Here is a 115,137-nt window from a genome sequence, read left to right as displayed (position 1 = left end):
AAGAGATGCATGTGAAATAAAGATGTTCCTCGACTTACAATGGAGTCACTTATGTAATAAACTCACTGTAAGTTGAAAATATTGTAAGTGGAAAATGCATCCAATACCCCTAAGCTACTGAACATCATAGCTTAGCCTAGCCTACCTTAAATGTGCTTAGGAAAGTTAACGTTAGCGGGGCTGACTTAGGAGCTGCAGCTCGCTGCCACTGCCCATCGCAGGAGAGTATTGCACCGCATATCACTAGCCCATCACCATTCAAGCTTTGAAGGATGGTTTCCACTAAATGCATATGGCATTCACACCATCATAAAATTGAAAAATAAGTCAAACCATCCTAAGTGGGGAACCATCTGTACATATATCCTATATTAAATAGGGCAGGCTAATGTAGCAATGCCAAAAACATGTTTTGACTAATGTACTTCCTGCCACTAGCACTTTTTTAGCTAGTCCATGTCATTTAGTTTTTTCCTACTTGAGGCTAGAACAGGATCATATAGAGCAACCCTCCCTGAATAAAATTCCCCGGCCCGGTGCGATTGTTCACACCTGTAATCCCAGCACTTTTGGAGGCTGAGGCAGGTGGATCACCTAAGGTCAGGAGTTCGAGACCAGCCTGGCCAACATGGCGAAACCCCATCCTACTAAAAATACAAAAATGAGCCAGGCGTGGAAGTGAGTGCCTGTAATCACAGCTACTCAGGAGACTGCACCACTGCACTCCAGCCTGGGTGACATAGTGAGAATCCATCTTAAAAAAACACAAAAAAACAAAAAAAACCTGTTATTTTCTTTTTTTATTTCCTAACACTTAGAAGTCATCAACATATCAAGAACTAATTTTCACATTATTTGCATATAATGATTAAAAAAAAATGATGTGGCAGAGACTGCTATTCATTCTCCTAATATCCATTCTCTTTCCACCAAGAGAACACCAAATTTCAGCAGAACATGGCAGTCTGAAATAGATAATTTCCCAGCCTCCCTTGCAACTAGATGTGACATGACCAGGTTCTAGCCAATAGGATGTAAGTAGAAGTTTCCTACGGCAGCTTCCAAAAATCATCTTTAGATCACTAGCACTTGCCTTTTGCTCCCTTTTTCTTTGTCTTTCCTCCAGTAGAATACAGATGTGAGAGTTCGAGATGTGGCCACCCAACCTGGCCTAGGAAAATGAGGGCCAATATCTTGGGTATGGCAGAATGGTGAACTTTCCTAGATTCCCAAAAGCATCAAGAAAAAGAAGACTCCCAGCAGTCCTGGAATTTTTATCTCTGGGATTTCATGGGAAGAAAGAAATAAACTTTTACCTTTTGCCATTAGTATTTTGGGTTTTTCCAAAGTACCACCTTTCTTATAAAGGAAGAAGGCAGACTCATAAATGGCAGGTTTTTTTTTTTGTTGTTGTTGTTGTTGTTGAGACAGAGTCTCGCTCTGTCACCCAGGCTGGAGTGCAGTGGCCGGATCTCAGCTCACTGCAAGCTCTGCCTCCCGGGTTTACGCCATTCTCCTGCCTCAGCCTCCCAGGTAGCTGGGACTACAGGCGCCCGCCACCTCGCCCGGCTAGATTTTTTTGTATTTTTTTAGTAGAGATGGGGTTTCACTGTGTTTGCCAGGATGGTTTCGATCTCCTGACCTCGTGATCCGCCTGTCTCGGCCTCCCAAAGTGCTGGGATTACAGGCTTGAGCCACCGCGCCCGGCCAAATGGCAGGTTTTCAAAGACATATACTGTGGAGCCACAACTCTCTGAAGAGAACAGTAGAATATTATCTCTTTATAAGTAACTACTCTCTCTGAGGACAAATGCAGCTGCTCCATATTAGGAGTCAGAGAACGCAAGTTCAAGTTATACAACTCTGACATTAAACAGCAAACCAGTTAACTTCTCTATGTGGCTTTATTCATTAAATTGGGATAGCACTACCTACGTAATAAAACTCCCTTGAGATTTAAAATATAACATACACAAAAGTATCCTACAGTATAAGTCACTATACACATAGTAGTTGATAAGAATAATTATAACTCTGGATAAAAGCTCTATCGCATTTACACTGTAACCCCAGTAACAAGTGCTCTAAATATTTGTTAGATAAATGTTTTTAAGTCTTTGCGAAATGAGTGAATTATTCTGCTTTGGACTCAAATATTAAGTCCAAAGGTCATTAATATTATTTAAAGCATTACTTGAGTCTCTAAGAGATTCTTTTTTTTTTTTTTTTTTTGAGATGGTCTCACTCTGTTGCCCAGGCTGGATTGGAGTTCAGTGGCACAATCTCGGCTCACTGCAACTTCCACCTCCCTGGCTCAAGCAATTCTCATGCCTGGGATTACAGGTGTGTACCACCATGCCTGGCTAATTTTTTGTATTTTTTGTAGAGACAGAGTTTCACCATGTTTGCCAGGCTGGCATCAAACTCCTGACCTCAAGCAACCTACCCGTCTCAGCCTCCCAAAGTGCTGGGATTACAAGCATGAGCCACCACGCCCGGCCTCTAAGAGATATAATTTTTAATTTTGATGTCAGTCAAAAGATACAGGGTGTGAGGAGAGAAACCATAGCTAATCCATTTATCTGGTTCAAAAGTGGACTCTTATTTGCTACAGAAAATAGTTTAAAATAGAAGAAAAGTTGTGGTACAGAAATAAAATTTTTATGACACTTTCCCCCTGAAATTACAAAGTTACACATAAAAATATTTTAAAATAGTTAAACCACTAACCCTAATACATCAAATGAAAGATTTCCTCACACTGGACTGTGGCTAAAGTATTTTATTAAATTAAGTATGTAATTTGCAAATGGTTTCATAAGAAATTTTAAAAGCAAATTTATAAAACATTTTCAATTTAAAAAGTACAGAGTTAACAGCAAAATTACATTTTCTTTACAGTACAAATAAAAACATTTTTCTGATATACCATCTGAAAATTTTATAATATATTCTCCAACTGATAGCTGCAATATTGTATTTTAATGAGAAGCCTCACAGTTAATCCAATCATTTATTAATAATAAGTTCATCATTGGACCATAAAAGTCAATTGCTCAACTTTAAGGAAAATAATGAACTTTGTCATCACATAATATGAAGTTATAAACGGCTCTTCAGGCTATAGATGTGTTCTAGCCTTGTTTCTCTATTAAATTCTGTAAAGAAGCATTAAGTAATACTGTAAACTTGAATCACATTTTAAAAATAAGCACCATGTACATACATTTTACCCAAACTACTTTACCTTTTAAATGACACTTTTTGGCCACATAAACATTAAATCTGTTTTCTTTACGTGGAAATAAAAATTAGCAATATTTAACTACTTCACAGAAAAATTACCAAACTTCACCTCATTGCACAATGCAAAAGCACTTAGAAAAAGCACTTGGAAAAAACAGCACAAGTGGTTTTTGTCTTTCTTATACATTTAGTCATTTTCTTAAATTGAGAGCAGTTAAAACATTGTCAGAGCAATTTCCTGAGTTTCAAAAGTTTCCAATTTCCAGCTCAGAAACAACCAATCTCACTATTATACATGTCCACTTTCTAAGCATACAAAACACTTGAATTCAAAAAGAAAAGACCTAAATAAAGGATGGAAACCATCCAGAAGAGCAGTATAGCTTTTCTTCTCAAAATATACTACTCAAGATGCTTTAAAGTCAAAATTTCTACTATATAATATGTCCTATATTTAAAGGCCATAAAATTGCAAACAGTATGGAAATACTAACCAACTGAAGAAACTGCAACTTATAAATAATGTAGAGAAATATGAAGAGCCAATAAATGTAAAAAAAAAAAAAAAAAAACCACTTCCATTTCTCTCATTGGAATAACGAGACAGACAGACTGAAAATACTGTTAAGTGTCTAATGTCGCCCTGGTCCAACTGGACACCGTCTGAGGTTTCCACATTAGTTCTCTTTTTCCATCTGGGAGATAATGGTAAGAGACTACTGAATGAATATAATTATTACTGAAACCTTCCAAACTATAGAAGTGCTGTACTTTTAAAATATTAAGTTTACAAAGAATCATTCTAATGAGTCATGTATTGGCACAAATATGCAGATTGAGTGAGTATCCCCTATTTAAAATGCTTAGGACCAGAAGTGTTTTGGATTGCTGGGGTTTGGGGGGAGATTTTAGAACATGTGCATTATATTTACTTGTTGAGCATCGCTAACCTACAAATGTAAAATCCAAAATGCTCCATGAGTATTTCCTTTGAGCATCATATCTGTGCTTGAAAAGTTTCAGATTTTGAAGCATTTCAGATTTTGAATTTTCTCATTAGGGATACTCAACCTACACCAATACATGAAAACTTTTATAATCTCCAAACTATCTTTGACATACAGGATTTAGAAATGGGTAATAGAGAAATCTTTTATAATCCCCAAACTATATTTACCTCGGGCATACAGGATTTAGAAATGGGCAAAAAAAGAAAGGAGGGATTATAAACTTTTCTTTCAAAATTATGTGTTTCTTAAACTATGCTAGATAGTGGCGTGGGAGGCAATTTGTAATTAAGCAGCTTCATAAAAATACGTGATGCTCAAACTTTGCCTGTATACTTATCAACAATGATTAAGATATATGATTTATCAAAATAAGGCATAATAGTAACATTGATAAAGTAAACAAGTAAACAATATAGCTTTTTTCATTTGAGTTCTGCCCACAAATACCACACCTCTACTTCTTTTGACTGCTCCTTCATTAATCATAATTATAATATTGAAATAAGTCTAGCTGAAGTGCCCAAAAGTGATGATTTTTAAAACCAGGTAAGGAAATATAAAAACACAGAGTTAGTATGCAGCTGCACACATTCCAGTAACTCCACATTTTAACATTGTTTTTCATACTTTTAAATCATACTAATTTACAAAAAGGAATATCTTATTTCATTAACAATTATAGTTTTATAGTAAGTTGTTTAAAGGAATTGCTTTATTGTTAATGTATAGAACTGTTCTAGAGACTACAAAAGTGTGCTAAACTGTTGGCACTCTTTAAACAAATTATTACAAACGTAAGTGTGAACAATACTTCAATACCAGTCACTAACCATTTCTAAATAATAAACATGTATTTTTATTTTTATGGAACTAAAATTCAATGATAAGCCTCTTTATTTTAAAAGCATGCAATCATGATATATAAAAAAATGTTCTGGGGTTTTATTTTCATTGAAATGTTTGCTCTTTCGGAAAACCATTCTGTACTTCAGGATTCTTTTGGTACCAGCTCAATCCTATAATTCCTGATCTAAATTTCTTTTTTTAAGCTTAACAAAAAGCAACAAAACTGTTCGTTAAAATTATATATGTTGAAAATATTCTCCATCTCCAAAGACAAATTTAAGCCATTATCTCATATTGGAAAATTACACTTTACCATATTATAACCTTCTTTACACAAGTTTAACTTGCATACTAACAGAATTTATTAGCTAACCAAACGACAGAAGTTAATGAAAGCTTCCTTTGAGAAAGTTGGCTCTTTTTCAAAACAAAAGTGATTCCTCTTATGATTATAACCAAAATATTTTTTTTTCTTTCTTTTTTTTTTTTTTTTTTTTGGAGATGGAGTCTTGCTCTGTCACCCAGGCTGAGTGCAGTGGTGTGATCTTGATCTCGGGTCACTGCAACCTCCACCTCCCAGGTTCAAGCAATTTTCCTGCCTCAGCCTCCCGATAGCTGGGATTACAGGCACATGCCACCATACCCAGCTAATTTTTGTATTTTTAATACAGACTAGGTTTCACCATGTTGGCCAGGCTGGTCTCGAACTCCTGACCTCAGGTGATCCACCTACCTCAGCCTCCCAAAGTGCTGGGATTACAGATGTGGGCCACCGCACCAGGCCAATTATAACCAAAATATTTTCTACATTTGTTTAATAGAATTTTAAGCTACTGCAGTTTTAAAATTACATGCCTCAAAAATAAAATATAAGTATTTAGTACTGTCTGAAATACCACTTATACAGACAGTTCTAGAAGCATTTTGATAAGGCAGCAACATCTGGAAGATATTTAATCATTTCTTTTTCTCTGAAAACTTTTCTGTCTATAGAAAGTATGAAATTACAATATAATCTCAGACCCAACTTTCTTCCTATAAAATGCACACAGAAAAACAGAACAAAAGGTAAAAGATGAAGGTCATATACAAAGCAGAAAAAAGGGCAAAAGCATGTCTTCCTTCCTGTAGGATATGGCAAAATAAAAGCATTTTATGTGTTTAGTTTTGAAAATAAAAAATATTCAAGTGTTTTTGTTAGATCTCCTTTTTTTCTTTACTACCCACTACTATGTCTTTTTCTTCTTTTAATACCACCCTTTGAGGGGCATGAATCATGTCTCAAAGCACTTTAAATACCTCTCACAGAAGACTTTTAGGACATTACTAAATGTCACACAACAGTTAATACGAAGGTAACCTTTTCTGAGAAACAATCAGAGCATTTTAAACTTTAAAACTGTAGCTGATAATTTTCTTAGATATTTTGTAATCAATAAAATTTCTCTGTAATATTTTTAACAGGTAACATTTGCATTTGATTCAGTAAAAAAGCAAATTAAACTCGCTTGGATTTTGCAAAAACATAATTTTTTTGTTTCATAACTGAATATTATTTATAATAAAACACACCTTTAGGGTAGACTTGACTGAATTACTGCAAATAAAAGTAATTTTAACCTACAAACCTTCATACTTCTAATTCAAGGACGTCTATTTTACTTTAGCATGACTTTCAAGCACCCTGGTTTAATTTCAGAGAACCTGCAGAAATGAGAAAAGAGTTATTTTAAAGATGAAAATTTCAAATTAGCTAAGGAATATACCTTGTAATCAATTCCAAGTACCTATGCTTAATATAATATTTACTGCCAAAGTATTAACCCTTATTAAGTCAATATCCAAGACCAACATCTAGGTTTATGTTCCTTTTATCTACGGTCAAAAGAAATACAATCTTAAAGCTGGGGGTTGCTCCTGACTTAGTAGTTAGTATAACTTAAGATTTGTTAAAACTCTTGAGGCCTGAATTTTACCTTCATGAAAAAGAGTATGCTGTAGGAAGAATAAAGTTTTGGTGCATCATGAAAGCACCAAGAAGAAATCTCTGATATATCAGGTAATTCTGATTAATCTGGCCATGCAATGCTTTCAGCTCTATCCGTAAAGAATTTAAAGGAAGACTAGTCTCTAAAATAGATAATTAATCTCAACATGATAATGTTCCAGTCTAACTACTCCTTTTATAAAAATAACTCTGATGTGTCACCTGTTTTATGCTCATAACTTATGCTACCATTTTCAATAATGTAGCCAAATAACATCTTATTACATGGCATAAAATAAATATGCTACACTGAAATTGGTGGGTAGGAGTTAATGATACACATCTGCAGGAAATCTATCCATCAACGGATTTTTCATCTTTGACTTTCTTGTCATTTTCTGTTATTAAATTATCACTTAATGAAAAAGAACATTTCATGTTTGTCAACACAGGTCATTAATGGCATTTAACTTATGAAAACAAATACATTCATATTAAATGGAATATTTCTGCTAAAGTTTAAACGTACCTAAATTATAACTATATTTCAATAGAAGCCACCCAATTCCATCCAAAATCCACAAATACTTATTTCCTTTCTAAAGAAGAATAGCAAATCTTAAAATATGATACATATTACCTAATTATTTTGCATATTATCAAATAAACATATTTTCTTTTAGAACTTTAAATTTATGAAAGTTTTATCAGATGATTATCGGCAACAAACACATTTTTCCTTATTTCTGGTTTGCCAGACAACATAAATCCAGCAGGGAAAGTTATATCATAATTTAAGCATGAATCTGTGGCTGAAATCAGATGATTAAATTTCGTTAACTATTTTAACAGATTGTTCTGAGTATGCTATTAGTGTTTATTTACCTAGCTATATGAGGGCTACTGCTATTATCAAAAACAGAAATCTATACTCGCAGAAATCTCTGATACAGCTCTATATGGGCAGTTGCCATTATCAATAACAGAAATCTACACTCACCTGAAGCTATGGCTTATGAGGTACTTAATGACAGCTGGTTTGATGCGAGCAACTCCTCCCTGGCTGTGGTTTCCTCTCCCCGTAATCACAGACAAATAAGGCTTCCCACCATTCTGCTTAAATTCTGTTACAACAGAAATTAGGGGAGTTAAAATTCATTTATCTTACATTCTCAGTAGAAAACGTAAACCTTAGCTGCTCAAGTACATGAAATTGTTTCCAAGAGGATTTTGGGGTTTGCCATCTCAAAACAGTAAGATAGATTTGCTATCTCAAAAAGCCCCCAAATTAATGTGTTTTAAAACACATAGCCTCATTGTAATCTATCCATCAAAAGATTTAAGTGGGACTTCTTCCTTTATGGGGAAAGAGATTTCTGTCCCTGAAATAATGATAATGGCAATAATAACATTAATGATACCTAATAATTACTACACAAAAGGAGTCAAATACTGCTTTAAGTGGCTTATATTTATTAACTAAGAATCTTTACAACAACCCTGTTAATTAAATATTCTAAAGCCATCAAGCTTTGTTCGGAATCATAGCTCTGCCACTAAATGACTGTGTGAACATGGACAAGTTACTTAAGTTTCTTTTGTACCTATTTTCTCATCAGGAAAAAGGGATAATGATGGCAACTAGTTTATAGATTATCTTCCAGTAATAGCTATTAGCAAATCCACTAATCACAGCTAGATTGCAGTCTTACTGTTAAAGATAATCAATTGTTAACAAACTTTTTCTAATAGATAGTTCTTAAAACATCAAAGGAGTCACAGCCTCCTAAAATACTGCAGTTCCACTTTGGAAATGACCTTGTGAAAATCAAGGATATAAATCCTGAAAACTAATAAAAGCTGTAGCAGAATAACAACAACAACAAAAAAACTATCAATGAGATGAATTAATAAATTGAAAATACACACACACAATATAAACATTCCATAGTCTGCTTATTAAATTGTCCTAATACGCCAATAGAATACAAACAAATGGTTTTTCAAGTATCAAATCTCCAAGATGGTATCAGCCTGGAATTTTAAAAGAATATGTTGCTCTTGCATTTCTAATTCCTTGTCTGTTTATGATCCCCATCTCTAATCCATATCTATTACTTCAAGCAATATGTTGTTCAAAATTCAACTGAGTGCTAGTTTCACAAAGGTATTCACAGTGCACAAAATTCTAGGTATATTGTATAAAACCTTTTTACGAGCTTTTTACAAAGTTTTTGCACTATATACCTATAGTTTTGGACACTGTTCTTTACGAATGTTATATTACATATAAAAGTTTACTTTGGCCAGGCACAGTGGCTCACGCCAGTAATCTCAGCACTTTGGGAGACTAAGGAAGGTGGACCACTTGAGCTCAGGAGTTCAAGACCAGCCTGGGCAACATGACAAAACCCCATCTCTACTAAAAATATAAAAATTAACAGGGCATGGTGGCATGCACCTGTAGTCTCAGCTACTTGGGAAGCTGAGTTAGAAGGATGGGTTGCACCTGGGAGGGGGAGGTTGCAGTGAACCAAGGTCACAACCAACTGTACTCCAGCCCGGGCAACAGAGCCAGACTCCCATCTCAAAAAGAAAAACTTGGCCGGGCGCGGTGGCTCAAGCCTGTAATCCCAGCACTTTGGGAGGCCGAGACGGGCGGATCACGAGGTCAGGAGATCGAGACCATCCTGGCTAACACGGTGAAACCCCGTCTCTATTAAGAAATACAAAAAACTAGCCGGGCGAGGTGGCGGGCGCCTGTAGTCCCAGCTACTCGGGAGGCTGAGGCCGGAGAATGGCGTAAACCCGGGAGGCGGAGCTTGCAGTGAGCTGAGATCCGGCCACTGCACTCCAGCCTGGGTGACAGAGCGAGACTCCGTCTCAAAAAAAAAAAAAAAAAGAAAAACTTTACTTACAGAAAAAGCCCAACTAAATCTCTAACCATAACTCATGCTCTTCACTACGGCTCCCCTTATCACTTAGCTCAATCATTTCTACCATTATCACCTGCTAATAGTTCATTTATTGCTATGAAAATATTCTCTAGTTGACTCACATGCCTCAAGTAAGAGTTCAAAAGATGTTTGTTGCATGAATTAATGTATATGCTTAGTTTCCCAAATACAGGCTGTTCTTGCTGTTTAACACCTTTGAAAAAACTGTTTAACTCATCTTTCAGCACACTCCAGATTTATTTCAACTGCAAATATTTCAGTACGTACCTCATAAAAGATAAGGACTCCTTTAAAAAGCATAACTATAATGGCACCATCATATCTTATAAAATTAATAAAAGTCCCTTAATATCATTAATTTCCAAAAATTTCCCCCAATTATCTCAAAAATATGTTTTTACAGTGATTTGTTGGCATCAAGATTTGAAATAAGTCTATACATTCTATTTGATATATTTCTTAAGTAACAAAGTTTCCCCTCCCCTGGTGTTTTTCTTTACAGTTTATTGAAAAAAATTGGATCATTTATCCTAGACTTCCTTTTTTTTGTTTTGTTTTTTTCTGAGACGGAGTCTCACTCTGTTGCCCAGGATGAAGTGCAGTGGGACGATCTCGGTTCACTGAAGCCTGTAACTCCTGGGTTCAAACGATTCTTCTGCCTCAGTTTCCCAAGTGGCTGAGATTACAGGCCTGAGACATCAGGCCCAGCTAATATTTTTGGATTATTAATGGAGACGGGGTTTCACCATGTTGGCCAGGCTGGTCTCAAACTCCTGACCTCAAGTGATCTGACTGCCTCAGCCTTCCAAAGTGCTGGAATTACAGGCAAGAGCCATCACACCCAGCCTGTCCTAGATTTTCACAATCTGGATTTTGCTGAGTGTATCCCCATGGTGTTGTTTAACACGTTCCTCTGTCCCCTGTAAATCCTTGTAAAACAGTAGTCAGTTCTAAAGGTTTGATCTGCTCCTCATTTGATTTGGGGGCAAAAATGATTCATAGGTAGCAGTGCATATTTCAATCAGAAGGGACATAAGGTCCAGATGTCTCTCTTTTTAAAAAAATTCATCTCCGATTTTAACATTTCTTAATCTTACGACAAAAAGTAATGCAGGTCAGAGCCACAAATCTTCCACTGGATTCATTTCTATTCAACAATACTGCCACCTGGTGGTGACTGACGTAACTACAGGTTACCACGGGTGGAAGCATGCACTAGAGATGGGGCTTGGCCTCCAGAAAGGATCTGCATCTTGGATCTGACCAAGTGTTACCTTGAGGCAAATTATTAATTCTTTTTTAATTCTTACAATTTTTTAAATTGAGATAAAATTAACATAAAACTAACCATTTTAAAAGATGCAATTAAGTGGTTTTTAGCATATTCATCATGTTGTGCAACCACCACCACTAATTCCAGAACATTCCATGATTTCACAAAGAACTTCTGTGCCTCGTAGCAGTCACTGCCCATATTCTCACCATTCCAGTCCCAGCAACCACTAATCTAATTTTTGTCTCTCTAGATTTACATACTCAGAACATTTGGTAAAAATGAAATCATACAACATACGGCTTTTTATCTGCCTTCATCTTTCACAAAGAATAATGTTTACAAGGTCCATCCATGCTGTAGCATTTATCAGTACTTCATTTCTCCACATGGCTAAATTAAATTTCATTGTATGGATTTACCACATTTTGTTTCTCTATTCAACAGTTAATGAACTTTTAGGTTACTATCACTTTTTGGCTGTTGCAGACATTCATATTCAAGTTTCTGTAAAGACATATTGTGTTTTTAATTCTCTTGGGTACATACTTAGGGGCAGAATTACTGGGTCATATGGTTAATTATATGTTTAACCTTTCAAACAACTAGTGAAATTTTCCACAGTGGCTACACTAGCAATATATGAGGGCTCCAATTTATCCACATACTTAACAATACTGACTACTTTCCATTTCATTTTTTAATTTTTCAATTTTTTTTTTTTTTTTTTTTTTTTAGAGAGTCTCGCTCTGTCATCCAGGCTGGAGTGAAACAACCTAATTGTCCATCAATGGATAAATTGATTTAAAAAATGTGATACAGACACAATGGAATATTATTCAACAATAAAAAGGGGACCAGGCACAGTGGCTCAGGCCAGGCGTGGTGGCTCACATCCGTAATCTCAGCACTTTGGAAGGCCAAGGCGGGAGGATCACTTGAGCCCAGGAGTTCGAGACCAGTTTAGGCAACACATTGAGACCTCCTATTTCTTTTAAATAAAAATTAATAAAAATTTAATTTAAAAAATTTTTAAAAGGGGAAAATCCTGCCATTTGCAACAATACAGATGTGGCTGGAGGGCATTATACTAAGTGAAATAAGCCAGACACAGAAAGACAAATCTGTATGATCTCACTTACATGTGGAACCTAAAAAAGCCAAACACATAGAAACAAAATAGAATGGTAGTTGCCAGGGGCCAGAATAGACAGGAGGAAATGAAATGCTGGTCAAAGGGTACAAGCTTTCAGTTCTAAAAAGAATACATTCTGCTGAGTTAATGTGTGGCATGGTAATTATATTTAATAGCACTATATCATATACTTGAAATTTGCTATGAGAGTAAGTCATAAGTGTTCTCATCCCACACAAACAAAATGGTAACAATAATAGGTGATGTATGTGCTAAAGCACTTCATTGTGGTAATCACTTCACAATGTGTACATTTATCAAATCATCACATTGCATACTTTCAATATAAACAATCTTATTTGTCAAAAAAAAAAAATGAGAGTAATACCTACCATTATTTAGTCATTTATTCAAAAACTTTTTGAGTGTTGAAGAAAAAACATGATCATCACTGGCTCAATTCTTGGCCAAAAAGACAGACATTTAATAACCACTTATACAATAAGCTTTTTATAAACATTGTGAGAGGCAGGAGTACTGTCAGAAGTTATGAACAGGGAGTCTAACTAGTACGGGGGTCAAGACTGACAGTGTAGTTAAATACACAGAAAAGGAGGAAAAAACACAGGATGAGACTGGAGAGGTAAGCAAGAGACATTACGCAGGGATTTTAGAATTTATTCTAAATACAACTTGTATTTTCTTATTTTATTTATTCATTTATTTATTTGTTTAGAGAAAGAGTCTCACTCTGTTGCCCAGGCTGGAGGGCAGGGGTCCGATCTCGGCTCACTGCAACCTCTGCCTACAGAGTAATTCTCCCTGCCTCAGCCTCCCAAGTGGCTGGGATTACAGGTGCATGCTACCATGCCTGGATAATTTTTGTATTTTTAGTAGAGATGGAGTTTCACCATGTTGGCCAGGCTGGTCTCAAACTCCAGACCTCAGGTGATCCACCTGCCTCGGCCTCCCAAGTGTTGGGATTACAGGCGTGAGCCACCGAGCCCGGCCACTACTTGTATTTTCTTATCACAATGCTAATTACTTATGTAACTATTTGGTCACTGTTATCTACCCTACTAGATGGTATACCCCACTAGACAATAAACTCCAATAAAGACAAGGACTGTGTGTCTTTTTCACTACCTTATCCTTGATGCCTAGAATACAGAAGATAACCAAATATTCATTGAGCAAAACACGATTAATTCAACCTCTATAGAGAGAATATTCTCTCACGACACTTCTATATATTTGAAGAGTTTTCTTCTCTCTGGACTAAATAATAATGCATTTAAACGGTTCTTAAAGTTCCTCTTTTCTAATCTTTATTGTTTTCTAGATTTTCTCCAAGATTTCTAAAATTCAATTTAAAAACTACTGGGGTCAGGCTGAGCGTGGTGGCTCACACTTGTAATCCCAGCACTTTGGGAGGCCAAGGCGGGTGGATCACCAGGTCAGGAGATTGACACCATCCTGGCTAACATGGTGAAACCCCGACTCTACTAAAAATACAAAAAAATTAGCCGGGCGTGGTGGTGGGCACCTGTAGTCCCAGTTACTCGGAAGGCTGAGGCAGGAGAATGGTGTGAAACCAGGAGGCGGAGCTTGCAGTGAGCCAAGATCACACTATCGCACTCAAGCCTAGGCGACAGAGCGAGACTCTGTCTCCAAAAAAAAAAAAAAAAAAAAAATACTAGGGTCAGGCCAGGTGCAGTAGCTTACTTTGCAAAGCCAAGGAAGGTGGATCACTTGAGGCCAGGAGTTCAACAACCAGCCTGGCCAACATGGCAAAACCCCGTCTCCAGTAAAAATACAAAAATTAACTGGATATGGTGGCACCTGCCTGTAATCCCAGCTACTTGGGAGGCTGAGGCACAAGAATGGCTTGAACCCGGGAGACAGAGGTTGCAGTGAGCCAAGATGGCACCACTGCACTCCAGCCTGGGCAACAAAGTGAGATTATGTCTCAAAAAAAGAAACCAAAAAAAAAAAAACTACTGAGGCAGGAGTATCCTATTACCTTATTTACATCTTCTGTATTTTATCAAACATCTACTGAAAAAGTGAAATCCAAGAAATATCTATTAAGTTTAATAAATGTCTATTGGACAAAGATATGTAATATTCCTGAAAGGTCTCATTTATAAGTCACAGAGAGGATTCACAGATTACACCATGCCCTCCCTCTAATAAATACAACACAGGAATACAAATGAAGAAAATATTAATCATCATACCAGTGAGAATCCTTGAAGAATAACACAAACATTTACAAATGTTGCACAGATATTCTCAGCCTGCATATTCAGACTCTCCTGAATTTGCAAGTTATACCAATACAAGCAAAGACATATATTCTATTGAAAACTTGTGATTTCCACAGTCCTACCTTCAGTCTTCTTCTCTAAAACTCTCATCAAATGTTCTAGAGCTTCATCCACATGCAGTCCATGGAGGTCTAAAACATTCTGTGGCAGCAGCGAGGCGTTGACTTTCTCAAAGATCTCTATGGCAGCAAGGTGATTGGCTTCTTTCATCTTCTGCTCATGAAGAGTACCCTAAATCATAAACACATCACCAAGGGACACTTTTGATATTTGCTACTTGGGTGATGAGGAAGTTAACAGTGCCCCAAATAAAAGACAGGGGGAAAAAAAGGGAATAATAAATCTAAAATCTTAAATAATGCAATGAGTTTAATATATAAGAATGCACCAAAATTTAGGTAAATTTCAGTGAATTAATAATGTAGTCCTGGCCGGGCGCGGTGGCTCAAGCCTGTAATCTCAGCACTTTGGGAGGCCGAGGCGGGTGGATCACGAGGTCAGGAGATCGAGACCATCCTGGCTAACATGGTGAAACCCCGTGTCTACTAAAAATACAAAAAAACTAGCCGGGCGTGGTGGCGGGCACCTGTAGTCCCAGCTACTCGGAGGCTGAGGCGGGAGAATGGCGTGAACTCGGGAGGCGGAACTTGCAGTGAGCCGAGATCGCGCCACTGAACTCCAGCCTGAGAGACACAGCAAGACTCCGTCTCAAAAATAAAAACAAAAATAAAAATAAAAAATAATGTAATCCTTAAACTACTGAGTCATTCTTTCTAACATTTTCTGAACCAAAAGTCGTAAAAGTGGGAAACTTAACACGATCCCCCATATGAGACAGTTAATTTTAGGTATCAATTTGACTGGACTGAGGGATACCTAGATGGCCGGTGAAGCACTGTTTCTGGGTGTGTCTGTGAGGATGTTTCCAGAGAAGACTGACTTGAGTGTCAGTGGATAGAAAGAAGACCTCCCCTCCCTGCGGGCAGGCACCAACCATGTGGGCAGCTGGGGGCTGGCTAGGACAAACAGGCAGATGTTCTCCTCCTGCCTTTGGAATTCAGACTCTACATTCTTCAGCTTTTAGACTGTGGGACCTGCACCAGCCACATTCTTCAGCTTTTAGACTGTGGGAGCTGCACCAGCTACCTCTCGGCGGCTCTTGAGCCTTTGGCCCTGGACTGGGGGCTGCAGTCAGTATCCCTGGTTCTGAGGCTTTGAACTTCGACTGTGCTACACTCCTGGCTTTAAGCCAGGCTATCGAATTCTTTGATTCTCTAGCTTACAGTTGGCCTATTATGAGACTACTCCATCTGTGACTGTGAAAGCCAATTCCCCCTAATAAATTCTCTTTCATATATCCCACTGGTCTGTCTCTCTAGAGAACTCTAATACACTATCTCAAGAAGGAACCACTGGTTTATTATTTGTGTATCCTTTGATAATGCTAGGTCTCATCTTGGCGTTCACTTTCAACATCTTGTAGTTACCCCAGAAGCTATCCCCCAAGGACTACTGTTAGGGTTCGCAGGCCTATAGCAGTCTGATACTCTTCTCTGCTCAATCACAAAGAAGTAACCCATATGGAAACGCAAACATAAAAAGTTAAGCAGATTCCTGGCTGGAAGTGGTACCTTGCACTTGTAATCCCAGCACTTTGAGAGGCTGAGATGGGAGGATTGCTTGAGCTCAGGAGTTCGCAACCAGGCTGGACAACATGGTAAGACCCCATACAAAAATTAGCTGGGCATGGTGGCGTGTGCCTGTAGTCCCAGCTATTTGGGAGGCTGACATGGAAGGACCACCTGAGCCCAGGAGGGCAAGGCTACAGTGAGCCGAGATTGCATCACTATACTCCAAGCCTGGGCAACAAAGCAAGACCTTACAAAAAAGAAAGAAAGAAAAGAAAGAAAAGAAAGGAAAGGAGAGGGGAGGGGAGGGGAGGAAAAGAAAAGAAAAGCAGGTTCCTTATAAATACCATGTTACATGAGCCCAAGTAGAAATTTTACTTCCCCGGCCAGGCACAGTGGCTCAAGCCTGTAATCCCAGCACTTTGGGAGGCCAAGATGGGCGGATCACAAGGTCAGGAGATCGAGACCATCCTGGCTAACACGGTGAAATCCCGTCTCTACTAAAAAATACAAAAAACTAGCAGGGCGAGGTGGCGGGCACCTGTAGTCCCAGCTACTCGGGAGGCTGAGGTAGGAGAATGGCGTAAACCCGGGAGGCGGAGGCTGCAGTGAGCTGAGATCCAGCCACTGCACTCCAGCCTGGGCGACAGAGCGAGACTCCGTCTCACAAAAAAAAAAGAAAAGAAATTTTACTTCCCTAAAAAATTTAATGTTATTTTTCTACTATGAAAGTGATGTATTACTAAAAATTCAAACATCATAGAAGGCACAAAATCCCTTTAATCTCATTGAGATGGCCAATATTAATATTCTGCTGCCAGAAATAGTGACTGTCAGAACAAACCGTAATTCACATAAGCAGTAAATGCAAAACAACCACAGAAACTGAGCATTTCACATGCTCAAAACAGCAGATGAAATTCTCAGAACCATACATTTCTTAGGATACCTTATTTATGTCACTTATACAACTACTACGTTCCTCAGAATAACTTAATCTAGTCACAATATGGGTGTTATCTGCTTCAAGATTATTTAGTTATTATAACTAACAAACAAAAAATATATAAACATTTTTCCACTTTACCTGCTGGGCATAAAAGGTGGCGACATTTTTCTTCCCTATCCGATATGCTTCTTTGGCCTTGCTGTAGCACTCCATCCTCTTCTGCTGGTGAAGGAAAGCCTCTGCTCTGTAGTCATCATAGTCTGGGTACTCAAAGTCCTGGAAAGACAGTTCGCTTGGTGTTTCCTCAGTCTCTTTTAATTTCTTTGGCTATAAGATATTAAACAATAAGTAACACACACAGAAAGTTAAAAAAAAAAAAACTCACGCTTTACACCTTCACAAAACGCATGTAAAAACTGGGCTCTCGTATATTTTCATCTCTCTCCTCAGGAAACAGATTCTCCCTGGTGTCTACCTTATAAGTCAGGCATTTTATAGACTATCATTAACTTTTTTATGCCATTAAGGTTACCCTTTCTTTAACCACTCTTAGGAGATGTTGAAGAGTTCTCTAAAATTATCAAAATACAATTAGGGATATTAAACTCTGAGTTGGAAGAGGCAAGTCCGGTCTCAAAATGGAGGTAAAGCCACCATCCGGTCGCCCCCAGCCCAACTCCAGCCGTCGCCACCAGCGCCAGGGAGGGGAGGATCATGACTCAAAGGAACCAAAGCAATAGAAAAAATTGTTCACTGGTGGTCTGAGTTTTGAAACTAAAGATGATAATTTAAGAGAATAAGTGCAAAAATAATTCCCAGAATAACTTAAAGTTTACATTTTGGCCAACGTTTACATAACTCACAAAAACTCTCTTTCTGCTTACATTTCCAATCATCTCCCACTTTGAGCAAGCACACCTTCTTACCACCCCCTATTACCATAATGACTCACAGTGCCTTGCATATTATCAGGAGGGAGAAGTAACTTCACTGCCAATTTGGCCCATAAGGTCTCATAATCATCTTGTGTACACTCTCTGCATTTTATAATATACTGCATCTATCTATCCATGACAGCGGCATATTTTCCAGTTGGGCAAAGGCATCGGTGGTAGCACTAACAGATCAAATGAAAATCAAAATTACCTAAGTCCTAAATACCAACTGACTGACAATGAAACATTCAAAGAAAAAAGGGAGCATATAATTTACCCCTGAGGGGTTTTATTAATAAGAACTGCAGGATGATAAGTTTCTGTAAAATAAAATAAAATTTAAAAATAAGGCTGGGCGTGGTGGCTCACACCTGTAATCCCAGCACTTTGGGAGGCCGAGGTGGATCACTTGAGCCCAGAAGTTCGAGATCAGCTTAGGCAACCAAAATCCCACCTCTACAAAAAATACAAAAATTAGCAGGTGTGGTGGTTCGTGCCTGTAGTCCCAGCTACTCAGGAGGGGGAGATGGGAGGATCACTTGAGATGTGATCCTGCCACTGCACTCCAGCCTGAGTGACACAGCAAGACACTTGTCTCAAAGAAAAAAAAAAGAAAAAAATTCTGTTAAAAAAAAAAAAGCCTAATGCTAGGCCAGGCGTGGGGGCTCACGCATGTAATCCCACCACTTTGGGAAGCCGAGGCAGGTGGATCATGAGGTCAGGAGTTCACGACCAGCCTGGCCAAGATGGTAAAACCCCATCTCTACTAAAAATACAAAAAATTAGCTTGGCGCGGTGGCAGGCACCTGTAATCCCAGCTACTCAGGAGGCTGAGGCAGGAGAATCGCTTGAACTCAGAGGGCAGAGGTTGCAGTGAGCTGAGATCACACCACTGCACTCTAGCCTGGGCAACAGAGTGAGACTCTGACTCAAAAAAAAAAAAGCCTAATGCTGATACAAAATTAATACAAAAAACACAACTGCATGTCTATGTACTTGTAATAAACAATCCAAAAATAAAATTAATGAATAATTCCAGGCCAGGTGCGGTGGCTCAAGCCTGTAATCCTAGCACTTTGGGAGGCTGAGGTGGGCGGATTGCTTGAGCCCAGGAGTTGAACCCAGTCTGGGCAACATAGCGAGACCCTCATCTCTTTTTAATTTAAAAGTAATATCAAAAAATAAAGTAAATTTTTAAAAAGGGCGTAATTCCAGACCAGAAAGAAAACAAACAAAAGAAATAATTCCATTTACATTTATAATAGCATGAAAAAGAATAAAATACTGTATTTAGAAATAAATTTAACAAAAGATGTGCAAAATTTATACTCTGAAAACTATAACACATTGTTGAAGGAAATTAAAGAAGACCTAAATAAACTGAAAGATACTCCATTTCATGAGTTGAAAGATTTAATATTGTTAATTGGCAATAATCCTCAAATTGGTCTACATATTCAACACAAACCCCATCAAAATTCTAGCTGGCTTCTGTGCAGAAATTCACAAACTAATCCTAAAATTCACATGGAAATCCAAGGGCACCAGAATAGCCAAAATCTCTTAAAAAAAAAAAAAAAAAAAGAACATAGTTGGAAGACTCACACTTCCCAATTTCAAAACTTACTAGAAAGCCACAGTAATCAAGAAGCCACAGTAATCAAGATAAGTGGTACTGGCAATAGGATAGACATACAGATCAATGGAATAGAATTAGGAGTACAACAATAAATCCTTACAATTATGGTGAATTCATTTTCAACAAGAGTGCTAAGAAAATTCAATGGGAAAAGAACAGTCTTTGCAACAAATGGTACAAAACAACTGGATATCCACATGCGAAAGAATCAACTTGAACTTCTGTCTCACTACATATACAAAAATTAACTCAAAATGGATTAAAGATCTAAATGAAAGGCCTGAAACTATGACTCCTAGAGAAAATACAGGAGGAAAGTTCATAAGATTGGATTTGGCAATGAAGCACAGGCAACATAGCAAAAGTAGACAAACTAGATTACATCAAATTTAAAAGACTTCAGTGTCACAACAGAAACAACAGAGTGAAAAAGCAACCTATGGACAGGACAGAATATCTGCAAATCACATGTCTGATTGGGGACTTGTATCTAGAATATATAAAGAACACTTACAACTCAACAATAAAGACAAATAACCCAATTTAAAAATAGGCAAAGGATATGAACAGACATTCCTCCAAAGGTATACAAATGACCAATAGCACATAAAAAGATGCTCAACATCAACAGTCATCAAGGAAATGCAAATCAAAACCACAATAAGATACCACTTCTGTATTAACCATGGCATTTTTGCAGCCTTGGAGACACTAGAGAGGCTGCTCCCTCTGCCCCCTCATCTCCATCCACTCTCACCACCTCCTCAGGTTTAGCTAATTCCTAGAGATAACAAACACCTGTCTGGGAGCATGCCTTTCATTTGCAAACCAACCAATCCGGAATCTATGCCTCCAACTTCCTCCTTTAATGGGGTTCTCCCACTCCGGGCACTATCCACCTGCCCCAAGTACCAGACAACCAGGAGAAGTCCCTATGCCCCAGAGCCTACTGAAATTATTTAAACTAGCCAATCCTAAACCTGCTTACCCTACCTTACCGATTCCTTCCCATAGAAACCAAAATACAGGCTTTTGCCCACATTTCCCCCTACTCCTTCTGCCTCCTGACCAATCCTGTTGGCTCCCCATGTGGCCTTGGGTAGCAATCCATACCTCCTTTTTCCAGAACTCTGTGAGTATGATAAACTTCCTTTCTGACACTTCCATGTCTCCATGGCTTACCACATCTGATTAAACCAAATCCTGGGTATTCTTAAAACAAATCCTGGGTATTCCCACTCACTACAATGGTTATAATAAAAAAGACAGGTGTTAAATAATAATACGTGTCAGTGAGGATGTGGAGAAATTGTAACCCTCATACAACTCTAGTGGAAATATAAAATGGAGGAGCCACTTAGGGAAAAAATTTGGCACTTTCCCAAAAGGCTAAATATTTCTGCCCACATGTTTATATTCAAGACCCATCATATTACTGCTATTCAATTAAACCTCATACTCTACTGTGTCAGAGTATACAGAAGTTGCAGAAATTCAAGTGCCTGTTTTTCATGCACACGAAAAAAAGCATCAGCTATAAATTCATTATTTTGAGTGCACAAATATTATAAGCCAAATATGCCACTGGTGGTTAAATTTCCAGTCTAGTCAAAATGGTGAGAAATAATCATTAAATTATTATACTCAATGAACCAATTACATTTTTATATGCAATTATCTACCCTTATAGAAAAAAAATTAGTAACTCCATACCTTTTTCTCTTTAGACTTCTGGCCAGTATGAGATGTGACATTCTCATTTTGGTGAACAAACTCTTGGGCTACAACTGTTTTTACAGGGTCCCCTTCAAGAACACAGTTAAGAAATTGCACTGTGTGTTCTAATGAATAGCTGTAGAAACATAATGTCAATAAATGAAAATAAGTTATGTGAAGACATTAACACAAGCAATCTTCAAACGTCTTACAAGAATATGAAAAACTGGCTTACTTTTAAGTTTTCAACCTTGAAATTAAATGCTCATGGTATATCTCAAAAAAAAATCAAGAATAATCAGAAGGAAACTATCAAGCAGTAGGTTCTCAAAAGCTAATTTTCAAAAAACGAATGCCAAAAGATAGTACGTTGGTAATTCAGCCGGGTGTGGTAGCTCACGCCTGTAATCCCAGCACTTTGGGAGGCCAAGGCGGGTGGATCACTTGAGGTCAGGAGTTCTAGACTAGCCTGGCCAACATGGCGAAACACCATCTCTACAAAAAATACAAAAATTAGCCGGGTGTGGTGACATGCACCTGTAATCTTGGGAGGCTGACAGGCACAAGAATCGCTTGAAGCCAGAAGGCAGAGGTTGCAGTGAGCTGAGATCGTGCTACTGCACTCCAGCCTGGGCAACAGAAAGAGACTTCATCTCAAAAAAAAAAAAAAAAAATAGATAATTCAATTTCTAATCCTTTGTTCCAGGCAGATTAACCACAACAAATCTTTCTTTCATTTTATCACCTATTTTTTTTTTTTTTCCGAGACAGAGTCTCGCTCTGTCACCCAGGCTGGAGTGCAGTGGTGTGATCTCAGCTCACTGCAAGCTCTGCCTCCCGGGTTCACGTCATTCTCCTGCCTCAGCGTTCCGAGTAGCTGGGACCACAGGCGCCCACCACCACACCCGGCTAATTTTTTGTATTTTTAGTACAGATGGGGTTTCACCATGTTAGGCAGGATGATCTCGATCTCCTGACCTCGTGATCCGCCCACCTTGGCCTCCCAAAGTGCTGGGATTACAGGCGTGAGGCACCATGCACGGCCTTATCACCTATTCTTAAATCCTTTGTTGGATTCACACTTGGTTTCCTTCAAACATCAAACACAGACAATAGACCTTTAAGCTGACATTTGTATTGTGTCAAATTCTAAGTTTACTTTTACCACGGGATTTTAGTCAAATTCTAAGCAGGGATACAGAAAAGAAAAAGTAAAGCACTACCCTACCTCTCATCCCTGCATTACTCAGTCATATCTTGAGGGTGATACTATATTATCTGTAGAATAAAATTCTACAAATCGACAAATGTCTGATACACTCACGTTCCAATATCTAAAGAAAATAATTCAAAAAAATTATATGCTTCTCAGTATTTCACAACATTTTAGTGTGCTGCTCAGTATTTCACACTATTTATGTCTCTCACCTCTTCCATTGGCCAGATACTGAGGAACTGACCACAATCGAGTATTTTTTGAAGTTTGGTTAACTAGGCCAGGCTCACGCCTGTAATTGCAGCACTGTGGGAGGCCAAGGCAGGTGGATCACCTGAGGTCAGGAGTTCGAGATGAGCCTGGCCAACATGGTGAAACCCTGTCTCTACTAAAAATACAAAAAAAAATTACATGGTGTCGGGCACCTGTAATCCCAACTACTTGGGAGGCTGAGGCAGGAGAAATGCCTGAACCCAGGAGGCAGAGGTTGCAGGGAGCCGAGATGGTGCCACTGCACTCCAGCCTGAACAACAAGAGCAAAACTCTGTCAGAAAAAAAGAAAGAAAGAGAGAGAGAGAGGGAGAGAGGGAGGGAACGGGGAAGGGAGGGAGGGAGGGAGGGAGGTAGGAAGGAAGGAAGGAAGGAAGGAAGGAAGGAAGGAAGGAAGGAAGGAAGGAAGGAAGGAAGGAAGGAAGGAAGGAAGGAAGGAAGGAATTTGGTAAACTAATTATCCAAAATAATGTGATGTTTTGCTATTCTTCAATTTATTAAAGACAACCCTTGAAGGGAAACCATGTGCAACTACCAGTTCCACTTCCCCTCTCATCTTGTTGCCTCAGACATGCTCAACACAAAGGATATCAGTATCTAGGGGCTGGATGCTATCAACAATTATCCACATCCTTTCTAGGCCTTAAAATCACCCACCTGCTGGAAGTCAGTCTCCAGCCCTGACGCTGTTTGACGCAAACAGCCCTAGAAGATTACACCTCAAGCACATACTGTAGTAACTGAGCCTACGTACCCTTCTTACCAGGATGAAGTTGCACCTACTGCTAGCTGAGAGAATCAGCCAGTCTTTGGCAGACATAAATAGAGGCAATCAGCCACCTAACATGAGGGGCCTGGCTGACCAATCACTGGCTATCCCCAGAAAGGACACACCCAGCCCCCTCCTTTGCCTGGGGAAGCACAACTCTGAGCTATTTCACCTCAGGCCTCTTGCCCTAGGTACTCATAGAACAGGAATGGCCATATGCTAGCATCACCCTCCGGCATCTGGGAGATTTTAACACAAAACTTTCAGAAAACAGCAAGTTAGGTAGCAAAAATAAATAAGAAAATTAGGGATTGGAATACTACCTTTAAAGATTTGATTTAGGTGACATATTTAGAACTCTGCACACTCAGCAGAGAATAAATATTCTTAAGTACAGACTGCACTGGGCACAGTGGTTCACACCTGTAATCCCAGAACTTTGGGAGGCCAAGCGGGGAGAATCCCTTGAGCTCAGGAGTTCAAGACCAGCCTGGGCAACATGGTGAAACTCCATCTCTACAAAAAATATATAAAAACTAGCCAGGTGTGGTGGCACGTGCCTGTAGTCCCAGCTACTTGGGAGGCAGAGGTGGGAGGATCACTTGAACTCAGGAGGTCAAGGATGTAATGAGCCAAGATCGTGCTACTATACTCCAGGCTCGGCAACAGCAAGACCCTGTCTCACACAAACGCACACACACAAAAAAGTATACGTTGACTACTCCTCATCCGAAACACTTGGGATCAGAAGTGGCTGAGATTTCAAATTTTTCCAAATTTTGGAATATCTGTATATACATAATGAGGTATCTTGGGAATGGGGTCCAAGTCTAAACATAAAATTCACTCATGTTTTTATATGCCTTAATAATTGGCCGGGTGAGGTGGCTCACACCTGTAATCCCAGCACTCTGGAAGGCGAAGGTGGGTGGATCACCTGAGGTCAAGAATTCGAGACCAGCCTGGCCAACACGGTGAAACCCTGTCTCTACTAAAAATACAAAACTCAGCCGGGCATAGTGGCACACGCCTGTAATCCCTGCTACTCAGCAGGCTGAGGCAGGAGAATCACTTGAACCCGGGAGGTGGAGGCTGCAGTGAGCTGTGATGGCACCACTGCACTCCAGCCTGGGAGACAAAGTGAGACTGTCTCAAAAAAAAAAAAAGAAAGAAATTCCAGGGTAAATAGAAATTCAAACTAAAATCTGAGATTTAGAAAATAATGAAAATTAAAATATATATCAAAATCAGAACAACATATAGAGAAAAATTCATACCTTAAATGTATGTTATTAAAGACTGAAGGGAAATAAACTAACCAGAGTTGAAAATATACTAACAAATTTTAAGAGAAAGATATCAGTAAAAATAAATGATGAGAGAGCATAAAATAGACTTTGACCAATAAACCAAGATTCTCTCTCTGAGAAGGTACAAGCCCAGAACCTTCAAGGTACTAAGTTCTTTAAACTTTCCATAGCAGAGAGAAAAATGGCGGTCTGCCAGTTTATTTTATTAAGGCTGACACCAAATAAAACACTGAAACCAAAATCTGACGAAAATAGCCCAGGAACAGAAAAAAAAAAAAATCACAGACCAACACCGTTTCATTACTATTGCAAAAATCCCAATGAATTAGTAAATCAATTCCTACCTGCATTAAAGAAAAAAAAAATCTGAAGGTAAAGTAGGTTTTATTCCAGAAATCCATTATTGTGATTGATACGAAATGTATTAATAAACTAAAGATCAAAATCTTTATTAGATTCTCAAAAGATTCTCAAAAAGTATCTATTTAAAACAAGCTCTTGTGAAGAATTTACGAAAAATACAGGATCAAAAGTATACATTTTTCAAGCCACAGCATTCCTGATATACCAAACATAACACTACAATAATTAAAACAACGTGGTGGCAACTCAGGATCTAACAATGTATTTGGGAATGTAGTAAGTATTTGTATGTATTTGGGAATGTAGTAAGTATTACCGGTTATGTTTTATATAAGTGGGGGGGCAAAGATGACCCATTCATTTGGTTAGTCATTTGGAAAAACAAGTTAAATCTCTAGCTCATTTATAAATCTCTACCTCATACCACACACATAAAAAGGTAGACATTTAAAATAATAAAGAAAAATTTTTATAATACTGGGACATAACAGACTCCCTAAATAAAACATAAAACTCAGAAACAATAAAGGCAAAGATTTTCTGTCCTGCAACCAATCTCCCATAGATACTGAAGGACAACTGTATTTTGAGACACAGAGAAAGAGACCAGGTTTATATAACTTACATTACAGTATATTGTTATAACTGTTCTATTTTATTGTTAGCTATAGTTGTTAAATTTTTACTGTGCCTAATTTGTAAATCAATTCTTATTTACAGGAAAAAAACATAGTATATATAGGGTATATGTAGGGTTCAGTTATATTCATGGTTTCATGCATCCACTGTGGGTCTTGGAATAGTACCCACAGATTAGGAGAGACTACTGTAGACCTGTATTATTTTTGTTATCAGAAAAATAAACATGGCATATGCTTTCAGTGATATCAGAGTAGAAACTACAGACAATCCTTCTAGCACTCACTTGTGGTCCTTGAAAATGTCCACCAGAAAATTTTGGTTAATGGCTGGAAAGATCTTAAAGAGCTGCTTTTCCTTTAGTTTAGTGGCACAATCTTTTTCAAACATAAGGGTCTCCCTTTTCTAAAACAAAAACACAAAAATCATCTTCAAGATGAAATGCATAATACTAGAAACGCTCATCAAAGGCACGGTTAACTTGTTGCTAAACTGCTGATGAAAAGCAATCACAGACTTTCTTTACTGATTAAAGGCTGAAATTAGTAATATGAGTACTCTTGCACTATTTATTTATATCCCATTTTTTGCCAAGTATTTGAAGTTGCTCAAAAATACACACACACACACACACACACACACACATCCCACATATACATGTATGTGTGGGCATGTGTATGTAAATATATATATGCATACTGTCACACATGCATATCCAACACATTGAATCATTAAAAGGATGAAGATATAGAGGTATATATATACACACACATACATAAACAGGATATAAATAAATGAAGTCAGAGAAAATAAAGATAAAATACAAGATAAGGCTAGTAGTATTAGATATCAATGCATGCCACAAAATCCTGTACAATTGCAAAAGGCAGGCCACAAATTTAGTTCTGAGACTCTTAATGGCCAAAGCAAAGGGGAAAACAAAGATTCTCAGTGTCCATAAAATAAAAACAAACCAGTTGCTCAGGAGAAATACAGATTTTTCTGGTACTGAGACCTGAGAGAAACTTCTCCCATGGGTCCTCATAAAAGTGACACTGTGTGATGCTGTGAACATCGTCCTCAAAACATATTTTCCTCAATGGGCAGAAACTACAGTGTACAAACAAGCTGTAAATTCAGATTAACAGAAAATCTTGGAATTCACAATTATTTTTTAAGTTTTTCACAAATATATTTACTCCAAAATAACTGTATAAGAATTATATTATTACTCACATTTCATATTTGGATCTGCTCTAAACTATCAGACCAAAAGAACTTTCCTAAAAATATGCTATTTTAATTCTAACCTAAGATGATAATAAATATTCTTAAAGTGGCAATTTGTCAACACTGTGATGTAACAAAATAATTTTGTTTGCTACAAAAATGCTGATGTCTGAAAAATAACTTCCTATACAATTTCAAAGGCAATAAAATGACTGAAAATTCCTAAATTTAAAAATTACAATAGCTGAGGTAGGAGGATTCTTTGAACCCAGGAGTTCAAGACCAACCTGACAACATTGCAAGACTCTATCTCTACATAAAATTGTTTTTTAAAAACTGGCCAGGTGTGATGGCAAGTCCCTATAGTCCCTGCTGAGGTGGGAGGATGGCTTGAGCCCAGGAGGTCAAGGCTACAGTGAGCTCGGATCAAGTCACTGCACTCCAGGCTGGACAACAGAGTGATACCCTGTATCAAAAATAAATAAATAAATAAATAAACAAATTAAAATAATCTGGGAAAAAGGTAGAATTGTTATTTGTTTTAAAGCTTAACCATACTTAGGCCGTTTATAACACCAAACAGCAATAAAAGAGGAACCACAAGAGGTGACAATATGACAAGCAAAAAGGAGTGATAACGCTGAACATATAACAAGAGTGATGGAAACAAGCTACCTGAAGAATTTAAAATATTTCTGGCTGGGTGCAGTGGCTCATGCCTATAATCCTAACACTTTGGAAGGCCAAGGTGGGCAGATCGCTTGAGCCCAGGAGTTTGAGACCAGCCTGGGCAACATGGCAAAACCCCATCTATATTAAAAATACAAAAATAAGCCAGGCGTGGTGACGTGTGCTTCTGGTCCCAGCTACTTGAGGGGCTGAGGTGACAGGATTGCTTGAGCCCAGGAGATTGCGCCACTGCACACTCCAGCATGGGCAATAGAGTGAAACCCAGTCCCCCAAAAAAAAATTCAAAATACTTCACATTTTACTTAAGATACGCATGTAATCTAAACTTACTAAAAAATTCAATAATCAGATTTTCTACCAATCTACCAGGTCATAGTTTCTAAACTATAAATTCTGAGGTTTCATCAATGAACTAAAACCTTGTAACCTTAATCATCTTAAAATTAATTATTCTATTCATATATTATGTGTAAAGTTTCTATTTTTTGCTTTAAAAAATATATACAAAGTATATTTCTCCTTTGGGGACAAAGAGTGAGGACAGCATCAGAAAATTATCTGGCTGGGTGCAGTGTCGTTTACACTTAATAATCCCAGCACTTTGAAAGGCCAAGGTAGAAGGGCTGCTTGAAGCCAGGAGTTCGAGACCAGCCTGGGCAACATTGCAAGACCTCATCTCTATTTGAGAAAAAAAGAAAGAAAGAAAAAAATTATCTTTCTGAGGCTCTATGTAAAGGTGGGTATCCTTGGGACAAAGCCAACCAGCTTCTATTATATTATCCAATCTATAGAAAAACAAGCAAAGGCCAGGTGTGGTAGCTCATACCTATAATCCCAGCACTTTGGAAGGCCGAGGCAGGTGAATTGCTTGAGCTCAGGAGTTTGAGACCAGCCTGGCCAACATGGTGTAACCCCGCCTCTTCTAAAAATACAAAAATTAGCCAGGCATGGTGGCGGACACCTGTAATCCCTTCTACTTGGGAGGCTGAGGCAGGAGAATCACTTGAACTTGGGAGGTGGAGATTGCAGTGAGCCGAGATTGTGCCACTGCACTCCAACCTGAGCAACACAGCGAGACTCTGTCTCAAAACAAACAAACAACAACAACAAAAAAAACTAGCAGAGCATCATGGCTCATACCTGTAGTCCCAGCTACTTGGTAGGCTAAGGTGGGAGGATGGCTTGAGCCCAAAAGGCAAAGTTGCAGTGAGCTGAGATGGTGCCACTGCACTCCAGCCTGTAACAGAGCCAGACTCTGTCTCAAAAAAAAAAAAAAAAAAAAAAAACCAAGCAAAACTCACTGATAGCAAAAAAAAAAAAAGAGTAAGTTGTTAAGTCAAAAGATGCTCATTTGTTCACTATTACATCAAGATATTAAAGAGAGGTTAGAACTGTAAAGACAAGTTTCAATAGGGGAAAATGGCATTTCAACAGAAAGTATCATATCATTTAAGCCTAAGTGTTAGGCTTTCCTTATTCTTATTTTTTATTTTTTTAAGAAAATCCATTGCTGGCTGGGCGCCGTGGCTCACGCCTATAATCGCAACACTTTGGGAGGCCAAATCACTTAAGGTCAGGAGTTCAAGACCAGCCTGGCCAACATGGTATAACCCTGTCTCTACTAAAAATACAAAAATTAGCTGGGTGTGGTGGCACATGCCTGTAATCCCAGCTACTTGGGAAGCTCAGGTAGGAGAATTGCTCGAACCCAGGAGGTGGAGGTTGCAGTGTGCCAAGAACGCACCACTGCACTCCAGCCTAGGTGACAGAATGAGCTCAAAAAAAAAAAAAGAGAGAATTCATTGCCTCAAAATAATACATATATTAATTGAAGAGGCTATTTGACAGGACACTAAAATTTTAAGATCTACTGAAGAGGTTATTTCTTGGATTGCATTAGGATACAAAGATGGAAATGGCAGCATATTTCTAATTTAATTAACCAAGATAAATTTAAAAAATAAATACGAAGGTATAGGAATCCCTATGCTTTAACTGGATGTATTACAGCCAAATATAAAGGTGCTCCTTTGTGCAGTCAAACAAATAAGAAAGTGTTAAAATGTTTTGTTTTTTTTTGAGACGGAGTCTCGCTTTGTCGCCCAGGCTGGAGTGCAGTGGCACGATCTCGGCTCACTGCAAGCTCTGCCTCCCGGGTTCATGCTATTCTCCTGCCTCAGCCTCCCAAGTAGCTGGGACTACAGGCGCCCACCATCACGCTCGGCTAATTTTTTGTATTTCTTTTAGTAGAGATGGGGTTTCACTGGGTTAGCCAGGATGGTCTCGATCTCCTGACCTCATGATCCGCCCGTCTCGGCCTCCCAAAGTGCTGGGATTACAGGCTTGAGCCACCGCGCCAGGCCCTAAAATGTTTTAAGAACACCATCTAAGAATTATTTGTTTCCCTTGAGAATTAGACTAAATAACCTCTAGGATGTTTTCCCTTTTGACCTGGAATTCTTTAATACTAATTTTCAGAATTCCAGAAAAGAGTAGAAGAAATCCAAATGAAATCAACTGCACGTATGGCTTCATATATTTAGATATTTTGAAATAAAGACCAAAACTAAAATTCAAAGTAAAGTGAAGGTTCTGTTTGAAAAGGAAGAGTAATTTTTTTATTCAAACTCATAAGTTTCTAAAATTTTTCTCTAAAAAATTTTGTTTCACCCAGGCGTGGTGGCTCGCACCGGTAATCCCAGCACTCTGGGAGGCCAAGGCAGGTGGATCACGAGGTCAGGAGATTGAGACCAGCCAGGCTAACACAGTGAAACCCCGTCTCTACTAAAAAATACACAAAATTAGCCAGGCATGGTGGTGGGCACCTATAGTTCCAGCTACTCAGGAGGCTGAGGCAGTAGAATGGTGTGAACCCGGGAGGCGGAGCTTGCAGTGAGCTGAGGTCACGCCACTGCACTCCAGCCTGGGCAACAGAGCAAGACTCCATCTCAAAAAAAAAAAAATTTGTTTCAAAGATAGACATCTTTAATAGTAAGACAGACATTTCTTATTACTAATATAAATAATTATCTTTAAATAAGATTTCTTTCATGTTTTTATAGAAATAAAAAAATAGAGGTAAATATTAAAAGCTGAAAAAGATGCAGCTGACTGGGCATGGTGACTCATGTCAGTAATCCCAGCACGTTGGGAAGCTGAGGCAGGAGGGTCACTTGAGCCCAGGAGTGCAAGATCAGCTTGGGCAACATGGCAAGACCCCCTCTCTACAAAAAATAAAATTAGCCAGGCAACATGGCACGTGCCTGTGGTCCCACCTACTTGGGAGGCTAAAACAGGGGGCTCACTTAAACCCAGGAGGTTGAGGCTGCAGTGAGCCTTACTGTACCACTGCACTCCAGCCTGGGCAACACAGCAAGACTCCATTTCAAACAAATAAAATTAAAAAAAGAAAAAAAGACACAGCCAGTTAGACACAGTGACTCATGCCTTTAATTCCAGCATTTTGGGAGGGCAAGGCAGGTGAATCACTGAGCCCAGAACTCAAGACCAACCAGGGCAACATGGCAAAACTGTCTCTATAATAAATTCAAAAATTGGCGGGCATGGTGGCTCATGTATGTAATCCCAGCACTTTGGGAGGTTGAGGCAGGTAGATCACTTGAGGTCAGGAGTTCGAGACCAGCCTGGCCAACATGGTAAAACCCCGTCTCTACTAATATTACTAAAAATTAACCAGGCACACACCTGTAGTCCCTGCTATTTGGGAGGCTGAGGCAGGAGAATCGCTTGAACCTGAAAGATGGAGGTTGCAGTGAGCCAAGATTGCACCACCGTACTCCAACCTGTGCAACAGAGTGAAACTCCATCTCAAAAACAAACAAACAAAAAAATAACCCAGGCATGGCAGTCCCTGTTACTCAGGAGGCTGAGGTGGGAGGATTGCCTGAGCCCTGGAGGTCAAGGCTTCCATGTGCTGTGATCACACCACTGCACTCTAGTGTGGGCAACAGAGCCAAGACCACGTCTCCAAAAAAAAAAAAAAAAAAAAAAAGAAAGATGCAGCTCAATCACCTATAAAATTAAATCTAAAACAACACAAACATAACATGGATGGCTTATAGCTGAGTATCAACTAATTTCCCTGAAGCAAAAACCTCCAGCTTCAAATTATACTTAAAATATTTTTCAATTTTAACATTAAATTCAATCAGGTTAAATATGGATTCCAGACTAGAAAATACTTTGAAAATCACAAAGTAAACATACACAATAAACCAGAATCAGAGACAGTAGCTTAATATTTATATTAATTCATACCAAATTATGTTTTTCCTGTAAAGCAATTTCTTCTGACATTATTTCTCTGAGTGATACTTTTTTAGTTTGAGTATTCCAATGATCCAATAAAGGTAGCATTTCGGACGCTGCTAAGGTCTTCAGTAATTTTTTGCCTGTTCTCTGAGATGATTTTTGTTCAGGATTATCAAGCCCAGTATGTCCAACCAAGGAAGGATCTACAAAGTAGTATAAATACTGTCATACTCTCAACAATAAATGTATAAATTAAACATTATTCACTCTGTTACATTTACCTCAGAGACCAAGGGAACAACAGTTTTTTAATTTTCAGTTTGTAAATATAACACAACTCTGAAATTGTAAAATACATCTTCACATCATTGCAAGTAAGAAATGGTGTTAATGTAGCAATATTTTAAAAGAGTAATGATCTGTGTATAATTTTTTTTTTTTTTTTTTGAGACAAGAGTCTTGCTCTGTCACCCAGGCTGGAGTGCACTGGCGCGATCTCGGCTCACTGCAACCTCCGCCTCCTGGGTTCAAGCAATTCTCCTGCTTCAGCCTCCCAAGTAGCTGGGATTACAGGCGCCCGCCACCACGCCCAATTTTTGTATTTTTAGTAGAGACGGGGTCTCACCATGTTGGCCAGGATGGCCTTGAACTCGTGACCTCAGGTGATCCGCCTGCCTTGGCCTCCCAAAGTGCTGGGATTACAGGTGTGAGCCACCGCACCCGGCCAGTCTGTGTATAATTTTAAACTGACTCAATGCTTCCTACTCTTTTTCATATCATATCAACCCAAAATATGCTGACATGTATACAGGACACTGATAAATAGAGGAAGTTATAGCCAGCTGGAAGTGAGCAACCATAACAGCTATAGTCAGCTCTGCCCACCCATTCTAAGGACCAAGAAGATTGATTATTTTGGCAAACCTGTAACTCACTGAAGGCACACAATAAAGACTGGGCAAATGATATTCAAAATAAGGAACTGAACATTCTATAAAGCTCACAATAACAGAATTTAATGTGTAACATTTCAACTTCTCAGAGGAATATCAACACATTCTGATATATTCCTCTGCTGTCCTGGGGAGTGAAGAAACAACAGACACTGGCATTTGCACACCATCGTTTGGGCACCTCTATCCCTACATCAGCTGTAGCTCTTGAGGCTATGACATGAGCACAGGTCTGGACCAAAGTGGATCCTAAGAATCTTCAAGGTGGAACTCCTTGCCTTGGTCCCAGTGTGGAGTGGACAACAGAGGCATATGGAGGAACTCATGCACAAAAGGAGGATGCTTAATAACAGGTCTGCCACCCTGCAACAGTCACTGAAGACAACACTATCTAAGAGAAGTCATCTGGAATCAAATATTTTCAAGTTGGCAGGATGTACCAAAAAAGCAGGCTGCGTTTTGTGATCTAACAATACTGACATCAATAAAAACTTTGAATAACCTAGTAATATTTCAATGATGTTCTTGATCAAACACATGAACACTTTATTGCTCTCAAACCAAAAGTTTTCTTTCATGGAGAGCAAAACCTCAACAGGAAATACTTTGAGAGCATACCCTAGGTGTTCCACAGCACTCATGAAAGTTCAATATATATTATAGGGGCTTTTTTCCCTTTTAAGTTCTATTTCATATAAATAAAGTATTAAATATTTTTAAAGAACTGGCTGGGCGTGGTGGCTCATGCCTGTAACCCCAGCACTTTGGGAGGCCAAGGCGGGTGGATCACCTGCGGTCAGGAGTTCGAGACCAGCCTGACCAATATGGTGAAACCCTGTCTCTACTAAAAATACAAGTTAGCCAGGCATGGTGGCGTGCACCTGTAGTCCCAGCTACTCGGGAGGTTGAGGCAGGAGAATTGCTTGAACCCAGGAGGCAGAGGTTGCAGTAAGGCAAGATGGCACCATTGCACTCTAGCCTGGGCGACAGAGCAAGACTCCGTCCCTAAATAAATAAATAAAACTTTTATTTGCAAATCAAAATTTGTGAGTACTGTATTTTGTGGAAGTAATTTAGAATGAGTTAAAATTCAAACACACACACCAAGTTTCAACATTAAGACATTAGAAATAAAAATATGTGCTTTACCCTGCATAAACTTGCCACAAGACACCTCTTCTTGTCTTTGTCGCTCCTAAACACAAAAGCCAGGCAAGAGATTGGCAAACAAGGAGTGCATTAGTAAACAAGGATACAAGGTTATATTATTTTTCTCTAGAAATCATTTCTCCTTGTATAACTGTAAACGATCCTTACTAAATCTAAGTAAAACAATAAAGTTAGATAATAAAAATTATGAAGCATGACTACAGCTACATATTTTTCCACTTACAGAATGGTAAAAACACTGCCCTTTTTTTCAAAAAAATTCTTGTTATAGAGAATGGTCTGAAAAAAAAATTTTTAATAAATTAAAAACTGTCTTTGAAATTTAACCAATCAGCATTGAAGTCTTTAATTCCGGGAGTGAAAAACTCACCGTTTGTAATTTTTTTTCTTGGAAAAAAAACAGGCCAGGCACAGTGGCTCATGCCTATAATCCCAACACTTTGGGAGGCCAAGGCAGGAGGATCACTTAAAGCCAGGAATTCAAAACCAACCTGGGCAACATAGTGAGACCTCGCCTCTATTAAAAAAAAAAAAAAAATTACCTAGGTGTGGTGGCAGGCACCTGTTTAGTCCCACCTACTCTGGAGACTAAGGCAGGAGGATTGTGTGCCCAGTAGTTCAAGGCTGCAGTGAGCTATGACTGTGCCACTGCACTCAACCAGGGCAACAGAGTTAGACACTGTCTCTAAAATAGAAAAAAGAAAAAAAAAAAAAAGAACAATCACAATGAGCTCCATCGCTAATTATGTAACTTGGGGCTGTCTGGAAATACTTAAACTAGTGAAAAGAAAGAAAGAAAGAAAAAAGACAGTAATCTGTTAAGTGGTACAAGTTCATTCTCTCTCAAAGTCAAAATTCAACAGAACTCATCCATCTCAAAGTCAAAACTCAACAGAACTCCTTCATATTATGTGGTAGATTTTATTGAAATTCAAAGGTTCAAAATGGACAAAAAAGGAGCTCTTTATAAAAAGAAGCCTACCAACCATTACAGATTCTTTCCATTTCTCATGAATCACTTTCGCCAGATTCAGATCTATATGAACCACACAATCTTCAACTGTTAGAGACCCTTGTGGGGGAAGGGGGAGGGAAGAAAATGTAATCATTAGTCATTATATATTTGCAGAAAACATACTAAACCACCTCATGCATTATAAAACTAACTTGTATTATTAATTCCTAACTTATGCTTCTATTTACTAAATCTCAGAGTATTTTTATTTATGTTATATGCTATGTTACTGTCTTCACACTTCTTGACTACTGCAGTCATACAAAGCTTCATAGTAAATCTATTTAAGTTATTCCTTTCCATGAGTCTAAATATGTTTACTTTATTCATTTCTGTTAATCAAGACTTTTCAATAAATATGCTCTAAAAAAATTAATCTTGTCTTAAACGTAACTGGAGTAGCACCAAAGGATTTTAAAAGGTTCATCCGTACAATCAGGTGTGAAGTAAACACCAGAGAAAACGTTCAAACTATGCATGGGATAAATACAAACTCCATATAAATATTCTCTATTTATTCCAATTATATTTCTTAAAGGTCTCCAGAAATGTGTCAAAAATAAGGCACTACGTGAAGTTAGACAACATAAAATTACTTTTGCATTTCAGTTAACATAGAAAATAATTTTACAATCAAAATAGAACTCTCTAGCCAGGTATGGTGGTACATTCCTATAATCCCAGCTACTCTGGAGGTTGAGGCGGGAGAATCACTTGAGCCTGGGAGGCGGAGGTTGCAGTGAGCTGAGACTGAGGCACTGCACTCTAGCCTGGGCAACAGAGCGAGACTCTGCCTCAGGGGGAAAAAAAAAAATAGAAGCCTCTATAGTCTAGTCACACAAAGACACACACATGGTCATTTACTTTTTCCTCACCTGAATCAATACCAACAGGACCAAATAATTCATTAAGTTGAAAAGCCAGTTCAGGCGGTAATGCCAATTCCAGACAGTCTATAGTCAGAGATTTGGCCATCGCTGGAGTGGGATTCAATATCTCGGTATTATCTTCCTCACTAACTCCAGCTGATAAACTACTTCCTGCCATTAGAATTTCCTCCATTTCCTTCTCATCTTCATTCATAAATTCTTCTGCATCTGAAAATTTCACATAATCCTTTGGAAATTTTTCATTTCTCTTTATTTCAAGAGAGTCAGCAAAATAAATTTCTTCATTGAATTCAAGATTTGAAGTACTAGATACAAAGTTAAAAATATCAGAAAAATGTGAAGGAGAATGTATGTTGTCTCCAGCCTCTGTGACTACTAGGTTTTTTTCTGTTTCACTCATATCTGTAGTAGTAGCTTTTGGAATACCTGGAAAGGACTGCTTACTGCTATATAAAAGTTCTGCCTGGCTGTTAGGAAGTACGTCGTCATTATTCTTTAGACTCACAGCAGCACTGGGAAGTATACTTGTCATTGATTCATGGTTTTCAGGAGTAACAGCTCTCATTTCCGTCTGCTCTGAGTTTCCTCTTTCTGCATCACAAGCAGACTGTGAGTTAGCATTACTAATACCAATCCCATGGCTAAACTCTGGCACAGGAGAATTAGAATTCTCTAAAGTTCCTCTTTGGCTAATAATTTCTTTCAAATTCAACCCCAGAGAAAAAGGCCCAATTTGTGATCCATCGCACGATTTTTGGAAATTCTCAAACTCTGTATCCTCACATAACTTAGTTTCAGAATCCAACAAAAGACTTGTGGCCCAAATAATATCTTTATTACACCTCTCATATAAGTCTTTCAGGGCTTCTAATGAAAAGGATCCAAACAGTTTACAAAGAATGTTAAGATTTTCAGATTCATCTGCACTGGTAAGCTCACTTTCTTCAACAAACGTGCTTTTATCATACATTACTCTATATGGAATTGCTTCTTGAACACCTGATTTTGTGTTAATACTGGAAACTTTCGGCTTAAATCCATCTAATCTTCCTGTTAATACTTTGATAGAATCTGAAATGCTAATTTTATTCTTTTCTATTTTCCATAAAAGAGCAAAATCCTGTGGTTCAGTCTGGGTACACATGCCCACTTCTTTTCCAGGGTCTCTCTTAGGCATATGCTCTTGACATTCAGCTAATGTTTCTGGTTCCACTACTCCAGAAATAGTTGGTGCACTATTGGTAAAAGTAAGAGGCAATGATGTGTGTTGCCCATGACTCTTTGTACTTAGACAGGTCTGACTCTCACAGGTCATTTCACTGGGTAGCATTTCAGAACTTCCTAAATTGGAGCTACTCGATGTCTTTAGTTTTTGAGGGCTTGTGCCCCAACAGGCCTCATGTGCTGTAGATAATGATATTTCATTCATTTTGCCATTTGTTCCAATTTCTAGGTTGGGCTCACTGAAACCAGTCTTTGGCATTCTTGATCTGTGTTCCCTCTGAGCTAAAGAATCAGACGCAGGCCAGTCACCCACAATGTTGAATGAGTTTTTTTCAATATTTTTATAAGCATCATATTTGTAGCTACTGAGTGGCTCTGAAGCATCATCACACTGTGACTTTCTGCCATCCTCTACACTTTCATGTGGAGATCCTCGTTGCTGGACACAATCTATATTCACAGATAAACTGTTAACTAATACTTTGTGTGACTGAGGGTAATTATACTTTTTGTCATTTTGTACAGATGAAGTTTTTTCCGTTTTTCTATTCCTTTTTGTCCTCTGACCAATAGTCTTATCAACTGGCCAGTCACCAACAAAATTTGACAGCTCATGTCTTGGGAACTTTTCCAAAGTTGATTTGCTTTTTTGTTTCCCAAAGGCTTTTTTCTTTACTGTTGCTCTTTCTTCCACTATTTCACCAGGTGAGGGTTTTTCATTTTGAAGTGGTTCGGTATTTGCAAGATCACAGTCTTCTTGATTATTTTCACTATAGCAAGTACTAGGTGATACTCTCTCCATAGAACTATCTGTGTCAGTTTTACTATACCCTTTTACAGCCACCATTTCTATTTGCTCTTCTTCACTTTTGTCTGTTACTTGTAGTTTGCTTTCAGAGTCAGAAAAATACATGTGTGGAGTTTCCAGAATTAAAGCACTTTGAATGCTAGGATTCATATCACTTATTTCTTTTCTTCTTTTGTTTAAATCTGCATTAGAGAGATATGTAACATTCTCGGGTAACACCGTTTCTTTGGTTACATCAAGATTCTTCTCTTCAATGAAATCTAGATGCTTCAAAGATGAAGATAAAACATTTTCTTCTTTTTCAGAGATAGTATCTTCATTGTCTCTTGGGCTGTAAGATTATTTTAAAGAGTATCATGAGAAAGTCTCTTAATGCTGCCATCAATACTATGATTTAAAGAAGCATTAATTGTCAGGGCACTTAACAGTTATTCTGAAAATTTTATAAATAAACTACATTAAAATTATAAAAGCTAATTTTGATCATAGTGATCTTTGATCACTATGAACACATTACTTTGTTGTAACCCCATTACCTAGCATGATGCTTGGCATATATGAAGCACTCAAACTTTTTTTTGAATTGAATAGTACATATGAGATTTTCAGTTTAGGTGTTAATTATGCATTAAAGTTAAAGCTCTGAATTTGTTCCCAGGAGAGGACACCACTTTCCTGGCTTCTTTCTGACTTTAGTTTTACATAGCTAAGCATATGTAAAATAGGTCTGCCTCTATACTGTGTACCTGTCATTTGATACAGAGGAAGCTTCATTTACAAAGTCACAAAGGGCCAACAAACGCTATTTGCCCAATTAAGAGAAATGAGAGAAAAAGAGCTTTCATTTGAAATGTCATTTGGTAAGATTTTTTAAAGCCATACTTAATGTTAATTTCAGACTCAGAGCACTTGTGCAAATCATTTTACTCTCAACTTCAGTTAATTTTTCCAGATTAAATTTGTCAACGCATTTTCCTTTTTTTTTTTAACTTCAGGAGTGCTCGAAGTCCCAACTCTGACAGGATGCCTTCCTAAGTGAACTCATACCTAACACTGAGTTTTCTATGTGTTAGATGATGATACAACTCTAAGTCCCTTGCATGTACTAATTCATAATCCTTATAAGATTTTTATGAGCAGAGTATTACTGGCATTTTAGAAATGAAGAACTGAAGTACAGAGAGATTTTGTAACTTGCCAAAGATTACAAAGCTTTGGGATTTTTGAACCCAGGAAACATAGTTCAAGAGTTCATGATCTTAACTACTTTGCAACACTGTTTCTCAATTTAAAAAAGCATTTATAAATTTTGTCTTTCCCATTCCCAACTCCTTTTTATCCCTTACCATCATAACATATGGATAATTCAGACCTCTACATATATCTGGTTTCTTCTTTACTCGGTCAATTAATGCTATTTTTATTTATTCAATTGTTTATGTGTCCTCACTGCTAAACAGAATCAGTGCTACCTCGGATTGCAAACTGTCAGAAGGCCACGACTTGTATTACTTGGTAAAAGTGTACCGTTAATAATTTTTATAACACTAGCTTGAAAGAATATTTTCATTAAAACTTAAGGAAATTAAGAAGTGATTTAAGTGGATATAAAACAGCAAGAAGATAAGGGAAATACTGGTTTAGCAGCGAGCGTCACATAAAACTGGCAGGAGAATTCACAGCATAATCATGGACTCGCAAAACTCTAGGACAACAAAAGAACCATCATGTCATCTCCCATATGAACTTGTACTTCTCTTGCTAACTACATACATCCCACCCCAGGTAAGACTATAAGTAAACCCTTATAAATAACAAAAGTCCACCCTATTTATTTTTTTATTTTATTTATTTTTTTGAGATGGAGTTTCGCTCTTGTTGCCCAGGGTGGAATGCAATGGTGCGATCTCGATGGTGCTAACTGCAACCTCCGCCTCCCGGGTTCAAGTGATTCTCCTACCTCAGCCTCCTAAGCAGCTGAGATTACAGGCATGCACCACCAGCCCGGCTAATTTTGTACTTTTGGTAGAGATGGGGTTTCTCCATGTTGGTCAGGCTCGTCTCGAACTCCTGACCTCAGATGATCCACCTGCCTCAGCCTCCCAAACTGCCAGGATTACAGGTGTGAGCCACCACACCTGGCCAACTCCACCTTATTTTTAAAGTTTATCAGCAATGATTCCACACGCTCCAAAATTATACTTTTTAAAAATTGTATTTCAAATTGAATTTCGTACATAAGGCATTTTAACCTACCTAGTGCTTCTATCCTCACAAGAATATGCACACAACTCAATACGTTCAATTTTCTCTGGAACCGAAGAACTCATAATTATTGGCACTGAAACAAAACGTTGATAATGTTCCAACATTCTTGTTATTTTTTCTTTGCTTACCCCGTGAATGTTACGCCTGAAAATTCCAGGGGAGAAAAGGGTTGAAGGAATATTGATAATTAAATTTTTAAAAATCAGAACATATGTCCAGAAAAACAATAATATATTTCTAATAGATAAGAATATCAAAGCTGCTTTATTGTGACCACAATATATATGAATCGATCCTAATTTTCATTTTATTAAGGATTTCTTAAATTATACACTTTAAGTTCAAAGAAAGAAAGAAAATTCTAGTATTTGAAGTTTCTAGAGGTTCAAATATGAAGTTTGTTGTTTGTGTTTTCACTCATGGTGGCTTTTTAAAAAATGTTTTTTATTATAAGCTCATATTTGGTTGAACTTAATACATGAGAATTCTGAGGCCTTCAACTCGGGAGTACTTTCACACAGCATCTAGGTTTATCTCTGCCAGGAGGCCAGATGTTATGAAAACATCTCAATTGCAACTCTCCTGTCTTGGGTTGAATTCAAGGCTTTGTGTCTGGATCCCAGGGATAATATATGCATTTGCCAGTTGGGAAATCTGGCTTTCATATTTACCTACCTCGATCTTGTCTGGTTTCAGATCACAGAGAAGCAAAGAGATAGAAAATATGAAAGAGAGGTTAAGAGTCATAGGAGCCAGAGCCAAAAGTTCTAGTATACATCTAATCTAAGTCCCGGAAAGAGAAGAGAACGCATGGGACGGAAGCAATGTAAAGAAAAATGCTGAGAATTTTCCAGAACTGATGAAAAATACCAATCCCTTAATTTCAGAAGCCAACAAATGCCAAACAAGATAAAAAATAAGAAATCCATAACTAGAAACATAGTACTGAAATTGTCATTCACCAAAGACAAAGAGATGATATTAAAAGCAACCAGAAATTTAAAAAAAATCATTTTAAAACTAGTTATCTACAAAGAAATTATTAGAATGACAGCTGACTTAACAACAATAATAATGTAAGTCAGAAGGGAGTTAAGTGTTATCTTCAACAACAGAAAATAACTGTCAGTATAGAATATACATATCCAGCAAAAGTATCTTACAAGAATGAGGGCAATAAAAAGATTTGCAGATTTTAAAAAAAGAATTTGACACCAAGCAGACCCTTACTGTAAAGAAAATTCTCAAAGATGAACATCAGGCAGAAGGAAATTCCCAGATGAAAGGTATATGATGCAAGAAAAAAATGAAGCAGAAAGCAATAACTAGATGAATAAGTGAAAACAAACACTACCTGTATACTCTGGACAATGAGAGCATGTAAACTGAGAGGGAGGCAAGTATCAGAATTAAAATGTTTTAAAGTCTTCATATGTGTGAGGAGGAAAGCCAAGAAAATGGTTTGACTTTAGATTTAAAGTCTGCATGATAAAACTTGTAAGGTAACCACTAAAAGAACAAAAATAGTGTATATGATTTCCAAATTAGTAGAGAAGAAAAAAATTTAATTAAAAAATTTGGAAACAATTTTAAAAATTTTAAATAAGGCATGATAGGAAAAAAAATCCAACTACATCATTTTCTATATTAGAAGAACAATCACAGAAAATGTGAGATAAACAAAAAGCACAGAATGAGACAAGATCAATTATATGCATAATTGTAAGAAACAAGATCAATTATATGAATAACCAAAATAACCATAAAAGAACTAAGTTTATCAGTTAAAAGTCAAGGTGGACAGAGTGGATTTCAAAAAATCCAGCCATCGTGCTTACAAGAGATACATCTAACAAAAACATTCAAAGTAAAAGTATGAAAAAAGAAATAAATACTAACTAAAAGGAAGTTGATATAGGTCTATCAGTATTAGACCAATTACACTTTACAACAAAAATCACTACTAAAGACAACAAAAATCACCAGAAAATAATAAAAGATTCAATTATTAGGATAATATAAAAATCTTAAGTTTGTATACATTTCAAAAACTACCCTCTAAATATATAAAGCAAACGTAGGCAGAATTATAAGGAGAAATCACATGTTCAACAAAATAAAGGGAGATTTCAACATTCATCCCTCAAATATAGGAGATATGAGTAACAAGAAGCATGATTTAATGGATATATTGACACATTGTAATCATATACATTCTTATCAAGCAAATATGAAATGTATAAAAAATCAACACTTAAGTAGGCCAAAAAAATCTTTAAAATATCAGTGAATTAGTATCACACAAACTACACAACCTGACCTACTGTAGTTAAGTTGAAAACCAATTTTTATAAAAGACAAAACACCCATCTGTTCAGAAATTTAAAAACACAGTACTAAATAACCCAAGAGCTAAAGGACGAAATTAATCATAATGCAAACTAGAAAATAACTAAATAAAACAAAAATAAAGTATTATATATTAAAATTCTGAGAGCAGCTAAAATAATACATAGGAAAATTTTATTTTATTGGGAGACAGAGTCTCACTCTGTTGCCCAGGCTGGAGTGCAATGGTGCAATCACGGCTCACCACAGCCTCGACCTCCCAGGCTACAGCGATCCTGCCACCTCAGCATCTGGGACCACAGGCCCATGCCACCATACCCAGCTAATTTTTTTATTTTTTGTAGAGTCAGGGTCCCATTCTGTTGCCCAGGCTAGTCTCAAACTCCTGGTCTCAAGAAATCCTCCTGCCTCAGCTTCCCAAAGTACTGGGATCACAGGTGGGAGCCACCACACCTGGCATACATAGGGAAATTTTAACATCAAATGTCATATTAGAAAATGACCTAAACCTTCAAGTAGAGAAGTTTAAAACACAAGAGAATAAAAAAGCAAAACTGATTTTTAAAGCAATAAAGGTAGAATAATGAGAAGCAGAAATTAAACATCAAAAAACTTACAATGGAGTTCAAATAAAGCTGAGACTTGTTTATCTGAAAAGGCTAATTAAAACAAAATCTGATCTCTGATGAGAACAATAAAGAAAAAAGGAGGGAAGATAATATAAACATACTAAGATTGCAGGAGGGAACTTAACTGCTAACACAGTAGATGTGTAAACAGTAAGAGACGATTATAATTGCTTTAATAAAGTCTTAATAAATTCGGAAATGTTGCTGTAAAGGAAAAATTCCAAATGAACATTCTCACGAAGAAAACATCAGATCCAGAGAATTTTTTAAGTAAATTCTAACATTCAAACTTAGATAAACCTAGAAAAGAAGAAAAGAGGAGATACTTCCCAATTAATGTTATGATCCGCAAAGTCAGGTAAGACAAGTCAAGGAATAAAAAACTGTAGTCAATCTCATTCACTTATAAAGATGCAAAAATCCTAAATGAAATATTAGAAAACCAAACTCAGTAATCTATCAAAAGGAAATGAAAAGGAAGTAGTGATACATGCTACAACATGGATGAGCCTTAAAAACATTATGCTAAGTGAAAAGATGCCAGACACAAATGGCCACATATTATACGTTCCATTTATATGCAGTATACACAACAGGAAAACCCATAAATACAGAACACACATTAGTAGTTGCCAAGAGGAGGGGGGAACCAGAGTAACTGCTTGTAGGCATAAGGCTTCTTTGGAGAAAATGGAAAAGTTCTGAAATTACATAGGGGTGATGATCACACAACACTGTGAATATACTAAAATTAGGTTGTCCTTTAGTACTAAAATTAGTTGAAATTGCCAAGAAAAAAAATTACCTAACCAAAATGAAGTTAGGGCTATCTCTATGGAAATATAGAACACAAAGCAAAACACACTGTATGTCCATGCCTTGACTGACATTTTTATTCAAGTCAAGCAACTGAATAAAGAAAAAAGTATAGCCATAGGGGGAGGCAGGCATGGAGTGAGATACCTGGACAGCTGGATATTTGCTACTTTTTCCATCTCTACATTCGTACTACCTTCCAGTGCTCTAAGTCACTAAGCAGCTACAACAGTCTGCCCCTCCCAGTAGCACATGGTTCAGGTATGCCAAATCCTAGGGTCCGTTCTAGTTTCAGATATTAACATATGATTCAAAGTAATAAAGTATAGGCTGGGCATAGTGGCTCACACCTGTGGTCCCAGCACTTTGGGAGGCAGAGGCAGGAGGATCACTTGAGGCCAGGAGTTCAAGACCAGCCTGGGTAACATGGCAAGACCCTGTCTCTATATTTAAATAAATAAATAAATAAATAATAAGAACTCAAAAAAGGTAATAAGGGACAGAATATATAATACAAGGGGAATTTTTACTGTAAATTAACTCAATTTTAGAAACACAAACTCTTCATAAAACTAGACAAAAAGTTGTAAGCAATAGAAATTAAATACAGTCTAATCAATTCATTCATCATTTACAAGGGGAAAAATCTAGATGGACCCTCTCTGTCTGCTGTTATATAAAAAGCATGTTACGTAGCCTCCAAGTTTTACCTTGCAAGTTCCTTTGGTTTAAACTTCCACCATGTGTCTGGTTCCCGAAAAAGGACTTTGTATTTGTGTTTCTGAGACTACATACAACAAAGACAAAAACATTTTAAAATAGATACTTCCAAGAAATTAAAATTATTGTTTCTAAATTTATAGCATTTTAAACGTAAAGATTATCTCATCTTGATGAGCATGTTAAAATGGCAAAATATACAATCACTTTAACCTAGCAATTAACTATTAGAAATTTATACTACTGATAAATACTTATATAAGAGCATTTATTTATATAATACATATATTAGGCCAGGAGCGGTGGCTCATGCCTGTAATCCCAGCACTTTGGGAGGCCAAGGCGGGCGGATCACCTGAGGTCGGGAGTTCAAGACCAGCCTGACCAACATGGACAAAGCCCATCTCCACTAAAAATACAAAATTAGCCGGGCATGGTGGTACATGCCTGTAATCCCAGCTACTAGGGAGGCTGAGGTAGGTAAATCGCTTGAACCTGGGAGGCAGAGGTTGCAGTGAGCCGAGATTGTGCCATTGCACTCCAGCCTGGGCAACAAGAGCGAAACTCTGTCTCCAAAAAAAAAAAATACATATATTAGATATACGCCAGGATAGCCAGTTTTCCACTATTTGTAACATCAAAAGAATACAAATAACCATGTGGCTATTAATATAGAACTGACTAAATAAGTGAAGGTATAACCACAAGATGAAAATACTACACAGTAATTTTATAAATTCTACATGTGTTAATGACAGACAGTTCTTAAAAAATGTTAAGAAAGGAAGATAGGCTGGGCGTAGTGGCTCCCGCCTGTAATCCCAGCACACTGGGAGGCCGAGGCGGGTGGATCACGAGGTCAGGAGATCGAGACCATCCTCGCTAACACGGTGAAACCCCGTCTCTACTAAAAATACAAAAAATTAGCCGGGCATGGTGGCAGGCGCCTGTAGTCCCAGCTACTCAGGAGGCTGAGGCAGGAGAATGGCATGAATCCGGGAGGCGGAGCTTGCAGTGAGCTGAGATCACACCACTGTACTCCAGCATGGGCAACAGAACAAGATTCCATCTCAAAAAAAAAAAAAAGGAAGATAAAGAATTTTCAGCCGGACATGTTGGCTCACACCCATAATCCCAACACTTTGCAAGACCGAAGTGGATGGATTAACTGAGGTCAGGAGTTCAAGACCAGCCTGGCCACCATGGTGAAACCCCATCTATACTAAAAATACAAAAAATTAGCTGGGCGTGGTGGCGGGCACCTGTAATCCCAGTTTCTCAGGAGGCTGAGGCAGGAGAATCGCTTGAACCCAGGAGGCGGAGGTTGCAGTGAGCTGAGATCACACCATTGCACTCCAGCCTGGGCAACAAGAGCGAAGCTCAGTTTCACCAAAAAAAAAAAAAAAAAAAAAAAAAAAGCTGGGCAAAAAAGAGCAAAGAGGGAAAGAGGATTAGGTATAGGTCAGGTAAACGGAAAGGATTTAGATAGTAAAAGAAATCTGGCAAATTTAGAGAGAATAGCTGAGTTTACAGATTGCTGAATTTCTCAGAACAGCAAAATTTCAAAAGAAATTTGGGGAAAAACAAAGGACCAACAAATTTTGATTCTGCTAAGTATGAGGAAAATGAAATAAATATATATAACATATGTACAAAAAAACTATAATTTAGTACCACTATCTTTTCATGAAAGACTCAAAAAAAAAATTTTAACTTAGAGTTTAAAAATTGAATTTCAGAATTTAAAAATTTACCTTTATGGAAAAACTCAGCTAAATGGCCTAATTTCCTCATTTTCCTGAAGACCAAAGAAAGCTCAGTTACAGACTATCCAAGATTCTGAGATTCTTAAGTGCTTCAGACTCACTTTCATAATTAATGTTCCCCAATAACTGCATATGATCTGTTATAAACTTATGACAACTTATGGTACTAACCAAAGCAACATATGGTTTCATTTCCCATGCCTGTAGGTTTGTATTATCTATAATTACAGGAGATATCTTCTTCTCAAATGCTTCCTTTGCTGAAAAACATAACAGATAATTAAAAATCATTTTTAAATAACAATATTTAAGTATTATGATTTTCAAAAAATCTGATGTTTTCATAATTTGAAAAACACAGATGCGCTAATTTTACTCACTGCTCAACTTCTAAATATCCCTTTGGGGACATAAAAATTAAGTAAGTACAGGTTGACTGGGCATGGTGGCTCATGCCCATAATCCCAGCACTTTGGGAAGCCAAAGCAGGTGGATCACTTGAGGTCAGGAGTTCAAAACCAACCTGGCCAATATGGTGAAATCCCATCTCTACTAAAAAAACAAAAATTATTTGGGCTTGGTGGTGCCCACCTGTAGTCCCAGCTACTCAAGAGGCTGAGATAAGAGAATCACTTGAAACCAGGAGGTGGAGTTTGCCGTGAGCCAAGATCGTGCCACTGCACTCCAGCCTGGGCAACAGAGTGAGACTCTGCCTAAAAAATACAAAACAAGGCCGGGTGCAGTGGCTAACGCCTGTAATCCCAGAACTTTGGGAGGCCAAGGCAGGCAGATCATGAGGTCAGGAGTCCAAGACCAACCTGGCCAACATACTGAAACCCCGTCTCTACTAAAAATACAAAAATTAGCCAGGTGTGGTGCACGCATGTGAGTCCCAGCTACTTGGGAGGCTGAGGCGGGAGAATAGCTTGAACCCAGTATGCAAAGGTTGCAGTGAGCTGAGACCACGCCATTGCACTCCAGCCTGGGTGACAGAGTAAGACTCCGTTCCAAAAAAAAAAAAAATACCCACATATTAAGACTGTCAAGCAAGAGAGAAATACCTTGAGTAGAAAAATTAAAATCAAACTATAGTTTGGAGTTTAGTTAATAATAATAAACCAATTTCTTAGTTTTGACAAATGTATCCTAGTTATATTAGATGTTAACATGAAGGATAAATTAGTGAAGGGTATACAGAAGCTTTCCATAGTATCTCTGCAACTTTTCCATAAATCTAATATTCAAAACTAAAGCTTAAAAATAAACAACAAACCCAAATGGACAAATACACACAAAATGTAATGACCTGAAATAAAGAAAATATTATAATACACTGTTGCACAAGGGATTTTCTTACCTTTCTTCCAAAGGAATTAGACCATACAGGAAATTAATGATGTACCACAACAAGTAAGTCTTACAAGTAATTATTTGGAAGTTTTCAAAGTTCTGCCCAGTCTCTAATAACTCACTAATGAAACAACCAATTTAAAAATGGGCAAAAGAGGCTGGGCATGGTACCTCACACCTATGATCCCAGCACTCTGGGAGACTGAGGCAGGCGAATCACCTGAGGTCAGGAGTTCTAGACCATCCTGGCCAACATAGTGAAACCGTGTCTGTACTAAAAATACAATTAGCCAGGGATGGTGGCACACACCTGTAATCCCAGCTACTCAGGAAGCCGAGGCACAAGAACCACTTGAACCCAGGAGGTGGAGGTTGCAATGAGTCAAGATCGTGCCACTGCACTCCAGCCTGAGCGACAGAGCAAATATGAATAGACATTTCTCCAGAGAAGATATACAAATGGCCAATAAACGCACAAAAAGATGTTCCACTTCATCAGCCATCAGAGAAAAGTAAATTGAAAGCACAATGAGATACCACTTCACACCTACCAGAATAGGAATAATCAAAAAAACGGACAATAACAAGTGTTGGTGAGGATGTGGAAAAGTTGAAACCCTCATAAATTATTAGAGGAAACATAAAAAGGTGTGATTGCTTTGGAAAACAGCATGGCAGTTCCTAGAAAGATCAGACATAGACATGTGTGTTTGTTTATAGCAGCAGTGTTCTTAATAGCCAAAAAGTGAAAACAATGCAAATGTCTACTAATTGATGAACAAATTAACAAAATGTGATATATCCACCCAATGGAATCTTACTGATCCATAAAAAGGAATGAAACACATGCTACAACATGGATGAAGCTTGAAAACATTATGCTAAGTGAAAGAAGCCAATCACAAAAGTCCACATGTTGTAGGAAAGGTCCAGAATAGGCAAATTATCTATAGTGACAAAACACAGACTAGAGAGAAATGAAGAGTGACTGTGAATAGGTACAGAATCTTTCTGAGATGATAAAAATGTTCTAAAATTTAGTGTGTTCTAAAAGTTGCAGCAAAGCCAAATTAAATAGAGTGTATTGACGAATGCACAGCCCTGAATATTAAGTTCTAAAAACCATTGAATTGTACAATTTAAATGGATGATTTGTATCGTACATGAATTTTGTCTTAACAAAGCAGTTTTAAAATGAATTCCACCTATTAACATATATTATTGTTGCTGTTATAATGGCATGCTGAACCATGCTAACACTTTTTTTTTTTGAGACAGAGTCTCGCTCTGTCACTCAGACTGGAGTGCAGTGGTGGGATCTTGGCTCACTGCAACCTCTACCTCCCAGGCTCAAGCGATTCTCCTGCCTCAGCCTCCCAAATAGCTGGGATTACAGGTGTGCACCATCATGCCTGGTTAATTTTTGTATTTTTAGTAGAGATGGGGTCACGCCATGTTGGCCAGGCTGGTCTCGAACTCCTGACCTCAGGTGATCCATCTGCCTAAGCCTCCCAAAGTGCTGGAATTACAGGCGTGAGCCACTGCGCCCAGCCAATGCTAACACTTTTTACCTTCACTTAACTTTCACAACAATCCTAGGAGTTAAGTATTATTATTCCCTTTCACAAAGGGGACACTGGGCCTTGGAAAGTATAAATAACTTGCACAAGATCATATAGCTAGTAACTGGTGAATCCAAGGGTGATCTTCATCACCAAATCATACTGCCTCCTTTGGTTTTAGTTATGTTGGTATTTTCAGATTCCTGAATTCTTAATCTTTAGTTCAAAAATGAATATATAAAAAGTTAACAATGTCTGAAGATGGCAAACCCAATAATCACCTTTATAGTACACTTATCATAAAAGACTGAGGGCCAGGTGCGGTGGCTCATGCCTGTAATCCCAGCACTTTGGGAGGCCGAGATAGGCGGATCACGAAGTCAAGAGATCGAGACCATCCTGGCCAACATGGTGAAACCCTGTCTGTACTAAAAATACAAAAATTAGCTGGGCATGGTGGCCTATGCCTGTAGTCCCCATTACTCAGGAGGCTGAGGCAGCAGAATTGCTTAAACCCAGGAGGCAGACATTACAGTGAGCTGAGATCAAGCCACCGCATTCCAGCCTAGCGACAGACCAGGACTCTGTCTCAAAAAGAAAAAAACCTGAGGAAAATATAGTCCCTATATCTTAATAAGATTCTCCATAGAAAATTCAAACTATGCAAATAAACATTTAATGATAAAACCACCTTCACTGAATAGACAGTTATGCTAGCAAGGAAACTAAATTTTTACCTATGATGTCCCTACAGATTCAGTTTATAGAGAGTCGTTTTTATTCTCACACTATCTTCTATAAAAAGTAAACCAATCGCCAGGCATACTGGCTCATGCCTGTAATCCCAGCACTTTGGGAGACCGAGGCAGGTAAATCACAAGGTCAGGCATTCAAGACCAGCCTGGCCAACACGGTGAAACCCGTCTCTACTAAAAATACAAAAATTAGCCAGGCACGGTAGAATGCGCCTGTAATCACAGCTACTCAGGAGGAGGCTAAGGCAGGAGAATCGCTTGAACCCGGGAGGCAGAGGTTGCAGTGAGCCGAGATTGAGCCACTGCACTCCAGCCTGGGCAACAGAGTGAGACTTGGTCTCAAAAAAAAAAAAAAAAAAGAGTAAACCAATCTAACGAAGACCAGTGGTTAACTGGTCAAACTCCATTTCTAGTGGTTCAAATTTGATTTTAGAAAGCAGTAACCAGGCTGGGCATGGTGGCTCAAACCTGTAATCCCAACACTTTGGGAGGCCGAGGTAGGCAGACCACTTCAGGACAGGCGTCCGAGACAAGCCTGGCTCTGGCCAATATGGCAAAACCCCATCTCTACTAAAAATACAAAAATTAGCCAGGCATGGTGGCACACGCCTATAGTCCCAACTACTCAGGCTGGGAGGCTGAGGCATGAGAATTGCTTGAACGTGGGAGGCTGACGTTGCAGTGGGCCGAGATCACACCACTGCACTGCAGCCAGGCGACACAGCAAGACTCTGTGTCAAAAAAAAAAAAAAAGACAACAGTAACCAGAGCATAGGAAACAAGTGCAATTTCCTTACAGCTATTCTGAGATCCAAGCAGAAAATTAGATTTACTTCTCAAAAGATCCCTACTGATAACTTAAATATGCCACACAATATTCTAAGTACCTTACAAAAATTAACTATTTGAATCCTTATAACAACCCTATAAGACAAACTTACCTCTTACTATGTAACACAAGAATTAATGTTAATTATAGTTAAAATTTTATATATACTATACAGTTATAGCTTGGGTACGGTGGCTCACACCTGTAATCTCAGCACTTTGGGAGACCAAGGCAGGCGGATCACCTAAGGTCAGGAGTTCGAGACCAGCCTGGCCAACATGGGGAAATCCTGTCGCTACAAAAAATACAAAAATTAGCCAGGTGTGGTGGCATGCACCTGTAATCCCAGCTACTCAGGAAGCTGAGACAGGAGAATCACTTGAACACAGGAGGCAGAGGTTGCAGTGAACCGAGATTGCACCACTGCACTACAGCCTGGGCACAGAGCGAGACTCCATCTCGAAAAAAAATACTAAGCCAATTTAGCTGGGCGCAGTGGCTCACTTCTGCAAACTCGGCACTTTGGGAGGCTGAGAGAGGCAGATTGCTTAAGCCCAGGAGTTCAAGACCAGCCTGGACAACAAAGTGAGATCCTGTCTCTACAAAAAATACAAAAATTAGCCAGGGATGGTGGCGCACATCTGTGGTACCAGCTACTCGGGAGGCTAATGTGGGAGGATCACCTGAACCCAGAAGTCAAGGCTGCAGTGAGCCAAGATCACACCACTGCACTCTAGCCTGTGCAACATAGCGAGAACCTGCCTCAAAAAAAAAAAAAAAAAAAACAAATACACAAACAAATACTAAGTGAATCTTTTCTTTATATTACTCACAACGTTACCCAGAATCTGATTATCTGTTCTTACCACGATTCTGGTTCCATTCATGTGCTTCTCCTAAGTACTTTACATCAAACTGGTACTGTCCATTTATATAAAAATAATCATCAGTACTAAGAATGACTCCACTTGGATTATCCTCTTGCAAAGTCCTGTGAAAGATAAATGAAATAATTTTCATTACCTTTTCTTCTAAATTTTCTCTCCTAATTTTTTCAAAGTCATAAACCAAATACATTATTCAAGTACTATCATTTTGTAGATCACTTGAGGCCAGGAGTTCAAGGCCAGCCTGGCCAACGTGGTGAAGCTCCATCACTATTAAAAATACAAAAATTAGCCAGGTATGGTGGCATGCACCTACAGTCCCAGCTACTAGAGGCTGAGGCATGAAAATTGCTAGAACCCAGGAGGTGGAGGTTGCAGTGAACTGAGATTGCACCACTGTATTCCAGTCTGGGCAACAGGCGAGACTGTGTCTCAAAATAAATAAATAAATAAAATAAAAGAATAAAAATCAGTCTGGGCAACATAGCAAGAACCCAACTACACAAAAAAGACAAAAATTAGGCAGGTGTGGTAGTGGGCACCTATAATCCCAGTTGCTTGGGAAGCTAAGTTGGGAGGATCACTTGAACCCAAGAGGTTTAGGTTACAGAGAGCCAAGGTTGCACCACTGCACTCCAGCCTGGGTGACACAATAAGACCCTCTCTCAAAAAAAAAAAAAGAAAGAAAGAAAGAAAGAAAGAAAAAATTAAACACAAATAGATAAATAAAAGAATAAACATATTGTAATATTCAAACAAATCATACTGAAAATACTCTAAGCAGAAGTTTAATTCCAAAAAAATCCAACCTAAGGCAGGTCTATTTTGCTTTATGTAAATTATTATTCAGAAACTTGTTTTTAATGTTATGAAGACCTTTTATCCTTAACTATAAAATCGTTATAATGGTTTGAAGATTAACAAATGTTTAACTATCCTTTTCTGAAAATATATATCCCTTTCTGTAGCATCTGTTAAGTGCCAGGCACTGTTTTAAACAGCACTGAGCATACATCAATGAACAAAAAAACACAAAAACGCTTGCACTCATGGAGCTTACATTCTAGGGAATGCTCATTTGATCCCAATTCCTATGTTTATCCTCTTCTCTTTGTAGCTTTCCCTTCTCTGACACTTCCTTTTTTACCATTAAACATGCATATATCTCAGCTATCTTTAAAAATTCTAACTAGGCTGGGTATGATAGCTCATGCCTATAGTCCCAGCACTTTGGGAGGCTGAGGTGGGAGGACTGCTTGAGCCCAGAAGTTTGAGATGAGCCTGGGCAAGATGACGAGATTCTGTCTCTACAAAAAATTTTAAAATGAGCCGGGTGTGATGGCCCATGCCTGCAGTCCCAGCTACTCGGGAGGCCAAGGCAGGAGGATTGCCTGAACCCAGGAATTCAAGACAACAATAAGCTATGATCATGCCACTGCACTCCAGCCTGGGTGACAAAGCAAGTCCCTGTCTCTTAAAAAAAAAAAAAAAAAAAAAAAAAAAAAAAGTTTGAGACCAGCCTGGCCAACATGGTGAAACCCTGTCTCTACTAAAAATATAAAAATTAGCTGGGGGTGGCAGCAGGCACCTGTAATCCCAGCTACTCAGGAGACTGAGGCTGGAGAATCTCATAAACCTGGGGAGGTGGAGGTTGCAGTAAGCTGAGATCACACCACTGCACAACAGCCTGGACGACAGAGTCAGACTCTGTCAAAAAAAAAAAAAAATTGTAACTACACTTTGTGACCCCTTTCAACTACTACCCAACTTCTCTCTTTCCCTTAACTCCATCATCAGAGCTTGCTAAACCCTTTTGCTTTCTACCCTCACAGGACAACAAAATTGTTTCTCAGATATCCATTCATGACCTTCTTTCCAAAAAATTCAAAAAGACTTTTTGCATCCATCGTTTTCCTTTGGTTTGAATATGGGACCATTCTCTTCAAGACAACGCAGGTTCTATGTCTCAACACTATCCCCGTTATTTCTCTCTCTTCATTCAAAAAATATTAAGTTTCTACCTTGTGATAAGCACATTTTTCTTTACCCACACTCAAACTGTAGCTGCCTCTGATTCTAAAGGCCCCTGAAACCTAGTTCTTCAAAATTGTCTCACAGCTCAACTGCCTTCTAAGGTACCACCTTTCAGTCCAATCTCTTTCATGAAACACACTGCCATGACTGACAGTAACATCTATAATATTGTTTTATTGTTGTTGTTGCTATTAAGTCAGTTAGAAAAGCCTACATGTCTACTGAAAAATATGCCTGTAAGTGTATCAGCAGAATATGTGGAAATTTACTGGCAGAGAAACTCAGACACAGAAAAGATATTAAAAAAAAAAAAAAACTAAAAATAAGTTTATGAAGGACATTCTCCAGTTATCTATGCATATTCATTAAGACTAGACTAGATACACCCAGGATCAAATAGAGGACACCCAACTAATAATATTAGAAGGCTAACGATTAAAATTTGGAAGAAGAAAAAAAAAACTAGCAAATAAAATAGATTAGGTGAAATCTTCTGGAATTTAAAGGTTAAGCAGGGATAGAGAGAAATTATGAAAACAATACTCTTCAAGGAGTGCCACTGAAACCATTACAAAGCTGCCTGTAACACTTGACTCCTATCTCCCAGATTAAGGCACTCACAGCCTACCTTAACTACAGAAGGGATAAAGGTGTATATATGAGATCAAATAACTAATGGTACTCTATTTTGGAACAGAAAAGTCCCTGAAAACTTGAAGTTCTCTGACTACCAGTTGTCATCCTATACTCTCTTCCTTCAAATCACATATTTCTAAAAGCATTATTTAACAACATTCTATAATCCTGAATTTCCAACTACCAGTAAAATTAATATATTTAAGACTTTCATTCCATGAAATCAAGATCAATTATACCTCTTTAACTCTGTGATCAAAGCTGAACTCATCTTTCTCCCACTCAAATTAGCTCTCCTCTACTACGTCAATAACTCACAATTTTGGAATCCTCTTTAATTTTTTCTTCTGTCTTTCAAAGAGATAGTCAAAGATGAAGGGATTCCATAAAAAAAGTTTCCAGAGAAAATAGTGTTATTATTAGCTACACAAAGTTAGTAAAACTTAGTAAAAAGAAAACATTTTAGGGGTTACTAAAGATCTGTACTAAGCAAAGCATTTTGCATATATATTCACACTTGTGTTCAAATTCAGACATTATACTATTTTTTTAAAACCCAATTAAACCTCATACCTTGCCAAAAAAGATTTTCCAGATCCTGGAAGACCTCTGAGAAGAACAAGAACTAGTCCAACATAAGATGTCTTCTTTCTTACAACCTGAGAAACTGGGGTTTCTTGTACTTGATAAGCACTTGTTCCATCTTTATTTCTCCATACTTTTGTTGGGGAAGTGTGAGAAATAACTGAGGGTGGAAATGTGTAGTTCACAGATCTCCAGTGTGCAGCTGTGGTTACAACAGGAGCTACAAAGCCATGGTTTCCTTGGAAGAGGTCAAAAGCAGGAATCATTGGATTCCACATCGGTGGAGGTGGCGGAGGAGGCAACAGTAAGGGGAGAGGAGCAAGTACTGGGCAGTAACTCACATCTTTCCCCTTAGTTGGCAGTTCAGGATGTTTGTGTGGCTTGAAGTTGAACCCTTCGGAAGGCAGAAAAACATCAGAGACCCGAGTAGATTTTTGATCCCCACCCGTACCCGGTAAATCAAGCCCTGGAAGGTTTAAAGAAGCCTGAGGTTCGCTGGCATCCAAATCTACAGGAGCTTCAGAGAACTGAGCCTCAACACACTCAGATTCTAAAAGTTCTTTCTGTTTTTGATTGAGACTGCTACAGCCCACGATGGAGTCACTTGCTACATTTAAAGAACTACTGAGAAGAGAATCTTCTGGGTAGTTACTTTCCAAAGCCAATGTGTTATCCTTTATAAAACATTTGGACTCGCTCAAAACAGAATGTGAAGGTAATGGGTTTAAACTTAACGTAGAGCCAGAATTGTCTAAATTTTCACTGTTCAAATTCATATTTTGTGTAGAAAAAATGGGAGTCATATTACTTGAATCAGGATTTACAAACTCACTCAGGTCATTAAAACTATTAACATCTTGTGAAGGCAAAAATGAGTATACTTGGTCATCAGGAGAAGAGTTCAATTTCTCAAAAGCATTTTGTATTAAGGAATCCAGGTCTTCAGTTAGCTGCATGTCCAAAAATGAATCTATTTTTGAATCTTCACTCTCTTCTTCAGGACGTTTTTCCATTATTTCACTTTCTGCTGCACCTACTTGGTTCCCAGAAGCAACAAAACTTTGTGAAGATGATTCTTCTATCTTGGTATCAGTGGCAGATAATTCTAATAGACAATCCATGGCATTTTCAACTGTACAACAACAAGAATAATAACAACAACAAAAACATAGACAGAGAAAACAGATTTAATAATTTTATTAAAATCCAGCTAAAATTATATTGGATTTTGCATTGAACAAAATATAAATGTACAATGTTCATGTTATTTTTAAAAAATTAATATTTTACTAACATACCAAAGTCTGTAGTGGCAAAAAGTCTGAATGATGGAGACATGCAATCCTATTCTTTCAGGAAACAGTAATAAACCAAGCTAATAAACTAATTAAATAAATATTATTTGCTGAATTTATTGAGTAAATGTATAGATATCTGTCATTGGATATATTAGGCTTATTTATAAAAGTCCTAAAGCCTGTTGATTAATTTAACAAATACCTATTGAATATACACTTTTAAATATTAAGTATTTTATATATTCTCTTAGTAAATCTAATTTATTTACATGATCCATGCTATGAATTGCACTTAATACAAATATATTTATGAGTGTGTACTGCATATCAGAAATATTTTATTAAAAAAAATCTTTAATAGATTTTTTTTGCAGTCTAATAGAGAACTTTGCAGTCTAATAGAGATTAAAAACAATTATATTAGAGACAATTACATTGTAATATAATACAGATTAAATAATGCACACTTTTGGCCAGGCGCAGTGGCTCATGCCTGTAATCCCAGCACTTTGGGAGGCTGAGGCAGGTGGATCACCTGAGGTCAGGAGTTAGAGACCAGCCTAGTCAACATGGCGAAACTCTGTCTCTACTAAAAATATAAAAATTAGCTGGGTGTAGTGGCAGCGCATGCCTGTAATCCCAGCTACTCAGGAGCCCGAGGTGGGAGAATTTCTTGAACCGGCAAGGCAGAGGTGGTAGTGAGCAGAGATCGAGCCACTGCACTCCAGCCTTGGTGACAGAGCGAGACTCCCTCTCAAAAATAAATAAATAAATAATGCACATTTTTGATAATGTACAAATGCCATAGAAGCACAAGGGAGAATAAGAAAAGATTTCACATAAGGTGATATGTGAACTGGGACTTGAAGATTAAAAAGTAACTTGCCAGACACAAGAGAAAAAAGGGTAAACCCAGGCTTGGCTCTCCCTAGAGGGAGGTTGATTGGGTAAAATTGGGAACAGTCCTGTATGCCATGTTAAGAAATATTAATTTTATTTTCGAAGGGAACTTGAAGGAAACTACCAGTCATAGCATTTCAGCTAGAAGTTTTATACACATCACCTCACTGAATCCTCAAATACTACCATGAGGTATATTATTCCTAGCAAACAGATGAAGAAATGAAGTTAAAAAGTACATTAACTTGGCCCAAGTCACACAGATAGTCAGTGACAGAGCCAGGACTGGTGTATCTGACTCCAATGCTGAGCTCTTTCTGTTATAACACAAATAGGGAGCCATTAGAAATTTTAAGGCCAGGTGTGGTGGCTCATGCCTATAATCCTAACATTTTGGGAGGCTGAGGCAGGTAGATCGCTTGAGACCAGGAGTTCAAGACCAGCCTGGGCAACATGGAAAAACCCTATCTCTACAAAAATTAGCCAGTGTGGTAGGGTGTCTGAGGTAGCAGAATCGCTTCAGCCCAGGAGGTGAAGGCTACAGTAAGCCTCTAGTGAAAGTGATTAGATTACTGCACTCCAGCCTGGGCAACTGAGTGAGGCCCTATCCCAAAAAAAAAAAAGGAAACCAAAAAAAAAATAAAATAAAATTAGAATTTTTAAGCATTTGAAGTTTGGAGCGAGGGGTTGTTTATTTTGTGTTTTGTCTTGCTGTTTTAAGAAAGGTAAGTCTGGAAACAGCACAGCAGAGTAGGTAACAGCTCTGGTCTGGAGTCAGAACACCAACATTTAAATCTCTACTGCTGGCTATGACACTTTCAACAAGTTAACGTCCCTAAACCTCGATTTTCTCATTTGTAATATGGGGATAATAAAAGCACCTACCTCATAGGTTGTTGTGAGGATTAAATGAGATAATCCATGAAAAAGTGCTGTGCACAAAGAACTGGCACCTAGTAAGCACCCAATTAATGTTCCCTTAAGAAGAAAAACAAAGAGGGATTGGAGGGGGCAAGCCTGGCAGAGACCAATTAGGAGATCATAGCAATACTACAAAGGACAGAAAACCTAAAAATGGAAGAAAAGAAAAAAAGGTTGGGGGGGGCAGGGAGGGGGGAAAAAAAAGAAAGCAAACATAAGGAGTATTTCTATGAAAAAAATCTACATGACAGTAAAGTGACAGTAAAACCAGAAAAGATCAACTAAAAATTTAATGTGTATACAATGAAAAATTACACTAACACTAAGTAAAAGTAAATTAAAGACCAAGATGGATAGGTACTTATCACATAAAAAGAAAAGTCCTTATACAGATTGTTGGGAAAAATTAAAACCATGGTAAAAAAAAAAAAAACTTTTTTCAATGAATGAACAATTTACACAAGATTACAAGAATAAACAACCATGTACAAAAATGTCCAACATTCCTCTTTATTAAATCAACACAAAGAAAAATGCAATTTTATTCCTATTAAAACCTTAAAACACAGGCCAGGTGTGGTGGTTCACGCCTGTAATCCTAGCACTTTGGGAGGCTGAGGCAGGTGGATGACCTGAGGTCAGGAGTTCAAGACCAGCTTGGCCAGCATGACGAAATCCCATCTCTACTAAAAATACAAAAAAAGAAAATTAGCTGGGCATGGTGGCAGACGCCTGTAATCCCAGCTACTTGTAGAGCCTGAGGCAGGAGAATCACCTGAACCCGGGAGGCCGAGGTTGCAGAGAGCTGAGATGGCACCACTGCACTCCAGCCTGGGCAGCAAGAGCGAAACTCCATCTCAAAAAAAAAAAAAAATCTTAAAACACTACTACACAATGTTGAAAAGGCTGAAGTGAAACCACTACACTTATGCAAGGCTGGTGGAATTACAAATCAGAACACCTCACTGGTAGGCAATTTAGGAGTATGCTTCCAAGAGCCAAAGCAGTTCTTACCCTGTGATGCAAGAAAATAAAGTTTTGGAACTAAGAAAAAAAAGCCAAAAGAAAGAAAAATATATTTTTTACCAAGATGTTCTCTGCAATATTAATTATTCGTGAAAAATGGAGATATAATTAAACTATAGCACAACAACTCAGTAGAATATTAGAAACCCGTTAAAAATATAGATTACAGCAACACAGACAAAATGCTTATGTTAAGTTAAAAATACATAATACAAAATTCCACCACTCAAATCGCAAATGCTTATGAACAAGGTCTATAGAAGATTCTGAAAAACAAAAATAAGTTGTTTTGTTATGGTATAGGATGATGTGGATTTCTTATAATTCTTCATTGCTGTATTAGTTTATATGCAACAATTAAATTTGAAACACATCAAAGGAAAATGTTGAAGTAACTTACAAAATTCAATATACTATCATTTCTGAGCATCATGCACTGCTGACAACTGGTTTTCTGCATACATAACTGGATAAGACATGCTCACATCACAGACCACACAATGACTGAAACTGGAAGTTTATAACACATTACCAAAACTTCCCAAATCTAGAATAATTTTATCTTATACTAATCATGGCTAGTAACAATACTAAGCATCAACATTTAATTACTCATCTAGCCAACTTACATAAACTCCCTTCTGTCTACATACTTGTAAACAATGTATGACAAGTTATTAATAACCTACCATACTGAAGACTTTACCAACAACAAAAAAATAAAACTCAATTGTCACCAAAAAAAAGTCCTATGAGGTGCATACTGTTATTTTTCTCCCTAACAGATTAGAAAACTGAGACTCAGAGAGATTAAGTGGCAGAGCTGGAAATCCAACCCAGGTTTCTTGACTCCAAAGTCAATGTTTTGAAATTATACTACTCTGCTAGCCTCAACTCTTTTTTTTTTTTTTTTTTTTTTGAGACGGAGTCTCGCTCTGTCGCCCAGGCTGGAGTGCAGTGGCGCGATCTCGGCTCACTGCAAGCTCCGCCTCCCGGGTTCACGCCATTCTCCTGCCTCAGCCTCCCGAGTAGCTGGGACTACAGGCGCCCACAACCGCGCCCGGCTAATTTTTTGTATTTTTAGTAGAGACGGGGTTTCACCGTGGTCTGGATCTCCTGACCTTGTGATCCGCCCGCCTCGGCCTCCCAAAGTGCTGGGATTACAGGCGTGAGCCACCGCGCCCGACTAGCCTCAACTCTTAATCAGCTCTTATTTTCAAAATTATACTTACCTAGTTGCTTAATAGATATTTACTCAGTTCCTATTATGAGTCAGTTGCCATGTTATGGGCTGAAGATACAGGAGTAAAACAAAGTTTTTAAAACCTCTGTCTTTATGGAGCTTACATTAGAGGAGAGTGGTTCTCAACCAGGTACAATTTTGCCTCCCAGGGAACAAATGACAAGACATGGAGACATTTTTTATTGTCACACCTGGGTGGTAAGGAGCTACTGGCAACTAGTGTGTATAGGCCGGGGATGCTGCTAAACCTACAATGCATAGGAGAGCCACTCAAAAGAAAGGATTATGTAGCCTAAAGTGTCAATAGTGCCAGTCTGTTCTAGAGTAAAGATGAAAGAGATAGAATATGATATCTATACAAATACCTTACATTTAGAACTGCACATTTCTTAAGAGTAGAAACTATGTTTTATTCTTCATATCCCAAATACCAACTCAAATACCAACCTTAATAACTTGCCAACAGCAGATGATTAATAAATGATGAATAAAATAGAAATAAGACATTTTTCTATATTACTATTAATCATGGCATAGTACACAAAGTCTTCTTATAAGATGGACAGGGTTCAAACTAAACTTTTTCTCACCTTTGAAATCACATTCAGAAAGCATCAAATACACTACATCAGGATCCAGATCAGAAAACATCTCTGAGATACTGGTGAAGAGTTCTTCCTGATCAACTTTTGTCTCACCCATGGAAGGAAGAGTAGTGGTTGGCTCCTCACGACTAGCAACACTGGATACGATAACTTCCTTAGGGTTTGCAGTCTTCCGAAAAGGATTTCCCCCAAGATTTTTCCTTTTCCTTGGCATTCTGACTTCCAAAACTAAAATGTTTCCCTTTTCTTAGTTAAGATGTTTGATATTTAAGTCATAATTCAAAAAAAATAGGGTTAAATATCTTGCACAATCCAGCAGTAAAAAGACCTAAAATAGAAAGCAATTAAAAACACTCAGACTATATATATTTCCATTTCTGAAATCGGAATGACATCTTTATTTAGCTCTAAGAAAGTACCACCAACTCTAACAACAGAGCTAAAAAGTAGTCAATTTCTCTCTCTCCAAAATATTCAGGTTTTGCCAGGATTGAACATGTTAAAAATTAAGATGTTAACAATATATATTTCAGAACAATGAATACACTGTTTCAATATATTTTTTCATTTTTAAAAACATGAAAGTCTTCATAAATATAATTAGAATGCATACTGAACACCTATACTCAGATGTCCAATAGGCACCGTACATTTAACATGTCCAAAACAGCTCCTCATCACCCCCTTCAAAACTGCTTTTCCCAGTCTTTCCCATCTCAGTTAGCGCAACTGTATCATTCCAATGACTCAGGCCAAAATCTTGGAATAATCCTTGACTCCTCTCATCCCACATGCAACTGGTAAGCCAATTTTGTCAATGTGACTCCCAAAACGTATCCAGAATACTATTATTCCTCACTGCCACCACCCTAGACTTAGCTACCACAGCCTCTTGCCTAAATTCCTAGAAGTCTCCTGTCTCTTGGTTTCCACCCTTGCCCCTTCAGTCTATTTAGCACCAAAGCCAGAGTGACTCAATTAAACCATAGGTTGGACCATGCCTTTCTTCTACTAAACTATCCACTAGCTCCCTAACTCAAGATAAAAGCTAGAGCCCTTAAAATGGCCCATAACCTGGACACTGGTCACCTCTGCACTGTCCTTTCCCTTAGCCACACTTAAGTCTCCTCGCTCTTCTTCAAACACACCAGCAATGTCCTCCCTTGGGAACCTTTACACCTTGGTTCCCTCTACGGAACCACTTTTCTCCAATTATCTCCTTATCACCTTCTTATCATTATTCAAATATTACCTTCTCAAGACCTCAGTGCCTCAACACTATTTACCCCACTTTCCTACTTGAATTTTCTCCACAGGACTTATTGTTTTCTTACATAGCATATGTTTTATACACATATTGTATTTACCACCCATATTCCAATAAAGTGTAAGCTCCACAAGGGCAGGGACTCATATCTGGAATAGAACTACAGGCAGTCTGCTTGTTTTCTCTGCTTGAATATACCTAACAAACATTTCAAACTTAACATATCCAAAACTAAATGTCTAATATATTTCCCAAAATCTGCTCTAATCATTGGTCTGACACCTGTCATCTTTAACCCATATTCCAACCTCTTACCTGTTCTCCCTGTTTGTACCTTATACCCCATAGTCTATTTTCAATATACCAGCCAGACTGAGCTTTATACAATGTAAAAAGGGTCTGATCTAAACCCCTACATGTTCTCCACATCACTCAGAGACAAAGCTAAAGTTCTTACAATGGCCTATCTGTCTGCTAGCCTTTGATATACTCTTCCTCAAGATATCTGCACAGCTAACTCCTGTACTCCTGCAAATTTTTGTTCAAGTGTCACATTCAATGATTTCTCTCTTGATTATCCAACTGAAAACCATATACCCTGCTCCCTCTGCCCTAATCTCTCCTTTCCTGCTAACTATCCATGGCCCTTATCGTCTTCTATTACATTATAAAATTTACCTTTTAATTAAATTTGTATCATAGCTCTCTCCACCTTCCGGAACTGCACTGTCAATATGGCAGCCACCGGCCACATGTTCCTATTTAAATTTAAATTAATTACAATTAAATAAAAGTACACTTATATATTAATATCAGATATAAGTAGAATTCAGAGCTAAGAAAATTACCACAGACAAAGAAGGGCACTGTGTAATGATAAAGGATCAGGCCATCAAAAAGATATAGCAGGCTGGGTGCAGTGGCTCACAGCTGTAATCCCTGCACTCTGGGAGGCCAAGGTGGGTGGATTACCTGAGGTCAGGAGTTTGAGACCGGCCTGGCCAACATGGTGAAACCCTGTCTCTACTAAAATACAAACATTAGCCAGGCGTGGTGGCCTGTGCCTGTAATCCCAGCTACTCAGGAGGCTGAAACAGGAGAACTGCTTGAACCCGGGAGGCAGAGGTTGCAGTGAGCCAAGATAGTGCCATTACACTCCAGCCTGGGCAAAAAGAGCAAAACTCCATCTCAAAAAAAAAAAGATACAGTAACCCTGGCCAGACTCAGGGGATGGCGCCTATAATCCCAGCACAGTGGACAATGGGCAGGAGGATCACTTGAGGTGAGGAGTTTGAGACTAACCTGGCCAAAATGGCAAAACTCTGTCTCTACTAAAAATACAAAAAGAACTAACCTGTAGTCCCGGCTATTTGAGAGACTAACCGCAGGAGAATCGCTTGAACCCAGGACACAGAGGGTGCAGCGAGCCAAGATCATGCCACTGCACTCCAGCCTGGGAGACAAAGTGACACTGTCTCAATTAAAAAAAAAAAAAAAAAAGGCCAGGCATGTGGCTCATGCCTATAATCCCAGCACTTTGGGAGGTCGAGGCGGGTGGATCACCTAAAGTCGGGAGTTTGAGACCAGCCTGACCAACATGGAGAAACCCTGTCTCTACTAAAAATACAAAATTAGCCAGGCGTGGTGGCGCATGCCTGTAATCCCAGCTACTTGAAAGGCTGAGGCAGAAGAATCACTTGAACCCAGGAGGCAGAGGTTGCAGCGAGCTGAGATCACACCATTGCACTCCAGCCTGGGCAACAAGAGTGAAACTCCATGTCAAAAATAAATAAATAAATAAATATAAATAAAAAATATATAGCAACCCTAAATGTATATGCACTAAACAGAGCTACAAAATAAGTGAAGCTAAAACTGAAAGGAGAAATAGACAAATTCACAATTATAGTTGGAGACTTCAACATCACTCTATCAACAGTAGACAGTAAATCAGCAAAGATATAGAACTCAACACCACCAATAATTAAGGATCTAATCTATACTTACAGAACACTCCACCCAACAACAGCAGAACACACACTCTTTTCAAGTATTAACAGAAGACATACCAAGATAGAGCATATCCTAAGCTAAAACCAAACCACAACAAATTTAAAAGAATTGATATCACACAGGTATGTTTTCCAACCACAATGGAATCAAACTAGAAATCAATAACATAAAAATTTCCAAGCAATATACATCTAAATAATACATGGGTCAATGATGAAGTCTCAAAGAAAATTTTAAAAATATAATAAATTGAATGCCAATGAAAATATACCATATCAAAATTTGTAGGCCAGGTGTGGTGGCTCACGCCGACAATCCCAGCACCATGGGAGACTGAGGTGGGTAGACCACTCTGAGCTCAGGAGATCGAGACCAGCCGGGGCAATATGGTGAAACCCCGTCTCTACTAAAAGTACAAAAATTAGCTGGGTGCGGTGGCTCACGCCTGTAATTGCAGCACTTTGGGAGGCCGAGGTAGGTGGATCACCTGAGGTCAGTTCAAGACCAGCCTGGCCAACATGATGAAATCCCGTCTCTACTAATAATACAAAAGTTAGCCAGGCGTGCTGGTGAGCACACTGAAGAAACAGAAACAGGAGAATCGTTTGAACCCAGGAAGCAGAGGTTACAGTGAGCCAAGATAGCACCATTGCACTCCAGCCTGGGCGACAAGAGAGAAACTCTGTCTCCAAAAGTAAATAAATAAATAATAATAAAAATACAAAAATTAGCCGGGCAAGGTGGCGCGCAACTATAATCCCAGCTACTCAGGGGGCTGAGGCAGGAGAATTGCTTCAACTCGGGAAGGTTGCAGTGAGCTAAAATCCAGCCACTGCACTCCAGCCTGGGCAACAGGGTGAGACTCTGTCTCAAAAAAAAAAAAAAAAAAAATTGTAGAACATGGCTAAAGCAGTGATAACAGGAAAATCTATAGCACTAAATGCATACATTAGAAAAGAAGTCTCAAATGAATAATCTAAGCCCCCACCATAAGAACCTAGAAAATGAAGGGCAATATAAACTCAAACCCATCAGAAAAAAGAAAATAATACAGAGTAGGCCAGGCATAGTGGCTCGTGCCTGTAATCCCAGCACTCTGGGAGGCTGAGGCGGGTGGATCACCTGAGGTCAGGAGTTTCAAACCAGCCTAGCCAGCATGGTAAAACCTCTTCTCTACTAAAAATACAAAAATTAGCTGGGCATGGTGGCAGGCACCTGTAATCCTAGCTACTCAGGAGACTGGGGCAGGAGAATCGCTTGAACCCAGAAGGCAGAGGTTGCAGTGAACTGAAATTGCACCATTGCATTCCAGCCTGGGTGACAAAAGCAAGGCTCCGTCTTGGGAAAAAAAAAAAAAAAAAAAAGCAGGCCAAGCACGGTGGCTCACACCTGTAATCCCAGCACTTTGAGAGGCCAACGTGGGTGGATCACCTGAGGTCAGGAGTTCGAGACCAGCCTGCCCAATATGGTGAAACCCCGTCTCTACTAAAAATACAAAAATTAGCTGGGCGTGGTGGTGCACACCAGTAGTCTCAGCTACTTGGGAGGCTGAGACAAGACAATCGTTTGAACCCAGGAGATGGAGGTTGCAGTGAGCCAGGATTGTGTCACTGCACTCCAGCCTGAGCAACAGAGCAAGAATCTGTCTTAAAAAATAATAATAATAATAAAAATATTAATAATAAATAGATAACAAATAAATTGTAAACAGAAAACAATGAGAAAATTCAATGAAATAAATTGTTGATTTACCAAAATGATCAATAAAACTGAAAGACTAGCAAGACTGACAAAAAAGAAGACAGAAATCACCAATATCAGGAATGAAAAAGGGATATTACTATAGATTTCGCAGATATCAAAAGGCTAATAAAGTAAACTATGAACACACAAAAGTTTGACAATTTATATGAAATGGACCAATGTCTCAAAAAACACAAGTATCACAACTTATCCAATAAGACATAGATAAAATCACTATAATTTATAAAGGAATTTAATTCATAATTTTAAAACAAAAAAAAAATTTCCAGGGCCAAATAGCTTCAATGGAAAATTCTAACAAATATTTTTAGGAAAAAATAATACTAATCCTACATAATCTCTTCCAGAAAGTAAGAAAACACTTCCAATCCATTTTATGATGCTAATATTATCCTGATACCAAAAACAGACAAAGCCAGTACAAAAAAACTACAAACCAATACTCATGACTACAGACACAAAAATCCTTAGCAAAACACTAGCAAATAAAATTCAGCAATATATATTTCATTTGTGTTTTTTTTTTTATTTTTGACACAGGGTCTTGCTCTATCACCCAGGCGGCAGTACAGTGGATATCATTGTTTTTATATATTGCTGAATTTTGGCAGGGCATAGTAGTTCACACCTACAATCCCAGAACTTTAGGAGGCTGAGTTGGGAGGATTGCTTGAGCCCAGGAGTTCAGGACCAGCCTGGGCAATAGAGTGAGACCTCAACTCTACAAAAAATTTTAAAATTAGCCAAGCATAGTGGTACGTACCTGTGGTCCCAGGTACTGGGGGGCAGGGTGAGGTAAAAGGATCACTTAGGCCCAGAAGATTGAGGCTTCAGTGAGCCATGATCACACCACTACACTGCAGCCTGAGCAACAGCAACACCCTGTCTTGAAAAAAAAAAAAAAAAGGATTGTACACTATAATGAAATGGGGTTTATTACAGGAAGGCAAGGCTAGTTCCATATTCAAAAATCAGTATAATCCACCATCTTAATGGGTGAAAGAATCATATTAATCAATGCAGAAAATAATGACAAAATTCAATACCATTCATGGTAACTACCAGAAAAACAGGAACAAAAATATTCTCAACCTGATAAGAGCACCTACAAAAACCTACAGCTAACATTGTATTCATAATGAAATACTAAACGCTTTCTTCCTAGCATCAGGAAAAAGGCAAGATGTCTGTTCTCACCAATTTTATTCAAAATAATGCTGAAGTTATAGCCCATGAAATAAGAAAAAGAAAGAAAAGAAAACATATACAGATTAGGGAAGAAGAAACAAAAGTGTCCCTATTTGCAGATAACATGGTTATCTGTGTATTATAGAAAATCCCAAGTAATCTACAAAATCTCCAACAAGAAAGTGAGTTTAACAAGGGTGCAAGATACAAGATAAATATATAAAAGCAACTGCATTTATATATACTAGCAAAAAATACATACTAGCAAAAAACACACAGACACTGAAATTAAAGAAATAATACCCTTCACAATTGCTAAAAAACAAAACAAAACAAAAAAAAAACAGAAATACACTAAGTCCTCACTTATTGCCATCAATAGGATCTTGTAAACTACAACTTTTTTTTTGAGACTGAGTCTCACTCCGTTGCCCAGGCTGGAGTGCAATGACGTGATCTTGGCTCACTGCAACCTCCACCTCCTGGGTTCAAGCGATTCTCCTGCCTCAGCCTCCTGAGTAGCTGGGTTTACAGGCACATGCCACCACACCCAGCTAATTTTTGTATTTTTAGTAGAGATGGGGTTTCACCATGTTGACCAGGCTGGTCTCGAACCCCTAACCTCAGGTGATCAGCCTGCCTCAGCCCCCCGAAGTGCTGAGATTACAGGCGTGAGTCACCACTCTTGGCTATAAACTACAACTTTAAACAAAACAATACATAACCAATTTTTTTCCTCATCAACATAACAGAATGACGTTGAATGAAAGTACTGTTCAAGGACCTGATATATGTAGTTTCACTTAAAATCAGTTTCCAAAAACCTATCGATGATGTTATGTGAGGACTTCCTATATTTCAGTACGTAGGTATAAATCTAAGAAAACAAGTACAAAACTTAATATGCTGAAAACTATGAAAGAAATGTTCAAAGACAGGAAGACAACACATATGTCAATTCTTCCCCAAATTGATATACAAGTTTAAGAAAATGCCTACCAGGGCCGGGCGCAGTGGCTCACGCCTGTAATCCCAGCACTTTGGGAGGCCGAGGCAGGTGGATCACTAAGTCAGGAGATGGAGACCATCCTGGCTAACATGGTGAAACCCTGTCTCTACTAAAAATACAAACATTAGCTCAGCATGTTGGCAGCCGCCTGCAATTCCAGCTACTCGGGAGCTGAGGCAGGAGGATTGCTTGAATCCAGCAGGCAGAGGTTGCAGTGAGCTGAGATCGAGTCATCGCACTCTAGGCCTGGGTAACAAGAACAGGGTAACAAGAGCAAAACTCCATCTAAAAATTAAAAAACTCCTGGCCTAAAATATTCCTCCTGCCTCAGCCTCCCAAAGTGCTGGGATTACAGGTGTCAGCAGCATACTTGGCTAGATTATACTTCTTTATACCAACAACAATTAGAAAATAAAATTAAATCAAATGATCAGTTCTCAGTTCTTGTCTTGCTAGACCTATCAGCAGCATCTACACAGCTGATGAATCTCTCCCCCAAGAACCGGCTTTCTTCTCCTGAGGACACTGCCACTCTCAAGATTTTCGCATCTCTCAACTTGGAAACAATGGAGTGTTCCAGAGTTCAGTCCTAGGGTCTATTCTTTTCCCTCTACAAAAAACTTAAAAATTAGCCAGGCATGGTGGCATGCCTGTAATTCCAGCGACTCTGGAAGCTGAGGGAGGAGGATCACTTGACTCCAGGAGTTGGAGGCTGCACTGAGCTATGATTGTGCCACTGAACTCCAGCCTTGGTGACAGAGTGAGACCCCATCTCTTAAGAAAAACAATAAAAAATAAATCCTATCAACATGCTAACAAATTTACATCTTCAGCCAGCAACTCTTCTCTGACTCTAGACCCACATCAAACTATTCACTGAACATCTCTACGTTGTGTATCTAAAAAACATATCAGGCTGGGCGAGGTGACTCAGGCCTGTAATCCCAGCACTTTGGGAGGCTGAGGCGGGCAGATTGCCTGAGGTTAAGACCAGCCTTGTCAACATGGCGAAACCCCGTCTCTATTAAAAATATAAATTAGCTGGGTGCGGTGGCTCATGCTTGTAATCCCAGCACTTTGGGAGGCCGAGGCAGGTGGATCATGAGGTCAGAAGTTCGAGACCAGCCTGGCCAACACAGTGAAACCCCCGTCTCTACTAAAAACATAAAAATTAGCTGGGCGTGGTGGTGGGCGCCTGTAATCCCAGCTACTCAGGAGGCTGAGGCAGGAGAATCGCATGAACCTGAGAGGCAGAGGTAGCAGTGAGTTGAAATTGCACCACTGCATTCCAGCCTGGGCGACACAGCGAGACTCCATCTCAAAAGATAAAAATAAAAAAGGCCGGGTGCTGTGGCTCACGCCTGTAATCCCGACACTTTACGAGGCCAAGGCAGGCAGATCACCTGAGGTTGGGAGTTCGAGATCAGCCTCACCAACATGAAGAAACCCCGTCTCTACAAAAAATACAAAATTAGCCGGGCATGGTGGCCCAGCTACTCAGGAGGCTAAGGCAGGAGAATCGCTTGAACCCGGGAGGCGGAGGTTGCAGTGAGCCAAGATCATGCCACTGCACTCCAGCCTGGTGACAAAGAGAGACTCTGTCTCAAAAAAATTAAAAAAATAAAAATAAATACAAAAATTAGCTGGGCGTGGAGGCACATGTCTGTAATCCCAGCTACCTGCGTGGCTGAGGCAGGAGAATCACTTGAACCCGGGAGGCGGAGGTTGCAGTGAGCTGAAATCATGCCACTGCACTCTAGCCTGGCGACAGAGAGAGAGTCTGTCTCAAAAAAAAAAAAAAAAAAAAAAAGGCTGGGCGCGGTGGCTCACGCCTGTAATCCCAGCACTTTGGGAGGCCGAGGCGGGTGGATCACCTGAGGCTGGGAGTTCGAGACCAGCCTGACCAACATGGAGAAACCCCATCTCTCCTAAAAATACAAAATTAGCCAGGTGTGGTGACGCATGCCTGTAATCCCAGGTACTCAGGAGGCTGAGGCAGGAGAATTGCTTGAACCCGGGAGGCAGAGGGTGCAGTGAGTCGAGATTGCGCCATTGCGCTCCAGCCTAGGCAACAAGAGCAAAACTCCGTCTCAAAAACAAAAAAAAAAAAATTAGCTAGCTGGGCATGGAAGCGCATGCCTGTAATCCCAGCTACTTGCGAGGCTGAGCCGGGAGAATCACTTGACCCCGGGAGACGGAGGTTGCAGTGAGCTGAGATTGTGCCACTGCACTCCAGTCTGGACAAAAGACCAAGACTCCATCTCAGAGGAAAAAAAATTAAAAAACCTCAAACCAGGCATGTCTAAAAGTGACCTGATTCTCTACTGCCACCCTGCCCTATCTACAGTAATTTCAATCTCAGCTGATGGCAATTTCTACTTGTTGAAGCCAAAAACTAATAGTCATTTCTGCCTATTCTTTCCCTCAAACCTAATCACTCAGCAATTCCTACCAGTTGTAAATTCAAAATAAGCCAGGCATGGTGGCTCACGCCTGTAATTCCAGCACTTTGGGAGGCCAAGGCGGATGGATTACCTGAGGTCAGGGGTTCGAGACCAGTCTGGGCAACATGACGAAACCCCGTCTCTACTAAAAGTACAAAAATTAGTTGGGAGTGGTGGCACATGCCTGTAATCCCATCTACACTCAGGAGGCTGAGGCAGGAGAACCCAGGAGGGGGAGGTTGCAGTGAGCTGAGATCATGCCACTGCACTCCAGTCTGGGTGACAGAATGAGACTCTGTCTAAATGAATGAATGAATAATAAATTCAAAATACATTTAAAATCATCACCTTCACCACTACCATCCGTATCAAAGGTAATGTCATGGATTGGTTTTAAGTGTGGGAGCTCCCAAATTTCTACTTATACCAGCTTTATTAAAATATAATATGCAAACCATAAAATTCACCATTTCAAAGTGTACAATTCAGTAGTTTTCAGTACATTCAGAGTTGTAAAACCATCACCACGAATTCCAGAACATTTCTATTATCTCAAGAAGAAACCCCGCAACCCATTAGCAACCATGCCCATTCCTCCCTCTCCTATCCCCTGGCAACCACGAATCTACTTTTGTATCTACAGGTTTACCTATTCTAGGCATTTATATGAACAGAATTTTATAATATAAAACATGGCCTTTTGTGACTGGCTCCTTTCGCTTGGCATGTTTTCCAGGTTCATCCATGTTGTAGCCTGTATTGGTACTTCACTGATATTGCTAGGAAATATTGCATGGTACAGATATAACACATTTTATGTATACATGCATCAAGTGAGGGACATTTGGGTTGTTTCTACTTTTTGGCTATAGTGAATAATGTTGCTATGAACATTTGTATAAGAGTTTTCTGTGGACACGTTTTCATATCTCTTAAGTATATATCTAAGAGTGGAATTGCTAGTTCATATGGTAACTCCATGTTTAACCTTTTGAGGAACTGCCAGATAGTTTTCCAAAGCAGCTGCACCAATTTCAGCTTCCACCAGCAATGTGAGGGCTCTGATTTCTCTAATCCTCACCAACACCGTTACTGTCCATTGTTTTGTTTTGGGTTTGTTTTTTTCATTTTTACCTTTTGTTTTTTTTTTTCTTTTTCTATGCACGCCCCCAAACGCTTCATAATACAGAACAGGCACAAAGCGTGGGCTGAAGTATATATGGGGTAGGTTTACTCTATCTCCTCTATCTATCTAGTCAGTGTAAGAATACAGCCTGTGGTTAAGCACCAGGAGGTGTTGGGTTTGTTATTTGTTTGGTTAGGCTTTTTGGTTGGTTTTTTTGGAGACAGATTCTCACTACGTTGCACACACTGGTCTCGAAGTCCTGGGCTCAAGGAACTCTTCCACATAACCCTGGTGGTATCTAGCTGTGGTTTCAATTTGCATTTTCCTAAGGACAAATGTTGTTGACCATCTTTACATATTCTTTTTCTTTTTCTTTTTCTTTTTGAGACAGAGGCTTGCTCTGTTGCCCACGCTGGAGTGCAGTGGCGTGATCTCAGCTCACTGCAAGCTCCACCTCCCAGGTTCACGCCATTCTCCTGCCTCAGCCTCCCGAGTAGCTGGGACTACAGGTGCCCGCCACCACGCCCAGCTAATTTTTTGTATTTTTAGTAGAGACAGGGTTTCAGTGTGTTAGCTAGGATGGTGTTGACCTCCTGACCTCGTGATCCGCCCACCTCGGCCTCCCAAAGTGCTGTGATTACAGGTGTGAGCCACCGCACCTGGCTACCATCTTTACATGTTCTTATTGGCATTTATATACTTCTTTGAATAAATGTCTGTTTGGATTATTTTGCCCATTTGTAAATTGGGTTGTTTCTATTATTAAGCTGAACCCAGGATTGTTAGATTATTGAATACAACATCTCTTTAGATTGATATAATGGAAGTTTAGGCAGCCATTTAAAAAGACTATGTTTTAAATAATTTTTTTTTTGAGACAGGGTCTCACTCTGTCGCCCAGGCTGTAGTACAGTAGCGCCATCTTGGCTCACTGCAGCCTCCACCTCTTGGGTTCAAGCAATTCTCCTGCCTCAGCCTCCCAATTTGCTGGGACTACAGTCGCTCGCTACCACGCCCAGCTTATTTTGTTATTTTTTTTGAGATGGAGTTTCGCTCTTGTTGCCCAAGCTAGATTGCAATGGCGCAATGGTGCAATCTCAGCTCGCCGCAACCTCCGCCTCCCGGATTCAAGTGATTCACCTGCCTCAGCCTCCCTAGTAGCAGCGATTACAGGCATGTAATAGCTGGGATTACAGGCATGAGCCACCACATCCGGCTAATTTTGTATGTTTAGTAGAGACGGGGTTTCTCCATGTTGGTCAGGCTGGTCTCAAACTCCCAACCTCAGGTGATCCACCCGCCTCAGCCTCCCAAAGTGATGGGATTACAGGCGTGAGCCACTGCACCCAGGCTTATTTTTGTATTTTTTAGGAGTGATGGGGTTTCGCCACATTGGCCAGGCTGGTCTTAAACTCCTGACCTCAGGTAATCCACCTGTCTCAGCCTCCCAAAATGCTGGGATTAAAGGCATGAGCCACTGTGCCCAGCCTGTTTTGGATAATATTTAACTGTAGTTTTTTGCTTTTGTTTTTTCGAGACGGAGTCTCACACTGTCACCTGGGCTGGAGTACAATGGCACAATCTCGGCTCACTGCAACGTCCAGCTCCCGCATTCAAGCAATCCTCCTGCCTCAGCCTCCCTAGTAGCAGGGATTACAGGCATGCAGCACCACGCCCTGCTAATTTTTGTATATTTAGTAGAGACAGGGTTTCAACATGTTGTTCAGGTTGGTCTTGAACTCCTGACCTCAGGTAATGCGCCCACCTCAGCCTCCCAAAGTGCTGGGATTACAGGCGTGAGCCACCTCACCTGGGCTTCACTGTAGTTTTTTAAAAGAGAATGTTAGAAATGAAAGCAAGACACTCAACTAAATATAATCTACCCAGACACACAAAAGGGACTGAATTAGATTAGACCAGAAAAGAAATCTCTGGATAATAGAATCATAGGTGACTTTGTTTTTTATATACTTTTTTATATGGTACTTTTGCATTTTCCACATAAACCATAATAAATGCATTTTTTTTCATAATCAGGAAAAAATCATTATTATAAATTAAAGGTGAATCATGGACTTCCCGCTATACTTCCTCCGGTTTGCAAGCTATATATTCCTTCCATTCCCTTTTTTTCACTTTGTCTATTTGTATGTAAAAAGATCTAAACATATAGGCAGTTTTAGGGTCCAAATAATGTTTAGTGTATTAAAGAAAATTCTGGACAGGCACGGTGGCTAATGCCTGTAATCCCAGCACTTTGGGAGGCCGAGGTGGGCGGATCACGAGATCAGGAGATCGAGACCATCCTGGCTAAACCAGTGAAACCCCGTCTCTATTAATAACACACACAAAAAAAAATTAGCTGAGAGTGGTGGCGGGCACCTCTAGTCCCAGCTACTCAGGAGGCTGAAGCAGGAGAATGGCATGAACCCGTGAGGTGGAGCTTGCAGTGAGCCAAGACCGCACCACTGCACTCCAGCCTGGCAAGACTCCGTCTCAAAAAAAAAAAAAAAAAAAGAAAATTCTTATGTATAAAAACATATACAGGCCAGGCACGCAGGCCAGGCATGGTGACTCACGCCGGTAATCCCAGCACTTTGGGAGGCCGAAGCAGGCGGGTCACTAGGTCAGGAGATCGAGACCAGCCTGGCCAACATGGTGAAACCCTGTCTTTACTAAAATACAAAAAATTAAATGGGCGTGGTGGCGCACTCCTGTAGTCCCAGCTACTCGAGAGACGAGGCAGGGGAATTGCTTGAACCTAGGAGGCAGAGGTTGCGGCCAGCCGAGATCGTGCCACTGCACTCCAGCCTGGCAACAGAGCAAGACTCCGACTCAAAAAAAAAAACATTATATAAATACATATAAATATAAACATATAAATACATAAATATTTATATGTATTTACATATAAATATATGTAAAAATATATATATATAAAAATATATATATATTTACATATATTTATATGTAGATAGCTGACACTATCTTCCAATCACCTGTTCTACTTATAAATCCAGTTTATCTCAATCCCACATATTCCACTGTATTTAACTATTCCACTGGGTTTAACTATTTTATCATCTAATCTTACGTATCTTTCTTTTTTCATAATGAAAGCCTCATCATTAATACATTAGTTTAAACAACCTTTTATAGCTTCTTCATATATATACCTGACCTAAACAGAGTGTATTTGAAAAGGATATAGAAAATAAGAATGCATAAGTAAGATTTGATATATTATGGAGAAATGTGAATGGACTGGCTCAAATGAACAATGTAAAAACAAATATACTCCCCGCTCCCGTCCTCAAAACAAAAATTATTAACAATACCATGAATATATGCATTTTTCAAATTATTCTGCCTCTATTATATAATTTTAACCTGATGTAAAATCTAATCAATAAATACTTGCTCACTGATTATCATCAAAATATTCCAACATGGTAAGCAGAAGTCTTACCAACTCTAGATTTTTGTTTTTGTTTTTGAGACAATCTCCCTCCATCACCCAGGCTGAATTGCAGTGGCATGATCTCAGCTTACTGCAGCCTCAATTGCCCATGCTTAAGTGATCCTCCTGCCTCAACCTCCCAAGCAGCGAGGGCTATGGGCACATGTCAGCATTTTGGAATGCCAAGGTAGGAGGATCATTTGAGCTCAGGAATTCAAGACCATCCTGGGCAACACGGCAAGAGCCTATCTCTAAATAAATAAATAAACAAAAAATACAAAACCTTCCCACTGAAAACCACATCATCAATACTAAAAAAAAAAAGCACTATATCAGGCCAGGCACAGTGGCTTATGCTTATAATCCCAGAACTTTGGGAGGCTGAGGCAGGAGGATCACTTGAGGTCAGGAGTTCAAGACCAGCCTGGCCAACATGGTAAAACCCCGTCTCTACCAAAAACACAAAAATTAGCCGAGTGTGGTGGTGTACACTTGTAATCCCAACTATTCAGGAGGCTGAGGTTGGAGAATCACTTGAGATCATGCCACTGCACTCAAGCCTGGGCAACAGAGTGAGACTCCTCTCTAAACAATTAAAAAAATGAGAAAATAAAAATTGAAAAGCACCATATCATTATTCAAGATACGTAATTTTATTACAGATTTTCTTAAAAAAACAAAATGCAGCCGGGCGCGGTGGCTCACGCCTGTAATCCCAGCACTTTGGGAGGCCGAGGCGGGCGGATCACAAGGTCAGGAGATCGAGACCACGGTGAAACCCCGTCTCTACTAAAAATACAAAAAATTAGCTGGGCGCGGTTGTGGGCGCCTGTAGTCCCAGCTACTCGGGAGGCTGAGGCAGGAGAATGGCGTGAACCCGGGAGGCGGAGCTTGCAGTGAGCGGAGATCGCGCCACTGCACTCCAGCCTGGGCGACAGAGCGAGACTCCGTCTCAAAAAACAAAAAAAAAAAAAAAAAAAAACAAAATGCAGTATCCTAAAAATCACAAACTTTACTATTGATACTAATTCTGAGGCCAAACACAGGTGGCTTATCCCTGTAATCCCAGCACTCTGGGAGGCCAAGGTGGGCGAACTGCCTGACCCCAGGAGTCCAAGACCAGCCAGGGAAACATTATAAAACCCGTCTCTACAAAAAAATACAAAACAATTAGCTGGGCGTAATGGTGCACACCTGTAGTCCCTGCTACTTGGGAAGCTAAGGTGAGAGGATCAGTTGAGCCAATGAAGTCAAGGCTGCACTGAGACATGAGCATGCCACTGTACTCCAGCCTGGGTGACACAGCGAGACCCTGACTCAAAGAAAAAGTTTAAAACAAAAGATATTAATTCCAAGCTTGCTATGCTACCATACACAAGTCAAGAAACTTAAAAAACCATTAAATATTTAGGAATATTGGGCTGGACACGGTGGCTCACGCCTGTAATCCCAGCACTTTGGGTGGCCGAGGCAGGTGCATCACCTAGGCCAGGAGTTCACGACCTGCCTGGCCAACATGGTGAAACTCTGTCTCTACTAAAGATACAAGAAGTAGCCGGTCATAGTGGCACATGACACTAGTCCCAGCTACTCGGGACAATGAAGCATGAGAATCTCTTGAATCCAGGAGGCTGAAATTCTGCCACTGCATTCCAGCCTGGGCAACAAGACTGTCTCCAAAAAAAAAAAAAAAAAAAATATATATATATATATATATATATATATACGCGCACGCGCACACACACACACACATTTAGAAATATTCAACATCAGAAGCTTTAAAATCTAATTCAAAAAGGTACAACCTGCATTTTTTTAAGTATTTTATCTAAAAAGAACCTTATCAGCTATACAAATATTTATACAGTTTTTATATTGAAGCTAAAAATATGGAACACTTCACGAATCTGCATGTCATATCCTTGCACAGAGGCCATGCTCATCTTCTCTGTATCATTCCAATTTTAGGAAATGTGCTATACTCCATATCATTTTATAAATAAATCTGTTATATGTAGTACATGACAAGGACAAGTAAGTTTGAATAACTTACCTCGGTGGAATAATATCCAGAAAATAACAGATCTCTATAACAATCAAAAAAGATATTGTGGCCGAGAGCGGTGGCTCACGCCTGTAATCCTAGCACTTTGGGAGGCTGAGGTGGGTGGATCACTTGAGGACAGAAGTTTGAGACTAGCCTGGTCAACATAGTGAAACTCCATCTCTACTAAAAATACAAAAATTAGAAGGGTGTGGTGGCCGGTGCCTGTAATTCCAGCTACTCAGATGACTGAGGCAGGAGAATCACTTGAATCCAGGAGGCAGAGGTTGCGGTGAGCTGAGATCGCGCCACTGCACTCCAGACTGGACGACAGAGCGAGATTCTGTCTCAAACAAACAAACAAAAAAGATATTCTGGCCAGGCACAGTGGCTCACGCCTGTAATCCCAGCACTCTGGGAGGCTGAGGCGGGCAGATCACTTGTTGGGAGTTCAAGACCAGCCTGGGCAACATGGTAAAACCCTGTCTCCACTAAAAATACAAAAATTAGCCAGACATGGTGGTACACACCTGTAGTCCCAACTACTCAGGAGAATTGAGGCAGGAGAATTGCTTGAACCCAGGAGGCAGAGGTTGCAGTGAGCTGAGATTACACCACTGCACTCCAGCCTGGGCAACAGAGCAAGACTCTCAAAAAAAAGAACTATATATATATATACACACACACACACACACACACACACACACACATACACAGACCCACATATGTATATTCTACATAATATTCAATATCAACCAACTAGGAATAATAGGCCTAAGAAAACTGATACTAAGAATCAAATATTTAGCTCCTTAAGACCATCAAAAAAGAAACAAACAAAAAAATATATCTATATGTAATATATAGGGAACCCAAACACAGCATGCTCCCAAACACAATCAGCAAACAACTTCCTCAGAAAGAGAAGCTACCAAAAACCAGTATCATCAATGTCTTTCCCATGGATTAAGTTACCTACAAGATGATTTCAAAATACTACTGTGATAAGAAAAAGGTAGATGGTAAAATCTCATGAGATACCAAAAGTATGTCACTAAAAAAGGTATTTTTGGGCCGGGCGTGGTGGCTCACTCCTGTAATCCCAGCACTTTGGGAGGCCGAGGCGGGTGGATCATGAGGTCAGGAGATTGAGACCATCCTGGCTAACACGGTGAAACCCCTGTCTCTACTAAGAGTACAAAAAATTAGCCAGGCGTGGCGGCATGCGCCTATAGTCCTGAGGCAGGAGAATGGCATGAACCTGGGAGACGGAGTTTGCAGTGAGCCAAGATCACACCACTGCACTCCAGTCTGGGCCACAGAGCAAGACTCCATCTCAAAATAAAGGTATTTTTGGCTTTTTTTTTGACACAAAGTCTCCCTCTGTCACCTAAGCTGGAGTGCAGTGACACCATCTGAGCTCAATGCAACCTCCGCCTCCCAGGTTCAAGGGATTTTCCTGCCTCAGTCTCCCAAGTAGCTGGGACCACAGGTGAGGGCCACCACACCTGGCTAATTTTTGTACTTTTAGTAGAGACAGGGTTTCACCATGATGGCCAGGCTGGCCTCAAACTCTTGACCTCAAGTGATCCTCCTGCCTTAGTGTCCCTAAGTACTGGGATTACAGGCAGGAGCCACCGTACCTGGCCAAAAAATATTTTTTATAGAAAATGTAACCAAATTAAGTAACCAATAATCTTTAAATATATCTATGAGGGGCAGGCATGATGGCTCACACCTCTAATTCGAACACTTTGGGAAGCCAAAGGAAGAGGATTGCTTAAGCCCAGGAGTTCAAGATAAGCCCGGGCAACATAGGGAAAACATATCTCTACGAAAAATTTAAAATTAGCTGGGTCTGGTGGCACATGCCTGTCGTCCCAGCTGCTCAGGAGGCTGAGGTAGGAGGATTGTTTGGGCCTGAGAGGCCAAGGCTGCAGTAGGCAGTAATCAAAGCACTGCATTCCAGCCTGGGCAACAAAGCAAAACCCTGTCTCACACAAACAAACAAAAAGAGAAATATTTATCTATCTGTTATAACATTCTAAACACTTAGGAAAACAGTATAAATTATCACAGAAATCATCCTTTGGAATACTATGCAGTAATAAAAAAAATTAGGTGGAATATAGAAACAAGATGTGTAGGCCTGGTACGGTGGCTCATGCCTGTAATAACCCCAGCACTTTGGGAGGCCAAGGCAGGCGAATCATGAGGTCAGGAGTTCTAGACCAGCCTGGCCAATATGGTGACACCTCGTCTCTACTAAAAATACAAAAATTAGCCGGGCATGGTGGCATGCACCTGTAGTCCCAGGTACTCGGGAGGCTAAGGCAGAAGAATCGCTTTAACCAGGAGGCAGAGGTTGCAGTGAGCCCCACTGCACTCCAGCCTAGGCAACAGAGCAAGACTCCATCTCAAAAACATAAATAAATAAAAGAAAAGCTGTGCAAAAACGAGACAGACCTCTAGGACATGTTGTTAAATGTTAAAGCCAGTTGCTGAAAAATATATATCTTTAATTCCAAGTGTATTTCTGTATAATACATCAGCACTGTCTATAATTTCCATCTATATGTGTTTATATTTACAACTAACAATGTTTCTTGAGAACATGGATCATGATATATACTCCAAAATGGTACTATGCATAGTAACACACGTAAAACAGGTAGACAAATATTTACGGATAGCTAACAATATGTAAAATACGAAGAAGCAAGATTAGCCTTTTTTTTTTTAAGCTTTTTTTTTTTTTTTTTTGACAGAGTCTCACTCTGTCGCCCAGGCTGGAGTGCAGTGGCAAGAGCTCAGCTCACTGTAGCCTCTGCCTCCCAGGCTCAAGCAATCCGTGTGTCTCAGCCTCTCAAGTAGCTGGGACTACAGGTGCATGCCACCATGTCCCGCTAATTTTTGTATTTTTAGTAGAGACAGGGTTTTGCCATGTTGGCCAGGCTGGTCTCGAACTCCTGGCCTCAAGTGATCTGCCTGCCTCATCCTTCCAAAATGCTGGGATTACAGGTGTGAGGCACTGTACCTAGCCAAGATTGGCCTTTAAGAAGCAGAGAAAGGCCAGGTGCAGTGGCTCACGCCTGTAATCCCAGCACTTTGGGAGGCCGAGACAGGCAGATCACGAGGTCAGGAGATCGAGACCATCCTGGCTAGCACAGTGAAATCCCGTCTCTACTAAAAATACAAAAACAAAAATTAGGCGGGCGCCTGTGGTCCCAGCTGCATGGGAGGCTGAGGCAGGAGAATGGCCAGAACCCAGGAGGCGGAGCATGCAGTAAGCGAGATCATGCCACTGCACTCCAGTCTGGGCAACAGAGCAAGACTCCGTCTCAAAAAAAAAAAAAAAAAGAAGCAGAGAAATGAAAACACTCATTAAATAGAAAAACTAACACCACAATTCAGTTCTTAATGCTTCCTCAGTGAACATGTCTTACACCACCATAAGCTCTTTTGAAAATTCTAGTAACAAAATCTGTGATTATACTTCCCTTCTCATGAGGTGTTATTTTAGTCCCTCAAATATATAAGTAAAAGCTTAGAAACCTGTGTAGGCCAGGTATGGTGGCTCACACCTGTTGTCCCAGCACTTTGGGAGGCTGAGGCAGGCGAATCACTTGAGCCAAGGAGTCCGAGACCAGCCTGGGCAACATGACAAAACGCCATCTCTGAGCCGGACACAGTGGCTCAAGCCTGTAATTCCAGCACTTTGGGAGGTCAAGGTGGGTGGATCACTTGAGGTCAGGAGTTAGAGACTAGCCTGACCAATACGCTGAAACCCCATCCCTACTAAAAATACAAAAATTAGCTGGGCGTGGTGGCACACATCTGTAATCCCAGCTACTTGGGAGGCTGAGGCAGAAGAATTGCATGAACCCAGGAGGGGGAGGTTGCAATGAGCCAAGATCGTGCCACTGCACTCCGGCCCAAGCAACAGAGCAAGACTCCGTCTCAAAAAAAAAAAAGCAAAAACAAGCTGGGCTCGGTGGCTCACGCCTGTAATCCCAACACTTTGGGAGGCTGAGGCAGGCGGATCACCTGAGGTCAGGAGTTTGAGACCAGCCTGACCAACATGGAGAAACCCCGTCTCTACTAAAAATACAAAATTAGCTGGGCGTGGTGGCGTGTGCCTGTAATCCCAGCTACTCAGGAGGCTGAGGCAGGAGAATCGCTTGAACCCGGGAGGCAGAGGTTGCAGCGAGCCGAGATCATGCCACTGCACTCCAGCCTGGGCAACAAGAATGAAAATTCATCTCAAAAAAAAAACAAAAAACAGGCCAGGCGCGGTGGCTCAAACCTGTAATCCCAGCACTTTGGGAGGCCGAGACGGGCGGATCACAAGGTCAGGAGATCGAGACCATCCTGGCTAACACGATGAAACCCCGTCTCTACTAAAACATACCAAAAAAACCTAGCCGGGTGAGGTGGCGGGCGCCTGTAGTCCCAGCTACTCAGGAGGCTGAGGTAGGAGAATGGCGTGAACCCGGCAGGTGGAGCTTGCAGTGAGCTGAGATCCAGCCACTGCACTCCAGCCTGGGCGACAGAGCAAGACTCCGTCTCAAAAAAAAACAAAAACAAAAAAAAAACATCTCTACCAAAAAATACAAAAATTAGCTGGGTGTGGTGGCATGCACCTATAGTCCCAGCTACTCGGGAGGCTGAGGTGAGAGAATCGCTTAAGCCTAGCAGTTTGAGGCTGAAGTGAGTCAAGATCGCGCCACTGCACTCCAGCCTAGGTGACAGAGCGAGACCCAATTTCAAAAAAAAACAAAAACATCTTATGTGTAAAATATTCATACTCTACAACTTTAATAACACTTACTGTCTGTCTAGCATTGATGCTGTCAACATGCTCATTAAGGCCACGGTTGATGTATGCAAACTCCACACCTCTTCTTGTTATCCAACATGTCTTCTTACTATAAAAGGAAAATTATATATTAAAGTCAAATTCACATCAAACTATAATCACAAAATAAATCAAAGTCAAAAATGTCTATAATATATATAATATACATGATATTCCAAAGAGAAAGTACAAAAGAGAAAAGACAAGAAAGACTGCACTTACTGCCATTGGAGGTGCTATTGCACTCTGAAAATGTCTACATAAAAGAAAGTAACTAAGCATTATTCTGCCTTTAAGTAGAACACTAATTCCAGATAACAAAATAGCCTTAGCCGATAAGAGAAACCTTATCCTTATAGAAGGTGGCTATTAAATGTAAAAGAAACAACAGAACCCAAAACTGATTACCATTTTTAACCTATAATTGAATAGTTAATCAAGAATCATCAATGAATGCTAAAATAGGTGAAAGTTGATAAAGAAATTGACCTGGCCAGTGGCAGTGGCTCACGCCTGTAATCCCAACACTTTGGAGGCCAAGGCGGGTGGATCACTTGAGGTCAGGAGTTTGAAACCAGCCTGGCCTACATGGTGAGACCTCATCTCTGCTAAAAATAAAAATTAGCTGGGTATGGTGGGGCACACCTGTAATCCCAGCTACTCGGGACAGAGGCTGAGACAGGAGAATCACTTGGGAGGCGGAGGTTGCGGTGAGCCGAGATGGCACCACTGCCGTCCAGCGTGGGCAACAGAGACTCTGTCCCAAAAAAAAAAAAAAAAACCCACAAAAAAAAAAAAAGACAAAGAAATTTATCTGGGGCCGGGCATGGTAGCTCACGAGTATAGTCGTATTACTTTGGGAGGCCTGGGGGGGGTGCAGGGAGGGATCGCCTGAGCTCAGGAGTTGGAGGCCAACCAGGGCAACATGATGAAACCCCATCTCTACTAAAATTACAAAAATTAGCCAGGTGGGCTGAGCGCGGGGGCTCACGCCTGTAATTCCAGGACATTGGGAGGCCGAGGTGGGCAGATCACGAGGTCAGGAGATCAAGACCATCCTGGCCAACATGGTGAAACTCCATCTCTACTAAAAATACAAAAATTAGCTGGGCATGGTAGCGTGTGCCTATAATCCCAGCTACTTGGGAGGCTGAGGCAGGAGAATTGCTTGAACCAGGGAATCGAAGGTTGCAGCGAGCCAAGATCATACCGCTGTACTCCAGCCTGGCGACAGAGTGAGACTCCATCTCAAAAAAAAAGAAAAAATTATCGAGGCATGGTGGCACACGCCTGTAGTCCCAGCTTACTCAGGAGGCTGACGCACGAGAATCGCTTGAACCCAGGAGACAGAGGTTGCAGTGAGCTCAGATTGTGTCACTCCAGCCTGGGTGACAGAGGGAGACTCCATCTCAAAAAATTAAAAAAAAAAAATTAGCCAGCCATAGTGGCACACGCCTGTAGTCCCGGCTTACTCAGGAAGGCTGATGCATGAGAATCACTTAAACCCGGGAGGCAGAGGTTGCAGTGAGCTGAGATTGTGCCACTGCACTCCAACCTGGGCAACAGAGTGAGTCTATCTCCAAAAAAGTTAAAAAAAATTTTTTTAAAAAGAAATTTGAGGCCAGGGGCCGTGGCTCACACCTATAATCCCAGCACTTTGGGAGGCCAAGACAGGAGGATCACCTGAGGTCAGGAGTTCAAGACCAGCCTGGCCAACATGGCGAAACCTCATCTCTACTAAAAATACAAAATTAGCTGGGCGTGGTGGCGGGAGCCTGTAGTCCCAGATACTTGGGAGGCTGAGGCAGGAGAATCACCTGAACCCGGGAGGCAGAGGTTGCAGTTAGCCAAGATCACACCATTGTACTCCAGCCTGGGCAACAAGAGCAAAACTCCGTCTCAAAAAAATAAAAAATAAGAATAAAAAAATTTACCTGATGTCAAAGTACCACCCTACAGATTACTACTTGCTAAAAGCAAAAAGAAAACCATAACTTTATAATGAAATGATCAGGTTCTCACCACATCAGCTTGGTGATCAAATACAGCATCAAAATAGTGGGACCTGACATTATATGCCTCTTAACTAGAAACAGCAGGAACTACATAGCATTACTAAATGAGGTACTCTTCCAAAACTGTTTACCCTAAGTCTACTCACACCTTTAGATCTAACTCCCAGTTTACAGGAATTAAATAAGATAGAAGAAGAAGTAATACTACGCCATGAGGAAACAAGCAGCAATACAAAATGTAATCGTCTCAACAGATCTAACGAGTCAATACCACAGGGAAGCAGAAGCAGAGTACAGAAGGAGGTGGATGGGTAGAAGAGACAGTTCTACCTATATATTTAAAAAGACTCAAGAGATTACAACCAAATGCAACGGGTAGCTCTTGACTGAAATCTGGCGTAAAAAAAAAACAAAAAAAAACAAAAAAAAAAAAAAAAAAAACACCAGCCTGACCAACATGGTGAAACCCCGTCTCCACTAAAAATACAAAACTTAACCAGGCATGGTGGCAGACACCTGCAATCCCAGCTATTTGCGAGGCTGAGGCAGGAGAACTGCTTGAACTCAGGAGGAGGAGGTTGTAGTGAACGAAGATGACACCACTGCACTCCATCCTGGGTGACAGAGCGAGACTTCCTCTTAAAAAAAAAAAAAAACCCACCACACAGCAATAAAAAACATTTTTGGAACAACTCGGGATATCTGAATATAGTATAAGTAGCATATATCAGGGAATCAGGTCACATGCCTGCAATCCCAGCACTTTGGGAGACTAAGGCAGGAGGATCACTTGAGCCCACAAGTTTAAGACCAGCCTGGGCAACGTGGCAAGACCACATCTCTACAAAAAATACAAAAATTAGCCAGGCATGGTGGTATGTGCCTGTAGTCCCCAGCCACTCCAGGAGGCTGAGGCAGGAGAATGGCTTGAGCCCAGGAGGTCAAGGCTGCAGTAAGCCATGAACGTGCAGCTGTACTCTAATCTGGGCGACAGAGCAAGACCTCGTCTCAAAAAAAAATCAAAAAGTAGTATATTATTAGGGAATTATTGGTAATTTTGCTAGGAATGATAATGGTTTTATGGCTATATAGGGAGAATGTCCTCCTTTTCCTTGGAGAGATCTGAAGATATATGTCTTCCTAAAATTTTTTTTTTTTTTTTTTTTTTGAGACACAGTCTTGCTCTGTCGCCCAGGCTGGAGTGCAGTGGCACGATCTTGGCTCACTGAAAGCTCCTCCTCCCAGGTTCACACCATTCTCCTGCCTCAGTCTCCAGAGTAGTTGGGACTACAGGCACCTGCCAACACGCCCGGCTAATTTTTTGCATATTTAGTAGAGACGGGGTTTCACCGTGTTAGCCAGGATGTTTATAATCTTTTAAAAGAGCAAATACCAATCTAAATCTTTAAATGTCAGAGTCCAAAATACATACATTTATAATACAATCGTATGATACTTAAAAGGGAAAACTGAAAAAAAACTTATTTGCCACTCTTAGTTTACTTTTAAATGGTTCAGGAAATTTATATAAGTAGATAAAACAAATATGACAAAATGATAACAATTGTTGAATCAAGGAGGTGGGTACATGTGGGTTCAATGTATCATACTACTTTTCTATATCTGTATTTTCCTAATAAAAGTTTTTAAAATGTACCAATGCTTCAAGCAAACTAGTTTGCTTCTAAGATGTTTGAAAAGATAAAACCATATTTAATCCACTAAAAGACTACCTCTACAAAGCAAAGAAAGAGTTTTGGGGGGTTGTTTTTGTTTTTTATTTTTTTGAGAGACAGGGTCTCACTCTGTCACCCAGGCTGGAGTGCAGTGGTACAACACTACAGCTTTGAACTCCTGGGCTCAAGTAAGACTCCTGCATCAGCCTCCCAAAGCTGGGACCACATGCATGCACCATTCCGCCTGGCTAATTTTTTGTTGTTGCTTCTTTTATTTTGTTTTGTAGAGACAGGGTCTCGCTTTGATGTCCACACTGGCCTCCAACTCCTGGCTTCAAGCAATCCTCCTCCCCTCAGCCTCCCACAGTGCTGGGAATATAGGAATGGGCAACTGTGCTTGGCCAAAATCCTTTTTAATTCAAATATCAACTCTTAATTTGAAACATGTGGTTCAAAAATGCCAAGTTTTTATAAAGCAGGGCACACTCCATATTGCAAAGGTTACGTACAGGTTATTTGTCCTTACATGTTGAGAAGAAAAAAGAAAAATTCAATCATGCTGTGAGTTTAAAATGAAAGGAAGGGAAAAAAATGAAAGGGAATTTTTTTTTTTTTAGATAGTCTCGCTCTTTCACCCAGGTTGGAGTGCAGTGGTGCAACCTTGGCTCACTGCAACCTCCACCTCCCAGGTTCAAGTGATTCTCCTGCCTCAGCCTCCTGAGTTGCTGGGATTACAGGCAAGCACCACCAAGTCCAGCTAATTTTTGCATTTTTGGTAGAGAGGGAGTTTCACCATGTTGGCCAGGCTGGTCTTGAACTCCTGACCTGAAGTGATGTGCCCGCCTCAGCCTCCCAAAGGGCTGGAATTACAGGCATGAGTCACTGTACCTGGCTGGGAATTTTTTTGTTGTTTTTTGTTTTTGTTTGTTTTTGAGATGGAGTCACGCTCTGTCGCCCAGTGGAGTGCCATGTTGCGATCTCAGCTCACTGCAAACTCTACCTCCCGGGTTCAAGCAATTCTCCTGCCTCAGCCTCCCGAGGAGCTAGGATTACAGGCAACCGCCACCATGCCCAGCTAATTTTTGTATTTTTAGGAGAGACGGGTTTCGCCATGTTGGCCAGGCTGGTCTTGAACCCCTGACCTCAAGTGATCTGCCTGCCTCAGTCTCCCAAAGTGCTGAGATTACAGATGTGAGCCACCATGCCCAGCCTGGGAATTTTTAAAAGGATAAAAATTATGGCCGGGCTCGGTGGCTCACGCCTGTAATCCCAGCACTTTGGGAGGCCGAGGCGGGTGGATCACGAGGTCAGGAGATTGAGACCATCCTGGCTAACACGGTGAAACCCCATCTCTACTAAAAATACAAAAATTAGCCGGGCGTGGTGGCGGGCGCCTGTAGTCCCAGCTACACGGGAGGCTGAGGCAGGAGAATGGCGTGAACCCTGGAGGCGGAGCTTGCAGTGAGCCGAGATCGTGCCACTGCACACTCCAGCCTGGGCGAAAGAGCGAGACTCCCTCTCAAAAAAAAAAAAAAAAAGGATAAAAATTATGAAAAGGATCCCAAATAGTTAAAACAAACTTGAGAAAGAAAAACAAAGCTGGAGGCCTCATACTTCCTGATTTCAAAACACCTTACATTACAAAGCTACAGTAATCAATACAGTATGGTAGGGCTCAAAGATAGACATAAGACTAATGGAATAGAATAGAAAGCCTAGAAATAAATACTCACATATGTGATCAAATGATCTTCAACAAGGGTACCAAGGTCACACGATGGGAAAAGGAGTGTCTCTTCAACAAATGATATAGGAAAAACTGGGTATCCACATGCAAAAGAATGAAGCTGGAATCTTAATGTACATTACATTGAATACAAAAGGTAATTCGAAATGGACTAAAGACCTAAATCTAAGACCTTAAACTTAAAACTCGTAGAAGAAAACGGGGAGAAAGCGTCATGATATTGGATTTGGCAATGATATCTTGAAGATGACACCAAAGGCATAAGCAACAAAAGCAAAAATCGACAAAATGGACATCAAACTTAAAGAATTCTGTATCACAAAGGAAACAATCAACAGAATAATAAGGCAACCTATGGGATGAGAGAAAATATTTGCAAACCATCTATCTGATAAGTTGGTAATATCTAGAATATATAAAGAACTACAACTCAACAAACAAAATCCAAATAACCCAATTTAAAAATGGGCAAAGTACTTGCCATAGACGTTTCTCCAAAGAAGATATACACATGGCCAACAGGTATATGAAAAGATACTCATCACTAATCAGAAAAATACAAATTAAAACCACAATGAGATAGATATCACCTTACACCTATTGAGATGACCACTATCAACAAATAAATTAAAAAACAGGCCGGGTGCAGTGACTCACGCCTATAATCCCAGCACTTTAGGAAGTCAAGGCAGGTGGATTACCTGAGGTCAGAGGTTCAAGACCAGCCTGGCCAGACCAGCCTGGCCAATATGGTAAAACTCCATCTCTACTAAAAATATAAGAATTAGCCTGTAGTCTCAGCTACTCAGGAGCCTGAGACAGGAGAATCACTTGAACCCAGAAGGCAAAGGTTACAGTGAGCCAAGATCATGCCACTGCACTCCACCCTGGGTGACAGAGTGAGAATCTGTCTCAAAAAATTAAAAAATTAAAAATTAAAATGTTGGCGAAGATGTAGAGAAACTGGAACACTTGTGTACTACTGGTAGGAACATAAAATGGCTCAGCTACTAAGCAAAGGGTATGGCAGTTCCTCAAAAAATTAAAAACAATTATCATATGATCCAGCAATTCCACTTCAGGGTACATATCCAAAATAATTAATAACAGGATCTCCAAGAGATACCTGCACATGCATGTTTATTACAGCGTTATTCACAATAGTCAAGAGGTGGAAGCAACCTAAATGTCCATCAACAGGTGAATGGATTAAAAAAAAAAAATTTTTTTTTAAATGTGGTACATACATACAATGGAATATTATTCGGCCTTAAAAAAAAAAAAAAAAAAAAAAAAAAAAGGAGGCCAGGCACAGTGGCTCATGCCTGTAATCCCAGCATTTTGGAAGGCCAAGGCTGGCTGATCACTTGAGCCCAAGAGTTCAAGACCAGCCTAGGCAACATGGCAAAACCTCATCTCTACAAAAATTACCCAGGTGTGGTGGTGCACACTTGTGGTTCCAGCTACTCTCGGAAGGCTGAGGTGGAAGGATGGCTTGAGTCCGGGGAGGTCAAGGCTGCCGTGAGCCATGATCACACCACCGCACTCCAACCTGAGTGACAGAGCAAGACCCTGTCTCAGAAGAAAAAAAAAAAAAAAGGAAATTAGGTCACATGCTGCAACATGGAAGAATCTTGAGGACACTATGCTAAGTGAAATATGTCAGTCACCCCAAAAACAGCAATAACAATGACAAAAAGCTGCATGTTTCTACTTATATGGGTTATCTACAAGCAGTCAAACTCTAGACACAGAAAGTAGAATCGTGGTTGCCAAGGGCTAGAAAGGAGAAAATGGGTTCACTGGGTACAGAGTTTCAGTTTGGCAAGATGAAAAAAACTGCACAACAATGTGCATAGTTAACACTACTGTTCTGTACTCTTAAAAGTGGTTAAGATAGTAAATACGCTGTACTTTTCTCCCCAACTAAAAAAACTATGAGTAGCTTAACTATAAAGAAAAAAATTGAGAGGTGATTTAGCAGAGAAACAGAATGTTCACTCAAGAGAGATAGACTCAAAAACAGACCAGGGCCAGGCGCGGTGACTCACACCTGTAATCCCAGCACTTTGGAAGGTGGATCACTTAAGGTCAGGAGTTCAAGACCAGCCTGGCCAACATGGTGAAACCTCATCTCTAATAAAAAATACAAAAATTAGCTGGGTGTGGTGGCACATGCCTGTAGTCCCAAGTACTTGCGAGACTGAGGCAAGAGAATTGCTTGAACCTGGAAGGTAGAGGCTGCAATGAGCCAAGATCATGCCACTGCAGTTCAGCCTGGGCGACAGAGTGAGACACTGTCTCAAAAAACAAAAACAAAACAAAACAAAAAACAGAAAGAAAATCACAAATAGAAATCCTGAGAAATGAACTAAATTTAATTACAATGATATAATCAGTAATTAACTCCGGGTCCCCTGAAAAAAAAGGTGGGCGGATCACAAGGTCAAGGGATTGAGACCATCCTGGCCAACGTGGTGAAATCCCGTCTCTACTAAAAATACAAAAATTAGCTGGGTGCGGTGGTGTGCGCCTGTAGTCCCAGCTACTCAGGAGACTGAGGCAGGAGAATCGCTTGAACCCAGGAGGCAGAGGTTGCAGTGAGCCAAGATCACGCCACTGCACTCCGGCCTGGCGAAAGATCGAGACTCTGTCTCAAAAAAAAAAAAATGCTTTACTAGATATTTATAGGTCCAGAAACTATATGCAAAATACTCTACTAGGTACTTGTACTCCCCAGTGACTGTGTATGTATCATATCCATGCCCCGAGTCACCCACTTCTTACCTCCCAAACACCGCCAAAAGAGCCTCCATCTGCTCCTACCTGTCCTTAAAAATTCTAAAAAAATTCAAATCCCTGCATTGGAAGAACTGTCTAGAAATTTTATTTTCTCTGTACACACAGAATTGATAATGATCAGACTAACCAAACTCCTATTATTTCCTATACAGTTTCAGTTTCTTAAAATGAAAGTAGTTTATATTTGTTGTTTCAACTTTTTTCTGTTGACTCCTTGACCCCATACAATCCACCCCAAGCAGCATTTACTGGTTTTTTTCTGGCTGGCCCTTCTTGGTCTCTGTTATGGATTTCCTGCCTTCTGCTCACTTTTTTCAGTGCCATTGCTCGCTAAGGTTCTGTTCTTAATCTTTTGTTCAATTCACCTCTTCTAGGTCCATTCAAACCCATGGTTTCAATACCTATAAGTGTGACTCCAGTCAATAATTTTCTCCCAAACCCCAATATAGTTAACCGCTTGACAGACATATCCACTTGAATATTGCATAGGCACTTCAAACCTGAGAGGTCCAGCTTAAATTTCCTTCAGTGAAAGCTATAGAATAGCTTTCAAGATCAAGTTCCAACTCTGTGATAAAGCATTCAAGGACTTCTGTGACGTGATCCCTTATGTACCTTTGGCCTCCTCTTCTACTTCTCATCAGGTACTCTTTAATCCACCTGTATCTAGTTATTTGTTTCCCACACAAGGTAGCCCATTTCACAGCTCTGTGCCTTATACATGCTCCGCCTGAAAGTCCCTCTAACCCCAGCTGGGCACAGTGCTCACCCTTATAATCCACTTTGGGAGGCTGAGGTGGGTGGATCAGGAGGTCAGGAGTTCGAGACCAGTCTGGGCAACACGGTAAAGCCCCATCTCTACTAAAAATACAAAAATTAGCCAGTGTGGTGGTGCATACCTGTAATCCCGGCTACTCAGGAGGCTAAGGCAGGAGAATCACTTGAACCCGGGAGGCAGAGGTTGCAGTGAGCCGAGATCACGCCATTGCACTCCAGCCTGGGCGACAGAGCGAGACTCCATCTCTACCCCATCACACCCAACCCATATTTCTTGGTTCAATTTACTTTCCTTTAGGAAAGTTTCCCACTATCTCAAAGTATGATTTAGCCACAGCTCCCAGTGCACCCTAGACATCTGTCTATCTTAGCACCTTTGTATTTACTTGTTGAGACTACTAGTCTGCAAGTATCTTGCAGATAAGTGTTTTATTTAGCAAACAAGAGCTCAATAAATACCTGTTAATGCCAGGCATGGTGGCTTACGCCTGTAACCCTAGCACTTTGGGAGGCTGAGGCGGGAGGATCACAAGGTCAGGAGTTTGAGACCAGCCTGACCAACATGGCAAAACCCCGTCTCTACTAAAAATACAAAAATTAGCTGGGCATGGTGGCGCGTGCTTGTAGTCCCAGCTACTCGGGAGGCTGAGGCAGAAGAATCGCTTGAACCCAAGAGGCAGAGGTGGCAGTGAGTCAAGATCACACCATTGCACTCCAGCCTGGGCGACAGAGCGCGACTCTGTCTCAAAAAAATAAATAAATAAATACTTGTTATAAGCTAGCATAAGCCAAAAGGCCAACTTCTTTAAAATGTTGGACTTAGCATTTTAGTACCTGGAATACACAGGTGCATATTACAGGGCATCTCTTTACCACAAATAAAGTACCAATGAAAATAAATTCATAATCAGAAAGGTGGTTAAGAATTACAGTGGATGAGGACAGGCACAGTGGTTCACGCGTGGTCCCAGCATCTTGGGAGGCTGAGGCAGGAGGATCACTTGAGCTCAGGAGTTTGAGACCAACCTAGGCAACATAGTGAGACCCCATCTCTCTAAATAAATAAATAAAATTGGCCAGCATGGTGGCTCACACCTGTAATCCCAGCACTTCGGGAGGCCAATGTGGGAGGATCATCTGAGGTCAGGAGTTCGAGACCAACCTGGCCAAAGTGGTGAAACCCTGTCTCTACTAAAAAGACAAAAAATTAGTTGGGTGTGGTGATGCATGCCTGTAATCCCAGCTACTCGGGAGGCTGAGACAGGAGAATCACTTGAACCGGGGAGGCGGAGATTGTAGTAAGCCGAGATCACGTCATTGCACTCCAGCCTGGACAACGAGAGCAAAACTCCATCTCAAATAAATAAATTAATTAATTAATTAAATTAAAAATAAATAAATAAATAAAATTATAAAGAATTAAAGTAGATATTCTTTATGTCTGCCCAGAACTCCATCCCCTCCTCTACTCAAGGTCTGCTCTGCTTTTTGCTAACAGATTCCTTGTCATGTAAGTGAGCATATCACACAACCTAGAATGAACTAAGCATAATACTTCATCCCCTTAAACGCTAGATTTGGTCAAGGTTCTAGTTGATACCCCTGTGCTGCCAGGAACCAGGTTTCCCATATGAAGAAACATATTTGCAGTAAAAGGAATGAAGCCAGTATGCACAGAGTATAAGTATGGAAAGGTCCCAACTATGGGAAAGTTCCCACCCTAGCTCTTCATGGCCATCTCTATCCATACAATGTCTATTATATGGTTATATGAACCAATAAGGTTCCCCTACAGGCTACTCCAAGCTGTATTTCTGTCACTTGAACTCCAAAAAGTCCTAATAAAATAGAGAATCTGAATTGATAAAAATTAGACATCAACGGATATTTTTCATTTAGGCTATAAAAGAGCCTGGTATGCCTTCTCTGGCTTAGAAAACTTTCATCTATCAAATATAATGTCCCTTTCCTCTCCCTATTAGATAAACCCCAAAATTACTATTTCATTCTCTTTCAATACACTCCATGTAAATCACATCATTTTTTTTAAGACAGTCCATTTATCGCTATGTGGTGAAATGACAAATAAGCAAGCAATCACAATAAAAGAACACAGAGTGCTAAGGACACAAAGAAGAGGCCCATGTAACCCAGACTTGAAGTATCCGAGGGCTTTCTCCTATAGCTACCACCTAGGCTGAGACCTGAAAGATAAGCGTGAGTTAACAAAACAAAAGTGAGGGTAAGGAGCAAACTAGGAAAGGTATTCCAGACAGATAGAAGCTTCTGTAGTCAAGCATAGATTTAAGAACTCTGATCCCTTCAGGGAGAAATACAAGGAACTTAACAGGGCTACCACACTGAAAGCCAAGTGTCAATAAGGATCCAAATCATGAGATAAGGATCCTGAAAACCAAGTGAAGAAGTTCAGAAGTCACACACACACACACACAAAAAAGAAGTTCAGAAGTTACCCTGAAGGCCATGAAAAGTCACAAAAAAAGTTTTAAGCAGAGGAGTTACATGCTCAAATGTGTTAGACAGATTACTCTAGCTACAGTGGGAAAAATGAATTGGAAGACTGAAAGCAGGGATGAGCTGTTAGGAAGCTCCTGCAACAACCCAGGTGAGAGATGATACTAACCACGGAGTAGGAGTGCAGCAGTGAGGATAGGGAAAAGGAACAGATTCAAGAGATATTAAAGAGAGGAGGATCACAAGGTCAGGAGATCTAGACTATCCTGGCTAACATGGTGAAATCCCATCTCTACTAAAAATACAGAAAATTAGCCGGGCGTGGTGGTGGGTACCTGCAGTCCCAGCTACTCAGGAGGCTGAGGCAGGAGAATCGCTTGAACCCGGGAGGCAGAGACTGCAGCAAGCCAAGATCGCACCACTGCACTCCAGCCTGGGTGACAGAGCGAGACTCCGTCTCAAAAAAAAAAAAAGTAACCAAAAAATAAAGCAGCAAAAACAAAAGAAAAAAATAAATAAATAAAGCAGCAAATTAGTGAAAATATTTTCAAGAAAAAAACGACACTAATGGCCAGGTCTGGTGGTTCACTCCTGTAATCCCAGCACTTTGGGAGGCCGAGGTGGGTGGATCACCCAAAGTCAGGAGTTCCAGACCACCTTGGCCAACATGGCGAAACCCTGTCTCTACCAAACCTACAAAAATTAGCCAAGCATGGTGGCAGGCGCCTGTAATCCCAGCTACTTGGGAGGCTGAGGCAGGAGAATCACTTGAATGCGGTAGGCGGAGGTTGCAGTGAGCCGAGATCATGCCACTGCACTCCAACCTAGACAACAAGAGCGAAACTCCATCTCAAAAAAAACAAAAAAAAATACACCAGGCACAGTGGCTCAAGCCTGTAATCCCAGCACTTTGGGAGGCGAGGCAGGCAGATCACCTGAGGTTAGGAGTTCGAGACCAGCCTGGCCAACATGGCCAAACCCCATCTCTACTAAAAATACAAAAATTAGCTGGGCATGGTGGCGCGCATCTATAATCCTAGTAACTTGGGAGGCTGAGGCAGCAAAATCACTTGAATCCAGGAGGCGGAGGTTGCAGTGAGCTGGGATCATGCCATGGCACTCTAGACTGGACAACAAGAGTGAGACTCCATCTCAAAAATAAATAAATAAAATAAAATAAAATAAAATAAAATAAAAAATACAAAAATTAGCCAAGCATGGCAGTGGCCACCTGTAATCTCAGCTACTCGGGAGGCTGAGGCAGAAGAATTGCTTGAAACTGGGAGGCAGAGGTTGCAGTGAGCCGAGACTGTGCCACTGCACTCCAGCCTGGGCAACATAGTGAGACTCCGCCTCAAAAAAATAATAATAATAAAGACACTAATAACCATATATCTGGGGCTTGCATAAAGTTTTAAGAAAAACACCCAGCTGAGCATGGTGGCTCACACCTGTAATTCTAGGGCTTTAGGAGGCCAAGGTGGGAGGATCACTTGAGCCCAGAAGTCTGAGACCAGCCTGGGCAATATGGCAACATCCCATCTCAATTTAAATTTTAAAAAAAGAAGAAAAGAAAAGAAAAGAAAAGCAGCCAATACATGATCAAAGGATATGGTCACACAATCCACATTTAGAAAAACAGGCCAGGCATGGTGGCTCAGGCCCATATTCCCAGGAACTTGGGAGGTTGAAGTGAGAAGACCACTTGAGCCCACAAGTTTGAGACCAGCCTAGGCAATACAGCAAGACCCTGTCTCTACAAAAAAATTTTAAAAATGAGCCAGGCATGGCGGTATGGGCCTATACTCCCAGCTACTCGGGAGGCTATTGCAGGAGAATCCCTTGAGCCTAGGAATTCAAGGCTACAGTGAGCTATAATTGTGCCACTGCACTCCAGCCTGGGCAACAGAGGGAGACCCTGTCTCAAAAAAAAAAAAAAAAATCTAGCTACTTAGCCACATAAATTTATAAAAGGCTCTTTTAATTTTTAAAGTATGTGTGGCTGGATGCAGTGGCTCACACCTGTAATCCCAGCACTTTGGGAGGGCAAGGCGGGTGGATCACCTGAGGTCAGGAGTTCGAGACCAGCCTGACCAACAAGGTGAAACCCCGTCACTACTAAAAATAAAAATATTAGCCGGGCGTGGTGGTGTGCACCTGTAATCCCAGCTACTTGGGAGGCTGAGGCAGGAGAATTGCTTGAACCTGGGAGGCGGAGGTTGCAGTGAGCCAAGATCACACCATCGCACTCCAGCCTGGGCAATAGAACGAGACTCCATCTCAAAAAATAAAATAAAGTATGAGAGCTCAGATAGAACTGATTAACCACAATCTAGATATAGAGTTCTAATAAAATAATTTCTGGAGGGCAATGCTGAGAGATTCAAGCTCTCAGGTAAGAAAGTAAAATACTCCTCCCAAAGCGCAGGCACAGTGGCTCATGCCTGTAATCTCAGCACCTTGAGAGGTTGAGGCAGGAGGATTGCTTGAGCCCAGGAGTTCAAGAGCACCCTGAGCAACATAGTGAGACCCTGTCTCTTTAAAAAAAGAAAAAATAATAATAATAAGGTTTTGGGTCATAAAGATCTAGGTTTGACTGAAACCTCCCTGATACATACATAACACTCCCACACACTAGTCAGGTAACTTTCAGCAACTTTCTTAATATTTCTCAGTCTCTGTCTCCTCCTCTGTAAGAATAGTGCAAATCTCAGAGTTGTAAGAATTAAATACAATCACATATGTAAAGTGCTTAAAACAGCACCTGGTGTGCATGTATGTATATATATACGTATGCCACTTCATTACTATGAGGACAAGGGCAATGAGGTTGATAATGATATATGGCTTGATGTATGCTTACTCATTATCAGGCAAGGTAGGTATCAAAAAAGTATTCAATCTAAGGCCAGGCAGGGGTGGCTCACGCCTATAATCCTAGCACTTTGGGAGGCCAAGTAGGCAGATCACTTGAGGCCAGGAGTTACAGACCAGCCTCATCAACATGGCAAAAACCCATCCCTACTAAAAATACGGAAGTTAGCCAGGTGTGGTGCTGAGCACCTGTAATCCCAGCTACTCCGGAGGCTGAAACAAAATAGCGCCACTGCACTCCAGCCTGGGCGACAGAGGCTCTGTCTCAAAATACATACATACATACACAAAAAATGCTCAATCTCTTCTTAAATTCCTAACATAAACTACTTCTAAAGGCATTTAATAGACAACTGATTCTTCCCAAGACTTACAATATGATTTTGCATATAAAAAGCTGAAAGGAAAGTGAAGGAAGGTAGCTATTTTTCTGAAATTCATTGACTAATAAATGGTTGCTGCTTTGCATATCAAAAGACATGCAAAATCATGGCTAATCATGATGAAAAGGGAAGTTTTAAAAGGAAAATAATCAGGGTTTTAAAACCGCCGGGCGGTCGTGGCGGTCACTCCTGTAATCCCAGCACTTTGGAAGGCCGAGGCAGGCGGATTGCTTGAGCTCAGGGGTTTGAGACCAGCCTGGGCAACATGGCGAAACCTCCTCTACAAAAAATACAAAAATTAGCCGGGCGTAGCGGCTTGCGCCTCTAGTACCACCTACTCTAGAGCATGAGGTGGGAGGATGGCTTGAGCCCGGGAGGCAGACTTTGCAGTGAGCTGAGATAGTGCCACTGCACTCCAGCCTTGGCGATATGGCCAGAGCTTGTCTCAAAACAATAAATAAAATAAAATAAGATTAAACTATGTAACAGTATTTAGATTCAAATATTTTTAAAAAACATGCAACTACAGTGATAATATTTAGCCTCTACTATGTACAAACAAGATACTATGCCTACTTTAATATACTTTAATGAAGGAAAAAACATGCCTCTACCATAATTTAAGCCCACTTTTTCTATGAAGTACAGTACTTCTATCTCCTCTCCAAATCAACTAAAGTCAACAGGTATACAAACTGGCAGTCGTACGTACTGCGTGCTGATTTCTACTGCTTTAGTCTTTATTGTTTTACATGTTAGTCTTTTTTCATTAACTAAATTGTAGCCTCCTTGCAAAAGAGCAGCCATTTATTTCCTATTCTTCCCACCATGTTCACCACTACAGCCCCTCACTCCAACCCCCCATCCTAGCACGGCACTTAAATAATAAAGGTCCTGGCAGCGAAACTCTAAACTGTTTATTTCTGACCTTTAGCAATAAACAATGTTAGAAAGGCAGATGGAACCACGTTTATCAAAACACAGAAAGCACGATGTTTACATTTCCTAAAGCGCATAAAAAGTCTTTTAGTTAAAATTAAAGGATGAGAGTTAAAACGAGTTACAAAAGACAGCTGGTGTTTGAAAGAAAAACACTGGAAGTAATAAAAACGGAGTGAAAAGGCTGATGTTGGGATTTAAAGAAAACATTTTTTTAATACAGCTGCAAATCAGTCATTGTTTTCTGAGAGGCTAGGTTCATCTCCAGGATTTTCTTCTAGGAGCTCAACCAATCGCCACCTTTACTGAGTTAACCAGTCTCCAGGCAAGCAGCCCTTGCTGATTGGCTCAAAGATGTCGAGTAGAAAAAGCAGCCAATCCTGCCTTCAAGCCAGAACTGTGCCATGGAGACATTACAACCACTGCATGGCGAGAATGTGTACAAACCTGTCCGTACCACAAATATCAGATCCTAGTTACAAAGACTGCCGCCGAAAGGAAGAGCTTTTGAAGCCAACACTGACACTGACCTGTCATCTACATTATATTACTCTAGCTCTCTTTCGGGGGGGGGGAAAAAAAAACTATTTTAACCAAAAGCGCATGAGGGATAAACTGTGCCCCCGCTAAGATGACTCACTCTATTGAGGATGAATTTCCAAACAAACGGCTCATAGAGGGTTCCGATGAGAGAGGGGCTCTAGAAGGGTCCCAGTGAGGGTCAAACTTGCAGGAGGGGGCAGGGGAGGCGGGACGAGGGCCAAAGACGCACAAATGCCGGGGAGGGGAAAGTCTCCCTGCAGTCTCCAAAATCCGAACGTGTGAGTGGTTTTGTGTTTGGACTTGAAGTGAGTAAATAAACGCTTCAGCTAGGACTACGTGCTCAGGAAGGTGGCCTGAAGTTCCCAGAAGGCTCCGCCTGGCAAACATCGAAGGCGCCTGGAGGGGCGCAAGGTCAGGTCCTGGCGGGAACAGAGCTGGGAAGAAACCTCGGGGGGTCGAGAGGGGTGTGTCTGGGGCCTGGAGGCCCGCCAGGCACTCGGAGGCCAAGGAAGCGGCCGCGGCCCCCGCCTTCGCCCGGCCTCGGGCTGAGCGCCAGGGCCCGCCTCTCGCCGACGCCTCACTTCCCTTCCGTCCGGGCAGCCGGGCCCGCAGGTCGGATCGGAGGCGGCCCGCGCCGGGCCTCACGTTCAAGGCTTGGGGGTTCACTCGCCGCGCCTCCCGCCGCTGCTTCAGGCCCTCCGCTTCGGCTCGGCGCCCCGGGACCCCTAACCTCCAGGGCCCTCACCTCGGACCAGCCTCCCTGCCTCCCACCCGCCGCCTTTACCTGCTCCTGGAACGGGCAGAGGGCGTCGAAACCGGGGCCGCGTCGTCTAGCGCACAACGCGGCGCCGCAGGTCCGCAACCCTTTCCCGCCGGCGCCACTGCGCTCTCCCGCGCCGCGCAGGGCTAGCGAGCAGCTGCGGCCGCGGGGGAGACGCGGCGAGCGCGCCTGGCGGGGAGACACTGCCGCTCTCCGTCCGGCCGGGGAAGAGCAGCCGCGCAGAAGCCCGCCGCGAGAGGGCGGGTGGGCGGCCGTGTGGGGAGGGGTCTCGAGGCGCCGGCAATGGCTGCCACGTCGCCCAGGTGGATCGCCGCCCACCGCCCCCCCAATCCCGCCGGCTGTCCGCCACGACCTCTGCTTCGTCCCCGAGCTCCGCCTCGGCGCGGCGGCCTGGGTGACCTGAGCCCGCGGGCGCTCCCACCTCTCCCGCTCCCTTTGGAGAGCAAGTCCTGCCCGGCCGGTTCGGCGGCTTCTGGCCGCCCACCGCCCACCCAAGGCTCGCCCAAGAGCCGGCCGTGGTCCCCACTTTTCTTGTCAGGGGGTGCCTGAAGGAGCAAGCCCTTCTTCAAGTGTCGGGTTCTGCCGGGGGGAAGGCGGGAGATGTTTGGCGCTGGGGAACACTGCAACAGGCCCGGAATTTTTGCCAAAATAAGCGGCGCGGTAAACCACAGCTGTTTCTAGCCCTCGGCACTCGCCCGAGCCCCAAAAAATAAAACAAACACGAGGTCGGCCTCGCGGGGCAAGGGGAGAGAAGAAAGCAGAGCTGGGGCGAGCTCTGACGCGCGCGGGGTCCGGGCTGCAAGTTGGGAGGGATGGCGAGGCGAGCGACCGGCCTCGGCATTGCCTTACTGGAGCTGTGGAAGCCAAGGGTCCGGCCGGGCCATGGCCGCTGCGGCGGGCACGGGAACCCGCCTCCTAGCGCGCGGCCCTCCCGCGGGAGGCTTCCGGGCGCGCGGCCTCGGAGCCCCACGGGGAGACAAAGGGGTCGGTGACGGTCACGGGGTGGAGGGAGGCCGCCCAGCCCCATCGGCCCTGCCAGCGTGCGGTATGAGCTCGGGGAATGTGGGCGCCTTAGCCGGTGGAACCGCAGCCGCTGGCCTTTGCCCCCAGTTCGAGCTTGAGTTTTCGGGTGCCAAGAAAAAGCAAAGACGTACGCTTCCCTCTTGCAACCGCTGTAGTATGAGTCCGTCTCCAAGCCTGCACCATTTTTTTTTCCTCTCTCAACTCTGCTTTCCCTGGTTTATTTGTTCTGGGTTCTGATATGAAATGTTTAGTGTTTTCAGGGTACGCAAATTTTTCACCTTTGCTTTCTGGGTGGGGGGGGCGGTGGTGGTGGTGGTGGTGGTGGCGGTGGTGGTGGTGGTGGTGGTGGTGGTGGTGGTGGTGGTGGTGGTGGTGGTGGTGGTTTTGCCTGTTTTTTACTTCCTCCGTCCCCTCCCTCTGCAATTACTTTTCATTCCACTTGCAGTGGTTTTTTCCAGAATAGGGAAACGAAATAACCTCATGACAAAGTGTCCCTTTGCATCGAAGAGACATTGTTGGTTGTTATGGGAGTTGCTTTAAACAGAGTGTAAATTTGGGGCAAGTGCAAGTGGTTTTTGTCGTTTAGGTCTAACTGGAACACTTATTCACAATGAGAACATTCTAGTGCTTTTTCAAGAAAGCAGTAATATATAAGGAGAGAACTCAAGATGGTAAATTTTCTGATGAAACCATCCACATAGAAAAATAGGGCAATTTTTTCCTTTTGTATGAATTTTGTATTTTTAAGAGGTCTCGAGTCCCAGTGTTAAATCACAGACTTCATGTTGATCCTTAAAAAAAAAAATCACTATTGGCCGGGCGCGGTGGCTCAAGCCTGTAATCCCAGCACTTTGGGAGGCCGAGGCGGGTGGATCACGAGGTCAGGAGATCGAGACTATCCTGGCTAACATGGTGAAACCCCGTCTCTACTAAAAATACAAAAAACTAGCCGGGCGTGGTGGCGGGCGCCTGTAGTCTCAGCTACTTGGGAGGCTGAGGCGGGAGAATGGCGTGAACCCGGGAGGCGGAGCTTGCAGTGAGCCGAGATCACGCCACTGCACTCCAGCCTGGGAGACACAGCGAGACTCCGTCTCAAAAAAAAAAAAAAAAAAAAATCACTATGGCCGGGCGCGGTGGCTCAAGCCTGTAATCCCAGCACTTTGGGAGGCCAAGACGGGCGGATCACGAGGTCAGGAGATCGAGACCATCCTGGCTGACACGGTGAAACCCCATCTCTACTAAAAAATACGAAAACTTAGCCGGGCGAGGTGGTGGGCGCCTGTAGTCCCAGCTACTCGGGAGGCTGAGGCAGGAGAATGGCGTAAACCCGGGAGGTGGAGCTTGCAGTGAGCTGAGATCCGGCCACTGCACTCCAGCCTGGGCGACAGAGCGAGACTCTGTCTCAAACAAAAAAAAAAATCACTATGGAAAAACTCCTTAATGTTTTTATTAAATTTCAAGAACAAAAAATTGTAATAACCCAGAATCTCAAGAGATAAATAGCTGTTGCTGAGAACCTAACATTAACTCTGCTTCTAAACAGCCATTATAAGAGACTAAAAACTGTAATATATACCACTTTAGAAATGAAAGAACCCTAGTAATTATAAACTTGAAAGAAGTCGAGGAAATTAATATTTTGTTTTTGAAATATGTTCACCATGATAATAAAAACTGGCATTTAAATTATTTTCCTTTGAACATTTGTTAAGGATTCATCACATCTTAAGTCAGAACAATAAGAAATAAACTCTTCTTAACATTGGAAAATATATTTCAAGCCACAAAGAAACACCCAAGCTGAATGTTTTTAAAGTTTGCTTACTATGGCAATAAGAAGAACATCAATACCATAAAGTTCTGAAAGTGAGACTCGAATGAAGAACAAAGCAATCTTCACTCAGCATTCGCAATACCAGCCTTCGGTTGTGAATATTTATAAAGATTTCCTCCTTTCTTATTGGTTCAAATTCTAAGCCAATGGGAAAAGTACAACACGTCGTTTAAAGGGTGAAGCATTAATCAGCATTAGATTAGTACCTGGGATAAAGGTTTTGTTTATCATGCTCATTCTCATTGAAGTTCATGTCCCTTTAAATTTCTTTTTTTTTTTTTTTTTTTTTTTTTTTTTTTTTTGCGGAGGTGGGGGTAACAAGAGTTGCTCTGTTGCCCAGGCTGGAGTGCGGTGGCACAACCTACGTCTCCCGAGTTCAAGCGATTCTCGTGCCTCAGCCCCCCCGAATAGCTGGAATTGCAGGCGCCCGCCACCACACCTAGCTAATTTTTGTATTTTTAGTGGAGGAGGGGTTTCTCTATGTTGTCCAGGCTGGCCTCTAACTCCTGACCTCAGGTGATCCTCCCACCTCGGCCTCCCAAAGTGCTGAAATTACAGGCGTGGGCCACCGCGCCGGGCAGTGTTTCCTTAAATTTCAAAGAAGACATTTAAGAATTAGGGCCTGGCACGGTAGCTCACGCCTGTAATCCCAGCACTTTGGGAGGCCGAGGCAGGTAGATCGGATCACGAGGTCAGGAAATCGAGACCATCCTGGCCAACATGGTGAAACCCCGTCTCTACTAAAAATACAAAAATTAGCTGGGCGTGGTGGCATACATCTGTGGTCTCAGCTACTCGGGAGGCTGAGGCAAGAGAATCGCTTGAACCGAGGAGGCGGAGGTTGCAGCGAGCCGAGATTGCGGCACTGCACTCCAGCCTGGGCAACAGAGCAAGACTCCATCTCGAAAAAAAAAAAGAATTATTGACTATCTTGTGGGTGCCACTCCTGCTCACACTCTCTTCAGTCTTCCAGTTGGTTTTATTACAATTGGTCTTTTTAGAATTATGTGACAATATTGAATTATCTAAAATGCCAGATAAATCTGAGGAATGGTAAAATGTCTACTACTTAATACCTTAAAGTGAATCCTGGCGTTTTAGGTTAAAAACTTACCCTTAAGGAAAGACTAAAGTTTATATTTTGGGAAATGTCTTGGATTTTTGTAAAAAAACAAAAAAAACAAAAAAACTGCCAAGTCGTCAAAAGTAAACCTTTTATATTTACCTAAGTCCAAATTTGGTCTATTTAACAGCTAAATTCTAAACATGATTGTCTATGTTTATGTTTAGAACATAAGTCTGATTTCCTTCCAACCAAAAGTATTAATAATCTATGCCACCTTTGTATTCCTATACTTGGATTATGACTTGAAGCGTTCTGCTTAATTATTCATGTGTTTATAATCTCCTTTACTAGGTCATCAATGCCTTGAAGTTTCCCATTCAGCCTTGTATTCCTCATTGTCAAACTCCCAGCCTTGTACAATATAAACACTCCATGAATGTTTATTGAGTGAAAGAGTAAGTGAACATCACTCTATGACAAAACATATGGCAAATCAAGAAAATCTGTGTCAGGATTTTTTCCTCTTCTACATAATGGCTGATACACTGTTTTCATTCCCAACTAAGAATAGTATTGTTGGCCAGGTGCAGTGGCTCACACCTGTAATCCCAGCACTTTGGGAGGCCAAGGCGGGCGAATACTGAGGTCAGGAGATCGAGACCAGCCTGGCTAACATGCTGAAACCCTGTTTCTACCAAAAATACAAAAATTAGCTAAGTGTGGTGGCTCTTGCCTGTAGTCCCGGCTACTCAGGAGCCTGAGGCAGGAGAATGGCTTGAACCCGGGAGGTGGAGGTTGCAGTGAGCCAAGATTGTGCCATTGCACTCCAGCCTGGGTGACAGAGTGAGACTCCGTCTCAAAAAAAAAAAAAAGAATAGTATTGTTGCAAGAACTTTACTAAAAGAAAGTAGAACCAACATACACTGAAATTCTTGTACTTTCCATTTAAATTTAGTGGAAACCGAATAGTAGATAATATTGCCATTATCTAAAGTAAATAAATATCAGTGGGTTTTATCTTTATGTAAGATTGCTTTACCAGCCGGGCGCAGTGGCTCACGCCTGTAATCCCAGCACTTTGGGAGGCCGAGGCAGGCGGATCACGAGGTCAGGAGATCAAGACCATACTGGCTAACACGGTGAAACCCTGTCTCTACTAAAAATGCAAAAAATTAGCCGGGCGTGGTGGTAGGCGCCTGTAGTCCCAGCTACTCGGAGGCTGAGGCAGGAGAATGGTGTGAACCTGGGAGGCGGAGCTTGCAGTGAGCCGAGATCGTGCCACTGCACTCCAGCCTGGGCGACAGAACAAGACTCCGTCTCAAAAAAAAAAAAGATTGCTTTACCACACTCAACCCAGGGTGCGTCAAGCTCTGACTTTGGGAAAATTACTTAAACTCTCAAATACTCAGTTTTCTCATCTCTCAAATGGCGTTCATAAAAGCTACATTCTGCTTAATTAAAATAATAAATGTACATAAAAGTAGAGGCTTAATAAATAGTAGTTTTTACAGATATTAGTGGACTTAATCATAAAGAAAATGTAATTTTCTTAGTGCAATTATTTATCTATAAAAGGTGCCATCCTGGACAACATAGGGAAACTCCATCTCTACAAAAAATACAAAAATTAGCCCGGTGTGGTGGTATGGACCTACAGTCCCAGCTACTTGGGAGGCTGAGGTGGGAGGATCCCTTGAGCTCGAGAGGCAGAGGCTGCAGTGAGCTGAGATCACGCTACTGCACTCCAGCCTGGACAACAGAGTGAGACCTTGTCTCAAAAACAGAAAAAAAAAAAAAAAAAAAAGGCAAGCATAAAGGCTGTTAATAATAAGGAAACAAGTATCTTAAGGAAGGAATAGGGTACAAAGAAAATCTACCAAAAGAAGATAACTTTTGCAGCCTGGACAACATGGTGAAACTCCATCTCTACAACAAATGCAAAAATTAACTAGGCATGGTGGGAGGAATAGTCCCTGCTCCTCAGGAGGCTAAGGTGGGAGGATCACCTGGGTCTGGGAGGTGGAGGCTGCAGTGAGCCAAGATTGCACCATTGCACTCCAGCCTGGACAACAGAGTGAGACACTGTCTCCAAAAAAAAAGGAAAAGAAAAAGAAAAAAAGATAACTCCTAAGAATAAAGAACAATGGCATTCCAGTCTGAGTGAAAACTATGAAAAATCTAATCTGATTGTGTCTCCTCTCACAAACTTCACAGCTCCTCTTCTACTAGCTTTTCTCAATAGGGATCAATAGTTATGCATTGCTTTTAAACTGAAGGGCTTCTCATTGCACACTGTGCTTTTTCTTTGAATAAATTCTCAGAGCTTTTAATATGCCAATGTGGCTATGAACTCTAAGAAAAGGATATAATAGTAAATATTTCCAAACGTACTTGACCGCAAATCCTTTATTCATAAGAGTATCCCAGGGCATGTGATTTTGTATCACATTTTGGAGGAAACACTTGTCTACATATTCGAATTTAAAATCCAAACCACCTCACCTCTGCTTCCAAATGCTGCCACTCCTGCAGAAATGACCTCAAATAAGCCTGAAATGTAGGTCTCCTGAGAAATGCTCTTGAGAAACTGACCTTTGTTTTACCCAGTTTCTCTGTACATGAATGGGCAGGCATGAGGCACAGTCTCCAAACTTGACAAGAAAGGGTGGAGATGGGATTGGCAAAGACAGCATTAAAAAAAAAAAAAAGTCTAGATAATGCCAAGGATAGCTTCCTCAATCCCGGGATAATCCTCCTTTTGTGAGTGTGATAGCAACAACAATTCTGTGTCTTCGTGAGAGACTTTACAGGAAGCCATACCTCTTGTCTGTAAGCATGTTGTGGGAGCTCCAGCTTTATGTAACTATAAGTTTTCTTTTCTTTTCTTTTCTTTTTTTTTTTTTTTTTTTTTGATATGGAGTCTCACTCTGTCGTCCAGGCTGGAGTGCAGTGGCACGATCTCTGCTCACTGCAACCTCCGCCTCCCCGGTTCAAGCGATTCTCCTGCCTCGGCCTCCCAAGTAATTGGGATTACAGGCGCCTGCTACTACACCCAGCTAATTTTTGTATTTTTAGTAGAGACAGGGTTTCACCATGTTGGCGAGGCTGGTCTCAAACTCCTGACCTCAGGTGATCCACCGACCTCAGCCTCCCAAAGTGCTGGGATTACAGGTATGAGCCACCGTGCCCAGCGAAGTTTTCGTATCACTTGCCAATAAGGAAACTGTACATCCTGTAACCATACCTGCTAACATCTTTCTGCCAGTTAATTACTCCTCTATTTGAGACAATCACACACTTCATAATACATCCTTTCCAGGGATGTTGAACCGTTGGCTAACCTAGTCATTCACTTTCATTTGTGTTTTACAACCCAACCCAAATGTCCTTTTATCCTGTAAAGTATTTCTGGATGCCCCAAATAGAACTCTTCCCCCAATTCTATAGGACCAGACTCCAGGGTTTTGAAAAATCACCCACTTCTTTCACCACATTTAACCAAGAGTGGGTGTTTTAATCCAATTAGTCTCTTCCTGGGAAATTTTAGAATTGGGACAAAGACCATTAGTAAAACCAAAATACAAATAATAATTTTTTTTTCTTTCTTTTTTTTTTTTGAGACTCACCCAGGCTGGAGGGCAGTGGCGTGATCTTGGCTTACTGCAACCTCTGCCTCCCAGGTTCAAGCAATTCTGCCTCAGCCTCCCAAGTAGCTAGGATTACAGACATGTGCCACCATACCTGGCTAATTTTTTTGTATTTTTGTAGAGACAGGGTTTCACCATGTTGGCCAGGCTGGTCTCAAACTCCTGGGCTCAAGTGATCCTCCCACCTTGGCCTCCCAAAGAGAATGATTTCTTCTGTGCCCACAGCAATGTCTATATACTTCTCTTAATTTCAGTGATGATTATTTGTTGGTCTGTATCTTTGCCAAAACTGTGAACTCTCTTCCCCTAGACAAAATATGTATCCACAGTAACTAGAAAACATTCCTTACACATTGAAATGTACTGAATTCCTTTTAGGGTACCTTCCTAGCTTACAATTTCCTAGTCAGTTGTACCCTCTTCCCCCAATTCTATAGGACCAGACTCCAGGGTTTTGAAAAATCACCCACTTCTTTCACCACATTTAACCAAGAGTGGATGTTTTAATCCAATTAGTCTCTTCCTGGGAAATTTTAGAATTGGGACAAAGACCATTAGTAAAATCAAAATACAAATAATAAGAAAAAAATGCAATTCACATCAGAGACAAAGGGCTGATTTCTAATATACAAACATGTAGAAATCAATATACAAACATGTAGAAATCAATAAGGAAAAGACTAACAACCCAATAGTAAAAAATGGACACATTATAAAAAAGACTGCACACAGAAAAAGAAATACAGATTACTCTTAAGCATATTTTTAAATTACATATGTGCAGCATTGTTTGTAATATAGCAAAAGATGGGGGAAAACCTAAATGCCCACCTACAGGGAACTGGTTAAATGCAGTATGTTACATGAAAACAGCAGAATGCCACAATATAAAAGAATGATGGTACTCTCTAAATGTTCGTACTGCACCATCTCCAAGATATATTGCTCAATGAAAAATGTTTGGCCGGGCGCGGTGGCTCAAGCCTGTAATCCCAGCACTTTGGGAGGCCGAGACGGGCGGATCACGAGGCCAGGAGATCGAGACCATCCTGGCTAACACAGTGAAACCCCGTCTCTACTAAAAAAATACAAAAAACTAGCCGGGCGAGGTGGCGGGCGCCTGTAGTCCCAGCTACTCGGGAGGCTGAGGCAGGAGAATGACGTAAACCCGGGAGGCGGAGCTTGCAGTGAGCTGAGATCCGGCCACTGTATTCCAGCCCGGGCGACAGAGTGAGACTCCGTCTCAAAAAAAAAAAAAAAAAAGAAAAGAAAAATGTTTGTATGGTATGCTGCCATTAGTGTAAAAAAAATGGAGAGAGGAGAAAAAGAGAGCTAAATATAGATAGGTAGGTAGGTAGATAGATAATAGATATGATGATGGACGGATGGGATGGATGGATGGATGGATGGATGGATGGATGGATGGATGGATGGATGGATGGATTTTATCACATATACATAGAATATCTCAAGAAGAAGATAGAACAAACTGCTCCATTAATTGCCTTTGAGAAAGCGACGGTGGCTAGAGGAAAGAGGATGAAGAGACTTTTCACTGAAACAATTTTATATATTTATTTATTTTTCGTGACAGGATCTTGATCTATTGCCCAGACTAGAGTGCAGTGGCACGATGACAGCTCCCTGCAGCCTAACTTCTAGGGCTTAAGCTATACTCCTGCCTCAGCCTCCCAAGTAGCTGGGACTACAAACACAAACCACCATGCCAGGCTAATGTACCAATTTTTTTTTTTTTTTTTTTTGAGACAGTATCACTGTTGCTCAGGCTAGAGAGCAGTGGTGCAATCTCGGCTCATTGCAAACTCCACCTCCTGAGTTCAAGGGATTCTCCTGTCTCAGCCTCCTGAGTAGCTGGGATTACAATGTGCACCACCACGCCCAGCTAATTTTTGTATTTTTAGTAGGGACAGGGCTTCAATATGTTGGCCAGGCTAGTCTCAAACTCCTGACCTCAGGTGACCCACCTGCCTTGGCCTCCCAAAATGCTGGGATTACAGGCATCAGCCACTCAACCCGCCTTTTTTTTTTTTTTTTTTTTTTTGAGATGGAGTCTCGCTCTGTTGCCCACGCTGGAGTGCAGTGGCACAATCTCAGCTCACTGCAACCTCCGCCTCCTGGGTTCAAGCGATTCTCCTGCCTCAGCCTCCTGAGCAGCTAGGATTACAGTCATACACCACTGTGCCAAGCTAATTTTTTTTTTTTTTAAACGGAGTCACTCTCTGTCACCCAGGCTGGAGTGCAATGGCATGTCTCGGCTCACTGCAACCTCCGCCTCCCAGGTTCAAGCGATTCCCCTGCCTCAGCCTCCCGAGTAGCTGGGATTACAGGTGCCTGCCGCCATGCCAGGCTAATTTTTGTTTTGTTTTGTTTTGTTTTTTGAGATGGAGTTTTGCTCTTGTTGCCCAGGCTGGAGTGCAATGGCATGATCTCGGCTCACTGCAACCTCCACCTCCCATGCTCAAGCGATTCTCCTGCCTCCCGAGTATCTGAGATTACAGACATGGGCCACCACACCCGGCTAAATTTGTATTTTTAGTAGAGACGGGGGTTTCTCCATGTTGGCCAGGCTGGTCTCGAACTCCTAACCTCAGGTGATCCGCCCGTCTCGGCCTCCCAAAGTGCTTGGATTACAGGCGTAAGCCACTGCACCCAGCCCTAATTTTTGTATTTTTAGTATAGAATGGAGTTTCACCATGTTTCCCAGGGTGGTCTTAAACTCCTGACCTCAGGTGATCTGCCCACCTTGGCCTCCCAAAGTGCTGAGATTACAGGCATGGGCCACCACACCAGGCCCAAATTTTTTTTTTTTTTTTTACTTTTTTAAAATTTGAGACAGAGTCTCACTTTGTTGCCCAGGCTGGAGTGTAGTAGCGCAATCTAATCTCACTGCAACCTCCACCTCCCACGTTCAACACCTCCTGGGTTCAAGTGATTCTCCTGCCTCAGCCTCCCGAGTAGCTGGAATTACAGGCACGCACCACCACACCCAGCTAATGTTGGTATTTTTAGTAGAGATGAGGTCTGACCGTATTGACCAGGCTGGTCTCGAACTCCTGACCTCAAGTGATCTGCCTGCCACAGCCTCCCAAAGTGCTGGGATTACAAGCATAAGCCACTGTGCCCGGCCTTAAAAAAAAAAAAAAGAAAAGAAAAAAAAGAAGAAAATTTTAATTACCTGGGCACTGTGGTGTGTGCCTGTAGTTCCAGCTACTTTGGAGGCTGAGGTGAAAGGATGGCTTGAGCTATCATTGCTCCACTGCACTCCAGCCTGGGTAACAGAGCAAGACCCCCCAAAAAAATCTATTTGCTGTGTAAAAATAAATAGCGTTTAAGTAAAAATATGAAAGATTTGTGATTCTCAGTTTCTTTGTGCTGCTGAGCTTGTATAGGATTAACTCAGGAGTTGGAGGCAGCTATATTCTACGTCAGTCCAGGGTAGCAGAGGAAGCTGCTCTAGGGAGAAGAAACAGGAAGAAAAGAGATATTGGAGAGATGGAGAGAAAATGATGTCTGGGCTCTCAACAACTTGTTTCTGGTCTTTCCTGGGCCAGCTACATCTCTCTCCTTGGTTTCTTCAAAACATCCCTATATTCTTACAATAAATCTCTCCTTTTTTGGCCTAAGCTAACTTGAGTTGTTTCTTGATAGTTGCATCCAGAGAAATCTAACTATCATAGCAGGTTTTCCTTTTTGTTTTTGTTTGTTTGTTTGTTTGTGACAGGGTCTCACTCTGTCACCCAGGCTGGAATGCAGTGGCGTGATCTCGGCTCACTGCAACCTCCCCCGTCTGGGTCAAGCGATTCTCTTGCGTCAGCCTCCCAAGTAGTTGGGATTACAGGCATGCACCATCATGCTCGGCTAATTTTTGTATTTTTAGTGGAGATGGGTTTTTGACATGTTGGCTAGGCTGGTCTTGAACTCCTGGCCTCAACTGATCTGCGTGCCTTGGCCTCCCAAAGTGCTAGGATTACAGGCGTGAGCCACTGTGGGTGACCTCATAGTAGTTTTTCTGTAAATGCTTGTTAAAGGGAAATGTAAAGTTCTTTGTAATGAAATTATTTAGGTTCTCAAAATTTGATTGTACTTAAAAAAAAAAAAAAAAAAAACCTCCTAAATTGAGGGAGGCCAGCTCCAGAGGTGTTGTTAAAGACATTCACCCTAGGCCGGGCGCGGTGGCTCAAGCCTGTAATCCCAGCACTTTGGGAGGCCGAGACGGGCGGATCACGAGGTCAGGAGATCGAGACCATCCTGGCTAACACGGTGAAACCCCGTCTCTACTAAAAAATACAAAAAAAAAACTAGCCGGGCGAGGTGGCAGGTGCCTGTAGTCCCAGCTACTCGGGAGGCTGAGGCAGGAGAATGGCGTGAACCCGGGAGGCGGAGCTTGCAGTGAGCCGAGATCTGGCCATTGCACTCCAGCCTGGGTGACACAGCAAGACTCCGTCTCAAAAAGAAAAAAAAAAAAAAAAAAAAAGACATTCACCCTAAGCTAAGGTCTAAGGTGGTGTTTGCTTATGGAAAATGTGAGCTGGGCCTGGGGCCAAGTAACACATTCCACCCACTAGACTTTCCTCTCAGTCCCTGCCTAAGAAGTTAGGTTTTTCAATGTTTGGTAATGACCTGCCTGAAAGATAAATTCTGAATGTTGCTAATTAGAATGGAGTTTGAGGAGTGTGAGACATTTTTGTTTGGTTTGATCTGGTTTGTATTTTGAAAAGAAAGGCATTAGGGCCAGGGCAAGAGCACCAATCCCAGAGTGAAGAGTCCTTGGCTGATAGTTATTTTAGTACATTCAAATATGGGTTTCCATTCTAGCTAATTCTGCAAGACTCAAAAAAAAAAAAAAAAAAAAAAAAAAAGAAAGAAAAGAAAGAAAAAGGAAAACATACATGTTTCCAAGTTCTAGGACTACTTAACCCTTTCAGGCTAATACCTTTCTGAAGGCAAAGTCCATTTCTCTGTCAGTGTTTTCAACTCTATAGATAGTACTATCCTTTTACTATTTATTTTATATTATTATTCCTGGTACTGAACAGACAGAAAGTACTTAGGAAAATCCTGGAAGTCCCAGAATGGTATTCATAAGGCAACTCCTAGAGTTCAATAGCCTACAAATGAAGTTAAATATATTAAATATATTTTATATGAGCGTGATATAATAATGCTCCAAAAAATCATACACTCCAAAAAATGGCAGAATGGCAGCAAACATAACTGCATATTTATTTATGCTTTTTTTTTTTGAGACATGGTCTCACTCTGTCTCCCAGACTGGAGTGCAGTGGCGTGATCACAGCTTATTGCAGCCTCAAACTCCCTGGGCTCAGGTGATCCTCCCACCTCAGCCTCCCAATAGGTGGGACCACGGGCATGTGCCACCATGCATGGCTAATAATTATATTTTTTGTAGACACAGGGTTTTGCCATGCTCCCTTGGCTGGTCTCAAACTCCTGAGCTCAAGCAATCTGCCTGCCACAGCCTCCCAAAGTGCTGAGATTCAGGTATGAACCACTGCATTCAGCCTGTTTACACATTTTCTATGTAAGATGAATTTAAACTGGATAAAATTATCTCTGATGTGAAATAAGTCAGAATAATTGCATTATAAACACTAAAGTTAAAAAAGCATAATTTATTTCTATCATTGAAATACCATTGAAAAATTAAATAACAGTATTTAAATACCAGGAACCAACCATACCATTCAAGCAATATTTCCTGAAAATTCATTAGGGATACTGTAAAAGTATAAGACATAGCCCCTGTCCTTAAGGACCTTTGTTAAAATTTATGTGAGGTAAGACAGATACAAAGCATCATCACTGTTATTTTTACTAAGAGAAGTAGTATGGTGAAGTGGAAAATAATACAGGCTTTTAAACTTTAGGTGTAGATCCATATTTTTAGTTCTGCCATCCCATTAATGTATGATCTCTGCAAAGATATTTAACTGCTCCTAGCCTCAATTTCTTTAATTCTACAGTGGGGATAAGGATGCTAATTTTTTTTTTTTTTTTTTTTTTTTTTTTTTTTTTTAGAAAGGGTCTCACTCTTTTGCCCAGGCTGGGGTGCAGTGGCACTATATCGGCTCACTGCTACCTCTGCCTCTGGAACTCAAGTGATCATCCCACCTCAGCCTCCCAGGTAGCAGGGACTACAGGCACATGCCACGATGCCTGGCTAATTTTTGTATTTTTTGTAAAGACAGGGTTTTGCCATGTTGCCCAGGCTGGTCTCAAACTCCTGAACTCAAGTGATCCACCTGCCTCAGCCTCCCAAAATACTGGGATTACAGGCATGAGCCACCGTGCCTCACCAGGATGCTAAATTTAAAGAACTGGTTTTTAGCCAGGCGTGGTGGCAAGACCCTGTAATCGCAGCTACTCGGGAGACTGAGACAGGAGAATTGCTTGAACCTGGGAGGCGGAGGTTGCAGTGAGCCGAGATTGTGCCACTGTACTCCAGCCTGGGTGACAGAGTGAGAGCCTCTCTAAAAAAAAGAAAAAAAAGAACTGGTTTTGTTTTGTTTAGTTTTCTTTAGAGATGGAGATCTCACTATGTTGCCCAGGATGGTCTATGAACTCCTGGGCCCAAGCGATCCTCCCCCATCAGCCTCCCAAAATGCTGGCCTGAGACACTGTGCCCGTCCAGGACAGTTGCAGGAATTAAACTGCAATATGGATGCAAATACGTAAGTAAATGCTTGATATGTGTCAGGTGTTCGAAAAATATTAGTTTATTCCCCAACTGAATTGAAAGGATTGAATATTTTCTAACTCGTTTCTACTTATTGATAAATAATAGTTTTATTATTGGTGAATTTTAAAATTGAAGTTAGCTAAAACTGCAATCATTTTAACAACCAAAATTTTAATTTTCTCAATACTAAAACTCAATTCCGCGCCAGGCCTGCCAGACACCTGCGCCGGCCCGCAGCCACCGCGGCAGCTGCCAGCGTGTGTGGCCCAGACATCCAGACGCCGTCTGCCATCCAGATCTGCAGGATCATGCGGCCAGATGATGCCAGTGTGGCCCGCAATGTCTAGGGGTGACCATCTTGAAGATGATCGAGGAGGTGGGCGCCATCATCAGCACCTGGCATTGCAACAGCCAGAACAGGGACCGCTGTGTGGCCACTCTGGCACGGGTCGAGCACACCGACTTCCTGTGGCCCATGTGCATCGGTGAGGTGGCCCACATCAGCGCGGAGATCACCTACACTTCCAAGCACTCAGTGGAGGTGCAGGTCAACGTGATGTCGGAAAACATCCTTACAGGTACCAAAAAGCTGACCAATAAGGCCACCCTCTGGTATGTGCCCCTGTCGCTGAAGAACGTGGACAAGGTCCTCGAAGTGCCTCCTGTTGTGTATTCCCGGCAGGAGCAGGAGGAGGAGGGCCGGAAGCGGTACAAAACCCAGAAGCTGGAGCGCATGGAGACCAAGTGGAGGAACCAGGACGTCGTCCAGCCAGTCCTCAACCCAGAGCCGAACACTGTCAGCTACAGCCAGTCCAGCTTGATCCACCTGGTGGGGCCTTCAGACTGTACCCTGCACAGCTTCGTGCATGAAGGCGTGACCATGAAGCTCACGGACGAGGTCGTCGGGATCGTGGCTGCACGCCACTGCAAGACCAACCTCGTCACAGCTTCCGTGAACGCCATTAATTTTCACGACAAGATCAGAAAAGACTGCATCAAGACCATCTCCGGA

The 115,137-nt window shown here is 40.8% G+C and overlaps 1 protein-coding gene, 1 non-coding gene and 2 pseudogenes across 17 annotated transcripts; 1 reads left to right on the top strand and 3 right to left on the bottom strand.

Moving 5' to 3' along the window:
- Window positions 1-2,767: 2,767 nt before the first annotated feature.
- On the bottom strand, window positions 2,768-100,018 carry N4BP2 (NEDD4 binding protein 2). 16 transcript variants are annotated; one of them, XM_078003253.1, is made up of 21 exons: window positions 99,838-100,018; window positions 82,796-82,892; window positions 67,457-67,579; window positions 63,595-63,674; window positions 61,635-61,977; window positions 58,740-58,832; window positions 55,645-56,788; window positions 52,381-52,505; window positions 47,190-47,278; window positions 45,243-45,319; window positions 40,727-40,882; window positions 36,424-38,801; window positions 35,520-35,605; window positions 34,513-34,558; window positions 32,417-32,613; window positions 26,505-26,623; window positions 21,649-21,787; window positions 17,500-17,688; window positions 14,847-15,015; window positions 8,090-8,213; window positions 2,768-6,806 (listed from the first exon to the last, which is right to left on the bottom strand). In XM_078003253.1, the coding sequence occupies exons 7-21, from the start codon at window positions 56,775-56,777 to the stop codon at window positions 6,761-6,763; spliced, it is 5,073 nt and encodes a 1,690-aa protein (XP_077859379.1). In that variant the 5' UTR covers window positions 56,778-56,788; window positions 58,740-58,832; window positions 61,635-61,977; window positions 63,595-63,674; window positions 67,457-67,579; window positions 82,796-82,892; window positions 99,838-100,018; the 3' UTR covers window positions 2,768-6,760. The 16 variants fall into 16 exon arrangements, 14 of the variants coding, with proteins under 14 accessions (XP_077859379.1, XP_077859374.1, XP_077859375.1 ...); XM_078003248.1 differs by lacking the exon at window positions 58,740-58,832 and adding an exon at window positions 88,247-88,332 and having other exon boundaries at window positions 99,838-99,972; XM_078003249.1 differs by lacking the exons at window positions 58,740-58,832; window positions 67,457-67,579 and adding an exon at window positions 88,247-88,332.
- LOC114678578 (small nucleolar RNA SNORA51) lies at window positions 72,496-72,631 on the bottom strand. The gene has a single exon (XR_003730013.1). It is a non-coding gene; the product is annotated as a small nucleolar RNA SNORA51 (small nucleolar RNA).
- LOC114678498 (U6 spliceosomal RNA) lies at window positions 77,804-77,902 on the bottom strand (annotated as a pseudogene).
- A 14,400-nt stretch (window positions 100,019-114,418) lies between the features above and the next one.
- The window catches only part of LOC705407 (putative cytosolic acyl coenzyme A thioester hydrolase-like pseudogene), a 1,046-nt pseudogene continuing 327 nt past the window's right edge, over window positions 114,419-115,137 (top strand).

This window comes from Macaca mulatta, chromosome 5, assembly GCF_049350105.2.
Source record: "Macaca mulatta isolate MMU2019108-1 chromosome 5, T2T-MMU8v2.0, whole genome shotgun sequence".
Taxonomy (NCBI): domain Eukaryota; kingdom Metazoa; phylum Chordata; class Mammalia; order Primates; family Cercopithecidae; genus Macaca; species Macaca mulatta.
Note: the sequence above shows the minus strand (reverse complement) of the source record. Positions and strands in the feature narration are given on the sequence as shown.

Bases quoted from the DNA above. Each gene is read 5' to 3' on its own strand.
- N4BP2 (XM_078003249.1), bottom strand. From the start codon at position 61,863: ATGCCAAGGAAAAGGAAAAATCTTGGGGGAAATCCTTTTCGGAAGACT. The intron at 45,320-47,189 runs GTTAGTACCATA...TGTTGTATGTAG, and splicing joins TGAAACCATATGTTGCTTTG to TCTCAGAAACACAAATACAA. The intron at 40,883-45,242 runs GTAAAACTTGGA...TGGAATTTTCAG, and splicing joins AAACCAAAGGAACTTGCAAG to GCGTAACATTCACGGGGTAA.